The sequence below is a fragment of the Castanea sativa genome, chromosome 11 (assembly GCF_040712315.1).
Source record: "Castanea sativa cultivar Marrone di Chiusa Pesio chromosome 11, ASM4071231v1".
Classification (NCBI taxonomy): Eukaryota; Viridiplantae; Streptophyta; class Magnoliopsida; order Fagales; family Fagaceae; genus Castanea; species Castanea sativa.
Window position 1 is genome coordinate 34,620,397 of NC_134023.1, and position 144,179 is coordinate 34,764,575.

The 144,179-nt window shown below is 36.6% G+C and overlaps 5 protein-coding genes, 1 long non-coding RNA gene and 1 pseudogene across 9 annotated transcripts; 4 read left to right on the forward strand and 3 right to left on the reverse strand.

Moving 5' to 3' along the window:
- Positions 1-4,773: 4,773 nt before the first annotated feature.
- Positions 4,774-6,029, forward strand: LOC142617438 (germin-like protein subfamily 1 member 11). Its single transcript, XM_075790309.1, has 2 exons — positions 4,774-4,966; positions 5,342-6,029. The coding sequence occupies exons 1-2, from the start codon at positions 4,840-4,842 to the stop codon at positions 5,890-5,892; spliced, it is 678 nt and encodes a 225-aa protein (XP_075646424.1). The 5' UTR covers positions 4,774-4,839; the 3' UTR covers positions 5,893-6,029.
- A 13,952-nt stretch (positions 6,030-19,981) lies between these two features.
- Positions 19,982-20,587, reverse strand: LOC142616396 (uncharacterized). The gene has a single exon (XM_075789259.1). The coding sequence runs from the start codon at positions 20,585-20,587 to the stop codon at positions 19,982-19,984; it is 606 nt and encodes a 201-aa protein (XP_075645374.1).
- Positions 20,588-24,854: 4,267 nt separating this feature from the next.
- LOC142616397 (zinc finger BED domain-containing protein RICESLEEPER 1-like) lies at positions 24,855-25,439 on the reverse strand. The gene is made up of 2 exons (XM_075789260.1): positions 25,107-25,439; positions 24,855-24,992 (listed from the first exon to the last, which is right to left on the reverse strand). The coding sequence occupies exons 1-2, from the start codon at positions 25,437-25,439 to the stop codon at positions 24,855-24,857; spliced, it is 471 nt and encodes a 156-aa protein (XP_075645375.1).
- Positions 25,440-40,280: 14,841 nt separating this feature from the next.
- LOC142618073 (uncharacterized) lies at positions 40,281-41,950 on the forward strand. The gene is made up of 2 exons (XR_012841151.1): positions 40,281-40,734; positions 41,645-41,950. It is a non-coding gene; the product is annotated as an uncharacterized LOC142618073 (long non-coding RNA).
- Positions 41,951-54,843: 12,893 nt separating this feature from the next.
- LOC142617230 (protein transport protein SEC23 C) lies at positions 54,844-87,151 on the forward strand. Its single transcript, XM_075790001.1, has 12 exons — positions 54,844-55,761; positions 55,862-56,035; positions 56,834-56,995; positions 69,664-69,806; positions 71,616-71,691; positions 71,773-71,948; positions 72,045-72,126; positions 73,396-73,473; positions 74,892-75,053; positions 75,155-75,418; positions 86,356-86,460; positions 86,713-87,151. Exons 1-12 carry the CDS (start codon positions 55,027-55,029, stop codon positions 86,851-86,853), a joined length of 2,298 nt encoding a protein of 765 aa, XP_075646116.1. The 5' UTR covers positions 54,844-55,026; the 3' UTR covers positions 86,854-87,151.
- Positions 87,152-89,738: 2,587 nt separating this feature from the next.
- Positions 89,739-93,392, forward strand: LOC142615064 (putative disease resistance protein RGA1; annotated as a pseudogene).
- A 2,168-nt stretch (positions 93,393-95,560) lies between these two features.
- Positions 95,561-104,134, reverse strand: LOC142618030 (putative disease resistance RPP13-like protein 1). Of its 4 annotated transcripts, XM_075791004.1 has the most exons (8): positions 100,241-104,134; positions 99,357-99,630; positions 99,109-99,218; positions 98,289-98,605; positions 97,872-98,210; positions 97,608-97,738; positions 97,212-97,422; positions 95,574-96,920 (listed from the first exon to the last, which is right to left on the reverse strand). In XM_075791004.1, exon 1 carries the CDS (start codon positions 103,987-103,989, stop codon positions 100,276-100,278), a length of 3,714 nt encoding a protein of 1,237 aa, XP_075647119.1. In that variant the 5' UTR covers positions 103,990-104,134; the 3' UTR covers positions 95,574-96,920; positions 97,212-97,422; positions 97,608-97,738; positions 97,872-98,210; positions 98,289-98,605; positions 99,109-99,218; positions 99,357-99,630; positions 100,241-100,275. The 4 variants fall into 4 exon arrangements, with proteins under 4 accessions (XP_075647122.1, XP_075647121.1, XP_075647118.1 ...); XM_075791007.1 differs by having other exon boundaries at positions 95,561-96,920; positions 97,608-98,152; XM_075791006.1 differs by having other exon boundaries at positions 95,565-96,920; positions 97,209-97,422; positions 97,608-98,210.
- Positions 104,135-144,179: the final 40,045 nt, after the last annotated feature.

Sequence of the window (144,179 nt, forward strand, 5' to 3'; positions counted from 1 at the left end):
AATAGTTCTTTATCATTAGACCAAGACATCAATAGATTTTTGGTGGATCTCTTATTCAACTATTAGAGATTTTACCGGTTGAGATAAATTAATTATGCAAAGGCAAAATCTAATGTATTAATTTCTTTATAAATAACACGATTGGTGGCATTGTAATCTAAGCTTTGGACCAACAAGACCCCGTTATGCAAAGTCTATTTAGTTAATGTTAGCCCTCCCTCACTAATGACGTGTTAATGTTCCTTATATTTCATCAAAATAAAGTCTTAGCATGAGAGCGCTATGGTTACGCCCAAATAAAGAAACCACATTAGTCGACCCATCCTAACCTCTTTTTTTTTTTTAATTTACCCAAAAAAATCATTATAAATAACTAGAACTTTAAAGAAGTCAATGTTACTCAAAAACTCATAGTATATATATATAAAGAATAAACTACTAAGTTTTAAGACTAAGTTATTAATTAGATCTATTATAAATGGTACATCAATATCATTCACAAAATATGACGACCTAAAAAAACTAATAAAATAAACTAGTTTCACCAAAAAAAAAAAAAAAAAACTAGGACAAACCTTTCTAAAAAGCAATCCACTATAGTAAAAAAAAGTTTAAGATTTAGTACAAAACATTTATCTCTAAACTCTACAATCCCAGTAGATAAACTTATGATAGAAATATTCGATCGCATCAGAACCTCTAAACTCTTTAATAAATGAACTATTTCACAAATGTCGCACTTGCAATCACAATCAGAACCTCTGACTGACTCCAAGAACTTTTTGAAGGTTTTCTTCACAATAATAAGTCTGTGGCTTTTTACAGCAACTTCACCCAAAACACTAATTAGATCTTCAATTATTGGTACCAGAGAATTTGCTTGGTACATAATCCAAAGGTGTATAAGAGTCACAACAATATCTCTTTTTTTTTTTTCTTTTTTTTTTCTGTTTTCTAAACTTACAGGTTCAATATATAGTTGGAGGCTAAAATTTCAATTTAAAACATGGGGAAGACTAGGTTTTCTATCTCTACCACTCTACTTATATAAGAGCTTAATGAGCTTTTAAATAGGCTCTCCTATTAGATTACACAAACCCACACAAAAATAGCCACTTAGAATAAACGTTGCTAGCTAAATCAGAAATCTCGTAACTCAATAGATCGAGAAGTATCAAGACAAGTATCGAGTTTCATTAAGTCTTGATAGATCAAAAGGTATCGAGGAGGTATTAAGATCTGTAGTTTTACCTTTTGTTGAGCAATTTCTTAAGCAGTCTTGTTTTCAATAATACCACTTATTTGTCACTTGTTGTACTTCTTGAACAAACTAGAAACTGAGATTCAAAATCCATGTAAAGTGCATACTTTTAACCGTGGAGGTGCATAAGGTCCTTTTGCCCACAAAAAAAAAAAGGCACGAGGTCATACCCTAAAGCCTCCTATCCATTTGAATATATACACGTATTCATATGGCTTACAAATGCAAGAAGAAGTCCTAATGGCGTGTGAATGAACAATTAATAAATTAAATTTCTAACTCATCCAAACAAAGAGTTATCAGTCAGCTTGATATATATATATATATATATATATATATATATATATATATATATATATAGGTTAACCTTATGGGTCAGCTACTCAGCTTGATGCGTTAAGCAATGTCTGCAAGTAGTCTATGATATGGTCAAAATTCAAAAATTAAGTTGTTGACTTTTGTCCACTTTACAAAAATTAACTGGGGAAGGATATACCTAGGGAAACATTCAGACTTGAGAAAACTTAGACAACCACTTCAAAAAGAAAAAGAAAACTTTTGACAAAATAGTCATTATCATTCAACATTTTACCTTTCTTTCTGTTATTAGTGTCGGAAATCCGTAGTTTACGAAGTAGAAAAATTCTTTCTTGATAGAGGAAAGAATTATATATATATATATATATATATATATATATGTGTGTGTGTGTGTGTGTTTGTGCTTCGATAAATAATATGGATGATATTGTCCATAATGATAGTCAAATGAAAGACTTTCTCAAGACTTTTATTGACCCGCCTGAGATTTTGAAAATGAGTTTGTTGAACTTGAAAATTAACTCATTGAAATTGAATAAATAAACAATTGAATTGGATTCGATTGGATTGGATGGTACCAACGAAATCTAGTGCAGTGCGAAACCCCATTTATTATGGAATTATTATTGAATTAACCGATCAACTTGCTTTTCTATCGAACATTTTTTTTATTTCAATAATTTTCGCACGCTTGTGTGGGGTAAATTTCAAAATTACCAAGTTTAAATTTTTTTCAGAATTAACCAATTTAGTTCCTAAAATCAACTTGTTCTCTAAACAGTGTTAGGTCAGTTAGTTATTTTTTCTTAACTATTTTAGAGACTAAATCCGGTTTATGAATCAAATTGGTTAATTTTGAAAAGTCTTAGACTTGCTTGGTATTAACCCAAATTTAAAAGTATGCTAATGGAATTTACCTTAATATATATGATCAATCTGATTGCGGGGGATCAAGTTGATCATTTCAACCACATGTGCTACATTTTTTTAAGTTTGGATGTTATACAATCAAAGATTACTTCAAACATCAGCTGTGAATGTCCACAATTATTTGTTATATTTCTTAATGTTTTTATTTTAATTTTTTTAAAGTCAAATTATTATTAGTAATTGAACTTCGGACCTAAAAGCTGCGTGGCCTACATATAAGCACTTAAACAACTTTGGTATTAATAATAACTGGGGGAAAGATAACTATTGCTTTTAAGGACATTAGTTTAAAAAATATTTTTAGAAAAATTTTGACGGGAAAAAAAGTAACTAATTTTTTTTATTTATTTATCATGAAAGTAGTATTAAAACTTTCTTAAAATAGTCTATTGAAAACTACCGTAATGGCACCCAATAATCGGACAATAATAAATAATGGCATAATATAGGCTTCCTTTCTATTTGGTCCTTGAGTTTTTTAAAAATGTTTTTTTTTTTTTTTTTTGATACGAAGACTGAAACTTTATTCAGACAAGGATAAAAACATTACATCAAGCGCTAGAATGCATTCAATGATACATGGAGATTCCTCTTCCCATCATCTCAGTTATAAAACTTGCTGACATAATACTTACTTGACAAAGGTAACTAATAAGATAAAATAAAAAATATTTAATTGCTTTTGAAATAAGCCACCTTACCATCATAAGAAAAACAAATCCACATAATGGGGAAAAAAACTTAAAATCCTCCTCAGTTTTAGCCTTTTAGAGGAAAAAAAATAAATAAAATGAATTTTTTTATATAAAAAAAAAAAAAAAGTAAAAATGAGGGATGAAGAAACATCAAGAAAATCCCCATTCTAGATTTAATTTTCTATCACTTTCTAGGATACCAAGCACACAACACATTCAATCAGCCAAACTATACATCAATCTGCCAAGAGAGTGATAGAAAATTGAAGCAGGGATGAGATTTTCTCTATGCTAATAATAGTGTACTGAGATATTCTCTATATTTGTTGCTATGTTTTATTGGTAAGAAAGTGAAAGGAAAAAAAAAGGTGGATCTTGATTGTTTTTAGTTCATTTAATTAATTTATTTTTTCTTTAAAAGGGGATAAGTTTGTATATTAGAAAAATTGTAAAAAGTGGGCATTAATTTTCTATCACTTAAAGAATAGATCAGATGACGGCCTGCGCACACTATATGAAAATACATGTAGGTATTTATAACTTATAAATCAGCTACAATACCTAAAGCACTTTGAAACCAAAAGATGTACTATTGTGGATTCTAGTTAGCTCAATTGGTAAAATCTTTTATGGTTAAATAAAAGATTTGGGATTCAATTTTCGCCTATACCAAAAACTAATTAATGTCTTGGTCTGATAAAAAAGAAAGTTATCATCAGAGCAAACGTCGTAGGTTGAAAACTCTAAAAAAAAAGATGTATTATTGTTGTAAATTTTCTTGAGAGCTTTATTCTCTCCCTATATATATATATATATATATATATATAAGAGCATGATACGAAACTAGAGAAGGGAATGAAGAGGAAAGAAAGAAAGAGACCTCAGCATTTTTTGCCAAATACCATAATTTTAAGAATAATTTAGGAAAAAAGCACTGCACCAAAGTTGAGATTCACTTTGAACTTAAGTTTAAAAAATAATGCCACATAACTAAAGTTTAGTAAACTTGAGTTTAAAAAAAATGCTACACAACTCAATAAGTTTGGTCATGTGCTATTTAGCAAATTTTTCCTAAAATTATACTACATAGCAAATTTTTCCAAGAGACCTCTGAATATGCCAAATGCCTTCGAAGCTTTCAGCTCCGCCAGGAAACATTCAAATCTAACTAAACACTAGAAATATATATATATATATACATCCACCGACGGAAGGACTCTTCATCCAGAAGACTCACCATTTTTTGTAATAATTATAAATAAATAAATAATTTCCTAAGTGCAGTTATATTCGTCAGTTCACACGATAAATGGGCGCTCGAGTAATGTCAATTTCATTATGTAAGCTTTATTTTGTGGATAAGGCTAAGTAATATTAATTAAAACTGCACTTCGGCGTTGAAGTGGTCCAATTTGATTGGAGTTTTAGTATGTGCAGCTAGAAGAATGGTTCACTGATTTTATATATAAAGAAGGTACCGTTGAAGTATTACCAAGTCTTATTCGCTTTCGTGTATGAAAAACATAGACTGTTTCACTGATTTCTCCTCTATAAATAGACATGTGTAACCAATGCTACAATTCACCTCACAAAAACCAATAATACAAAGAATATCAAGTAAAGATAGCCTCAAATATGACCAGAAGTGTTCCTTACCTTGTCACTTTTGCCCTGTTAGCTTTGGCATTTCCCCTTGCCTCTGCCTTTGACCCTAGTGCTCTCCAAGACTTCTGTGTTGCAGTTAATGATTCCAGTTCAGGAGGTATGTACATACTCCTTGTTTTTAGTATTATTAGCACTCATTCCAAGATTCTGGATTGATCTTTCTATTGTTAGGAATATACTTAGGAATAAAATTATGCTATGAGGCATTATTATAGATAAAATTTAGGCACAGCTTTATTTTCAATTCCTAATTAAATTTAAACACGTGGTTGTATTGAATTTGATTCAAGGAAATGTAACATTGATTGTGTTACATTGATCAATGTAGTCATGTGTTTGAATTTAATTAGGGGATCTATGGAATAATACATAAGAATATGGACAAAATATTCTCTTTCATACTGACATGTTATCAAACATTGTTATAAAATTGTCCCATGCATGTGAACATAACAAAATTTTCTTACTGCAGTATTTGTCAATGGAAAATTCTGCAAGGACCCAAATCTTGTCAGAGTTGATGATTTTTTCTTACCCGGGTTAGACATTCCTAGAAGCACCTCAAATCCACTTGGGTCAACTGTCACTCGAATCACCGTGGACAACCTACTGGGCCTCAACACTCTAGACATATCATTGGCTCGTCTTGACTTTGCACCAAATGGCGTAAATCCTCCTCACACTCACCCTCGAGCCACAGAGGTTTTACAAGTCCTAGAGGGTACGCTCTACGCTGGCTTTGTCACATCTAATCCCAATCGTCTCTTTACCAAAATTCTACACAAGGGAGACATCATTGTGTTCCCATTTAGTCTCATTCACTTCGAGATCAATATAGGGGAAACCAATGCTGTTGCACTTTCTCGTTTCAATAGTCAAAATCCGGGAGTTATCACCATAGCAAATGCAGTTTTTGGGTCTAATCCTCTCATCAATGCTGATGTTCTCACCAAGGCCTTTCAACTAGACAAGAATGTGATTGAGTATCTTGAGAAACAAACATGGTGGAACAATAACAGTTAGAGAAAACCATATAGTGATAGAAATATTAGGCCATTTAAATAAAACTTGCCCTATTTTCTTTCATGTAATTGATCGATATAAGCATAATGAAATAAAATGGTTGCACAAATAAATATCAATTATGAGATTTAATATCATTTGTAGTATCTGTGGTTCAAACTTCAAACTTCATCTTCGCCTCTACTCATTACCTATCTCAAATATAAAAGATAAATAAACAACCTTACCCCTTGAATATATAAGTTTTAAGATCTTGTCTACCAATATATTAAAACAAACTGATCGAAGAACCCAAATATCTTTCCTTTGACGCACTTAACATCTAATGAACGATATTCCAGATTCGGGCTCTTCAAGGTGGTTTCCGGTGGATGACGTTCTTGGTTGCTCTGTTAGGTCCAACAAAATAGCAAAATGGTTAGCTGTCGATGCTACTCATTACAAATTGGATACAAGATCATCCCCTTGTCTTATGACATTGCTTGAAACTGATCTACAAGATTTATAAGCTCTACTATCATTTTTATAAATTTTTACCACTTTTTTTTTCCTTTCTTACTTTTCAAATGGGAATATCTAATTAGTTATGATTTTTCATTTGGGTAAACTAAGTATATAGTCCCTGTTCTTTACACCATATTTTAATTTAGTCTTCTCTCTCACTGGTTTGGGTTGGAGTTGTGGGTGGTTTGTAGATGATCGATTTTGGGTTGACGATTTAGCGGTGGGGCTGGGTTGAGTTTCAATTTGAGTGGCAATTTCAGCAGTGGTTTCAATTTTTAGGTTGCGATTTGGTGACTAGGTGGTGATTTGAGTTTCAATTGGGTTGATATGGGTTTTTGTTAGATTGATTTGGGTTTGGGTGGTGATTGTGTTGGCTATTAATATTGAAGGTAGGGTGGAAATTTTGTTGGTTAGGTTGATCCGGTGGTAGTATTGCTTGTTGATGGTGGAGATGCGTTTTTTTCAAAAGTTACTATTTTAATGTATTGTAATGTTAAAATAGAAGATGAGATGTAGAGTGTATTGTTAAATACTATGATAAATAAATAAAGTAGGGTTTTGATGGGTTAGAAAATCATTTGGCTTAGCACAACAAATGCTATTGTTCTAAGAGATGAGATGAGAAAATAGAAAAGAATTCCCTAGCATTGTGCCATAGTGGCGAGTTGTAGAGGCAGGAGATGAGAGATCGAGGACAGAGGATGAGAAGGCTGTGGTTCCATTAAGTTTTAGAAAACCTAAATAGAAGGAATTTGGGTTGAAGAAGAATAGTAGAGTTGAGATTAGAGATCGAATGGCCCCATATGATGAGTCAAACTTAGTGAGCTCCTAGTCCGCAGAACAAAGTTTCTTTCTAAACTACTTTGAAGAGAAAACCCTTCAAATCCCTTATATATTTTTATATTGAGAGTGAATTTTGAAAATCTAACTATTAGATTGCTTGTTCTTATTATATCTTTCATACTTGAAAATTTTTAAGAAAATTAAAGATCAATTGTTATGTCATCAAACAAATGTTAAAATTTCAAGTTTATATGATCTAAAATTGTGTATAAAAATAAGTTTATTGATCGAATAATAAATAATATCCAATTTGAACGGAATTTGATATGCTTGTTAAGAAAATAAGGAACATAAAATTCAATAGTTAGATTTTCAAAATTCACATCCAAAAAATAAATATTTAAGAAGTTTGAAGAGTTTCTCTCCAAACTAGTTTGAAGAAAAACTTTGTTCTTGTCCACATTCCAAGACTATGATTAAGTAGGGATAGATCTCAAAATTTTCAGAGTGATTGATTTTCATGTTTGTGTGTGTGTGTGTGTGTGTGTGTGTGTGTGTGTGTGTTTTTTTTTACTTCAATGATAGAACTTTATTGAAGAACAAAGAGATTACAACTATAACAAGGAGCGAAAGCCAGCATGATAGAACATTCAAGGATTGTCACCATTTTACAATAATAAGTACAGGAAGCAAAATAAGGACACCTATCTCACAAAGATGTCCAACGTTGAATGAAATTGAAACTCTTGATCTCACTTTCATGTTATTCTGATGTGGAAGTCTAAATGAATTTTGACGGGAAAGAAATTTTTTAAAAAAAAAAAAAAAAGACAGAAAGATACAGATGCTCAACGCCGTTTTCTCTATAGCCTCTATTAAGTATTTAGACAAGTGGCTGAAATTTAAAAGCGATATTTAAGAGATAGTATTTAAGGTACTATACATATTTCATTTAAGTTTTCCCCAATTTTTAATTCTAAAAGTAGCCACATATAGTGTACATCCATAACAAAAGTTTCGGATGCTTTAAAGAAAAAAAAATGGATAAAATTGTTTCTTAAAAAAAAAAATTGAAGGAAGTTTTTCAAATCCACATTACACCACATGTTTCAAAAAAAACTACTTCATCTAAAAAATGGAAGAAGTTTAACAAGTTCACATTGAAGCACAATGTTGCCCATGTTTTGAAAGTCGTTGGTGCAAACACAATAATAATGGAAATAATAATTTAAGAAAGAAAAATTACACAACACTATTTGGACTGAGGTGCAGCACTCGCTCTCTTTAAGGATATTTAAGCCCTTGGTTGGCTAAACTTTGTAACAGGTGCAAACCTTCTCTGACTTATCTCCCCTAGGATACAACAGCCCAGCAAGTGTCGTATGGCTAGAATAACTTCTGCACAAAGTGTTCAAGCCCAAAACTCCACCAAAAAGAACACCCTTCTTTGCCAAGAACCTCTCTATTTTTTTTAGTGTATATTGCATAACTTGGATTGGGTATGAATGAGTCTATTTATAGGCTCAATAGGCCTATAAATAGAAAATTATCTTGAATGGGCTGTCAAGTAGGAAGATAGGCTAATTCATTTCTATTTTTGATACCTCCACCCTTCACCTCCCCCTTGCGCACGTTCCTTACCCAATATCTGAGATAATTCATATTAGCCCATAAATCACCACAATTAAAAGGAATAAAATAGTTTCTCTCCTTTTCAATGTGGGATTAAACATTTTCACTAACTCCTTATCTTCCATATCCACTCCCACATCTTTACATTTATGTTGTAACATTTATTCATTTTAATTAATTAATATTAAAATTCTCCAACAATCCCCCCACTCAGTTTAATATTAAACTTTTTGTTAAAGAGAGATTACCAGGCAAAGACATGTCACTATACATCATGAAGGTGTGCTCTGCATTAAACCTTCACTTAGTAAAACAACGATCTCAATGCTAGAGTCGTAGTGGTCTGTAACTTGAACTAGGACTGCTTTAAAGAAATTAAGCGTCACTACTTACACATAACAACCTAGGTATTGACATGAGGTTTTATAGTTAGCACTTTACAGCTGTGTGCTGATCCCATTTTCATGAGTATATTTGAGATTAAGTCCAAATTTCATAGGTAGTGGCCCCACCCCTACACTCACATAGGTGAAATTTTGTCAAGGGTGCTACTGTAATTCTGACACCCCACTCATACGAGTTACAAATTTCATTAAGAGTTTTTACTCCACCTCTCCACATTACAGGATAAATGCACTTACATCATAGGGATGAACAATTTAAAAATTAGTTACAAAATAAATAATTAAAAATAAATAAATAAATAGTGCATTTCTTACGACCATCGTATGATTCGTTTTTCCCATTGAACCCAATTCTCAGGATCTCTAGTCATTGGGTTGGGTATCTTCATACATGGCTCATGATTATATGGACTTTAGTCCCATCCCCCTCGATGTATTCCAGACCCAATCTTTTGCCAAGGCCTTGGTAAATGGATCTGCAAGATTATCATTAGATTTACTATAATCCACATTTATGATGCCACTACTCAAATAAGATCGCTTGGTATTGTGCTTTCTTCTTATAGATCTGGATTTGCCATTATAGTAACGGTTTTTTACTCTACCAATTGCAGCAGTGCTATCACAATGAATTAATATAGGTGAAATTGGTTTTTCCCAAAGTAGAATTTCATATAACAAATCTCTAAGCCAATTTGCCTCTTTACTAGCTGAAACTAATGCTATTAATTCAGCTTCCATTGTTGAATTAGCAATTATTATTTGCTTTTTAAATTTCTAACAAATAACACCACTACCCAAGGTAAAAATATAACCAGTGGTAGAGAGAGAATATGCTGACAAAGTGTTCCAATCGGCATCACTAAAAGCTTCAATCACAACAAGGTAATTTTTATAAAATAAGCCATAACTTTTGGTACTAATTAAATATCTCATGACTCGCTCAATAGCTAGCCAATGATCTTTACTAAGCTTGCTAGTAAATTTGCTAAGCACTCCTACTACATATATAATGTCAGGTCTAGTATAATCAGTAGTATAACACAAATTACCAATGATTCTAGCATAATCCTTTTAATTAAAAATCTCATCATCATTATTCACAGAAAATAAATGAACATTAGAATCAAAAGGAGTAGCTACACTTTTGTGATCACGAAAATTATATTTTCTCAACATAATGTAATTGATCAAGAAATATTTCATCATATGTTTTTGTAATTTTCATGCCCAAAATAAAATTAGCATCACCAAGATCTTTCATATCAAAATGGTTTTTAAGCACATTTTTTGTCTCATTTATAACATGCATATTAGAGCCAAAAATCAACATATCATCCACATAAAGGCTAATAATAACATATAAATTATTCCATGATTTAGAATAAATACATTTATCACATTCATTTGATTTATAGTCATTCTCCATCATGCAAGAATCAAAATTTTCATCCCACTACTTAGGTACTTGTTTTAAGCCATATAGGGAATTAGTTACATACCTTGCTTTCTTCTTTAGGCTCTACAAAGCATTCGGGTTGGTTCATATAAATCTCTTCCTCTAATTCCCCATTTAGAAAAGCAGTTTTTACATCCATTTAGTTACATACCTTGCTTTCTTGTCCAGGCTCTACAAAGCCTTCGTGTTGGTCCATATAAATCTCTTCCTCTAAGTCCCCATTTAGAAAAGTAGTTTTTACATCCATTTGATGAATTTTCAAATAAAAAATTGCAGCAATAGCAATTAACAATCTAATAGATGTAATTCTTGTTACCGGAGAAAATGTATCAAAGAAATCAAGATCAACTTTTTGTTTAAAGCCTTTTGCAACAAGTCTATCTTTAAACTTATCTATTAATCCATCCGGTTTCAATTTTTTTCTAAGGACTCATTTACAACCTATGGTCTTACCACCCAGTGGAAGATCTACTAATTTCCAAGTTCTATTAGAAATTAGAGATTTCATCTCATCATTTACAGCCTCTTTCCAAAAAATAGCATCAAGTGATGTTAAAGCCTCTTTTAAATTTTGAGAATTTTCCTCAATGTTAAAAACATAACAATCAAGACTAAAATCCTTTTCAACTCTAGCTCTTTTACTCCTAGGTTCCGCTTCAAAATTTTCTTGATTTTGTAAATGTGAAGTAGAAGAACTAGGTTGTGACAAAATATTTTCTTCACCCCCATTATTTTTCAATTTAAAAGGAAATTTTTCTTCATGAAAAATTGCATCATCAGATTCAAAAATTATTTTGTTTTTAAGATCAAAAAATCTATAGGCTGCATTGTTAATCGCATAACCAAGAAAAGTATAGGTGGTACCTCTTATACCTAATTTAGGTATTTTAGGGTCAATAAGCCTTACATAAGCAAGATAACCCCATACTCTCAAATATCCCAAATTTGGCTTATATCCTTTCCACATCTCAAAATGTGTGATATGTGATTTTTTATGTGGCACCCTATTCAAAACATAACATGCAGTTAAAATAGCTTCACCCAAAAAATGTAAAAGTGCACCAGATTTAATTAACATAGCATTTGTTAACTCAATTAGAGTTCTATTTTTTCTTTCAGTCACACCATTAGAAGCAGATGAATATGGTGCAGTAGTTTCATGGATAATTCCCAAAAACTAAACAAATGAGTTGAATGCACTTGATTCATACTCACAGCCTCTATCACTTCTTATTCTTTTTATTTTCCTACCGAATTGATTTTTAACTTCTTTTAAAAAATCTTGAAATTTTTCAAAAGCATCACTTTTAATTTTCCACAAATAAATAGTTGTATATTTTGAGAAATCGTCAATAAAGTAATAATATATCTATTTCCTCCACGAGTTAAAATTTCATCAAATTCACATAAATCAAAGTGAATTAACTCAAGCAATTCAGTATTTCTTACAACACTTTTATGAGGCATTTTTGTAATCTTAGCTTGACTACAAGTTTCACATTTTTCAAAATCTTTTGACAGTCTTAATCCTAAACTACTCATAATTCCCACATATCTATTATTTATATGAGAAAAACGAGCATGCCAAAAATTAGTAGAAGAAAGTATATAAACTGAACTGGTAGATGCTTTGCCATTCTCAACATTCAATTTAAACATTCCATCACAAGTATAACCCTTGCCCACAAATAATCATTTTTTAGTGATTACATAATTATCAGATTCCATAGTTTGCTTGAAGCCAACCTTGTTAAGCTAAAAACTTGACATCAAATTCTTTCTCATGGACAGAGTGTAAAGTACAACTTTCACGTCCAATTTAAAATCAACCTCACCACTCCCAAGAACCTTGGTTTTGCTAGAGTCACCAAGCATAACAGTTTTTTCTTCTTCAAAAGGAGTGTACAACTTGAACCAATTTTTGTCATAGCAGACATGCCTATTAGCACCAGAATCTGCCCACCACCCTTCAGCATATTGCACCATATTGATGTCTATAATCATAACCACTAAAGACTCTTTGGTTATGTTAGCCTGAGGGACAGATCCACGTTTCCAAATTTTCCAAAATCAAGCAATATACCCACTCTTGCCACAGACAAAACAAGATATATTAAATTGATCTTGTGAAGGGGGTCATTGGTTCTTATTGTAGCTTTTATTCGGGTTTCCCCTTCCTTGAGGTCTATTATTATTTTTAAAAGCTCTTTTTTTAGGCTTCAATTGACCATTTCTTGGAAAATGATTTTTGGACATATTATTATTGGCTGAAATAAAGTTTACCTTTGTGGTGGAAGTACCATTGCTCTCTTGTGTCATGAGTGCATCATGTCCTCTAGCCTCCTCCTCCATATAGATGCGTGTAATCAAAGTCTTCAAGGATGTCTCCTTTTGTTTATACCGCAAAGTCCTTTGGAACTCCCTCCAAGATTGTGGTAGTTTATCAATTATGCCAACTACCACCAAATTATCTCCAATCTTTATGCCTTCGGATCTCAATTTTACCACAATCATTTAGAAGTCTTCTGCTTGATCCACCACCGATTTTCCATCCACCATTTGGTAACAGAAAAATCTACTAGCAGCATATTTTTTTGCACTAGCCTCCTCGGTATCATACTTGCTTTGTAAAGCTTTCCAAATTTTCTTAGCAGAATTATAAGTTGTATCATAATAATCATAGAAATAATCGGCAAGACAATTAAAAATATAAGAGGGACAATTATATTGATATTTTGTATACTTATCTATTTTTTCTTGATGAAGACTAAATTCTTCCTCGCTCATCTCATCAATAGAAACCTTTGACAGAGTCTTGTCAGTGAGGATGTAGGCGACTTTGAGAAGACTTAAGTAAAAGAGGACATTTCCTTTCCACCTCTTGAAGTGTACTCCCTTAAAGCAAAAGGGCTTGTTGAGATCTCCAACTAGCTCATTTGGTTTCTCTTGTGTAGGCTCCATGTGTTAAATCTTCTTAAAATTGTTGGTGCAAATACAAAAATAATAGAAATAACACAACGAGGAACTGAGTAATACTTCTGAATATTATTAATTTAAAGAAGAAAAATTACACAACACTATTTGAAATAAGGCGCAATACTCACTCTCTTTAAAGATATTCAAGCCATTGGTTGGCTAAACTTTGTAACTGGTGCAGGCCTTCTCTGACTTGTCTTCCCCAAGATATAACAGTCCAACAAGTGTCATATGGCTAGAACAACCTCTGCACAAAGTGTTCAAGCTCAAGCTCAAGCTCCGCTAGAAAGAACACCCTTCCTTAATAAGAACCTCTCTATTTTTTTAAGTGTATATTGCAGTAATTTGGATTGAGTCTGATGAGTCTATTTATAGGCTCAATGGGTTTCATGAAATTATTACTCAAATTAACCTGATTAATTAGGTCCATTATTCTGATGTAGTGGGTGTTACAAGATTAATTACTGAATATTAATCTAATGGGCTGGAGTTACATAATTAATGGTGAAATAAGGAGTTTCTGAAAAATGAAAAGGCCCAAACGGATAGTCCATTAAATGGATTAATGGCTCTTCATTTTTCATAATAAAAATGGAGTATTAATTCGGGCCATTTACTCACCAACGGATATGACAATTATTCTGAATGGGATGTCAAGTAAGAGAATCCAAAAGACTGATTCATTTCCATTTTTGATACCTCCACCCTTCACCTCCTCTTTGCGCACGTATCTATCACAATATCTGAGACAATTCATGTTAGCCCACTAATCACCACAATTAAAATGAATAAAATAGTCTCTCTCCTTTTCAATGTGGAATTAAACATTTTCACTAGCTCCACATCTTTCATATTCACTCCCACATCTTTACATTTATGTTGTAACATTTATTCATTTTAATTAATTAATATTAAAATGCTCCAACAAAACTTAAATTAAAAACTGACTCTATTACAACTCGATCACTTTCTTATTAGTTTCTCTCTTCTACCTTATCATGCTTATAAATCTTTTATTCTTTTTTTCCCCAATCCAAGAAGTTGTAGTCAAATGAATAATCATGTCAAAATGTGCTTCATTATCTTAATTTCTTGGTGGAATTAGGTTTGTGTATGATTCTAATTTCGTGGATTCTTATTTCTGTATTATTTTAATGTTTTATTTATGTTATTCAAATATGAACAGCTCAAGGTGGTATTCCTAGAGATATAAGGTCTGTAAGACAAGTTTACCTATATGCTATTGATTGTCTTTTTCTAGCTTCTTATAATTGCGATTATTTTTTTTTTCTCTTTTCAAGACATATAAAGAGAAGAATGGGGATCAAAGTGGTTGATATCGTATCGGTACCGGCCGTACTGGCTAGTATGTAACGTACCGGTACATGTATCGGTATTGAAACGTCAACATTTCATATCGGTTTAAATACCGGACATACCGGCCATGTACTAAGCATATCGGCCAATTTCGAGTGTATTGGCCAAAACCAGGCGTACCGGCTGGTACAAAAAAAAAATAAAAAAAAAAAAACTTTTTTTTTCTTTTTAGTTTTGTAATTTTTAGAATTTTTGTAAGGGCAGAATAGTAACTTATTTGCATTAACTAATTAGTATTATTTGTTTTCTTAGTATGCAATGAACAATTAAGCTTTATGTTTTTTATATTGTGTTTTTTTTTTCTTTTTGTTGATGCTAAAGTCTAAAACCATGAATAATTTATTCTGAATTAAGGTAATGTTTTATGGTAAACTTTTACATTTTATATATATATATATATATATATATATATATATATATATATATATATATATATAATAGCTATAAACTCGAAACAGAACATCGGTATTAACCGGTACCGAAATAGGCCAAAATGGGCAATTAGCCATAGATGCTGAACAATATAGTTAGTAGTTAAGGTTTACAAACTATATTTTTTACAAGCATCTCGAGTCTAAAAGACTCGATTTTGGGGCTATAAACCGAGTCTTTAATGCTCGATTTCTATGGTCTAATTCTATCTGATGTGGCATTTTTTCCACGTGTAATCTACCTGAAAATCGAGTCTTATAGACTCGATTTACAAACCCAAAAAAAATAAATCAAAAATCGAGTCTTAAAGACTCGATTTACAAACCCAAAAAAATTTAATCTAAGTCTTTTACCATATGTTCCTGAAATACAGGACAACCATCAACAACCATCAAAATTCATCACCATGGGAAGATCACGCAGAACCCAGTACGCACAAAAAAAAAAAAAAAACCATTGCCCCAGATCCACGGCGACCTGGGTCGCGCGGCCTGGGCGTGACCCAGGCCGCCGCGCCCCAGGTTCGCGCTGCCTGGCCGCGACCTAGGCCGCCGCGCCCCAGGTTCGCGCGACTTGGGGCGCGGAGGCCTGGGTCGCGCGACCTGGGGCGCGACCCAGGTTCGCGCTACCTGGGCACGACCCAGGCCGCCGCGCCCCAGGTTCGCGCGCCCTGGGGGCGACCCAGTTCACGCTACGGCCGCGACCCGGGCCGCCGCGCCAGTTCCCGCCGCCCGGCCGCGACCTAGGCCGCCGCGCCCCAGGTTCGCGCGACCTGGGGCGCGGAGGCCTAGGTCGCGCGACCTGGGGCGCGACCCAGGTTCGCGCTGCCGGGGTGCGACCCAGGCCGCCGCGCCCCAGGTTCGCGCGACCTTGGGCGCGGAGGCCTGGGTAGTGCGACCTGAGGTGCAAAGGCCTGGGTCGTGCGACCTGAGGCGCGGCGGCCTGGGTTTGCTTGGGTCGGCGGCGGCTGGGCGGCTGGGCAGATCAGCGTGGAAGAGGAAGAAGCAGATCAGGTGAGAAGAGAGTGAAACCCAGAAAAAATAAGGATAAAGAAGAGGATATATAAAAGATATAAATCGAGTCTCAGATGCTCGATTTCCAACTAGACGCCACGTGGAAAATATGCCACATCGGATAGAATCAGACCATGAAAATCGAGCATTAAAAACTCGATTTATACCCCAAAATCGACTCTCTAAGAGTCGAGATGTTACTATTATAATTTCTTTCAAACCATTGCCTACTAACTATATTCTTCAGCATCTATGGCTATTTGCCCATTTTGACCACCGAAATATATTGTTCTCTTGGTCAAACCGGTATAGCCTCCGGTACAAGATTGACTCCCTTAGTAGGGATTGGAACCACATATTTGAAAGAAGATGGGTTGGTGATCTTATTAGAATTCAGTTGAGTGAATCTATTGTAATAAGATTTCAATTCTATGTTGTGTCAATTACCTTTTCCTTGAGAACATATTAGGAGTGTGTAATGCTAAAAGGCCAATGCCAGTCATTAAAAAAATATTCTTGTAAGCCTTTGTTTCTACCTTTAACCACAGTGTTTCTTGGATAATTCTTTTAGTTTAGGGGGAATTACACTTAATTAACCTGTGCTTCACTCCATTATTATTTGGTATCCCACCTCCCTTTCAGACGTTACTCCAACACATTTTTTTTATCAAAAACAAAAGCTAAAAAGGATCAAACACTCCTCACTCCCAAAACACACTCACATCCAGGCGTGCTCACCAAACTAAGAACCTAGATGCTACTATGCAATGTGCTTGAGATAATGGACCGAGAACCATCTGGGTTTTGATCGGGCAAGTAAATTGAGAAGAACGAGACATAGATTCCGGGTTCATTAGTTACATATCGTATTTTTTATTTTTGGTACTTGATCCGTTCATTTTCTCCTGATTGGGTGATTTTTGGTACTTGATCCCTTTAATTTTTGAAACCTAGGATTTAAAAAAAAATTTGAAATTGGGTTTCTGCAAGGACGACGATTTACATGCAAATCTATGTTTTTTTTTTTTTTGTATTCATCAATGTAGGGCTGCTGGACCATAGGATTAGGCTTCCTTAATCAATGTGGGGCTGCATAACCATAGGTCTATAATCTTGTATTTGTATCACTGTGAGGAATCACATAATAGATGATACTTTTCCATATGCAAGCTCATCTCATAGGATTATCCTTCCTTCAAACACGTGTTGAAAATTTTAACCATGTGACTTGTAATAGATTTGTTGGTCTGTAAGCTTGTAACAGATTTTTGCTGTCTTCATCAACTAGGAATGGCTCTACAACTAATGGTTTCTACCATGCCTTAGATGGTCATTTATGTACCCATGAGAATTGTGCCCTACGAACAAGTCGAAAAGCTAGTAACTATGGAAGAAAATTCCTCGGTTGTCGTCAATTTAAGGTAAGAAACAATTCCATTGTTGTATTTGATTTGATTTGAATTGAATTATTAGTTGTGATTAGTTGTGAACTGTGAAATTAATTTTTGTAATTGTAATGATCAGGTTGGTCCCAAATGTGGCTTCTTTCAGTGGGTGGATAACGAAACTTGTAGGAGTGAAACTGCCCCATTTGTCTGTGAAAGGATATGTGTGCTTGAGAATGAGCTGCAGCTTGCAAATCAAAGATAAATGACAACTAGGGAAATGGAAGAAAGATCTAACCAGAGGGAAAGAGAAGCTCATGAGCTTTATGTAGAAGCTAGGGTGAAACTTAAGAGGGTTAGAGAGAGTAAGAGATTGTACAAGCTAGCACTAGTTTTGTCATGGTTATTTTTCATTTTTGTAATGTTGTTGTTGTGTTTTGCCTCAGTGAACAACAATATATGGGTGAAGAACCTTAACCTGCCATGATGCTGGGGGGGGGGGGATGTTGAAAAGCGGTTGGGTAATTGAATTTATTTTGGTGGTATACCAACCCTATTTAAATCCCTGGTTATTGTATCTATCTCTTGAAATACAAAGTGTTGTTTTTGTGCAAATGTTCTATAGTTTACCTTTCTTTCTTTTTTACTTCATTATGGGATTTGGATTGATATATGTTGCCACAAAGTGTTATGTGGAAATGTTAATAACATGACTTGCTTTCAGCCCATAAATTTTCTTTTTGAGAGATAATTACAACATGCTGCTAACCCTAGCTCGAACCCTTTCCCCCCTAAACCCCAAACACTTTGTACATGGGGAGGTGCCCATAAATGGAACATGTTCTACACATACATATGACTTGCTTCCTACCTGAGACAATACCATTAATTAAACATAAGTGCCATTAATTAAGCTTCTTGTGTCAATACATACACCTGTGTAAATCCACCAAAAGCAAAGACAAGCACAAGACAAGCAAAACACATACTCCTGTGTAAATCCACCAAAAGCACAGACAAGCACAGGACAACAAAATACTTTATCTTGTGTCAATGCACATTAATAAAACAGATATAATGTCAAATCGTTCAAAAGCGAAGACAGTCATTGTGACTTTAAGTCACATGCAAACAAGTTTACAACCAAAACCTAATTCTAGTCCACCACACATCAGACATACACATCTTCCAACCAAAACAGCCAATATTGTTTTTTACACTTGACCAATTTAAATACTAGTTATATTAAGTGTGGGAACTATAACAAAAACAAGTGGTTGACAAATTACTACTTTTAGTGTCCTTACTGGCCTTCTTGCCCTTTCCACCAAGTGGTTGAAACTTTAGTGGCCTTGATACACCAAACTTTTTACCTTTGAACCCCATAGCAGCACCACCACCACTTCCTTGACTTGGTACACTAGTAGTGCACACAAATGCACTTGTTGGCTACATAACCAAAATCCAGCAGTTAGCAAGATGGTCCAACAATATCAAGTAAGAGGAAAAAAAGAAACAAAATTCATGAAAGTAGAGGTGTCTAAAATGGTAAAGAATTTCATGTCTCTCTGGGGGTATAGAAGCTTAGTTGTGAGGATGAAGAGAACCAGTTGGCCCTAGATGCAGCTAGAGGTTGAGTTGCCACCTCAAACTTATTGTTTGGTGCAGGTTGAGATGCAGTTTGACCAAAAGGTTGGTATGCAAGCTGAGATCTAGTACTTGGTGTAGGTTGAGATGCAATTTGAGGTGTTGCAGTCTACTTTGTTATTGTAGATTTACTACCTTGTGCCTACAAATAGGGTTGTACAAGTCATATACACATCAAATATGTGAGGAAATGACTATAGTTCAAGATATGGAAATACTTACAGCTTTTGATTTAGCAAGTCTTTGTCTTCTCTGCCATGGAGTTTCACCAGTGATGCTTGCCTTGCACCCTCGTGCATTATGTCTTTCTCTATGACACTTCCCACACTTGATTGTCTTGTTCATCCTAGAAACTCTCATTGGCTCTTCAGGATCTCTTTTTCCTTGCTTTGGTGGTCTGCTAGGTGGTTTATACACATGAAGGGCAATAGCAGCAGGTTGGTTAGTCTCAACCCACTCAGACTGGCTAGGCATCGGCTATATTATCTCTTTGTAAGTTTTAACATATGCCTCTCTCAAGTAACAAGGATGCACATAGTCCTCCACTTTCTTTAGGTTTTTAACAATAGCAGAGATCCCATGTTTACATGGAAGTCTTATCAAATCCCAAATCCTGCAGCTGCAAGTTCTTCTAGTCAAGTCAACCACATGTCTCTCATGACCATTATCAACCTCATACATAAACCTGTCTAATGGAGTAGCACAGAAAGGTATAGACTCATGTTTTAACTTCTCTAATTTGTCTTGAATATTAGGACACACATTTCTAGTGTATTTCTCTATATGTTTCATCTTTTTATATAGTTTGGTCATGAGCCTAACTCTGATCCACTCCAACATTGCTAAAATTGGCTTATCCCTAGCTTCTAAGATCATGGAATTGAAAGGCTCACTCAAGTTATTAGCTAAACAGTCACACAAAGTTCTACTACTAAAGTGAGACTTAGACCATTGTGCAGGGTTGATGTCAGCAAGATACTCCCATGCCTTGATATTCAGATCCTTCAGTTCCTGCATTCTTGTCTCAAACTCCTTGATTGTTGTGGCTCTGGCACATCTCCATAGTGCATCTTTCAACTCCATGCCCTTATGGTCCACTTTAAAATTATTATAAATATGCTTCACACAGTACCTATACTCACAAGTTAGGAACATCATCTCAATTGCAGGTATAAGGCCCTAATTTATATACAAAACAGATTAAGTAAATATGTTAGTTAAACATGTTCAAATGAACTCATACATGTATTATTAAACTTTAGATATGTTAGTAGAATTCTAGGTCATACCTTTTGTCTATCAATGATAAAAACCAGATTAAGTTGCTTTGGATTCCCAATGTCATCTGAAAATTGCTACAGAAACTAGACCCATGAATCTTTGTTCTCTTGCTCAACAAAAGCAAGTGCAACTAGGAAAATGTTATCATTTCCATCTCTAGTTGCGGCAAAATGTTTTTGCCCCCCAAATCTCCCTTTCAGGTGGCACCCATCTAAACCAATGATTGGTCTACAACCTCCCAAAAAACCAACTTTTTGTGCATTATACCTAACATACATTCTCTTAAATTTGGGCTGTGCATTTTCATCTTCCATTTTAGTTTGCAAAACAACCTTGCTCCCTACATCATTCAATCTTATCATCTCTACATAATCCCTAAGCTTCCCATATTGCAGTTGTTCATCCTAGTAATCAAATCAGTAGCTTTCCTTTTTTTCCCTATACACGTGACTGTAACTTATGTCAACTTTAAGTTATTGCTTCACATGATGTTGAACACCAGCCACTTTCTAATTGGGATTTATGTCAAAATCCTGCACAAACTTCTTTGCAATATAACATGTAGTCACTTGGCTATGTTTGAAGGATATAGATCAAGTGCACTTTGGATTGAATGTTTTTATTTGGAATGTCAACTCCCCAGATAGTTGAGATGCATAACACCTCCATCCACATTCATTTATGCAATAAACTGATATCTTCTTCTTCTCATTCAGCTTGAACTTGATATCTACTAGCTTCTTTATAGCATATTCCCTCAAGGCCTCCTTAAAAACCTTAGAGTTTGGAAACTTCATTCCCTTCATTAACACTTGTTTTCTCATGTCAGTTTGGACATTAAACTCAGGTTCTTTTGCAGCAGCTGGTGCTGGCTGATCATCATCAGACCCTACCAGACTTTCCATGTCATCTTCAATAGGTGGGTCAATCCATTCACCTTCTTCCACATGCCCACTCTCTCTTGCATTAGACCTAATTACTAATTCCTTGTCATTGTTAGCTGCCATAGGCCTATGTGGGGTTGCATTGACATTATTTCCCTCAGAGGGCCTATGTGGGGCTGCTGCACTGTCACTAACTCTATCATATGTAGATGGCCCATCATCTAAATCCCCAAATACATCGTCATCAAAATCTGGCCCCTCAAACCCTTCCTCCAACCAATCAAAATCTGGACAGTCTTGTCCACCACCTCCTTTAGCATCCACATTACCTCCTTCATGCACCTCATCATCATTCTGACCCCCTACTTCCTCAATAGCAAAGGGCTCATCAACTGTAAGTGGCTCCTCACCACCCTCAACATGTATTATTATCCTATCTATAGGCCATGCAGCATGAATCTCACACATATAAATTACATCATCATCTCCATTTATAACCCTTAACCCTTGCTCCACACAAACCACAACACAGAAACAAACAATATTATTAAAAGTTTTTGTTCTGTTTTTGGGAGACAACCCCATGGAAAGGGAGAGTAGAAAAGCAATAATCAATACTATTTTTACACATGAAAAGCAATAATCGAAACAAAGTGACATGTGAAAGAAAAACAAGTTCCCTCACAGTGATACAAGTACAAGATTATAGACCTATGGTCATACAACCCCACATTGATGAAGGAAGCCTAATCCTATGGCCCAGCAGCGCCACATTATGAATACCAAAAAAAAAAAAAACAAAAACATAGATTTGCATGTAAATCATCATTGCAAAAACCTAATTTCCCAAAAAAAAATTAAAACCCTAGGTTTCAAAAACTAAAGGGATCTACCTAGAATCAGATGAACAGAGCATATGAAAGTAAAAGGAAACCAAAACTTGAAGCTCACAAAGTCAAGGACTCACCCAATCAAGAGAAAATGAACGAATCAAGTACCAAAAATCAAAAATACGATTTATAATAGATGAACCCAGAATCTGTGTCTCGTTCTTCCTTGGTTTACTTGCACGATCAAAACCCAGATGGTTCTCGGTCCATTATCTCAAGCACGTTGCATAGTAGTATCTAGGATCTTAGTTTGGTGAGCACGCTTCGATGGGAGTGTGTTTTGGGAATGATGAGTGTTTGATCTATTTTGGCTTTTGTTTTTTTTTTTATAAAAAATGTGTTAGAGTAATGTTTGAAAGGGAGGTGGGTTACGGAATAATAACGGAGTGAAACACAGGTTGGTTAAGTGTCAAAAAATGAAACCATGGATGGGTATGTTAAATTTGAGGCAAACTACAAGTGGGTAAAGTGTAATTCTCCTTATGTTTAATACCAAATTTTTAAGCAACAAATACTATATATCTTTGGTCCAAATCATCTTCTTTTTTACATAATAATGTCTTATATCAATACTTATCAAAAGAATTTTTTATTAGTGTTCTTATTTATTTTTATTTTCATTTACAGGTGAGAAGTGCTCTATTAATTATGCACCTGAGTAATAAAGTTCAATATAAGCGAAAAGGGCGCCTAATTGTCCGTAAATAATAATCCATTCTTCTATATTTCTAACCTTTTGCAAGCAAATTAATTATTGGCATATATACATTGATAATGAAAACTTATCTAGTCTTCTCATTAGTATGTGATAGCCACTTGACTTGATAAATATAGTGTTGATCAAGAATCTTTTTTTAAACTATAAAATAAATAAAACGAAAAAAGAAAAGGAGAAAAGATCTGTCAAAATCCGTCATCCCGCTGCACCATAACCATGCCAATGTTCATCACAATATAGATCATTTCCTCCCTTCCAAAAAACTCGCAATCCCACACAATCTCGACTTCGTAATCTTTTAACACATATGTGTGTAATAAACACAATGTGATATTATTAAATGGCAACTTGATCTTCAAATTTCTTTATACGGCCGATGAAAATGAAAAATGCGTTTGTTATTTACTCGTAATTAACGGTGTACTATTCCGCTCTTTATTCATACTTTATGTTTAGTTCTCTTTTTGGATAACTTGGATTTTTTTTTTTTTTTTTTTTATTATGAGAAAGAAGAATTTTGTTTTATTTGTTACCTTCCCCACAAGATTCTGTGCCAGAAATGCCAAAGTATTATGGATTTTTTTTTTTTTTTTGGGTAATAACGGAAACTTCATTGAAAGCTAAAGAGAAATGTTGTTAGACACAGTACATGTCCAGGTTAGGGGTGTCAATTCGGGTTAGCGTGTCGGGTTCGTGTCGTGTCGAGGTAGAGGTATTCTACTAAATGACTCAACCCTAACCCGACCCATTTAATAATCGTGTCAGGATCCTTCAACCCTAACCCGACCTGTTAATAAGGCGGGTTGACCTGACCCAACCCATTTAACATGCTTAATAAACGAGTCGTGTTGGGTTGACACGAATATAACACAACCCATTTCAACCTGCATAATATTAAATATAATATCCATCTAGAAATAATTTTTTTTACATCTCAAAAAGCAATGCATACACTTCAAGTCTTCAACCCACGTTCAAAATAATATAGTTCAACAAAAATATAATATTCATTTAGAAATAAGTTCTTTACACTCCAAAAGAAGTGCAACACTTCAACCCAAATTCAAAATAACATAGTTTAACAAAAATAAAATAACATAGTTCAACAAAAATATAATATCCTAGGAACTCGCCAAATGCTAAGTGTCAATATTGAAAAAATTTGAGCAAATAGTAGACTAATCTTGACTATGACCACGATTATCATCCATAGATTCTTTGTTGAAATCCAAAATCATAACATCTTCCACAAGCTCATCCAATTTCATTTGTGCAAGTTCTATGCCCAAAAAAAAAAAAAAGTATTAGTAGTTACAAAATATGATCATGCATCAACAATTTTACAAGAACTAAATAATAATAATGTGAGAGTAATAATAACTAATTAAACAAATAAGATTACATTTCTCTCCATACAGCCAATCTCTAGTGCAAACCAATGCCTCAACAGTGTCTGGCCTCAATGAACTCCTAAATTGATCAATCACTCTCCCACCAACACTAAAAGTAGACTCTGAGGCAACAGTAGAAATAGGAACACTCAAAACATTACGAGCCATGGAAGCTAATTCAGGGAATCAGAACTGATTTGCTTTCCAAAATGAGAGAATATCTAAGTTTGCACGCCTGTCCACTCTTGGCTCATCCAAATAGAGTTCTAATAGATTTTTTTGTGATTGGGCAGACTCTTCATCGATTTCAAATGAATCAAATTCCTAAATAAACAACAATGTCAATAAATATCACTCTTACAAAAGAGCAAATAACTTATTAAATTAAAATAAAAAATAGCAATATAATATAACATATTAAATTAAAATAATTTTTACCTGCATAACTGCTCTAGTCTCTTTGCTAAAAGATTGAATTGGACTCACATGAACAACCTGTCCACCACGTTTTCTAGTAGCTGCTGATGTTGTAGGAGCATTACTTGCATATTCCAAGTAAAGAGAAAATAATTTCTCACGCACATTCAAATATGCAGGGGAACCACTATATCCATAAAGCTTCTTATAGCAAAAATCCACAAATTGAAGCTTATAACGAGGGTCCGAAGTAACTGCTATAGCTAGTAGTACATTGAAGTCCAACCAATACTTCTCAAACTTGGCAAGCATTTGGACTGCCATTCTTCTCATGTACTCATCTTCATTCTCCATTTGTTGCCTCAAGGTTAGATAAATCATGTAATTACTCACTTTTATTTTTAAATTTAAAATATATGTTGGATATAAAAGGTATTTGACAAATCTAAAATAAAATAAATATTTATTTGTTATATGAGTTAAACGGGTTGTGTTAAGCGGGTCATTTCAGGTTTGACTCAAATAAATTGGCGTGTCAAACGTGTCTATTGCGGGTTACACAGGTTGACCCGCTTATGACCTGTTTCTTATCGTGTCGTTTTCGAGTCGACCCGTTTATGACCCAAACCCATTAAGGCTCAACCCTAACCCGAAAAAACCCGTGTCGGGTTCGTGTCGTGTTCACGGGTTGGGTCGAACATTGACACCCCTAGTCCAGGTTATCTAAAATACATTAAAAACAAAACGTCATCAGGAGGATTTTCTAAAGATTACAAACTCCTCAGCTTTTCTTACACCCTTTCTTGCAAGTTGCAAATGCATCTGCAGACTTGTGACTTCTCTATAACAATGTTTGAGCGTCTTCATGGCCATGGGTAGGTGACTGAGAAGATCCTGCAATCATCAACTAGAATAGCATATTTACCAAGAGTTTCGGCATGGCTATTAAATGCCAAAGTATCAATATGCATACTAATTACCTAGGCTAAAAGAGAGATTAATAGAACAATTGTATGACTTACAACGGGTATTCAGAGGTTCGTTATAGTATGTAGTATGACGTAAATCCGGATGTCTCATTTTCAATCCCCCACAAGCCTAAACTATTAGTCCATGAGGTTTCTAGAGTATCCCATAAATAGCTAGTAAAATATGCTGTTCATGGAATTTTTGGAGTATCTCACAGACGGAGAGTGGAATAGTCTAGTACAGAAAAACTAGTTCCGATGTTGGTATTTTAGTGGAGGAAGGGCATGGAAGGGCCTCCACTAGAGCAAATACCAATGACTTAAAAGTCATACAAATTAATGACAAACCTTTTTGCCTTACCATATTTTAAGGAAGGGCATAATATATCCTCATCCATCGAAACATAATCAGCATTAAGCAGCACAACTAATTTTTTTGGCACTGCATGTAGAAAATAAATGTTAGATATATTTTTACTGATAGGATAACATTTGCACTACATATTAAAAAACAAATAGTAAATAAATTGTTACAAATACTAAGGTTTGGATTTGAAGGAGAAAAATGGAACTGTGTTGGATGAGAAAGTTTTGATAGCTTAAAATATATATAGCATGCATATAGGAGTATGGAACGTCCATGAAGTGGTTTATAAATTATAATCATGTCATATACATGCTTCCATAATAAAAACTATGACATATCATAAAAATCTCATTGAATGTCTACTCAATTTATGTGTTATGCTTCTCAAAAAAAAAAAAAAAAGTGTTATGCAGTTCTTTCTCATTAGTATTAAAACGAGTTTAACCCACTGTTTCAGTAATTTATTTTGTTTTCTTAATTATTGTTTTAGTAAATCCATCAAGGTTGTTATATGCTTATATTTTTCTTGATACAGGAGTGTTTTTTTTTTTTTTTGATATTTCAATAGTTTACATAATTTGATACGGTTGGTTACTTATAATCTTATCATTCACGTGCGTTATGTTTTTTTAAAAGTTTTTTAAAATATTTTTTTATAGATAGGTAGTGGAAGAGGGGAAGGTATAGATTGAATCATAGACAAGGAACACCACAAATATGCTACTATCATTTATCATGCTTTCATTATAGAGATCGATAGGCTTGTGAAATTGCACATTAGTCCATACTTGTACTATACTTTAGGGTGTGTAATGTGTATGGATCGAGTTGGAGGATTTTTTCAATCCAACTCAAACTTATTGGGTTGAGAAATTTCCTCTTAACTCAACCCATACACGTGTAGAAACCAACCCAACCTAGCCAATGCCAATGTGGATTCAATTTGATTGGGTTGGATTAGGTTGGTGGGTTGTGCTGCATGTTTCATTTATTGTCAAAATTTTAATTTATTTTTATTTTTATTTTTATTTTTTAAAAAATAAATTATTACAATATACATAATATACTTCAAATATATTGCAAGTTTTCAAATTCATCAAAACTTATTTTTAAATACTAAAAAAATTAAAATGAGGATAATAAAATAAACTTACATATATGATGGGTCAAGTTGGGTCAAATGAGTAAAAAAAAATGATCAACCCAAACCAAGCTAACCTAAGACTCAATATAAAATTACAACCCAACCTAACCTATCAACCCACAAAAACCAACCCGCGACATCATTTTGAGTTGGGTTGGGTTGATCTCATTAGGTTGGTAGGTTGGATGTAGATCTCATTTATAGTTACTAGAATATTTAAAATTAAATCAATATAATAAAACTGGAAAGTTAGCATTAATTAAGGATTGGGAAGAAAAAAAAAACCTAAAATCTGGCTTAGGTTTGACCTTTTTTTTCCTTTTTTTTTTTTCTTCTAACAAGGGTGTCTAGAGCTTATGTCTATTTCCCAGGTGTATGGTCCAACATCCCACACACATTAGGTAATTACAAGGAGAAATTCCTTAAGGGCCCTAAAATACTAGTCAAAGGTCTTAAACTCAAACTTTTAAAAACCATTAGGCCAACAGTTTGAAGTATATGTTTTTTAACACAACACAATCTGCTACTAATAACTAGGGCTGTCCACGGGTCGGTCCAAGTCGGGTTTGTGCCCAACCCGGAACCGACCCGCTGGAATCGGGTGGAGAAAAAACACACCCGCTGCCGACCTGCCGGAGTAATTGGGTCGGGCGGTTCAAATCATCAACGGGTGGCGAGCGGGTCGATCGGAATCATAAATCTGAGAAGACGACGAGAATCGGTGAAAAAACACACAAATCCGGCGAAGAAACCCAAATTCCGGCGAAGTTTTTCAGATACCGGCGATATTTCTCTTAGATCCGGTGAGATTTCGCAAGATCTGGCGAAAATCTCGCCGGATTTGATGAGATTTCGCCAGATCCAGTCAAAATCTCACCGGATCTAAGGAAATATATCGCCGGAATCTGGGTTTTTCGCCGGATTCTGGAAAAAAGTCGCCAGATTCTGGAAATTTCGCCAGGATCTGGAAATCTCTCGGTCGGTTCGATTTTTCCGAGTTTTAGGAGAGGAAACCGAAACCAACCCACCAGAAATCGGTTTCTGGTGGTGACGACCCGCCACCGACCCGCCAGAGCAGTCGGGTCGGCCGGATTCGGGTCGGATCTGGTCGGTTTTTCGAGTGGATCGGGTTACCGAATCCTTCTGGACAGCCCTACTAATAACGAATTTCCAATCAAATCCAACTCATGGTAGCACTAAAAAGTAATGGATTTAATATAACGAGTGTTTGAGTAAGCCAAAAAAAAAAGTTAACCAAAAGAGTTATCTTATGATATTACCACTGAACCTTGTCATTGTGGTGGTATGAGCTCGAATTTTACCACAAGCACTTGGGTTCAAGTCTCACCAATAGATGGGGTGGGCAGGCCCAAACCCAAGGTTCAAAACACCTTGTTTTTGGCCGATGTGTGGGGACATCTACACAACATTTTTCTTTTCCACGCAAAAAAAAGAGGATAGTGATCTTAGGTATTATTAATTTTATAAAAGTTTTACAAACTAACATGTCACAAATTATTTAAAAAAAAATACTGGCTAAATTATTGTATTTCCCTAAATTTTGCACAAATATCAATTTTCATCCCAAAAACTCTAAAAGAAATTTTGTTCCTAAATTTTTTTAAAATATTTTAACTTATGTCCTTGTGTTCACTACAAGAAATTTGGTCTTTAGCGATGGCATATACTCATCGCTAATGCTTTAAATATCGTCGCTAATTATATTGGCAACAAAAAAGGTCGTCGCTAATTTTCGTTAAAAGAAAATAGTAACAAAAAAGTTTTTAGTGACTATATTAATGTCATCACAAATACACTACTATTAACGACGACAAAGTCATCGCTAATAATGACAATTGTCGTCATAAATAACTCGAGACCCCAAGACGAAATGTCGTCGCTACTAGCTCATTAGTAGTGATGAATTTCTTTGTCTTCGCTATTAGATTATTATTAACAACAACATTTTTGTTGTCGCTAATATGTCATTACTAGCGACAATGCTTGCTGTCGTCACAAATAATGATATATAAGTGGCCACAAACATGTCATCACTAAAAATTGCATATTAGCGATGATATTGTTTGTCGTCACTAATGATATGATAAAATATTAGCGATGACATTGTCGTCGCTAATAATATTTTACATTTTATTTTATTTTTCTTTAAAATTTACATTATGAATTTTACATGGGTACCTGTTGGGAAATAACAAATCACAATCTTATGCACATAAAAAAATTTCAATCACAAATACTCATATAAGCATAACAACTGCTTAATCAATAACTACTAATAAGGGAAAATAATACACAAATTCAATATCATATACATAATAAAATCTCCAATCTATTCACTCAAATACTAATCAAATGATAACAAATTCCTCATGAAGATATGCAATCAAGTTGAAGCTTGTTGCAATGAACAAATCACAAAACAAGAGCCAACAAGGAACAAGACAAAGAAGAAAAAGAAAAGAAAAGAAAAGTAACCGCTAAAATTCCATATCCAATTTTCTCAGTATTTCCAAACTAGTCTCCTTTGAAAAAGTACTCCATAGCTCAAATTAAATTAAAACCCTTTTTACAATTCACTAATCAGTTACACCCAAAACACACAAAACCTCTAAAATCATTCAAAACTCATGAAACTCTAAGATACAAAGACCTACAATTGAACCATGTAACAGTTGCTGATTTTCAAAGATACCCATAACTTGTTTACCAACATTAAGGAATATCCAAAAGGTAAAATGAAGAGAGATCATCAAAAGTACCTCAATTTAACACAACTAGGAAAGACGTGAACTTTGACACTTCCCAAAGTTGAAGTGTTAGACTTTGAGTTTAGTTTCTTCTTCGATAAAAAATAAAAATAAAAACTTTGTTTCTTTCACATAGTGTTTGGTAAACGCCTTGGACTTACAAGCTGAACAAAAGAGTGAGATTGTGCTCTTTTCGGATCACGTTTGTGCCTTCAAGATGAACCACCACTGGTATTTTCAGCATAACCTTCAAAACAAGACCCAACAGAGGTTGACTCTTTAGCAAATGGCTTGGAGGTAATAAAGTCATTAAATTAAACTGAAGGTGAAAGAAAAGTAACAATTTAAAATGTTATGATAGTTCAATTATCACAAAGTGTCTTTTCCATCATACATTTTTCCATTTAATTTTTCATTAAAAGATGTCAAAAACGTTCAACTGTTTTCTTAAACTCTCAATCTGCAATCACACCCACAAAACTATAACAAAAGCTGCTAGAGTCCTCTTAATCTCTCAATCTCTATATGAATTTGGTTGTTTATCTAATGCCTTAAGAAATAGAAGAACTATTAAAGGAAAAAGGAGTTGAAAATTAAAAAGAAGACTCATGGGCTTGGTACAGCCAATTAATTCTCATTTTAGTAAACCTTGAATTTGCCAAATTATGCATCTTACTAAGACTCATCAATGACGAAAAAAAGCTTAAGAATGGTGTCAATTAGGTCCCACATCAAAACTAGACTCCAATTCTAGAATATCCTTGTTTGATCTTTGACCTCTATGCTAGTTTCATCACTCTCAAGAGGTTGGAATTGAAAATTTAAGAGAGCAAATCAAAGAAATGGCGATCAATGCTGCCTAAAACATGGAGTTTATTTTACTCAGGATATCATACCATAAGTAATTGGGTTATGGTTTGTTTAATTTTATTTAGACTTGAATTATGTAACAGTGGTCTTGGGTATTTTCCTCTATGAGGGTTTATCACCAGCTTGATTGTAGGACTTTCTGACATTCATTTTGTCAAAATCCAAGAAAACTTAACAGTATTTCTGCTGGCACAACTTGTACATACACATTATAATGTTCAATATGCAGAATTTTTAATACTATTAAACGGCATAAGTAACTATATTAAACCTAAGTACTACCAGTCAAAAAATTTAATTACATAATTGTATAAATTCCGTTATACTAGCGAGAATTATACAAGGAAATGGCATCTGATGACATTGTTATGACAATGAAAAAGCAACCTAATAGATAAGAAATGTGTTGGGACTAGGGAAAGACAAAATAGATAAGAAAAGACAAGCATCCTAATAACCAAGAATATGTCAGGCTTCTTCATGGTTTTACAAGGAAATGGCATCTGATGACACCTTTAAAATTTTAGATTTATACGGAATAATTTACAACAACATTCAATCATAGAAGCAAACACAAAATGAGAGAAAAGAAAAGAAGACTACTCACAGCCTTTGAAGACCAGGAGACCCGAAACTGAAATGTTGGAGGGCTTTGACACTTAACCAGCCAAATTTTTCAACTCCACAACAGCAGCAGAAGCCAGTTCTTTTGCTTAAAAAGCCTTTTCAGCCAATTTTTGATTCTACACACATAACCCACTATTCTCCTCTGAAAGCTAAACATGTTCCAACTTAAGTTTCTCATTCTTAATCTCCTATCCAAACAAACAAACACAACAATGAGATCCAAAAGTGCAGGCACTTGTCAAAATGTAGAATGACACATAAACAATGTGCTTTAATACTAGACAACTGTGTAGTATATTTTGCAGATGAATCAGGAAGTTTCACAGCATGAGTGGGTCAAGCAGCTAAATCTTCTATAAGGATCACATGCTAGCCATTTGTGAATTAGATTTTACCAGATGGATTGCCATGATGTAGAAGACAAGGTATTGTTTGCATGTTATAAACAGGATTTCTAAATTGGGCCAAAAACGAGGAACTCATGATAAGGACAATCAGGTCGCTGCCATAATAATCTGACTTTAATAAACCACAATTCCACACATCACACATTTTCAATCACAAATACTCGTATAAGCATAACAACTACTCAATCAATAACTACTAATAAGGAAAAACAATACCCAAGTTCTCTATCAAATACATAATTTAAGTTCAAATCTACTCTCTCAAATAATAATAAAATAATGACAAATTCCTCAAGAAGATATACAACCAAGTTTGCAATGAAAAGTATCTCCCCTTAACATCATTAGTAGCCCAAGGCATGCAACATTTTAACCTGAAATAAAAAGAATAAACCAATGTAAAGGTGAACTAAATTAGATGACAAAAATGTGTACAAAATAATTTTAACATCCAAGTAAAACTTTAAAATTTTTATTTTTCAAAATACCATAGCTGAGAAGATATGAAAGCTTTATGTATTTAACAAAACTTAACATGCATCAAAACTCAACTTAATCTCCATCCCCAAGATCTCTAATAGATTCATCATTGCTAGATAAATCTTTTTCCTGATCTGAGCTTGAAACATCGTCATCACTATATGTTTCTTCTTTATTGTTGGAATCTATATCCCATTCCTCATTAGACAAGTCATCATTATGAACATACTTTCATCAAGTTGCACATATACATCATCAATAGGTATTAAGTCCCCCAAATTTATTGCTGGCACATCATCTCTATGTAACAAAGTTGAGTCTTCATCATTTTCTTGTTGAACTGTTGCATTAACCCCAATACATTCACTTTCTTGGCATACCGCATCACCATTATCTTCTTCATTTTCTTCATGCACTTTCTCTGTGCCTATGGGAATATCATACATGTTTTTATGCATCATATGTTGTACCACGCGCCAACTACTGTCCAATTTGGTATCATTCAAGTAAAAAACTTGTGAAGCTTGGCATACTAGGATAAATGGGTCAGAATGATACCATGTACGAGATGTATTCACACTTGTAAAATGTTAATCATTTTGCATTCCTGTTCCATCCCTAGTGTCCCACCAATCACACTCAAATAAATATACACGATTATTGCCCAAGTAGAAAGAAAGAGAGAGCTTCTTGAATGCTCTGGAGTAGACGAAGAGAAGAAAAGAAAAAAGAAAAAGGAAAAGTGAAGAGAGCTCCAGTGGAGTAGACAAAGAGAAGAAAAGAAAAAAGTAAAGTGAAGAGAGCTCAAACGAAGTGACAGAGAACAAAAGAAAAAAGAAAAGTGAAGATAGAGATAAGGGAAAGGTGGGGAGGAGAAAAAAAAGAGGAAAAAAAAAACATGTGGATGAAAAAAAAGATAAGGGAAAAATAAAATAAAGAATAAGAAATTAAAATTGAGAAATGTCACTACAATATTTTCACAATACTTTCACAATAAATCTTAAGTGGTGAGTTGTTACTAACTAATACTAATGAAAAAAAAATATTTAAGTGATGTGTTCAAATTAAAACCTGTAATAACTTACCATATATGATTTATTGTGAAAATATTGTAAAATATTAAGAATGTAGAAGAATGAAAGAAGATTGAAAAAGAAATATTAAAGAATGAATGAATAAATAATATTTAAATGGGATAGAGAAAAGGGTAAAAAGCTTGTTAAAAAAAGTATTTAAAAAAGTAGATAAGTAAAAGGTAAAATGAACTGTTCACTCTCCAAATAGTACAAAAATTTAAAGAGGCTGCTGGAGATGCTCTTACACTCTTGAGCAACCAAATTAAGAAGATAGGTAGAGAATATAAACCATAATTCTTCAATCTTGTGATCTACAGACTTGGGGAGCAAAGATGAGACGTGGGAGCTTAAAAAATTTCTTAAGAATATAAACTATAATGCTTCCCAGTTGTATTACTAGTCTATACAGCTACTCTCTTTTTTTCTTTTACATAAAAGGTCAAAACTGAAAATTGGATGCAATGACCAAGGTGGACTATATATAATATAGCCTATGTAGCCTATAGCTACCATAAAGTATAAACTATGATTTCTCAAAAAAAAAAGTATAAACTATGATGGGATGTCTCAAACCCATTGAATGCAATGACCAACGTGGACTCTTGAGCAAGAGACTGAATAAGTAAAAATTGGGAAGCTAAATTAATGTGTCTAAGTGGAAAACATAAAAAGCTAGGTTCGGAGTTGTGAAAAAACAGTAAAAGTTGGCTGCCATTTTTTGGGTTGACTAATTAGTTTTTTTTTAATATATTTAATACCATTTTGCTAACCAAGGCAAATTCCCATGTCTCATCTACTAATACTAATGGATATTTTGTGGGTTTTTTTAACTTTTTAATAAAAGTTACAAATTCTTTACTTTATTTTTTTATTTTTATAAGTTATAAAAGATTTCCATCCACAAATTTCTAATTATTTAATCATTTTTTACTCCCAACGTGTACCATTTCTTTTTTAATGTGGTCTTGTCTTGTCTCAAGGTCTTTTCTTTCACTTCTTTTTTTTAATTATATATATAACTTATAAGCTCATTGGGTTAGATATAAACTAACTAGTTACTTTTTTGCTGAATTTAAACTAGCTAGTTACTATTATCATTTATAATGATGCATAACATATTATATGGATTTTTACCAAAAATTAAATTTATAAACATTCAAATAATATATATACTATTTGATTCATTAATATTATAATTATATAATTTTTTTGTTTAAAAATAACGGTAATTCTAAAACTGTACACCAATATATATATGTGGAGGAGAAAAAACAAGAAAAAAAATTACGGATGAAAGAAAGGAAAATTAATATAAAGAATAAGAAATCACAATTAAGAAATGCTATCATAATATTTTTACAATAAATTTTAAGTATTAAATTATTATTAGCAAATATTGGTGAGTAAAAAAATAATTTTTTTGGTGAATTCAAATTAAAACTAGTAATAATTTTTTACATAATTGGTGGGTTCATTTACCATTTCTTTTTAATGTTGTCTTGTCTTGTCACTGTTCACTTGTAGACTTTCTTATCAACCTGACATAGGTTTTGTGCTTTTTTACGTGCTCCACCTTACTTTACTCTTTCAAGTTCCAACTTCAGCCTCCTTATTCATTTATTTTGAATAAAATAATTTTATATTTTGCTTTATTGTTTTGTGTGTCTGACATCTAAGATAAATACAAACTTCACAAAAAAAAAAATTCAAATACGGTACACCAAAATACATCTAAAAAGAAGAAAGAAAAGCTATCAAAAAATCTTATCAATGAGCAACGAGGGGGAATCAAACACATGAGCAAAGTTAATGCACCTAAGAACTAACCACTATACCATTGCACGACATGTTTGATTTACATGGAAACTAAACTAATGTATTCTAAATCTAATATGTATTTCAAGTTTTCAAAGACAACAAAAACATATTTTTTTATGAGAAGTGATATGTATAGAAACTAAATTAATTTACTCTAAACCTAGTATGTATTTCAAGTTTTCAAAGACAACAGAAAAACACACATTTTTTTGTATGAGAAGTGTTACATTTACAACATTTTCACAACAAATCATAGGTGGTTAGTTGTTATTAGTTCAAATTTGAACCTAACACTAACATTACTTTTTTGCTCCAATAAGAACAATTAGTAATAACCTACCACTTAAAATTTGCTGTAAACATGTTGGTGAAATTTGAAAACAATTGGATAATCAAATTGAGAGAACATAACCATAAAGGTACACAACACACATCCACCACGCGTCATCCTTAGATTTGAAATCTAACCGTTGAATTCAAAGAGTGTAATGAAAGGTTAATTCTAGTAAATCATGGTCATAATCAAATGGTTGGATTTAGAGAAAGGCACGGTCAAAATTTAATTAAAGTTGGTAAAACCCGGTCAAACTTAATAGATGGTCCCGAGACCACTAGACTTTGTGAAATTCATATTTGAATCTTGATCATTGGGATTAAAGAGTATGGTGACATATTGGTGTTGGTGAAATTTGAGAAGAATTGGATGATCAGATTGAGAGAACATAGCCATAAAGGTACATAACATATGACCATCACACGCCATTCTTAGATTTGAAATCTAATCGTTAGATTTGAAGAGTGTAATGAAATGATAATTTTAGTAAGTTATGGTCATAATCAAATGGCTAGATTTAGAGAAAGACACAGTCAAAATTTAGTTAAAGTGGTCAAATCCAATCAAACTTAATAGATGGTCCCGAGACCACTAGACTTTGTGAAATTCATATTCGAATCTTGATCATTGGGATTAAAGAGTATGGTGACATATCGGTATTGGTGAAATTTGAGAACAATTGGATAATCAGATTGAGAGAACATAGCCATAAAGGTACATAACATATGTTCATCACACGCCATCTTGAGATTTGAAATCTAACCATTGGATTCGAAGAGTGTAATGAAAGAATAATTCTAGTAAATTATGGTCACAATCAAACAGCTGGATTTAGAGAAATGCACAGTCAAAGTTTAGTTAAAATTGGTCAAACCCGGTCAAACTTAATAGATGGTCCCAAGACCACTAGACTTTGTGAAATTCATATTTGAATCTTGATCATTGGGATTGAAGAGTATGGTGACATATTGGTGTTGGTGAAATTTGAGAACAATTGAATGATTAGATTGAGACAACATAGCCATAAAGGTACATAACATATGTCCATCACGAGTCATCCTTAGATTTGAAATCTAACCATTAGATTTGAAGAGTATAATGAAAGGATAATTCTAGCAAATTATGGTCACAATCAATCGACTAGATTTGGAGAAAGACAAAGTCAAAGTTTAGTTAAAGTTGGTCAAACCCGGTCAAACTTAATAGATGGTCTTGAGACCACTAGACTTTGTGAAATTAGGTTCAGTGGGAAGGTTTTCAGTGGATTATTGGGTACTAGAGTAGTTGTTAGAAAATGTTAATAAAGAAATATTTTTGCAAGATGATGAACATCATGTTAACATTAACTTAGATAAAGTTGATTAGGCAAAATGATGAAAAATTTTATTATTTTTGCTCATCTATCATGTATTACAACTTTTGATTTTAATTAAATTGAATATGTATGTTATAGATATATTTTAATTTGATTTATTTACTTACTTTTGGTAAATATTATTACATAATTGATGATTGAATTGGTTATTAGTTGAATATATTATGAATTTATAATGAATATATCTTTCATATATTTAAAATGAATTTATTAGTTTGGTAAATATTGACTAATACCTTTCTTATTACACATGATACAGAAAAATCAAAAATTGATTCACGATACGATTCACATTTTGATAACTATGAAAATTAGTCAGTATTTTGAGTGCAATCAGAACTTTCTCAATTTTTATTATTTTATCGATTTTAAGTTTCAAATGGGTAACATTATGATTTGAGAGTATTTTGCAGCAACAAGCCCTCCGTTGTCTCATTTTTTATTCTTCTTTTTTTTTTAACGGATTTGGAAGTTTCAAGTTTATTTTGGTCATTATATAAGTTTGGGGGTATTTTGGTCATTTTGACGAGGTTAATGGTATTTTAATCATTTCAAATATTTTAAAAGAATTTATGTCATTTCAAATATTTTAAGAGGCATTTGGAGGATTTGATAATAAAAAAAATCATATTATATCAAAATTGATTTAGACACATATTAGTGACGACAATCTTTGTCTTCATTAAAAGATCCCTTATAGCGACGACCTAATTCGTTGCTAATATATAATCTGTTTCCCTCTAATAATTCCCACCACTTTTTGAGAGTGAAAATTTTACCCTCCATTAAATTTAGGTAGATATATTTTTGACGACATGTTGTGTTCTCGTTAATAGCCTTCTAATAGCGACTACTAATGTGTCATCGCTAATAAATAAAGCATATATATAATTTACTTACTATATATTTTTTATCACATATCTGTGATGAAACATAAGGTCATCACTAAAGATGATTATTAGCGACGATAGATGTCGTCGTTAAAAAAAACCTTATTTTAGCGACGTAAATGTCGTTGCAACAAAATTTATTGTCGTTGCTAAAAGTTTCCCTCCATCTTCCAAAAGTAAATAAAATTCCCTTCATGGTGTTAGCGACTTATTAGCGACTACCTTAGTGTTGTCGCTACAATACACTTATTAGCGATGACAATTTATTATCGTCGCTAATGTATGCCTAATAGTGACGACTTTATGGTCGTCGCTAAAACATTGGTCGCAAAAGACCAAAATTCTTGTAGTGGTTTACTCTCGTTAACCTTTATTTTACGTGCCCTAGCGAAATGTTGAAGTGCCAAATTTTTAATATTAAATAATTTGTCATGAACCATTTTATTTAAAAATAAATAAATATATCATACCACCAATCTTAAGCACCTCAAAGAATTGTGAAATTTTCTTTTTGGTCTTAAAAGAAGCATGGTTAAAAGTGTTCTTAGTTCTTACACTAGACCTTTTAAATCATGGCACAGCTGTAAGTGAACAGAAAAAGGTTTTTCTCCAAATTAGTTTATAGAAAAACCCTTCAAACTCTTTATATATCTTTTTATTGGATGTGAATTTTAAAAATATAACCATTAGATTGCATGTTCTTATTATCTTCTCCATGCTTACAAAATTTCAAGAAAATAAAAGATCAATAACTATGGACCTGTTTGGTAGCGATTCCAAAAAATAATTTTCAGTATTTTAACACTAAAAACTGTAGGCCAAAAAAAACGTGTTTGGCAAGAGTGTTTGTATTAATATTCTCAATTTAAGGTGCTTAAACACTATATTTAGAGAACTCATCCACACTAGTTTTAGCTATCAAATAACAATGCTTAATGACATATTTGTAAATAAGTTAAAAATTGTAGGCCCCACTTAATAAGACTAAGAGCATTTATAGCAAAATTGTGAAAATGCTAAAATGTTATTTTTAGCAAGACAAACAATAAAAGCATAATACATCAAATGTGCTAAACTTAAAAATTTAGGCACCTAAGTTACAGTAAGCTGCCATCTTTGACTACTTACTGTAACTCTAAACTTATAAAATATATTAATTTTTTATTCCATTCTCTCTCTTCTTCTATTAAAAAAGTATTTGTTTCTTTTGTTCTCTATATTTCAACATCTCTCTCTTTCTTCTCACCTTTTTTTTTTATTTACTTTTTCTTCTTCTCCTCTAGCTAAAACTCTCAAAAAAATATAGATTAGGGGCAACATGGGGTAGCTAGTTTGGTAGTCGTGGTGATGGTGGAGGTTGATTTTGGGTCATGGGTTTGGTGGATGTGGTGCTAGTGTTGTGGTGGTGGACCGGTGGTAAATGATTTTAGGTTGTGGGTTTGGGTTTTGGATGTGGTGGCTAATGGTGGGTTTGGGTTTTTGGTGGGGTGGCTAATTTTTTTTTTAGTATACTGTGGCGGTGGTGGTTGTGTGGGTTTGTTGGGTTGAGAAGAGATAGATGGGTTTGATGTTTTGGGTGTGGTGGCTAATGGTGGGTTTGGGTTTTTGGTGGGGTGGTTGATTTTTTTTTGATATACTGGTGGTGGTGATGATAGTGTGGGTTTGTTGGGTTGAGAAAAGATAGGTGGGTTTGATGTTTTGGGTGTGGTGGCTAATGGTGAGTTTGGGTTTTTGGTGGGGTGGCTAATTTTTTTCTTTTAATATACTGGTGCCAGTGCGGCGGCGATGGTGGTGGTGGTGGTTGTGTGGGTTTGTTGGGTTGAGAAGAGATAGGTGTGTTTGGACTATTTGGTATTTAATGGCTGCTCTGCTCCAAGGAAGAGAGAGAGACATATATAGAGGAAGAGATAGATAAAGATTAAATACAAAATATTTAAATAAGGTGCTAAAAAAATAGAAATTTTGATATTGGGTTAATAATAAAGTAATGTGTTAAAATAGATAAAGTAAGTTTTTGAAATGTTAAAAGCTAAAATATATGCCTTCTTTGATGCGAATGCTCTAAACGTAACAAACACTTTTTGGACTCAGCCTCCTTGTTCTCTCTCTCACACCTCAACACTTTCTGGAACCTTCTCTCTTCAGTTTGTGAAATCTCACGTAGAGTCTCATCTTCACACCTCTCTCTCTCTCTCTCTCTCTCTCTCTCTCATAACATCTTTATTTGGACTCTACTTCATAACTTTTCATAAATTCTTTAGATTCATTTACTCATTAATCTACCAATGACTCGTTCTCTTAATAAATCTTCTAATTCAATTCCTACATCAAATTTGTCACAAATCCTTCCCCAACTTTCTCTCAAATCCTTCGCCAGCTTTTTCTCAAATCACATAAATCCAGATCTTCCCCTCAACTGCTTCTATAACCCTCATTAATCCTCATAATCCCTCAGCCACAAGTTATTATATATGGAATCAGATACAACATCTTCTTTAGCCTCAATCCCGCTTGACACAGTAATTGTGAGTTCTTTCTCTCTTCAACTTGTTCATTGGGTTTGAAGTAGTTTATAATAGTATTCATTATTTCTATGTCTATTGGATTTTCTCTACAATTTAATGGGTGTTGTATTAAAATTTCTTGGCTTTTATGGGTTGTTGATGAACTATACTTGTTGCTGTTCTTGTCTAAGTTTTTGTTATATACGAATTTTATATTTTTTTTTGGTTACGTATTTATTAGTCAACATGCTAGAATGAGTGTATATATATATATATATATATATTTGATAGTTGAATTAAACTAAAAGAAATACTCAATATTGAACATGTAATCTCATATTTCACATTTTGGCACATTATGTATGATTCTCAAAATTCATCTATGAAGTATAAACAATATACAAAGCTTCGATATAGTTTATATGGGAAATATTTTGTGTTAAACTATTTGAATAAATTGGGAATATTTTAGACGTATATTATTGAATATTGGTTAAGTATGTGGAAATTTTATGTCATTAGATGACTAATGCATCAAGCAAAATGGAAATATAGGAAATTGTGACTTCCCCCAATTGAGAAGCATTTTGTTGATGTGTTGGTGGAAGAACTGCCAAAAGGTGTATTTAAGAAAGGTCTTTGGAGTTTTATTCAAAAAGAGCTTAACCAATGTGTTGATAAAAACTACAATAAAGGCTAACTAAGGCTTCAAAGATTGAATGTTAAACACCATGTATTTTTTTAGCTAATAGGACGTTCGAAGATGGGTTGGAATTCTTGTACAAAGATAGTGATAGGAAGTAAAGAGGTTCAAGTGAACACATTGTGAAAAGTGTTCCATGCATACACAATAATTTTAAAGTTGTTAAATTATTGTTCTAATTGAATAAATATTACATGTGTTTAACCTGCTATATATGCTTGTTAATAGGCCAATCCTAAATGCAAGGAATTCTGGAAAAAAAGGGTCTTGACCATTATGACTTATTGGACAAATTTTCTACATAGGCACTGCCATTGGATTCCTTCAAATTTTATCAACCCAACTGGTCCCAAACAGTGATGAAGAACGAGAGCCAGATGAGAGATATTCTATCTGTTGGAGTACATGTGCAATTGGATGTTGATAGTAGAGATGACATAAAGGAGCTACCCACACTAGTTAAGGAGCAAAGCAGGCATGCTAACAATGTACACAACTAAACAATCATTCATCCACTAATCTCCCATTCGTTTGAGTATTTCATTCTTTATATATTTCATTGCTGAAAAACTTCTTTCTACTATTGCAATAGCAACGGGAAAGGTCAAAACTAGCCTCACAAGCAAATAGACTAATGAATAAGTGTCATGCATTTGTCTTTTAATTAACTTTTCAGCAAATTCATCAACTCCTTTAAGCTCTAAATATGAGTCATTGTTGCGCATATCAAAAATGTAATTTTAAAGTTGAGTGCCAAGTGCTAAGATTTATGTCCCAGAAAAATCAGATGGATAAAACTTTTATAGGCACACCAACTTTTCTTTATCAAAAGCCACAAATGAATCACTTAGATTCAAGCAAGCTATACAAAGTAGCAACTTGGTATTCGCCTTCAAAAAACAATTGTTAAGCTTTTGAGGTTGCAAATCAATGTAGAATAGCTCAACAAGATAATGATGTAATTTGTATTTTGTTGAGTGTTGCATCGCAGCCTCCCACTAACTACAAATATTTCATCTATGTTTAAAAAAGAATATCATATATGGTACAAAATAAAGATACTTTAGTCAATAAAGATTTCCATTCATCATCTCTTCATCACTTACAATTGTTGCTCAGACATTTCAACTAGTGTCATGTATATATTATATTTTGATCTTTTTTTTTTTTTTGCAATGATTGATAACTCATTTGTGGTCCCTAAAATATTTTTCATCAAGTATAAAGCAAAAACAAATTCAAAAGATAGAATTGACCTCATAATAGATTGAGCTTCAACTTTTTGGTCGAAGAGGTCATCTTCTTCAATAGTCTCAAGTACATCAACAACACCAAAGAACATCAAAATCAAGTTGAGAATATTCTCATAATATGATCTCTAACGTGTATCACCAAAACATTTAAGATTAGTCTCTTGATGCAAACCTTGCCCATTTCTACATATACCCTTCTCTAATTCTTCTTTAATTTTGGCAAATTGGGCATCTCGAAGAGCGTCTCGTTTCTTACAAGAGCCTTTAACAACAGTTACTAAACTAACCACATAAAAAAAAAAATTCAGCAATGTTAATGTAATTTTTAGCAATAGCAATAATAGTCAATTGAAGTTGATAAGAAAAACAATGGACATAAAATGTTGAATAATTCTCTTTCAAAATTAAAATTTTTAGACCATTGATATCACCTTGCATATTATTGGCCCTATCTTAACCTTGCCCATGTAGTCTTAATAAACTTAAATTATGTTCACAAAGTAAAGATTCAACTGCATATTTGAGTGACAAAGCGATGGTACTTGCTACATGTGCAGTACTAAGAAATCGCTCTATAACACTTATCTTTTTGTTTACATAATGCAGAATAACAGCCATTTGTTCTTTCACTGAGATATCCCGAGAAAAAAACTCATTGTCAAGATCTTTGATGATGGCTTTGGATGTTTCACGTGTAATTGCATTCACAATATATTTCTGAATTTTATGTTGCATAAGCTTGCAATTTTTCGGATGTCTTGCAAGACTTCATTGATAGATTCATTGTGATTGGCCGAAAATTGTAGAAGCTCAAGGAAATTTCTTTTATCACTTGAATCTTGTGATTTATCGTGACCATGAAAAGCTAACCCCTAACACAAAAGGAATCTTATGCAATCAACTATTTCATTTAATTGAATATGATATTCAATTTTATCTTGATTTGATTGCTTAACAAAAATACTTTGAATGTGTTACTTTTCCTTCATTAGATCTTCACCCTTCTTGATAGCTTTGTTATGAGTACTATTAACACCCCAAATATGGGATAGTAACATCTCTTTCCTATTCCAAATTTTGAATCCCTTTTTTACAAAATGGTCTCCTCTTGCTTGCTTACCAACATCTTGCCTAAAAAAGTTGCAATATAAACAAAATACTGCATCTTTGTCTATATTATATTCCAACCAAAGTTTTTATATTTTCATTTTATTCAGAACAAAATATTGCATTTTTGTCTCTTTCCTATTAGGATGATAAGATGATATCTTTTTTTGTAGCCTAGGATCTGAATGAAGATTGTCTAAGTTAAAGTCAACACGAATTTGCTTAGAAGATAAAGATGAATTTTGGGTACGTGGTTTTCTTATCAAATATTTGTCCATAATACTAGCAAAAAGAATTAACAATAAACTATAAGTTCATTTGAAATATTATTTCTTAATACAATAATTATATTAATTATTGTTGTTTAGTTGTTTCATTATTTTTCCTTTATTGACCACTAGCAGTCTAGCACACACCCCACTACTTTGCGCAATGTAAAGACTGAAAATACATTGCCTTACACAGTTTTTTTTTTCTTTAATAACTTCGTGTTTACTTACATTACTACCCACTATTCTAATCCACTACCCCAATTGCCCAATGCATGCCCCACGACCCCACCCACCCCCACTCAAGAGCCAAACAAAACAATTACACTTACACAAAAGCCTAAGAGCCTAAGTATAAGTCACAAAGTCAGTGAACTGTGGGTCAAGTTAAAGAAATATAATAACATTAACAATTAACACAAAAGGACAAAGTCAAATAAAGCTATTCAATATTTAGTTCAAACTGTCCTGCTATTTAATATCTAATTTAGACTATTTAGTTCCTGAGAGAGAGAGAGAGAGAGAGAGAGAGAGAGAGAGAGAGAGAGAGAGAGAGAGAGAGAGAGAGAGAGAGAGAGAGAGAGATGCCACTAGATGAGTCTAACAGGAGAAGTTTACCAAGATTGGGATGAGCATGGAGGAAAAGACAAAGCAAGACCTCGTTGAACTCCTCAAAAGAAGCACAGATGTTTTTGCCAGGAGCCATGAAGACATGCCTGGGATTGACCCAAGTGTGATTACTCATCGTCTAAATGTATCCCCGTCCTACAAGCCAGTTCGTTAGAAAAAGAGAGTGTTTGCCCCAGAACAAGATAATGCTATCAAAGAATAAGTTCATAAGCTAGTCATCACGGAATTCATTCGCAAAGTCTATTATCATGACTGGCTCGCTAATGTAGTGATGGTTAAAAAGACTAATGGCAAATGAAGGATGTGTCCCGACCTGTTAATAAAGCGAGTTGACCTGACCTAACTCATTTGTCACACTTAATAAACGAGTCGTGTTGGGTTGACACGAATGTAACACAACCCATTTCAACCTGTATAATATTAAATATAACATCCATCTAGAAATAATTTTTTTTACATCCCAAAAGCAATGCATACACTTCAAGTCTGCAACCCACATTCTTTTTAATCTTTAAAAGCAATACCCATCAGATCTAGTTTATAAACTATCTCAATAAACCCACTTGCAAGATATGCAGACAGTGTACAACACTAATACAAACACCAAAAAAAAAAAAAAAAAAAAAGACACACAGCACAAGACAAAAGCTACAACTGTGGCCTTAATCAACAATTAATATATCTCATATATTAATAATGGCACATGGGTTCAAAGTTTATAGAACAAAAGTATTATGCAGAAAAAATAAACACATAAGAGAGAGAGAGAGAGAGAGAGAGAGAGAGAGAGAGATAGAGAGAAATAAACAGTTTGAGATTTTGAGTTTGAGAATTAGGCGTGAAACTATAAGATAGTAGAGTGAGTAGTACGACTAAAATTTAAAAAAAAAAGAAAAAGAAAAAAAGAAGAAGATATTTATAAGAAGGTTTAGAGATTTAGGGCTTTTAGGGTTTAGAGATTTAGGGCTTGTAAAATTTCAATTTCCAATTATATCCCTTGTAAGTTTTTGTAATTACTCACTTTTCTTTTTAAATTTAAAATATATGTTGGATATAAAAGGTATTTGACAAATCTAAAATAAATAAATATTTATTTGTTATACAAGTTAAACGGGTTGTGTTAAGTAGGTCATTTCGGATTGATACAAATAAATTGGCGTGTCAAACGTGTCTATTACGGATTACGCGGGCTGACCCACTTATGACACGTTTCATATCGTGTCACTTTCGAGTCGACCCGTTTATGACCTAAACCCATTAAGGCCCAACCCTGACCCGAAAAACCCGTGTCAAGTTCGTGTCGTGTTTACGGGTTGGGTCCAGCATTGACACCCCTAGATGTGTGTAGATTTCACAGATTTAAATAAAGCATGCCCTAAGGATAGTTATTCTCTCCCATGCATTGATCAGCTTGTAGATTCAACAACTGGACATCAACTGCTGAGTTTTATGGATGCATTTTCAGGGTACAATCAAATTAAGATGGATGAAGTAGACCAATAGAAAACATCTTTCATAACAAGCCAAGACTTGTTTTGTTACAAAGTAATGTCGTTCAGTTTGAAAAATGCAGGAGCTACATACCAGAGGCTAGTCAACCACGTGTTTCGTCCACAGATTGGACGGAATGTTTAAGTATATGTGGATGACATATTAGTCAAGAGCGCGAGGGAGACGCAGCACCTAGACGACCTTCAAGAGACCTTTGACATACTTAGACGATATAAGATGAAGCTGAACCCAAGCAAATGTGCTTTTGGAGTTGCATCAAGGAAATTCCTCGGTTTTATGGTTTCACAAAGGGGGATTGAAGAAAACCCTGATAAGATCTAGGCGATCTTGAACATGGAGCCTCCGAAGAATATCAAAGATGTCCAAAGCCTCACTGCACGAATAGCGACCCTTAACAGGCTTGTTTCAAAAGCTACTGACAAGTGTTTACCATGTTTCAGAGTAATAAGAAAAGCATTTGAATGAATGGGTGAGTGTCAACAATCATTTAAAGACTTGAAGACTTATCTTGCTTCGACTCTGCTGCTGCGTTTGTCCAAATCAGGAGAGGAGTTGTATCTCTACCTAACGGTATCTCCCCATGCAGTAAGTTCAGTTTTGATTAGAGAAGAGGGAAAGATATAGAAGTCCATCTACTACACTAGTAAAACCTTAAGAGGAGCTGAAGGACAATATCTACCAATGGAAAAGTTGGCATTTTCATTAGTGATGACAGCAAGAAAACTTATGCCATATTTTCAAGCTTATGTAATCAACGTCTTGACAGATCACCCACTAAAGAAAGTCATGAACAAGCTAAAGGTCGCTGGACCACTGATCTAGTGGGCGGTGGAACTTAGTGAGTTTGATTTGCGGTACAAACCAAGAGATGCAATAAAAGCTCAAGTCCTTGCAGATTTCATTGCTGAACTCACTCTTTCCAGGGGCACCACAATGAGGAACAAGGGGCAAAGCAGTGGGTCATACGTGTAGATGGCTCATCCACGCAGCATGCAGGAGGATTTGGGATAGTTTTACACTCACCAGAAGAAGATCATTTAGAGTACGCAGTCCGTCTACAATTCCAGACAACCAATAATGAAGCCAAGTATAAAGCCCTACTTCAGGGCTTGGAGTTAGCCAAATCATTCAGAGCAAATTCAATCCTCATATAGGGAGATTTGCAATTGGTGATAGACCAAGTAAATGGGACGCGTAAGGCCAAAGAAGAACGAGTGAAGAAGTATTTAAGCAAGGTTAAGAAATGCATCAAAAACTTTACAATAACCAAATTCCAACAAATACCAAGGGAGGAAAACACAGAGGCTTACGTCTTAGCCAAGACGGCATCTGCAAACGAGATAGTGGGTGATCAAGTCAAAATCCATTATATTCCGAGCATAGATATACTGGAAGTGAATAAGATAGATGGAGTTGCCAGTTGGACCACCCCAATCATGTCTTATCTCAAGAATGGAGTTCTCCTAAAGGATAAGGAAGAGGCAAGAAGTTAAGAGTAAAGGTAGCGAAATTTATCCTTATGGACAAAGTACTGTATAAAAGGGGTTTCTCTCAACCCTATCTGAGGTGTTTAAATCCATATGAGTCTCTTTATGTTTTGAGGGACATCCATGAAGGAACCTATGGAAACCATTCAAGGGCCAAGTCTCTGGTCTATAAGATAGTCGGTACAGGATATTACTAACCGTCCATGCAAGCAGATGCTAAAGCTTACGTAAAGGCATGTGACAAGTGTCAACGCTATAGCAACATACCTAGGCAACCATCAAAGAATATTACTCCAATGGTGGCCCCTTGGTCTTTTGCCCAATGGGGACTTAACATCCTTGGCCCCTTTCCCATGGGGACAAGACAAATGAAGTTCTTGATAGTAGATGTTAACCATTTCACCAAATTGGTAGAAGCAGAGCCTGTGGCAAGAATCACTGAGTTGAATGTCAGAAGTTTCGCTTGGAAAAATATAATCTGTCGTTTTGGAATCCATAGGGTGCTCGTCTCAAACAATCGACGTCAATTTGACAATAAATCATTCAGAGAGTTTTGCGAGCAGTTAGAAATCAAGAATCACTACTCCTTACCCTTCCACCCACAAGCCAATGAACAAGCTGAAGCTACAAATCGATCCTTACTGAAAATCATCAAGACCAGACTTGAGGGGGCAAAAGGGATATAGCCGGATGAATTGCCTAGTGTCTTTTGGGCATATAGAACGACAGTAAGGACTCCAACTGGAAAGACTCCTTTTAATTTGGCATATGGAAGTGATGCGGTCATACCCGCAGAGGTCGATCTAACTAGCTATAGGGTGTCTCACTGCAACAATAAGGAGAATGAAAAACAGCTTCATCTAAGCTTTGACCTTGTGGACGAGGTTAGGATGGATGCAGAACAGAGGGTGGCTCGTTACAAAAACCTGATGGCAAAGCACCATGATGCACTAGTAAAACCAAGATAGTTCATCATTGGAGATCTTGTTCTAAAAAGGGTATCCCTAGCTACTAAGGATCCCACTCACGAAAAGTTGAGACCCAACTAGGATGGACCATACAAAGTAGTTAACTCCAAAAGGCGTAGGTCGTACTATTTAGAGGCTTTGGATGGATGAAAACTGGAGCACTCGTGGAACGTGGAGCATTTGAGGAAGTACTACCAGTGAAGATGACTCGTCAGGAAGGTCAACATGGACGATATTAAGGATTACTTGTGATTACTAGTAGCTTGTTTATATTATATTTCACTATTTATGTTCTAGAATAGTATGTTATGTTTCTAAGTATTTGAATTCCCTAAAAAGTACTAGCTACTAGCGTGTGCTATGGACGATGTCATGAACACAGTCCCTTTGTACATAACGCAATTTGAATTCCCTTAAAAAAAAAAGAACCAAGTACTAGCAAAGATGATATGCTCAAACGAAGCTATGTACTAGTTCTTTGATATCTATGGACGATGTTATGTATAGTTATTGTATATAAAACAACTTGAATTTCGTAATTTAAGTGTTTATGATTCTATGAAATTAACATCCATATAAAGTTAAGGACGTTTAAAATCTCTGGAGAGATTTATCGTTATAAGCCATCCTTGGTAAAAAAAAAAAAGGAGGCAAATTGCCATAAAAAAGGCAATAACCAAGGGAAAGAATAAACTTCCCAAACTAAACTCGTCCAAAAAATTAAGGACAAAAGAAAAGCATGCATGCAACTCTCCATGGACGACAAGTCCAACCAATTGTATAATCCAAGCTATGGACAAGAATAAGCACGTGAAATTCCAAAAATAAGTCAAAGGATGAGGAATATATAAATATATTTCAAAACAAAGTCCTAAACACAGACAAAAATACTTGGAATTGAAATCAACAATAACAATATGGAAAAAAATATTCATAAATAAAAAAGGTAGATAACCATTGTTCAAAAACCTTTAAAGAAAATTAAGTCTAAAAAGGCAATTGTATTAAGGCCCGTCTTAAAACATGGACGAGTCAAATGTACTTAGGTAAATCCAAATAGTCCAAAACAACGGACCTTATAAAAAATTGCAAGAGAACAAATAAAAGTTTCAAAATTCCTTCATAAACCATTAGGGGGATTTTCTCCAGACTTAGGGTTGTCATGAGCAGGTTGGGTTGTAGCATCGTCTTCAATATTGATATTTTTAGAACTTGTCTGGAGGAGAGAGCTTGCAGCACCAATGTTAAGCTTGATAGGGGAAAAGTCCACCTCAGGAAAACGCTCCATCACGTCCATACGGAAATCTTCAAACCTCGCAGCATAGCTCCTGTCCAAAAGGTTAGTGAACTCACTGGACACTTTAAATTCCTTGATGGCTTCTCCCTTGGCCTCTTTAAGAAGGATGCAAAGCTCATCATTCTTCTTTTGCAGATGATCAAGACGAGTGTCTTTCTCAACAACATCCGCCTTAAGTTCTTCGATGAGGTTCTTTAACTCCTTCACCTCGTCCTCAACCTTATCCGTCAACTCAGCTCGATTCCTACACTCTGCCTACACTTCACGAACCCTTGCCTCCAACCTAACCCTTTCATAGTCCATCTCAGTAGCCTATCTGGACGTTGCCATAAATTTTGACATAACCTATATAAATAGAATTGTTTGAAAAGAATGGACGAGAATATCAAGTATGAAGATTCAAGACAAAAAAAATGTTTACCTTGGAGAGATCATGAACTGTGGAATGTTCAAACTCTTTCAAAGACATGTCATAGCACACAGCAACGTCATCGTCAGTCACAGCTTGTTGAAATTTTTCCCAGGCAAGATCTTCATTCTCAAGAAGATTCATAGGAGCGCTTCTAGGAGGTTTAGACGAAGTAATTTCAACAAGCTTGGATGGAGTAGTTTTGGTAGGGTTGGATGAGTCCAGACTTGGATGACCCATGCTTCGACTTCTTGTGGCCTCGACGACTTGGAAGACTACCTAAGTCTATCGTCCTAGATAAAATCTTCCTCTTGTCTCCTGCAAACTGGACGAGGTTGAGAATGGGTCTCTTGCATGGTCTCCTCATCTACCAAACCCTTCCCTCATGGTTGTCATTCCTACAAGGAAGAAGTGTTAAAGTTTGGACGAAATAAACAATAAAATTCAGATAATGAAACTCATGTCTACGTGTGGTAAGTTCGTGAGCTAACGCTTCTTCAATCGATGTAGGCTCTAGATTCCAAGTAGCAAGATGGTGTAAGGTAACCAAAGAATGGAAACCTCTATTAGTAAACAGACGAGCTCGCTGGACACGCTCAAGATAGAATTTGCTTAAAGAAGGTCGTCTTACAGCTGTTAAAAAAAAAAAAAAAGGCGAATACAACAAAAGATATAAAATGAGGAGTAAAAAGAAATATACCCTTTGGATGAAGGTTCCCTATCTCGCCAATATAGGGAGGAAATGGATCCATGCCTACCTCAACAGGGTTCCCAGCCCAAAACCCAAAACGAAGAAGAACTCTATCTTCCAATTCCTATCAGACGTAAGGAGGGACATAATAATCTACAATTTGAACCCCTAGCTGAGAACTGGTAAAAACCCTGGGATTGACTAATTTCGGAGGGTTTGTAACAATATAGGAACTCGTCCACAGTAAGAGGACAGTTCCCGTCGAATACTTCTCTCCATAAAATCTACATAAAGACAATGAGTCTCCAAGCATTAGGATTAAGTTGACAAATTCCTACACCTAACTTGGAGAGTATTTCTCTGGCAAAGGCATTGAGAGGTAACCTATGTCCTTCCAAAAGATAAGCCTCATAAATACCTACCCCAAAACGAGGCTCGCAACACCATTCACCACGGATGGCCAATCGAGGATTAAGCTCATCTAGGATTTGGTACCAACCCCTAAGTGAAGTAAGTCTTTTCTCATCAGTTTTGGAAGGGACACTTATTGCACAACTAAACACGGTCTCCTTTTCACTTGAAGAAGAAGACGAGGGGACATTGGTGGACATATCGGCATGTGACCCTGAGGCCGCCCTCGTCCTCAACTCCTCTTGGAGGACCTCCAATGGAACCCTGAATGTGTATTGCTCGTCTGTGGTGTTTCCTCCACTACTTCTACTACTACTAGAACCATTACCACTAGAGCTATCATGATACTCATCTATCTCCCTATCATTACTATTACTGGACGAAGAGACTATGATTTTAGACATTTTTGAAAAAACTAAAGGAAAACCTAAAGACGAGAGGAAAAGGATACCTAGCTCTAAACAAAGAAGGCCTAAAGACGGGAGAACTTCTAGACAAGGCGTTGGACGACAAAGGTTAGAGAAGAAAAGTTGAGAAATGTGAGGGAGTAGGAGAGGAATTCTACTATTTATAGGCGACAAACTTGGTCACTAGAACGATGTGACTAGCCTGATTGAGCCACATGGCACTTCCCTTGAAGAGTAAAATGACATGATGATTGAACCTCAGGATTACGCCATGTGTCACCATCAAGGACAAGATAAAAAAAGGGAGGGTTTAAAGCAATAATGCCAGACAACACAAGGACGAGGAGGCAACTGATGGGGATCGACTCAATACAGCATGTCCTTGGATGTCGTCCAGAGCTTAACCACGTCAAAAGAAGATATGCATGACAAATAACCGTTGATAATAATGTGATCCAATAAAGGTTCTCCATGGACTACCTTATCTACAGACGACTAGACATATATGGACGACCAAGTTATACTTGTGTATTTTATAGAAAATCCCTTAAAGGTTTTACGTAAAGCAAAACACGACACGTTGCTTGGTACGTGGAAGGAATTCCACACACTTCGTTCCACTGCATTTTCTTCATTAACCACCAACGTCACCCATGATGGTGATGGATCCCAAACAATTAGACCCATGTCAAACTCTCTATAAAATGAGCAAATCTCATCTACCAAAGGTAAGTTCTAACCATCCACTATTTTTCTATCCTTGTATCCTAGAGAGAAAACTGACTTAACCATTGGAGAGTCCTTGGTTGGGTCACACCGGTCACCTTTGACGTTTTTTTTTTTTTTTTAGGATTTACAGCCATTATCATAGCCCAAAGCATTTCAGCCCACTAATTCTCATACATCATCAACATGTATAATAGTAAATTAGTAAAAAATAGTCTAACTATTTGATTTGTTTTATTCTCTCTAAAGAGTTGTCATTTATTTGTTTTTTTTAATGTGAAAAATATTGACTAACCTGACCTAACTTGCAATCCAATTGACCCAACCCATTTAAAATGGCCCAGTTTGTCCCACAACTTGAATGACCTGAACCTGACCTGACCTGACTGTTTGCCATGTCTAGTCTTAACCCCCCCCCCCCCCCAAAAAAAACTACCGAGTAGAGTCTTCTCTATCTTCAGAATCCCAAAACCCCAAAGTTTCATATTTCCATTGGGTCTATCTTTTATCTCTATGGAGGACTATGAAGCATTGGGGTATCTAAACAATCACACAAAAATATCTAAATCTAACCATTTTTCACATTTGGGTTTGTAGGGGGTAGGGGTAGGGGGGTTACATTTTTAGGATTTAAAGAATTTCTTAAAAAATTTCACAAAATCCATCTCACAATATTTATCAATCAAAATGTTATATGCATAAGGAAAATAAGATTATAGAGAGATTAAAAAGCCATTAACGCACAACTGATAAAATTTCTTCAAATCTGGATTCTCAGTTAGATTTGTGAATTTTCAGAGATTTAGTCGTACACTTTGATGCGTGGGTTTTGTGGTGGTTGTTGATGGCGACAAAAACGACTTGCTTCACTTGGGAGATCACTAATAGAGATGAAAACCACTATAAGAGGAGTAGTGAGTTTTGAGATAAGCAAAGAGAAAGGAAAGAGAGAAGGAGCAGAAAAGAGTGTATGTGCAGACTGAAAAGAAGCAATGGTAATAAGAGGGAATTTTCTCTCTCTAAATAAAATAATCATATACTTTTGGGTGACATTTTGTACGGGGGAATCCACATTACTCCTAGTATCCAGATTCCTGAGAATGTGATGCCTTGCAATCTAGATGCCTAGGAATGTAACTATTTTTATATTTGGCTTAATTGGGAATCTAATAAAATTCCTAGGAATGTGAGATTATAATTTTTGGTTTATTTCTAAAAATCTTAACTGAATTATTTAATTTTTCCCATTCTATCCTTAAATTTGTAAATCCAATAGAAGTATTTAAAAAAAAAATCTTCCTCCAAATAAATGATGAGAAACAAAATATAAACAATAAATTATAACAAATTCATTACAACTATAGTCTAAAAGAAGAAAAGATGAATATATCAATAGAGTTGTCTATCCAGTTTATGTTATTTTGGCAGTAAAATATAATGTTGTTTTGGCGGGAAGAGATAAAGACAAAGGAAAAAATATTAACTTAAAAAAAAAAAAACACATACACATACCTACACATATTTATGTTTTTTTTTTTCACATTTTAAAATATGTTATTTGACATATGATATCAACACATTTTTTGTATTATGTCCACTTTAAACACATGTTTTCACAACACTTTTTAAACTGCAGTTATTACATAATTTTGAACAACAATACTTGAAAACTGCTATCAAGTAAGCCTTATGTCATCAATCAAATGTTTAAATTTTAAGTTTTTGTGATATAAAATCATGCATAAAAATTAAGTTTATCGATCAAATACTAAATAACATTTAATTTGAACGAAATTTTACATATATATTAAGAATATAAAAAACATGCCATCTTATGGTTAGATTTTCAAAATTCACGTCCAATAAACAAATATAGAAAGAAATTGAAGAGCTTTTCTTAAAATTTTTCTTAAAATTAGTTTGAAGAGAAACTTTATCCTAGTGAACATGTGTTACAATCCTGACTAATCTAGAGACTATTTAAGATCCATTTATTTTGCTGAAATTGGAAATTTTTTGCTGAAAGTACTGTAGATAAAGATAAAAATTAATTGAAATAGTATAATGAGACCCATAAATAATATTAAAAAGTACAATAAAACTCATGATTAGTAATAAAAAAAACAAAACATCAAATAAGCCGCCAAATATAATCTATCTAAAGGCAACCCAAATCTGTCTAAATTCTAAAATAAAGGGGAAAAAAAAAAAAAAAAAAAGGAAAAGGAAAAAGAGAAGATCCGCCAAAGTTTGCTGTCCCACTGCACTATCACCATGCCAATGGTCATCACCATAGACCATCCACAGTAACCATCAACATCATTTCCTCTATACCCAAAGGGACTCACAATCCCACCCACACTCTCCACTAATTTGAACGGGAATTCAAATTCCCAATCGAATCGGAAAAAAAGAAAGAAAGAAAGGAATTCAAAATCCCAAAATGGCAGAATTCCTGGAACTAGAATCCCAAGACGGAGTCCGAATGCCATGGAACGTGATCCCAGGCACGAAGCAAGAATCCTCAAACTGCGTCGTCCCAGTCTCCGCCATCTACTCTCCGATCAGACCTCTCCCCAACATCACCCTCCTCCCTTACTCCCCTCTCCGCTGCCGCACATGTCGCTCCGTCCTCAACCCCTTCGCCATCGTCGACTTCGCCGCCAAGATCTGGATCTGCCCTTTCTGCTTCCAGCGCAACCACTTCCCTCCCAACTACGCCTCCATCTCCGACGACAACCTCCCCGCCGAGCTCTTCCCTCACTACACCACCATCGAGTACGCCCAAGACAGCCAAATCGACCAGTCGCCGCCGCCGCAACCGCCGCTTGTTTTCATGTTCGTGATCGATTCCTGTCTCATTGAGGAAGAGATGGGGTTCCTGAAGTCTTCGCTCTCGCAGGCTTTCGATTTGTTGCCGGATAACTCGCTGGTTGGGTTGATCACGTTTGGGACGCTGGTGCATGTTCATGAATTAGGGTTTGCGCAGATTCCGAAGACTTATGTGTTCAGAGGAAATAAGGATATTTCCAAGGATCAGCTTCTTGAGCATATGAGCTTTTTCGCGAAGAAGCCGAAGCCGGCTGGTGTTATTGCTGGTGCTAGAGATGGATTGTCCGCTGAGAGCATTTCGCGGTTTCTATTGCCTAAGGCTGAGTGCGAGTTCGCGTTTAACTCGGTATTGTAGCTTTGATTTTAATACATACTTTAATCAATCAAACTAGGTGAAAGAAAGAAAGCAAGTAGTGATTTGATGTGTTTTTTTGAATTTTGGTTAGATTTTGGAGGAGTTGCAGAAGGATCCGTGGGGAGTGCCGACGGATCAGAGGGCTACAAGGTGTACTAGCACTGCATTGAGTATTGCAGCGAGTTTGTTAGGAGCGTGTGTTCCGGGTTCTGGAGCTAGAATTATGGCCTTTATTGGTGGACCGTCGACCGAAGGGTCTGGTGCTGTAAGGATTGCTGCTTTTTGTCTTTGTTTTGTTGTGAATTCGTTCATTGTGATAATGTTTTGATTCATTTTCGCTGTTCGCTCCTTTATGCTTAGTTTTGTTTCTTTAATATGAATGGAGTTTGTTATTACTATTATGTTCTGTTTTAGTAATTGCTATGATGGAGAGTTTGATTGATACGAGGTTAGTTGGGATTTACTTGTGTTTAATATGTTGATGTTATAAAGTTGAGTCCAGTAGAGGTGTAATGGAGAGTGAGGGTGTGGAACTGTGGGATTAGTTGAAATGGCAAATGTTGAACAGAGTATGCTCTGCATTGCTCAGCAACATGTCTGATTGATCCAAGCTTTGAGATATTATGAGTGTCTCAAGCTAACATCTTGTTGTTTGACCACTGTTTCTGTCCTCATTAAAATGATTTCTTGTGAGTGATTAGTTTGATCGCTGGATTCAAAATTGTGATAAGTACAAGTCAATGCGGGACCTTTTTCTTATTTTTGTGGCATATATTTGATTACAATTCTAGTTTGCAAAAGGTTTCAAGTGTTTGCCAAGTTTTCCTAGTTATTGCATTAGCAATGGAGGTGAAATAAGGCTTATTTATTTATTTATTTATTTTCTTTTGAATGGCACATGTCTTCTTGCTTTTGTGTATTAGCTGGTTAAATATTCCTGTTTATGAAATACTGGGATTTGATCTCTCTCTGCTTTTGGTTTTTGTTTTTAGTATTTCATGGTTACTCATATTACAGGGTCTTTGGAAGTTCTGCTGAGTTTTTCTTTTTGAATTTGTTGCAGATTGTGTCAAAGAATTTGTCAGAACCAATTCGTTCTCACAAGGACCTAGATAAGGACTCTGCTCCGCTTTATCATAAAGCTGTGAAGTTCTATGAGGGACTTTCAAAGCAGCTTGTACATCAAGGGCATGTACTAGATCTTTTTGCTTGTGCACTAGACCAGGTAATATTAACTTCTGTTTTTGTTTTGTTTTGTTTTGTTTTTATTCTGTTCCTGTATTCCACTAGATAAATTGATTCACAGAATAGTGGTTGGCGATTACCTATTTCTTTGGTACTTTTCTATAAAATTCCACCATTTCCATTCCCCTTCATATAGGTATTCTGAATGTTACCATGTAAGTGGTTTCTTTGATGGATTAACTAATTAAATAGTCCATATGATTAACTTGTCAAAAATGTCTCGTACTTCTTATTTTTAAATTCTTTTAGCCAGATCAAATACCATCTAGCTAGACCACATATGTCTAGAACAAAAAAATCACACCTTGATCAACCCATCCTAATTGACATCTCACTTTGTGTTATTTTGTGTTTGAATATGAGAAGTCAATACTGGAATAAAGGTTGGGAAGAACGGTTTTGGGTTGTTAGTTTTCATAAAAGTAGTCAAGATTTAGTTGATAAGTACCTAGAAATGCTTAGTTCAACTTATAGTATATTTATCATAGCAATGGTTATAGATATGATCTCCGAAGGTATAGGAGTTGTAAATTCTGAATTTAGTCCCTTGTTTGCAAGGACAAGCTATATATATATATATATGTATATATATATTACGAAGTGTGTTGTTAAAAAAATTGGTGAATTAATTAGTTTAGGAAATAAGGATTATTGGATCTTTTTTTTTTTTGATAAATAACGTAAGAGTATTATTAATAATAATAAAGGAATTGCCAAACCGAGTACATTGGGGATGTATTAAGGATGCAGAAATCATGAAACAAGAGAACAACGGTCAAGAAAAGTAGAAAAGGAAGAACAGGAAAAATGAGAAAAAACCACACTCCATTCGAAGAGAGTGTGTAAGAAAAAAGACTTAATCTCCAACAAAGAGCGTTCGCAACCCTCAAAACTTCTAGCATTCCTCTCTCGCCAAATGCACCAAATCAAACAGTGAGGTACCAACTTCCAAATATCAATGTGACGATGTCTTGCAAACTTTCCTTGCCAAGCCTCAAACACCTCAAGAACAGTACGAGGCATAACCCACTGAATACCGAACAAGCAGAAAACCAAAGACCACAGCTCCCAAGCTATGGTGCAATGAAGTAGAAGATGATCCACCGACTCCCCACACCTCTTACACATAAAGCACCAGTCAAGCACAATCACTCGTCTTTTACGAAGGTTGTCTGTTGTTAAGATCTTACCTAAGGAAGCAGACCAAGAAAAGAAGGCTACCCTTGGAGGAGCCTTTGATTGCCATATCATTTTCCATGGAAAAGAAACAGGATTATGAGGATAAAAGGAACTGTAATAATCTCTAACCTCAAATCCTGTATTCCTTGCAGACTTCCAACAAACCTTATCTGGTCCAAACCCTCTCACTGACGAGGAGTAGAGTAGCCCCATAAACCGATCAAAGGCTTCTTCTTCCCAATCTTGTGGAGGACGACGAAATAGCACATTCCAGTGAAACCTCCCAGCAGACCAACCCATTACTTCAGCCACTGAGGAGTCCTTGGACCTACTAAGACAATAAAGCTCCGGAAAGGCCTCTTGGAGAGTACAATCCCCACACCACACATGCTTCCAAAATTTAACTCTAGTACCTTCCCCCACATCATAAACCAGGAGTTTAGAGAAGTTCAACCAGCCACTTCTAATATATCTCCACAAGCTTACCCCATAAGGACTTGTCACTTTCTTCGAACACCAACCACCCCAAATATTCCCATATTTTGCCTCTATAACCCTCCTCCATAAAGCATCAGTCTCGGTTCCATACCTCCACAACCATTTACCTAGTAAGGCAGAATTAAATTTACCCAACTGTCTTATACCCAACCCCCCATCCTGCAAAGGCCTACACACCTTGGCCCAATTAACTAAATGAATTTTAGGTTCACCACCAATCCCATCCCACAAAAAGTCTCTCTGTAATTTCTCCATACGCTTGGCCACCTTACCCGGTAAAGGAAGTAGGGAAAGAAAGTATGTAGGTAAGGACGATAATGAGCTTTTAATGAGTGTCACCTTACCCCCTTTAGATAAATACATTCTCTTCCAACCTGCTAATCTCCTCTCCATTCTCTCAAGAATAGGGTTTCAAACAGATAAGTCCTTAAATTTTGCACCTAAAGGAAGACCCAAATATTTCAAGGGTAGAGAAGATTGCCCACACCCCAACAGACCAACCAAAGCTTCCAAATTGGGTACGCCACCAACAGGTACCAGCTCAGATTTCCCTAAATTAATACGAAGCCCAGACACCTCCTCAAATCTAGCAAGAATCGCCCTCAAATTAGCAATCTGAGAAGGTTCAGCATCACAAAAAATCAAAGTGTTATTTGCAAATAGAAGGTGAGACACCATCACTGACGGACCAGCCGTACTGCCCACAGAAAAGCCTGAGAATTGCCCAGTGGAAGCAGCCCATCCAACATACGACTTAATGCCTCCATCACAATATCAAACAACAATGGGGATAATGGATCCCCTTGCCGAAGCCCCCTAGAACTTCCAAAGAAATCAGTTGGGCTACCATTGATTAAGATGGAAAACTTTACAGTTGAAATGCAATACCTTATCCAATTTCTCCATTTTTCTGAGAAACCACAACGCTGCAGCATATACATTAAAAAATCCCAACTCACATGATCATATGCCTTCTCCACATCCAACTTACAAAGCACACCTGGAACTCCTGACTTCAATCTACTATCAATACATTCAGAAGCAATCAAGACGGAATCCAAAATCTGTCTGCCCTTCACAAAAGCATTTTGTGAATCTGAAATAAGTCCATGCGCCACCCTACGAAGCCTATTAGCCAAAACCTTAGAAATAATCTTATACATCCCACCAACTAAGCTGATAGGCCGATAATCCTTTACCTCCACAGCATTCACTTTCTTAGGAATAAGGGCTAGGAATGAAGCATTAAGACTCTTCTCAAACACCGCCTGAGTATGGAAATTGTGGAATACAGCCATAATTTTAGTTTTCAAAACACCCCAACAAGATTGGAAGAATGCCATGGAAAAGCCATCCGGGCCAGGTGCCTTATCACCATTAAAGTCATGTATCACCTCAAACACCTCTTCTTCCTCAAAAGGCCTATCTAGCCAACTCGCATCTTCCACCGAGATGCTAGAAAAGTCCACATCATCTAAGACCGGTCTGTGAGCCACATCCTCAAAGTAAAGCTGCCTATAGAATTGAGAGATACAGTTTGCTATAGCATCAAGGTCCGAAGACAACACTCCATCCACCATAAGCCTATCAATAGAATTAACCCTCCTGTGAGAATTAGCTATACGATGAAAAAACTTAGTATTCCTGTCTCCTTCCCTAACACAAAGAACTCTAGATTTCTGCCTCCAACAAATTTCTTCCAACAGGGTAGCTTTCTCTAAGTCATCACGAATTCTTCCCATATCCACCCTTTCCTCCGCTGATAATCCCTGATTCTCCTCCCTAATCTCTAGAACACTAAGTTCCTTCCACAAGTTTCTAATCCGAACATCCACATGACCAAACCCCTCCACATTCCATCTTTTCAAGTCATTTTTAAGGAGCTTTAATTTATTAGCCAGAATAAAACTCGGCGCACCGTGAGCCTGGTAGGAATCCCACCATGACCATACCCTATCCACAAAACCTTCATCCTTTAGCCACATATTCTCAAATCTAAATGGCATACTCCCTCTTTGAAAAGATCCACCCTCAAGGACAATTGGAAAATGATCTGAGCACAATTTAGACAGCCGTCTTTGAGAAACTGTTGGGAATTTATCCTCCTAATTTGCAGAAAACAAAAATCTGTCCAGCTTAGCCTTCGAAGCAGCTTCTCTAGAATTAGACCAAGTGAAGGTACCTCCTTGCAGTGGCAGATCAATAAGGCCCTGTTCTGAGATAAAGTTAGAAAAATCCCTCATAGCAGTAGTGAAAGAAGTAGACCCCAATCGTTCAGAAGGGAATCTAACCACATTAAAGTCACCACCCACACACCATGGGACGCTCCACCAGCTATTCAAGCCACAAAGTTCCTCCCATAATAATCTCCTATCTCAGTATAAATTAGGCCCATAAACACCCGTAAACGCCCATACAAACTGATCTGACACACTTGTAAACTTACAAGAAACCGAAAATCTCCCCACTGCTTCCTCCATTTTATTCACTACCCGAGTGTCCCACATCACTAACACACCACCAGAAGCACCACATGAACCTAAATAAGACCAATCAACATGATGTCCACCCCACAAGCTACGAATCACGGCTCTATTAATCAGCCCCATTTTGGTTTCTTGAAGACAAACCACATCTGGCCTCCATTTCCTAATCAAGTTTCTAACCCTGAGCCTTTTATCCTGCTCATTTAACCCTCTAACGTTCCAAGAAATAATCTTCACCTTCATTGATAAGACACAACCGCCCGCTCAGAACTTACACCCCTAACTTTATTTGTATCAGACTCAACATTTAAAGATGACAGCAAATTCTTCAGCTCCTCTCGACCTTCGTCCGACTTAACCAACATCTTCTGACCACCCACCACAAGTTTCTGCCTTTCTTTTTTCCTGGCCTCTATGGCTAATAACAGACCTGTAATCTGCTCCTCAAAACCTTCCAGTGAAGTTCCCACAGATTTCTTGAAAGCCTTTATCCTATTGGTTACCCATTGCGATAGATGACAATTATCCACACTCCTTACACCCAATCTCCTTCAAAGGACTAGACTCCAACTCCAACGGCCCTTCAGTAGCCAAAGGAACCACAACTAAAGGCTCATCACCCCCCTCACAAGACCTCAACCTTACATCAGACTCCCACAGCTCACTTACTGACCCGAGAACCACAGTCAAGGAATCCACTAGCCCTTCACTCTCATCTGCCCAATTAACCTTCTTCCCTTCATTTGTACAAGAAACATTACCTGGTACACCCTCTCCCTCTAAACTTGAGCAAACTGACATACAGTCTGGAGAACAATATAGTGACAATGGGAGCACTAATTGCCGACCATCACGCATTTGTAATATCCAATCTTTGGAGTTACCCCAAGACTTATCCAAGTCTCCGATCAAGTCCGTAATAGATGGGCCAGGTAATGGAACTCCCACAAGGTCAGAAATAACCGAACCTTCGAAACCCATGAAATCCTCATCCCCTTCCTCTGATGCCACTGAAGAAGACAAAGACACCAGCTCCGACACTATCGGATCTTCCAGATTCATTACCTGTTTCGATAACGTGACCGATGACACCTCCGGCACCAATCTCGACTCACATTGCGTACTGGTCATCAACACCTGTTCGTGGGAGACTTGGACCACCGCCGCCGGACCTGTCGGCTCAGTGGGAGGCGGCGCTAGTCGGTTCGAACTAAGCTGAGCAACGTTATGTTCAATCTCCGTCACCGCTACGTCGATCGGTACCATCGACGATGTCTTAGGTTGCTCCGAGATGGTGGGTATGACCATCGGAACCTTCGGCGTCATCACAACTTGCTCCGATGTCTTGGGTGTGAGCACCGAGACCTTCGACGACGTTGCGGGTAGCTCCGATGCGATGGGTTTGGCCCTTGAGCACCTAACCTCCTTCGGGACAATGATCTCAGTACTACCTGAGCTTAGCGTAAACCCATTCTGATCAGAGGCCTCCAGAGCCCGTGGGCCACTAAGAGAACTTTCTCCAATCTCAAAGATAGTTGGGCTTAGTAGACCCAGGCCCAAGCTATTTTCTTTATTACCCAACAAGGCTGAGGCATTCATCTTGGATGGGCTCAAACCCACTGCATTATTAGAATCAACCTTCCTTGGTACCTATTTGCCAATTTGTTGACCTCCCTTAACAGCATCCAAAGATACCCGCCTCTTCCCATATTCATTCACACTCACAGTCAGCCCTCTCCCCAGCCAACGTCCCTTCCTAAAATCACGCAACTTTCCAAACTCAACCATTTTTGAATTCAAACTGGTCTTCAAAGGATTTTTGCAATTAATTTCTTCCGGGATTTTCTCCTCAATTTTATTCTTGCCATTAATAACACCTACTCCTCCCTCACCACCACCCACGGCTGCTTGATGAAAACTACCTGACTGAGTTTCAGAAGCTACAACCTGAGTGTGAGACTTGTCACCTGGAATCTCCTCCTTGTTCTTCACGAAACCAGCCTTGATCTTATCTCTGTTAAGGGGCTGCTGATCATATTTCAACATTGCCTGCACTGGATCTTTAACAACATCCACAAATGACCTGGTAGGATGATGTATTGGGCTCTGCTTAGATCTATATGGTACAAACTTCAAACCACCCAACGCATATTAAGCAGGTTCCAACATCCTTCGTAATTCAATCCCAAAAGTTCTCCATCCTTGTTGTAATTTACCGGCTGGAATAATGATATTTCGCCGCCGCCCACCAACCTTAAGCTCTGTCACTGATACAAACTGCCCAAAAGAATTGGACCCCGTTGCAAAGTGTACGCAGTAGCACCTTCCCTAAGTGTGAAGAATTGCTTAGAGCTAACCCCAATCACAATGTGTTCCAGATTCCGCATAATCCAAAGCGCTGCACCCTTGCCCATAAACACCGATTGCATGTGGTATTTGCCCCGTTCAAAGATCTTAATGGAGAAAACATTCCCTCCTTCCTCAACCACTAACTGAAACAACTTAGATTCAATAAAGAAACTTCGGAATCCCCCCATACTAATCCTAATACATAAAAACTAAAACAGTATTTCTGGCTAATTCGAGGTAGCCGGGCCTCAAGGGTTTATTCCTTATTCCTTGCTATGCGATACAACATCAGAAATGCTTCCTAGAGAGAGAATTTACCACCTCATATCAAACCTAGGCTACCTGGATTATTGGATCTTAAACTGGAGAAAAAGTTCGAATATAAATGGATTGAAGATATTAAGAATAGATTATTGCAGGCTAAGGTGGTAATGTAGCATGGTACCAGCAGATTGAGTAGTGTTACCTACAGTACAATTTGTGCTAGGCTGAGGTTTTGGCATCCTGTAATGGGGGATGGGGTTCGAGAAAATTAGGTATCTTTAACGAAGCATTATTGGGAAAAATGGTTATGAGATTTTGGGGAGGAAGGAAGTCAACTTTAGAGCAGGGTGATTGGTGTGAAGTATGACGAAGCTTGGGGTCAATAGATTATGGAGAGTGTTAGAAGTAGTCATGGGTGTAGTGTATTAGGAGCATATGCGTGGGGTGGGTGATAATAATACTCATTTCTTTCACCGGGTAGCGAACTCTTACAGAAGAGCTAATCATATTAGAGGTATAGAGGTGGATGGTGTTCTTTATGAGGATGAGACAATTATGTGTTCTCAGGTGGTTTAGTTTTATTAGGACTTGTACACGGAGACTGAAATGTGTCGCCCTACTATGGATGATTTGGAATCTTCTAGTATTGAGGAGGATGAGAGGGATTTTTCTAAAGAGGCACTCTAGGTCCTAAAAGAGATGAAGGGAGATAAAGCCCTTGGTCCCCATGGATTCACTATGGCTTTTTTATCCGTCACTATGGCTTTTTTCCATAAATGCTGGAGTGTAGTTGAAAAGGATGCTATGGCTTTCTTTGAAGACTTTCATAGGAATTTAGAGTTTGAACGGTCTTTGAATTCTTCTTTTTTTATCTTTAATTCCCAAGAAAAATAATGCGTTGAATATTAAAGATTTTCAACCTATTAGTGGGCAATGTGTATAAGTTGCTATGAAAGGTGTTGGCAAACAAATTGAGGACGGTGTTGGACTATCTCATTTCTGAGTTCCAAAATTCTTTTGTGGGTGGTAGGCAAATTTTTGATTCTGTGCTTATTGCTAATGAATGTCTTGATAGTAGATTGAAGAGTCATTCAATGGGCGTGATTTGCAAGTTAGACATTGAAAAAGCCTTCGATCATATGAATTGAGATGCCTTGTTCTATCTTTTGAATAGGATGAGGTTTGGGGTACGATGGAGGGGTTGGTTAAAGGCTTGTGTCACTACTGTCTGCTTCTCAGTGTTAGTTAATGGTTCTCTTGCTGGTTTCTTTGGAAGCTCACAAGGTCTAAGACAAGGGGAACTATTGTCTCCTCTTCTCTTCCTTTCGATCATGGAAGTTCTAAGTAGGATTTTGAAGAAAACTGAGGTAGCGATCTTATTCGGGGCTTTCATGTGGGATGTGTTAACTTTACTAGTATTCGTATTTCCCACCTTCTCTTTGCTGATGATACTATTCTTTTCGGTGATGCTTCTAAGGAGCAGTTGGCTTTGTCTTGTTTTTAGTTTTTATCGATTTGAAGGTGAATGTGGGGAAAAGTGAGATTGTCTTTATTGGGGAGGTGAGTAACATTCACACTTTGGCTAATATTCTTCGATGCAAGGTGGGTAGTTTGCTTATGAAATATTTGGGTATGCCCATGGTTTTAAAAACTGGTACGGTGAAAGAACCGGTCGAGGGGCTAATTACCGATTTTTAGGTCGGACCGGGGTCCGACCGATGGTCGAACCGGTGACGTCATAAATAATTTAATTATGATTTATTTAAATTATATAAATAATTAATAATTTTTTAATATACTAAAACTAACTAACCAATAGTAAGAAATATATTTCCTTTTAAAAAAATTCAAATATATAACATTTTTTTAAAGAATGTAACATAATAACATTACAAAACAATCATCCTTAACATAATAAATTTTCAACAAAACCAAATAAATAAGTTCATTAGTCATTACATTTACATCCAAATGACAAATAACAAATAAGTTCATTACATCCAAATAGCAAATAAATTTTAAAATTTCAAACAAATAACTACTAAGTTTTAAGACACAAGCCTCATTTGTCTCTAAGAAAATTGAAATCAGTGAACTGATTGGAATTTTCTTTTCTTGTGAGTAATGGTTGACAAAGAATAAACAATTTAACTATTTAAGTTTCATCTTTTAGTTTATATAAATAATAGTATACTTTAACTATTAATTTATTTAAGAAAATTTAAATTAAAAAAAAAAAAAACACAAAGTCAGGTGACTAGACAAGTCACTGACTTATTACTCTTACCAATCCACTTTCCCACTCCAACTCCTAGCCACACGTTTACTTTTTTTTTTTTTTTTCCCTAATGCAACTCTCCACTCCCCACTTTACTTACCATCAAGAGACCTTATTTTTCCAGTCTTCAGTGATTATGTCCTCCGCAGAATCCACATCTCCCTATCTCTTAGGAAGTTAGATCTATTCCACTTTGCATTTGTTTCAAATATTTCTTCACAGTTACAAGGAAAGTGAGTATATATTACTCTTTTTGATTCTCAAAAAAAAAAAGGAAGTTAGATCTATTGTTTATCTCTGCAATACCTCATTAGTTCCTCTCATTCCTCTCTTTCTCATTGAAGATCTGTAGATACTATTCCAAGATGCTAATTTCAACGCCAAGCATGAATATTCAGTCATTTTCTATCTTTCAAGCATAGCCAATCTTAAGAAAAAATACTTTATTGCGAAAATCTGTCATCACCATTAGCAGATATGAGAAAAAAGAAGATTTTTACTGCAAAAAAAGCTCCATTGCAGATCTGTTTCAGCAATTTTGCAAAACCGGTTCAACCACACTGGTTTTCCGGTTGAACCGGACGGTTTTTGAATATTTCTGGTTTTTAAGTCTTTTTCGGTTATTTGTCATAATCGGACCGGATTAATGGCCAGTTCCCGGTTGAACCGGTCGGACTAGCCGGTCCGGTCCGGTTTTTAAAACTATGGGTATGCCTTTAGGTACTTTGTATAAGACAACCTTTATCTCGAATCCTATTTTGGAGAGGATGGAGAAGAAGCTTTTGGGTTGGAAGAGACTTTTCTTATCAAAGGGCGGTAGGCTCACTTTGTTGAAAAGTAACCTTTCAAATCTTCTGACTTATTATCTGTCTCTATTTACTGTTCTTAAAGTTGTGGCTGCTAGATTAGAATGAATTTAGAGGAACTTTTTGCGGGGATCCTCAAAGTTGTGTTTCAAATACCCTTTGGTGACTTGGGAAAAAGTTTGATTACCTCTTGAGTTGGGTGGATTGGGGATTTAGAAGTTGGTGTCTTTTAATCAGGCTTTATTAGAAAAATGGCTATGGGGTATGGCCAAGAAACTAATCATCTTTGGCGGAGGGTTATTGTCATGAAATATGGGGAGGGGAAAGGGGGTGGAGTACTAAAGTTCGTAAAAGGGCTCATGGTTGTGGTTTGTGGCGAAGCATTAGTGAAGGGTGGGTGAGCTTTTTTTAAGAACTTGTCTTTTTTGGTGGAAGATGGTTCTCGTATTCTTTTTTGGCATGATAAGTGGATTGGAGATAATTCCTCAAAACTCTTTACCCTGAGTTATTTCAGTGTTCAACCAATAAGGAAGCTTTTATTTTTGATGTTTTGTGTTTTCCAGTGAGTGGACATGTCAGAGTGTGGAACTTACATTTCTTTAGTGAGTTCAATGACTGGGAGTTGGCAGCATCTTTCTCCTTTCTACACTTGATTCAATCTCGGATTCCTGGGGGTGTTGGAAGCGACAATCTTTGTTAAGGCCTCAATAGTAGTGGGAAGTTTCTACTCGGTCTTGCTACCATAAGATTCAGGAGGCTCCTACTTCCATTTTCCCTTGGAAGGGCATTTGGAAAGTTAAGGTTCTTAAAATGGTGGCCTTTTTTATGTGGACAGCAGCTCATGGCTAGATTCTTACCGTGGATAATTTTATGCTTCGAGGTGGCTCTCTGGCAAATCGGTGTTGTATGTGTCATTATAATGAGGAATTTGTGGATCACCGTCTTCTTATTTGTTGTCTATTAGCTCATTCTTTGTGGGTGCATATGCTTTAGCTGTTTGGGATTCATTGGGTCATGCTAGGTTCTGTTGTAGACTTAGTATTTTGTTGGCAACAATGGCTTGGGAAACATAATTTCAATATTTGGAATTTGGTTCCAGGTTGTTTGTTGTGGATTATTTGGACAAAATGTAATTGACGTACTTTCGAGGATACTGAGAAATCTCTGGCTCGATTGATGGATTTGTGCTAGCGGACAATCTTTCATTGGTCTTAGTGTTGGGGTCTCTCGGACTGTTCTTCTCTTATTGATTTTCTTTTGTCTCTTAGCATATTTTCTTGATTCCTATGTTTCTTTGTTTTTGTCCTGTTCTTTGTTCATTATCGTGAACACTCTGTATTCTTTTTCTTCTTTCTATTCAATAATATTTCTTTCTTACCTATAAAAAAAAAGTTAGTTTTGTTATGAGGTTGGGGAATAGATTACAAAGTGTGTTACAAGTAGTAATGGATGTAGCCTATTACAAGCATAAACATGGGTTGGGATAAGTTAGTTTTGTTATGATGTTGGGGAAGGCAGTAAGGTACGATATGAGGTTGGGGATGGCAGTAAGGTACGATTCTGCCATGACAGATGGTGTGGCAATCATGTATTGAAAGAGTCATATCATATCTACTTGCAATAGACGAAGATGTTTCAGTGTTTTATTTAAAGCAAATGAACAAAGGGGGCTAGGTCATGGCATATTAGATTTGCATGTTCTTTTGAATTACTGGGAATTGGAGTCGGTTGTTTGCTTTTTGATAAACTTTATTCCAACATCCAAGTGGAATGGGCCCTAATCAACTGAAGTGGAAGCCTACAATCAATGGTTAGTTTTGTTAATTCATATTATGAAGTCCAAAGAGGTATGAATGGGTTAAGTTTTCCATGGGAGAACTTTTAGTGGACTTAAGGAGTTGAAGAAAGTAGCTTTTTTAGTTTTTTGGGGGTGTGTGTATGGACAGCAACCTAGGGAAAATTTTTGATGGGCAGAGCCTTATCAAAAGAGGAATTGGTAGATTGGCGTTGTATGTTCAGCTGTAGCTATGAAAATGTGGATTATTTATTGGTTCATTGAAAAGTTGATCATGAGTTATGGCCTATACATATATATTTTTTTTATGTTTGGTACATAGTGGGTGATGCCTAATAGTGTTATAGAGGTTTTTATTTGGTTTTTCAGTCTCTCTTTTAATAATGTGAATGATAAGGCAGGACGAACATTTGCACTTCTAATGGGGCAGATCAGCAGAGTGAACTGTTGTTGAGTTGAAATCCAGATTTTTGTTAAACTCACTGGACGACTGGGTGTGTGTGTAACTTAGCAATAAAAATTAAATGTTCGGGTTGTGGCTATTTCTGACTGTGGTGGCTTTCTTTAAAGCATTGGCAGCTTGGACCAAATTTAAATTGGATAAGTTTTAGATGAATTATGAAGTATATCTGTTTTTTCTAATTATACAAATGCGTATTATATCTGGATTTCAAACTACTGATTTATGTGCACCCTTGTATGTAAATTTTGGATAAAATTTTAGTTTGTATTGAAATGTTATATGGAGTTCATGTGTTTATACACTTGAAGTAGGGACAAGGCTTTGGCCTTGCTGCTTGTGCGTCCATTGAGTAGAGCTTTAGTCAAGTAATGATCATCTGGAATTAAATATGGTATGTGGTGATTCCTTAGCTTACAGTAATTCTGTTGACTTCAGTTTCTGTTCATATTTTTTGATAACTATTGCTGTGTCTTACTTTTATGCTTAGTTATTACGCTTTTCAAGTAAATTTGTGTTCCCTTTGCATCCAGGTGGGGGTTGCAGAACTGAAAATTGCAGTTGAAAGAACTGGAGGGCTTGTTGTGCTTGCAGAAAGTTTTGGCCATCCAGTATTTAAGGATTCACTCAGACGTATTTTCCAGGCGGGTGACTATGATCTTGGTCTATCATCAAAGTAAGGGTTTATTTAATTCATTTGTCATTGAAGTATTGCTTGGTGAAATAACATACTACAAATTGTTCTTTTAGAGCCTTAAAATGTATATAGAGGTTCAACTTCATTGTCATATACTTCTTTGATTGTCCCTCTTTCATCTTAAAACTAATTCAATAGTATGAACATAATTATTTGTCAAATGTTTAATGGGAATTGTTGGACTATTTTGGTCATTTTGTATATTTGTATTATTACACTGCAGATTGACCTCATATTTTGATTGTTTTGTTTCTTGTGTAGATTGTGCCATATGGCCGCAAATTATTTGGTACATCTAATTACTAACTTTTCTATGAATATGTTAAACCAACATTTGCCAGATATTTGCAGCAGTTTCTTTTTGATATTGCAAACACGTGTAACCAATATTTTGCATGAATAGTGACACTTTTTTTTTTTAATCTGAATATTTTGTAATTTAATAATTGTTAGGCTGTGGTTTTCAACTATCCAGCTATAGTGCCAATTTGTATCTGACCATCATTGTTTGCCGGTGGAGGTAGGTGGTTTGGGGATCTGGAGGGTTAGTGGTTATGGCGTTTTGGGAAGGAAATTAGCAGGTTATGGCGTTTTGGGAAGGAAATTAACAGGTTATGGCGTCAGGTTACAGCAACCAAATAGGGTGAGGCTAGAGGAGGCTGGTGCACTAGAGGTGTAAGAGGTACTCATGGGTGTGGCCCTGTGGGATGTGGAAGAGCATTAGGGAAGGAGCAGAGAAATATTTCGGACAGATAGTGTATAATGTGGGGTGGGTCATCTTATCAGTTTCTGGCACGATCCTTGGAGTGGGTGGGCATACTCCTCAAAAGGATCTTTTTCCTAATCTGTTTGCTTTTTCCGTCTAGAGAAGTCTGGATTTCTAACCTGGTAGTATCTGCATCAGATTGGGGAAGGAGTTGAAATTTACAATTCTGTCAAGTTTTCAGGATTGGAAGTTGAAAAATGTTTTTTTTTAGCTTCTTTATTCCTCTATGCCGAGGGGTGAGGGGATGATAATTTGACTTGGAAGTTGACTAAGATTGGCATGTTTGATGTGCGCTCTTACTATAAGCTGTTGTCTGGTCTTCTCACTAATGAGTTTCCTTGGGAGTGCATTTGGTGTGCAAAGGTGCTAGGGGTGGGATACTTACCATTGATAATCTAGTTAAGAGATGTCAGTCCCTGGTTAATAGGTGTTGCTTATGTTGTTGTGATGGGGAATCTATTGATCATCTTCTCTCCACTGTAAGTTTTCTCATGCTTTATGGAGTGAAGTTTTTGAGGTGATTGGGATTTAGTGGGTAATGCCAAAAACGGTTAGCACTTGTCAACCATATGGAATTTGGTCTTGACATGTTTAATGTGTTAGTTTGGTAGGAACATAATACCCACACATTTGAAGACAATGAGAGACCCTTAGACCTCTTAAAATCTCCTCTTCAATACTTTGTTTTGGTGGGCTCTTATTTGGGGTTTTATGCTTTGTATTTCAATTTTTGAATTCTTATAATCTGTTAGCTTTAGTTCTTGAACTTATTATATTTGTTTCTTGTTTAGAGTGTTCACCATCGTGAACATGATGTTCAGTTTTTTTTCAATAAAAGTCTTATTACCTATAAAAAAATACATAATACAATATTCATTAGAAGAATGGTGCAATGTGATATACTGATTTATATTTGCTTGCATGTCAAGCCGAAGTTTTCTATTTGTATCTTCCATAATATGATTATTTGGTTCAGAGTACCATCTTGGTTGTCATTTTTTTTTACTTCATATTCTATGCAGTGGTATATTTGAGATAAACTGCTCGAAGGATATCAAAGTTCAGGGCATTATTGGTCCTTGTGCATCTCTTGAAAAGGTATAATTCAAAGAGCTTATAAGTTTTTTCTCTTTTCCTCTGTTGCATTTCCATTGTTTATTTATTGGCAACTTTGTGCAGAAAGGTCCTTTGTGCTCTGACACTGTTATCGGCCAGGGGAATACTACTGCATGGAAGATGTGTGGCCTTGACAAAGCTACATCTCTATGTCTTATTTTTGAAGTTGTTAAGAAGGAAAGCCCAGATGCTACCATACAATCTACAAGCAACCAATTTTACTTCCAATTTTTAACATAGTATGGACTCCAAGCTTATGCCTCGAGTAATCAGTTATTTTTTGTGCCTAGCATAGACGGAAACTTCTTTTACTTATTACAGATATTTTGCTCCAGTTATCAGCATTACAGTGGTCAAATGAGACTTCGTGTTACAACCCTTTCAAGAAGATGGGTGGCTGGACCCGGAAGCATACAGGCAAGCTTTGCTGTTTGGTTATGTATGATACATTATTTGTCTTGTTTAGTAGGTTTCCATTTCCACGTTTGCATATTAGTGACATGGACCTAAAAAGTCCTAGCTTGTAATGATGAATGACTTAGGGCACCTTTCCCCTTGAAGTTGTTTACAGATGCCTAACCATGGAATGAATATAAGGCCTGAATTAAATATAAAAATTGGTTACTGAGTGACTGTTCATGTTAAATGCATTTGTGGCAAAATTGAGGTGTTGTTGGTGGGTTTTGAATGATAATCTAACGTATGTGACAAAATCATTGACAATAAGTAAGCTGTATTTACTGTATTGTAGGTCTGAATCAGTTGATGTGTACCACTTTATCTGAAGAGGAAGAAGCTGTGATTTAATCTGAGTTGACATAATCTTTTTGCCTTGGCAGTTGCCTAAATAATTGAGGCGTTGATCACATTTATCAAAATAACATTATCATTGTCTTGTAGTTTTAAATTATTTATCATTGCTTTGTAATTTAAATTATTAAATAGGAGTTGGTTCCATTACATTAGGAGTAGTTGGATGAGACTCATCCCTCCTTTGTGGTTCAGCTATTTATGTAAGCTAATTTGCAAAATAACTGCAACCAGAATTACACCCCAAAAAAACTAAAAAAGTCTCTTTCTCCTTCTCAAGTTCAGGAGGCTAGTCACCTTGAATTGACTAAATATCATTTTATTTTTCTGGTTCATAAACACATGCAATTCATCTCACTATAGATGAAACTTTTGAAATGGCATGAGTCAATGAAACCTAAAAAATTTAGTTATTTAGTTACAATATACTTTACTTTATATTAGAGGTGACACAACTCTTGCTAAAATTCTTGTTAGATTTTTGAATAAGGTGAGGGTAATATAGAAAATTGAAGAAGTATGTACTGCCAGTTGGGACAACTCAAGGAGGAAACATTATCATCTATTGTGGGATGGAAAGAGTATATTTCCCCCCAAATAACCTGATAGAAAATTGTGGCGAAGGATTTAAAGATAATGATTTGATAATTGATTGCTGATTGGAGCTTTTGATTCACTCGCTTTAGGTTATTGATTGCCATAAATGAAAATATTTGTTTTTATATAAATTTGAATGTTTATTGTTATTCTTCGCTAATTTTCTTCTAATTTTGGCTTTAAAACTTTTGTCCCTAAATTTCCTCCATCCTAAATTGCCATACACATTTTCTTTTTCTTTTGGGGGTCAAGCATATAATTCTACTGTATATCCTGTAGGACTTGGTTGCTGGTTTTGACCAAGAAGCAGCTGCTGTAGTTATGGCACGGCAAGTCTCTTTCAAAATGGAAACAGAGGTAAAAATTATAGTTTACATGGTTTCTTTATACTCTGGATTTCAATGATAATATAACATACATGGTATTTTTTTTCTTTTAATTGTAATATATTATATAAGAAATAAGAGAAGTTTATTCTAATTGAAATGGAGTGATCCTCATGTACACAGGGTGGGTACGTAAAGTTCACCTACAAAATATCTGTGACAACAGACGCTTTTTAGTTTTTATAACTCAAAACAAGGTTCTCGAAAATAATGACTTCCAACTCCATGATAGATAGCTCTAGTCCATCAAATATGCTAGTATTTCTCTCCCTCAATTGTGGCTAGGTCCCTCTGTCTGTATCATTCTTTGAGGTGTATTGATTCACTAGTTCTTTAACCACAGAATAGTTAGTCTCAGTCTCACTGCATATGCACCCTGAACCATTGGTGATGAATCAGCAATTACTCTCTCTCTCTCTCCGTGTGTGTTTCTGTTTTGTATAACTTAAAAAGGCTTTTTGGTATACATGTTTGTTTTTCCTTCCCCCTCCCCCCCCCCCCCCCACCCCCTCTTCCCTTCCCATCTTCCGCCCCTTCTTTTAGTTCTCACCTTTTGAAAAAATCCCTCATCTCTAGTTAGGCTTGAACTTTGGTCTAATTTGATTATGAGATTGTAGTTTTTTGTGAATTTGAGTTTGAGGAATATAGAATTGTTGTGTTTTCTTATGTGAATTTGGAACTAATATCTATTGTCCTACACTAAAACATATCTCAAAGGATTAGTGTGTAGATGGTCTTGCCTTTGCATTTGGTAAACACGGATGTCGTTTTCTATTTTAATTGTTATATTTAATTGTCTTGACAAATGGTGAACAAATTTGAATAAGTTTTCACATTTTCTATGCATGTGGGATTAGGTATCAGATTTTACTTGTTTACCTATCCATCCATCCTAGCTTAGAAGTTAGAAGTTGGAAACTATTCTTCACTTTGGCTGAATCTTCTGATTCTAAGTATTTTTCTTTTATTTTGCTTACTCTATATCTGTAGCCTATATGATTACAATTTTATTGCGTTTTTTGAGGTTTAGAAATAGAATAGCACCACTCTTACTAGCAAGTTTCTTTTCTAATGTTAGTTTGATAGTTGAATAAAGGGATTTTTGTGTTAAAAATAGAAAGAAAAGAAAAGAAGAACTTAGACATTAGCAGCATTGCCCTAGAACCGTATAACAACACAAACAATCAGTGTCAGATTGTTGGACATGTAAAAAGACCTCAAAAATCTGACTGTAATTGTTACGTTAGCTTTGAACAATTACTTGGAATAGTTGGTGTTATAGAGTTAATATTGTGTTCCACTCATTAGTTTATTTTTTTTCTTATGACTTATGACTTGCTTGTTCACAACTATTGTGCCATTTTATGACATGATGCTATTGGTATTCAGGCTGAGTTTGACCCTATAAGATGGTTGGATAAAGCATTGATACACCTATGTTCTCGGTTTGGAGATTTCCAGAAGGAAAGTCCATCTTCTTTCAGCTTGTCTCCACGACTTTCAATATTTCCTCAATTTATGTTTAATTTGCGACGCTCTCAGTTTGTTCAGGTAAATGGTTGTCTTTTTGTGTATCATGTTTTATGCGTGAATCTTAAATTATAGTTCTAATATAGTTATAACTGCGATCTTGTCAATTCTGTTTGTTACAGGTTTTTAACAACAGCCCGGATGAGACTGCATATTTTAGAATGATACTAAATCGAGAAAATGTTGCCAACTCAGTAGTGATGATTCAGCCATCATTGATATCTTTCTCATTTCATTCGGGCCCAGAACCAGCCCTTCTTGATGTGGCTGCCATTGCAGCTGATAGGATCCTGCTTTTGGATTCATATTTCACTATGGTTATTTTTCATGGTGCAACAATTGCTCAATGGCGAAAAGCTGGATACCACAATCAGCCTGAACATCAGGTAATGTTTTCCAGACGTGGAATATGAATATAATGATGTGACACCATGAATATAATGATGTGATACCATGCATATCTTTATTCTAAGTCTGAGGTTGGCTGAAATTTTTTTCCCTTTGGTAAGTAATATTGGTGGATATTTCATCCACCTGAAGTTTTTTTTCTCCTATATTTCGTCCTTGAACTATTGAGTGTTTCAATTTAGTCCTTCAAATTTTAAAATTACCTCAGTGTTACCCTTTATATCTTATAGGTCAGACTTATACCAATATAAAGTTATTAAGTAGAAAATCTTATGTATGTGGGTACAAATGCATGCACACCATCTAGTGGGTATCATATATATATATATATATTGGTAACAAAATCCGCAGTATACCAGTGGTTCATATTCTGGTTCTCTTGTGATGAATTGGCTGGGATCAATGTAACCAATCCTGTGGAGATCTAGGATGGAGGTGGAGTAAGGCTTGGTGGTAAATATAGAAATTCTTCTTGTGTTCCCTACGAAATGATTAGGTCTTGGATTGTGTCAAGGATTTCATTGTTACATTTTATATTTTCAATCAAATTGGCAGTATAACCAGCCATAGTTATCATTTTTTTTAGCATATCATTAATTTCAGTCAATTAATTATGTTGAACTCCTCAATTCCCCATATTTTGTTTTACATCTATTTTTGATAGCTCTTCCTTTACCATTTATCATTTTCTTTATCTACTATCTCTTCTCCATCATTGTTTTCACAAATATCTCGCGTTGGTAGGCTGAGCCTCTTTCTTAATCTATCTGTTTATTATTTTGTGATTATTTGCTCAAATTAATCTTTTACATCCCAGTTATCTGCTTCTTCTTGTTTCTGTGTTTATCCCCAAAGTTTGTTGCAGATGTGTACTGTTGAGACACGTAAGACCAGATATGTGCTGCTTGTCAACCCAGTTAGACTCGGTGTCCTGAGTGAATAGCCGTTGAGCTAGAGTGAGGCGTTGAGGCAAAAGTGAAGGACTGTGGCAGCAAGAGGTTGTAGTTTGCACCAGAGAAGGCGATAGTCTTAGTTTGAACACCTTGTTTCAGATCTAAGGATAGATCTAGTTATTTGAAGATAAAGGTGATTAGGTTGTGATTGTTTAATTAGGTTTATAATTTAGAACAATGAATAGGTTGTTTAGAAGTAACTCTTCTACAAGCACTAGATCATCCCTCCCAGAGATTCCACAAGAAGCTGGAATACTCAATTCTGAGTCATGAGTTATCAGATCTAGATTTAAAACTAGGAGATTGGAACATCTCTAAAGTCCCCACCAACCAGATCTATAAGTCTTCATAGAGTCTTAAAAAGGCATTTAAGACGGATTACCATGTCAAGACCATAGAACAAGTCTATGGAATTAACAAGGAGTATGAAACATGCTACTTGTTCTCACCATTTGCCCTGTTAGCGCACAGGAAGGAAGGACACAATTATTTGCACATAGGTTTAGTCCAGGTTGGAGTTAAACCTTTGATCAGAGAAGGGTTGAATTGCTCAATCCTCATGGCCCTTAGAGATGCTCGTCACATCCGATTTGATGACAGCCTCTTAGGAACCATCCAAACCAGTCTCAGTTGCGGACCAGTTCATTTTGATTGTTTCCCCAATTTTACAGTTGGTCTTCATGACCCGCATATCATGAAAGCACTCACCTTAAATATCAAGACCCAAGGAACTCACCAGATAGCCGTGATATACAGAGTACTATAAGTGCATTAGGACGAACTTAAATGTTCAAGCACTTGACAAGAGGAAGATGGGAGAAACAACTCTCATCCAAACCACTGACCCTAGATCCAAAATCCAGGAAATGGTCTAAGGTCACTTTTCCTACAAATTGGACTCTAGAGAATGAAAATTATCTTCTACAGATCCAAGATCCAGCCCAGAATCCAAACTTAGACTTTGTCCATCTGTTAGCCGATGGTACGGTTAGACAGCTTTGACCAGTCTAGGTTCTGAACACCTTTAGAATATTATGAATCCAGGTTTAGATCCCTAATAGATCTACACCAACCTATCCTTCTTAGAGGCAGATCTGCATCCCAGTGTAGCACTTCCAAACCTTTGGCACCATTCCCAAAGCCTAGAAGAGATTTAGGTCCAGAACTCCAAGGAGTCAAGACTAGATCCCAGGTTAGCACACCTTGCTACATAGCTAAACAAGACTCAATTGTTGATCAAGATGACCATAACAGTCAAAACACACCATCCCCATCCAAGACTAATATGGAACACACATTTCAGCATGAATCCCAGGACCCCCACATAGATCCCCAGCTCATGGTGATTAGGAAAGGCTTCACCCCTGACCTAGTAACTTTAGGTAAAGAGTTTGATTATGAAGAAAATAGATTCTAAAGAGAAGCCTATAGAGCTAACCACACCAGAGAGCAAAAGAGAAGTTTTGGAAAAATGGAAAGAATTCATGAAAGAGATATCCAGCAATGTCCCTTTCTTTGAATACTTTGAGAACCATCTTGAATGGCACAAAAGGTCTTGTGTCATCACCAATACCAACTGGACCAAAGAAGACACCAAGGAAGTTGTCTGGTCCAGTCATCCACCCATGGAAAGCATAACCTTTAAACACCTAGGAAGTGATGTAGTTGCCTCCACTTTCAAGTTTCGCACAAGTGAGGAAAAACCAGTCTAGAAAGTGATTGAGCAAAACAACTACACCAACTAGTGTTTAGGCGTTATAGGAAAGTAGCTTGATAGGATAGAAGATAGGATTGAAAACAAAGTTATCCTCTAGCCAGGAAACCCTAGCAAGCCTATCCAAACCCTAGAAAAGCCTTTAATCAAGTTACCCACGACTAGGCAAACCAGCCTCAGGTCTAAAGATAAAATAGCCTTAGAAATAGTCACCCAGAAGCTTGAAAAACTTGTGAAGAAGGAACCAGTTACCCCTTCACCAGTCACCACTTCAACTAGTAAAGCTTCCCAGCTCAATGTCTTAGACATCCATACAGCCTCTAGTAGTTCTAGTCAAGCCTCTTAAGAGTCTAACAAAGAAATAGGATGACTTGAAGACCAGTTTCGTGACTTACAGGTAAAAAGGCTTTACCAATCCAAAGTAGGTCCAACCAGCCTAACCAAGAATTGGTATCCTAGACCAACACCTCCTGACCTCCAATTTGAGGAAAGGAATGTTAGTAGCCAGTTCTTTGTATCCTCTGGTAAACTCCATGAATGGAACATAGATGGCTTATCAGAATAGGAAATTCAGCATATGACCATGGTAGCCAATAACTACCTAAATGAAGGACGCCCTCACACAAAGGTCATAGAGCTCATAGCTTTAGGATTCACAGGAAAACTTCTGCAATGGTGGAACAACTGCCTGATAGAAGAATCAAGAGAATACATCAAGAATGCAATCCAAAAAGATGAGGAAGGAACCGCCATCTTTGACGAACGCATAGGAAGAGGAATTCTTGACAGAGTCAATACCTTGATCTATACGATCATGAAACACTTAGTAGGAAAACCTAGCAACATGACATCTAGGATTTACAACCAGTTGAGTAACCTTAGATATAAAACCCTTAGCAACTACAGGTGGTATGAAGATGTCTTTACTACCAGAGTCATGCACAGGAGCGATTGTAACTCTCCATTTTGGAAGGAGAAGTTTATCAATGGCTTACCCAGGCTCTTTGGCAAAAAAGTCAAAGAAACCCTTAGTACCCCCTTAGGTGTCATAGATTATGATAACCTAACCTATGGAGATATCTCTAGCACCATTCGAAGTGAAAGGATGAAGATGTGCAGAGATTTGAAAATCCAAAGCCAAGCCAGCAAAAGCAAAGCCAAATACGAAGTAGGGAACTTCTGTACACAATATGGCTTACCCTTAGTAAACCCTTTCAAAAGGAAATCCAAATACAGAGAAAAGGAATCCTCTGAGAAATTCCATAGGAAGAGAACAGCCTCCAAGTATTATAGAAAACAGAAATACAGTCACTTCAAAGATAATGATTTCTATAAGAAAGGAAAGTCTAAATCCACAGGAAAACCCATTCCGAAGGCATCAGGAAAATGCTTCAACTGTGGAAAAAGAGGTCATTGCAGGAAAGAGTGTCAATTAAAGCTATTAGAACTTGACCGCTCAGAAAGTGAGTCTCCTAGTAGTTCTAGTGACCAAGAGATCCACCAGTTATATCAGCCATCCTTTGAACCCTCTAGAGCCTCCTCTAGTACCTCTAGTGGCCCGGATGCACCCATACCATGCAAAGATAGTTGTTGTAGGAACAAAACTATCAGTGTTCTCACTAAGCAAGAAGAGCTTCTTCTAGATCTTATAGAAGAAATAAAAGACCCAGTCATCAAAGCTCAGAAGCTTAGCAAATTCCATGAAACCTTGGTAAGGGAAACAGGTAAACCCGAACTAAAGATCCAAGAACCCAAAGTAGACCTAGAAAAGATCTACAATAGGTTTACCAAATCTAAGAAGGACGTTATAGTCAACGATCTTCAAAAGGAAATCAAGGAAACAAAGTCAGAGGTTAGAACTCTTAAGCAAGAATTAACCATTCTTAGGGTTGATCACAATTTCCTTGATTAAAGAGGAAAACATTTAGAAAATATTTCTCATCAAGGCAATGAGGAAGGTCCCTCATTTTAGAAACCTTCTGATGATGAAATCGATGAAACAGTTAACCCTATGGCTGATATGGTCCAAGAGCAATCCAGTGAGAAGTTCTTAGAAACCATTAGTAGGATTAACTTCTAGAAATGGCATTCCCAGGTTAGGATTGTCATCAGTAAAGATTTTGAATTTGAGGTCATAGCCTTCATACATTCAGGTGCTGATCTCAACTGCATTCAAGAATGACTCATTCCCTTCAAGTATTTCAAAAAAACTAAGGAGAGATTGACATTTGCAAGTAGAGGAAAAATGCAGATTGAATTCAAAATCCCAAAAGCTCGTGTGTCAGGACAACACGTTTCAAAACCACATTTGTCCTCGTCAAGAATATGACAGACAGGGTCATCTTAGGAAACCCATTCATGTGTCTGTTATACCCTTCTATTACAGATAGTGAAGGAATCACTATCCACCCCTTTGGCCAGCTAGTCAAGTTTAAGTTCCTTAGGACCTCGGAACCTAGAGAAATCAGTACCCTCCAAGAAGTTTCTGTCTCCAAGACCCTAAACCTGATTAGTGCCAAGACCCAGCATCTTAAGTACCTACAGGATGATTTGAGTTACAAGAAAATTGAGGAACAATTGGCTTGTAAAAACATCCAGGCAGAGATCTGAAAGTTTGAGGAAAGAGACACGAGGTAGCTCTCCCATGTGTCAAAGAATTTAAAGAAAAGAACATCCCTACCAAAGCTCGACCTATCCAAATGAACCAAGAACTCGTGGGTATTTGTAGAGTAGAAATTGAGGATCTCCTCAAAAAAGGAATCATTAGAAAGTCTAGATCACCATGGGCTTGTCCAGCTTTTTATGTTCAGAAAAATGCTGAGATAGAAAGAGGTGTTCCTAGGCTAGTTATCAATTACAAGCCCATTAACAAAGTCTTAGAATGGGTACGGTGCCCAATTCCCAACAAAAAAGACTTAATCAATAGGTTTAGTAGAGCAGTGGTTTTCAGTAAGTTTGACATGAAGAGTGGTTTTTGGCAGATACAAATCAAAGAATCCGATAGGTATAAGACAACCTTTACCACGCCCTTCGGACATTACGAATGGAACATAATGCCTTTTGGTCTAAAAAATGCACCTTCTGAATTCCAAAATATCGTGAATGAGATTGTCAATCCATTCTCCAGTCATGCAATTGTGTACATTGATGATGTATTCATCTTTTCAGAGTCTTTGGAACAACATTGGAAGCACCTGAGAGCATTTCTCCATACCATCAAGCTCAATGGTCTTGTCGTTTCAGCCCCAAAAATCAAACTTTTCCAAACTAAAGTTCGATTCTTAGGTTTTGATATTAATCATGGTGTTATCAAACCTATAGACAGAGCTATATAGTTTGCTAATAAGTTTCCAGATCAAATCCTAGATAAAACCTAGCTTCAAAGATTTCTAGGATCTCTCAATTACATTTCTGATTTCTATCAAAATCTCAGGCAACAATGCAAACCCCTTTTTGATAGACTTCGAACAAATCCACCACCTTGGACTCCAACCCATACTGCTGTTGTCCAAGAAATCAAGAAATATGTTAAGACCCTCCCTTGCTTAGGAATTCCCGCAGTCAAATCCTTCAAGATTGTCTAGACAGATGCCTCTAACATAGGTTATGGTGGCATCCTTCTCCAACGTCTTACTCCCACTTCCCTTGAACAAATCGTCTGTTTCCATTCAGGAATATGGACTCCTACTCAGATTAATTATAATACTATTAAGAAAGAGATATTATCTAAAGTACTCTGCCTTTCAAAATTTCAAAGTGATCTTTTGAACCAAAAGTTTTTAATAAGGATTGATTGTAAATCTGCAAAACATGTTTTAGAAAAAGATGTTCAAAACATTGCATCAAAACAGATTTTTGCACGATGGCAAGCCATCTTTTCAATTTTTGACTTTGATATAGAATTCATAGAGGGAACCCAGAATAGTATCCTTGATTTCCTCACCCGTGAATTTTTGCAAAGTCCGAACCAGGATGTCTGGGAAGAAACCCATACAACGCCAAAGATGCCTAAACAGCAAACCCCTGGTGGTACCAGTTAGGCAAAGAACCCTGGCACCCTAGTACCAGTTTCCCCATTGACCATTGCCAATCGTTATTTGGTTTCTACAATCCCAAAACCAAACTACGAAAGGCCACCCTATGGTCAACCCAGTTATAGCTCAGCCCTACTCACTCCACCTCCTAGGATGATCACCCCTAGGATGATCAAATCCTATAGTTCAGCCCTACAGTCCCAAAAGCCTTCTTTCTACCCAACCAGAAAAGGAAGATCTTCTTATGTTAAGAAATCTTTCGTCCAACATTTCTCTTATATTGAACCTCATCTAGTTCATATAAAAGATCCCTTAGCCCTTGCCATGGAAGTCTTGCCCCCAGAATGGCACTTCCTCCCAAAACACCCATAGAAAAATATCAAGTTCTATAAGAGCATCCTTATTTAGGAAAAATCTGCTCGAATAGAAAACATCATGAACAAGGGGGACCCCTCAGTAGTCCTCTATCACAAGTTTATCATCACAGGCTTTGTTAGTTGCAAAGAATGGGGAAGACACCCCTCCTTGCTCAAAAAACTCACAGGTCTCAAATCTCTCACAGGTTTAGAACTCCATTATAGTTATTATGACTACATGGACGCCTTTGAGAAAGTTCTCTTCTACCAAAATAAGAACTTTGATCATTCATGGTTCTTGATGTTTGACAAAAAGTTCTCTAGTCCAATACCTTCATGGTTCCTCAAATGGTGGAAAATGTTTGGATCAATTCCCCAGATTTTCCCAGAACCTTTACAAGACGCCCTCAGGTATTTTGACTCTAAATTCCAAGCCTCAAGCCATGGTTCCCAATTTCTAGCAATTCTGCATATGACAGTCATGTACAGGATCCACTGGATTAGCATGTGGAATTATGCAATCAATGCCAATTTATTAGACACCGAATTTTTGGTAAATGGTGGGATAGCCTTAAGATTGATCAGGTCATCAGTCAGCTCCATAAGGACTTCCCTCCTCCAGTTCAAAGAGCCATTGCTCAGAAATCAAGGTCTTAGTCTAGCCTAGACTCCGTCCAAGTCGCTGGAAAATCTAGCAAGGAATTAAAAGATCTTGCAATGCAATTGTTCATTCAATTAGAGAGGTTAGAGTCAAAAGAAAGGGTTTCTCTTGCCTCCTCAGAAGCTTCAGTCAACCGCAATCCGATTGATCCCTTCCAGGATTCTCAGGATCCTTATGATGGTTACAACTTGGATAGCGATTAAGTTCTTCTGGATAGCACCAGTCACTATTCAGAACAATTTTCAGATACTATTCATCTACAGCACCAGTCACTGTTGATGAACAACCAGTATTTCGGACAAGTCACTATTCATCTACAGCACTAGTCACTGTTGATGAACAGTTCCAAAACACAGCAGTCATATAAAGACAAAAGACAACACTATTCATGAATAGTAAAAGTCATTATTCATGAACAGTACCAGCGCTACTTTCCAGAGTTACTGTTTGCTTTCGGTGGAAAAGGTTTTTACCCTTGGTAAAAGCATTTCACTCTTCGGAATTTCAGCAATCAAGACAGAGGATCCAAAGCTTCTTTCAGCCTATATAAGGCAGCTCAAGTCCCAGCTTCGGCAGATTCAATTGGAGTCCCAATTGAAATATCTCACTTGTAATACCATCTCTTTACAACCTTTAGTATTGTAATTAGATGGCATCCCCAGTTTACACTTGTATTTCCCCAATCGGTTCTTACATTTGTAACCAAATGGCCTCAGTTGGCCTTTATCTTTGTAATTACATGGCCCCAGTCGGCCTCAAACTATAATCCACCATGGGATCCCTATGATGGATATCCATCTGATGCTTATGATACCGATTAGAGAAGACAACCATGAGGAGTGATAGCCTTAAGATTGATTAGGTCATTAGTCAGCTCCATTAGGACTTCCCTCCTCCAGTTCAAAGAGCCATTGCTCAGAAATCAAGGTCTCAGTCTAGTATAGACTCCGTCTAGGTCGCCGGAAATAGCAAAGAATTAAAAGATCTTGCTCAGCAATTGCTCCTCCGAATAGAACAGTTAGAGTCAGAAGAAAAGGTTTCTCCTGCCTCCTTAGAAGCTTCAGTCAACAGCAATCTGATTGATCCCTTCCAAGATTCCCAGGATCCTTATGATGGTTACAATCTGGATAGCAATTAAGTTCCTTTGGATAGCACCAGTCACTATTCAGAATAGTTTTCAGGCAAGTTACTATTCATCTACAGCACCAGTCACTGTTGATGAACAGTTCTAGAACACAGTTGCCGTATAAAGACAAAAGACGAAACACTATTCATGAACAGTAACCAGCGCTACTTTCCAGAGTTACTGTTTACTTTTGGTGGAAAAAGTTTTCACCCTCAGTAAAAGCATTTCACTCTATGGAATTTCAGTAATCAAGATAGAGGATCCAAAGCTCCCTTCAGTCTATATAAGGAATCTCAAGTCCTAGTCTTCAGCAGGTGCAAATGGTACATCCAAATTGAAGGTCCAATTACAATACTAAGGGTTGTAAAGAGTTGGTATTACAAGTGAGATATTTCAATTGGGACTCCAATTAGATCTGCCGAAGACTGGGACTTGAGCTTCCTTATATAGGCTGAAGGGAGCTTTGGATCCTCTATCCTGATTGCTGAAATTCCGGAGAGTTAAATGCTTTTACCGAGGGTGAAAACCTTTTCCACCGAAAGCAAACAACTCTGGAAAGTAGCGTTGGTACTGCTTATGAATAGTGACTTTTACTGTTCATGAATAGTGTTCTGTCTTTTGGAACTGTTCATCAACAGTGACTGGTGCTGTAGATAGATAGTGACTTGTCCGAAATACTGGCTGTTCATCAACCGTGACTGGTGCTGTAGATGAATAGTATATGAAAACTGTTCTGAATAGTGACTGGTGCTCTCCAGGTTGTAACCATCATAAGAATCCTAGAAGGGATCAATTGGTGGGAATCTTATATCATCACTATTGTTGGGAATCTTATATTTCCATCTGGTGGGAATCTTATATCATCACTATTGTTGTGGTAATCTCATTCCCATAAAACATGAGAATATGATTCCCGTTGGAAAGTGACATTCCTAGAACGTATTGTGTTAGTAAACCAAACATGGGAATTAAGTTAGATTCATGAAAAGTTATGGGATTCTGTGAGCTAAATGACAAATTAATGTGCTAGAAACTTGATTGATATCTAGATGTTCAACATCTGAGCAATATTTAAATGTGATGGTTCTTTTTAGTTTATGATGTCTTTGAGAGTGATTTTAATAGGGAAAATATCAGTTACAATTATGTAGGAGATGAATATTAGGTTTCCAATTAAATTTAACCATGCAACACAAAAATGTGATCTTCCCTTAAGGATGTTTAAATTCAACTAACTTTATGGCTTATGACCAATGCAGTCACATAGTTGACTTTAATTAGGGAATGTAAGGTGCATCACTTAAGGAACTATACTTAAGTTTTGTCCATTTTAATACTATGTTGAAGCTTATGCTTAGTTCCCAATGTTAAATTCAATTTTAAGAGATGTATAGCATTATCACTAGTTCATGAAATTACTCCCTTAAGCAAGAGATGAGCTACCCTTCAGCATATTGGCAGTTCTGCTAGCACATCAGGAAAACTTGCATTTTCATCTCTAGGAGCTGAACTATTTCTGTTTGTTTTATAAGTTTTAGCAGTTTAAGAGTTTCTTCTATTGTAATTTCATAACCTTGTTTTGAACACCATGTGGTATTGACTCTAGGAACTACTTATCTTATAAAAATGATATATTGTTATTTCCTAAGTTTGTCTGAAGATAACCATAACTCCATGGGTAATAAATGAAGATTTGTGCCAAATTTGTGAGGTGGCCATGGGACTAATACATAACTTGGTCACAAGAAGAATCATCTGTATGGGGTTGAACAGTCTGTGGTTTGGGGGCATGCATGATCACTAATTTATAGCTCTGTTGTCCTTATAAACATTATAGTTTGAGTTGGCTTAGCATGTCGTGAAATATTTATTCCTCTCATGACTTATCCCAGCCAAATGTTGGCAAGGTCCAAGAGGGTATTCTATTTCACATATCTCTAAATTAACTTACATTGAAATGTTATTGCTCCTAAATCTGTTATTAATGGTCTGCTTATACTGGATAACATTCATTTTTTCAAATCTTTTGCAACTTGATAGTACGATACACTCAAAAGCTCTGTGCTTGCAGGCATTTGCCCACTTGCTACAAGCTCCCCGTGATGAGGCAGATTCAATAATCAAAGAAAGGTTTCCAGTACCTCGCCTAGTCATATGTGATCAGCATGGCTCCCAGGTACTCCTTAATTTCTTGACCCCACAAATGTGTTAAGCAATGGCTTAAATTGTAATTGTCATGGAAATTTTTCTTTTTCACTACCATCCTCCCTATAAAAGATGTCTTCCCATGCTAGATTGGCTTTAATTGATAAAATGGTAGTCACTGTAAGCTTGCACCATAACCTAGACGGAAGAATCTAATGATTCATCTTTAAGATGTAATGGGCCACTGCTTTTGGTTGATTAACATCTTTGATGGTTTTTGCAGGCTCGTTTTCTCTTAGCAAAATTGAATCCTTCGGCTACATATAACTCTGATGGTCCTCTACCGGGAGGAGATGTTATCTTCACTGACGATGTTAGCTTTGAGGTCTTCTTGGATCATCTCCAGAGATTAGCAGTTCAATAAAGTAGAACATGACCATTTGCAAATATATTTATTTTAAATTTTTGTACCTTTTCTGATTTCGTGTATAGTAATGCATGACTTGTAATAATTTTCGTTGTTGGTTTCTTATCAAGAGAAGGGGGGAAAAAGGAAAAGTTTTCTTGCTGGCTAGGATTCATAATATCTAAAGATTGCAAGTTTCGTATTACTACAGCAGTTATTCAAATGAATTAACTACATGATTTCACTTGGGCAGTGTTGGGAGATTTGTATATTTTGAATCTGGAATACATCAATCTTGAGCCTAAATATTTAACTATGGCTTTCTAGTTTCTACATATGATTATAGTTAAAACTAACAATAATTATAACTTATTATTCTAGCTTGGATTATCTTGCAAGTTAGTCTAAATTGGATCTAGTTTTGAAATCTGGGGTTGTAAATTGTAAGTTTGAACTCAACTTAAAAAATTATAAGCAATTCGGTCTGCAGTTCAGTGTATGAGGTTAGGTCAGGTTGGGCTATGCTAGGACTCCAGGTCATAAACTTTGAGCCGAGCCTGGATTAGTCTCTAACATGGACCAAACTGACAAAAATTTTATTTATGTTTCGACAGAAAAGAAGAGTTTGATTAATATACCAGAAGCGACACATTGGAAAAATTCTCAATTATAAGAGTAGCCATGGTGAAGAAATGTCTTCCATCAAATAAACAATTTCGAGCATACAAAGCTAAGGCATGGGCAGCCCATTACAACATACAATTGACTAATGAAATTCTGCAGAGAAACTGTCGAGCCTTCATTAAGCATCCAGCAGATGCCCAGCACTCCCAATGCACACCAGTGGAGTTAAAGGCTGCTATTTGAAGCTTGCTATCTCCTTCAAAGACCACCTGGCGAAACTCCAACTTGCTCGTAAATTGAACTTTCTGGATCACCAAAACAGCCTTCATTGGATTGTGGCAACCATTAGAGTTTATCTTGTTTACATTTTGCGGGGAAGCTTCCACTCTGCCACTATCGATCTATCTTAGAAGCTTCACGTCGGTCATGTCTACATCTTGCCTCACTCCCATTTCACCAATGAATCCCTTCCATCAAAGCATAAAATCCATCAGTACCTCAAAGTGATTTATATCATCAAAATCCTTGTGTACATAGATAGAAGTAGCACTCTATCTATGTACATAAGGGTTTCGATAATGGACTTCGTATCATCGAGACAAACTTCACATTGAGTGCGTGATCCAATTTTCATTGCATATAAAGGTGTATTTGTAGGGAGATTACCATTTGCCAAAGTTTCTGCCATTGATTAGTTTTTTTACCACCGAATGAACTCTTGCCCACCAAATCCTTTTCGATTCAACCAATAGATGACATGCATGAACTCTTAACTGAACAACAACATTTTCATTCTGGCTCAGATGAGCATGTCATTTCTCATGCTTTAGCCCGATGGATTAGACTTGATGATCTCAGCTTCAAACGACAAAACACTAGGTCTGTAAGTTGTGCATTTTCGCAGTGGATTTATGACTATGAGATTCATGGCTTGGGTTGCCTTCTATAACGCAAAATTTTCAATCTACATCCATTCCACACCATCATTGTGTACCATGTATACACACAGGAGTGACCTATGATTTCAAGCTAGGGGGTTGAAGTTTGAAAAAAAAAAAAAAAAAACTAAATAGGTATCCATATAATATTAACAAACTATCAATCAAAATAAATACACAAAATCATTTTTTCTTAATACATTAAGATACAATCATTTACCAACAATAGCAACAAAACATAATAATATTGTTTCTTAAGAGCATCAGCTATTGCCAAAAAAAAAAAAAATTATGAACCAAAACTTACTTTTGCTACTAAATATTTAACATTTAGAACACTTGATTCTTGTACTCTAATACTAGGCTGATTAGGATTTTTTATTTTTTATTTTGAAGTTTTGTTTTTGTTAAGTTTTTGAGTTAAATAATTGCTAGTTGGACTAAGCTAATTAAAAGGTTTTTGGAAGAGGGAGGTGCAACTCTAAATATAAAAAAATATATATAATCAATAAAAAATAATTTTTCTTTGGGCTGGGGCCCAAATTTTTTCTTAATACACAAAATCATTTTTTTCTTAATATATTAAGATGCAATCATTTACCACCACCAACAACAACAAAACATAATAATATTGTTTCTTAAGAGCATTAGCTATTGCAAAAAAAAATTACGAACCAAAACTTACTTTTACTACTAAATATTTAGCATTTAGAACAACTAATACTTGTACTCTAATACTAGGCTGATTAGGATTTTTTATTTTTTATTTTTTATTTTGAACTTTTGTTTTTGTTAAGTTTTTGAGTTAGATAGTTGCTAGTTGAACTAAGCTAATTAAAAGGTTTTTGGAAGAGGGAGGTGCAACTCTAAATATATAAAATATATATATAATCAATAAAAAGTAATTTTTCTTTGGGCCGGGGCCCAAATTTTTTTAAATTTTTTTTTAATTTTGGGCCAAGGGAGCTTGGCCCCCTTTGGGTCCGTCCTGTATACACACCATCACTCACAATTTCACAAGTGATGAGTTATGAAAAACTTTACGTAAGTTTTTGTGTCCTAGCTCTCTCTCTCTAATGTAATTCATTTTCTTATTAAAAAAGGTTAGGACCACACTTTTTAGTTTTTTACGGCAACTTGCCTACATTGCAAGTTATGAATAGCAAAATAAAAAATAATGGTATTATAAATTCAACACTTAACTTGCTACGTGGACAAGTTACCGCAAAATTGTATGAAAACTCAAAAGTTGTGGTCTCAGTGTTATTTCCCAAACCCACCAACCAACGTGAAAGCTACTCACCAAGTCAACTCACCAACTGCCTCCACGCGTAATGTAAAGATGGATTTAAGAAGCCAGTCATCCAACATTACACTTTACCAATCTTGCCGCTGAGATTCGTCTGTCTTTAATCTTTACTACCTCAAGAACATGGCTGAAACTGCCTATGGCGTCACAGTGAAGCTACTGGGGCTGCTTGGATCCCTTACTTACCAAGAGCTCAGCTTGGCATGGGGCGTTCGAAACGATCTGACAAAGCTTGAGCGCACAGTCTCAGCCATCAAAACTGTACTCTTAGATGCTGAGGAGAAGCAGGCAAGTGACCATAGGCTGAACCATTGGCTAGGGGAGCTCAAACATGTTCTTAGTGATGCCGAGAATGTGCTGGATGAATTTCACTACCGAGTTTTGCAGAAGGAAGCAATGAAAAGATACGGGAGCACTGGCAAAAAGGTGTGTCATTTCTTTTCTAGTTCTAACAATCCACTTGCTTTCCGTTTTGAAATGGCAAATAAAATCAAGGGTGTTAGGGAGAGGGTAGATGATATTGCTGATAAGAAAGATAAATTCAATCTTGCTCAAGGACTTGAAGATGGGAATATAACAATGCATCAGAGGGACATGACTCACTCCTTTGTTCATCCTTCTAATGTCATTGGTAGGGATGAAGATAAAGAAAACATCATACGTCTTTTGATGCACCAAGATGCTGGCAGAAACGTTATTGTAATTCCTATAGTTGGGATTGGAGGATTAGGGAAGACCACACTTGCCAAGTTGGTATATAACGATGAAGTGGTAGTTAGCCATTTTCAATTGAGGATGTGGGTGTGTGTGTCTGAGAATTTTAATGTTACTAGGTTGATAAAAGAAATCCTTAAATCTGCACTTGGTACAATTGATGAGAATTTGAGTGTGGATCAGTTGCAAATTTGCTTAAGAAAACTTTTAAAAGATGACAAATTTCTACTTGTCTTGGATGACATTTGGAATGAAGATCGTAACAAATGGATTGAATTGGAAGATTTGTTACTAAGCGGTTGCAATGGAAGTATAATCATAGTGACAACACGGAATAGTTTTGTTGCTACGATTATGGGCACTGCTCCCACATACAATTTAGATGGTCTAATCCAAGAGAATTGTTTTTCTTTGTTTGTCAAATTGGCATTTAAAGATGGAGATGAAAAACGATATCCAAATCTCTTGCAAATTGGAAGAGAAATTGTAAGAAATGTAAAGGGGTTCCATTGGCAGTGAAAACTTTAGCTGGACTACTTTATTCAAAAGTTGATGAAGGTGAGTGGAAATATGTGAGAGATAATGAGATATGGAATTTAGAACAAAAGGAGGGTGACATCTTACCTGCATTGAGACTCAGCTACGACCAATTACCCTTTCACTTGAAGCAATGCTTTGCCTATTGTTCTTTGTTTCCAAAGGATTATGTATTCACTAATCTTCTATTGATAAATCTTTGGATGGCTCATGGAATTCTTCAATCACCTGTCAATGAAAATCAAGAGTTGGAAGATGTTGGTGACCTGTATATCAAGGAGTTGTTGTCAAGATCTTTCTTTCAAGATCTTGATTTGCAACACATCTGCTTCCATACCTTTAAAATGCATGATCTTGTCCATGATCTTGCACTCTCAATTGCCAAAGGTGAGTGTTCAATAGTGACCAAGGATTCCTCCATTTCTGCAGAAGTTTGTCATTTGTTCTTTTTCGACAATGACCAAGAAGTTACAACACAATTAGAGAAGTTGAGTAAAGTTCGGACGATTATTTTTGAAACTAAACAACCAGTGTCCTTATTTGAAGCATGCATCTTAAGATTTAAGTATTTGCGAGTGCTTAATTTCAAAGAATCATCCTTTGAGGTGTTGCCAAGTTCTATTGGTACTTTGAAGCTTTTGAGATATCTCAACCTATCAGGTAATCGCATAATTAAGCGACTTCCTAATTCCATTTGCAAACTGCACAGTTTGCAAACTTTACTACTTGCTGATTGCGAAAATCTTGAACGGTTGCCCAAAGATATAAGGAACATGATCAGCCTTAGGTTTTTGATGGTTACAACAAAACATACATGCATGTTGGAGAATGGAGAAGGTTGCTTCAATTCTCTTAGATTTTTGGTTATAGGTGCCTGTGAACGTCTAAAATGTCTGTTTGGAGGGATGGACGGACGCCTCGCCAATCTTCGAACATTGATTGTTGGCAAATGTCCAAATTTGACATCTTTGTCACTTAGTATAAAAAACCTAACTGCCCTAGAGTTCTTGTGGATTAGGAATTGTAAAGAACTTATTTTGATGGAGGGAGAAGACTATCAAGATTTGAAGTTGAGCCTCCGAATATTGAAGATTGTCAATTTACCCAAGTTAGAGGTTTTGCCCCAGTGGCTCCAAGCATCTGCCAACACTTTACATTGCCTAGAGATTGAATGTTGTGAAAATTTTACTGCTTTGCCAGTGTGGCTACCACGTCTAAAATCACTTCAAAAACTTAAAATTACCAATTGCCTTAAGTTGTCATCTCTTCCAGAGGGAATTCAAGCTCTCACCACACTAAGAGAATTGAAGATTGAAGATTATCCAAATTTGAGTAGAAAATGTAGAGAAGAAGATTGGGCCAAGATTTCACATGTACCAAAGATTTTTATTGATGAGGACAATGGAAGTTCAATAGACACAGATGACAACATCAGCGATGATGAGGTAATGGCATATTTGACTTCTTGTACTATGATGGCTTTAACAATGGTATTGTTCAAATCCTAAATAATGGCTAATGCTTAGTTTCTATTTCCAAAACCTAAACTCCCTTTTCATTAAAAAAAAAAAAAAATCAAAGCATATTTTGTTCAAATTAGATTTAAAGTAATTAATTAAAACTTAAAATATATTGAATTTCCAAAACTAAAGCAGTCTTCTAAACCTTTATTTTTCAGCTACCCTTTCTTAACAAAGAAAAATGAAAAAGAGAAGAAGTAACATTGAATCCTATGTAATTCATGGAGGAATTAAATCCTGTTTCTGGAACATTTTGTTTCGAACTAAGGCTAGTTTTGGCACCCAAAAACTTGATTGAACAGAATAAGTTTTTCTTTTTCTTTTGGAAATACAATTTTCCTAGTGTTATTTTCACCTTAAAAGTTTCTTATATATATGATTGCAAATTTCATTTCAGGAGTTCAACACAAATCACAACCAATAGAATGCAAGTGTTGCTCATTTCAAAGTCACATGTACCATCCAAAATCAAAAGAACTTCTTCATTGCAGTTTGGATTAAGAGATGAAAGTAAATAAATATTGCATTTATTTTGATTTGCCTTTAAGTGCTGTCAATAAATAAATATTTCTATTATTGTGATTTTGTATTGTGAGTTCATCATTCTAGACACAAGATTGTTGTTTAGGAGTACACCTTAACCGAGCAGACCGGAGGCAGATGGTTGGTAGGCGACACCTGGTTTAGGTCCAGGAACCAACTTTTACCTCTTGCAGTGGTTTACGAACCAAATACTAGATCCAGAATATAGAAATTGGTTACCGTGAGGCTGTTCATGTTATATGCAGTTGCGACAAAAGTGAGGTGGAAATGATAATCTAATATATGTGACAATATCATAGACAATGAGTAAGCTGTATTTATTGTATTCTGGGTCTGAATCAGTTAATTTGTAGTATTCAGTTCTCCGTTTAATTGGTTGGGTACGCTGGATTGTTTTATTTTAATTCTTTGATTCTGTTTCTAGAGCTGCTAAACTTCAGACAGATGGTATTGTGTCTGGGAATTATAAATCAGTTGATGTGTAGTATTTGATTGTGTGTGTGTGTATATATATATATATATATTTCATCTCTAGGAGCTGAACTCTTTTTGTTTGTTTTATAAATTTTAGCAGTTTAAGAGTTTCTTCTATTGTGATTTTGTAACCTTGTTTTGACTACCATGTGGTACTATGTGAAGGAACTACTTATTTCATAAAAAAAAATTGATATTTTGATATTTCCTAGTTTGTCTGATGTAAAGATAATGATAACTCCATGGCCCCCAAGTTACTCCTTAATTTCTTAACTCCACAAACATGTTAAACAATGGTTTAAATTGTATTTGTGGGGGTTTGCTTTTCGTTCCTATCCTCCTTATTAAAGATGTCTTCCCTTGCTAGGTTGACTTTCATTGATAAATGGTGGTCAATGCAGGCTTGCACCATAACCTAGAGGGAAGAATCTAATTCTTCATCTTTAAGATGTAATGGGTCACTGCTTATGGTTGACTGACATCTTTTGAGTGACTTTATATGAGTGAAAATCATGATGTCGAAAATGGAGAGAGAAATGCTTTAAAGAGTTGCTAGGTCTATATATTTACTTGCAGAATGCATTTGAGGTGTTTATTGGTTTAAAACACAGTGTCTTTTCAAGTGCCATATGCTGCAACTATGAATTTTGTGCTTTGCTAAATGTACCACTGAAATCATCAGTTCAGTACCTGATGTTTGGTTGTGGTTTAATCAATACTGTATTGTTGACTATATCTGTAGGACATTGTTCATTTTTTCCTTTAATAAATCATTAATTTATCCCCATGTAGGAGCTAGTGCGCACGAATGTACATCATGGTTTTTGCAGGCTTGTTTTCTTTTAGGAAAATTGAATCATTAGGCTACATATAACTCTAATGGTCCTCTACTGGGAAGAGATGTTATCTTCACTGACGATGTGAGCTTTGAGGTCTTCTTGGATCATCTCCAAAGATTAGCAGTTCAATAAAGTAGAACACCAGTACACCACCACATGCAAATGTAATGTATTTATCTTTAATTTTTCTTTTCCCATTTCTTGTACAGGAATGCATGACTTGTATTCATTTTTCTTGTTGGTTACTATTAAAAGAGGGGAAGAGGGGGGTGGGGAGAGTTTTCTTCTTGGTTAGGATTCATAATATTCTTTTTGTGTATCTGGAATACATTAATTTTAAGCCTAAATCTCTATAGTCCTTTGTTAGTGTAAAAACTATGGCTTTCTTCAGATAATTATGGTTAAAATTGACAATAAGTAAAACTTATTATTCTAGCTTGGATAATCTTGCAAATTAGTCTAAATTGGACCGTTCTGAAATATGGGATTGTTAGCTAAGCTCAATTCTAGTCTAAAAACTTTTAAGCAATCTGGTCCGTAGCAGAGAGTTAGTTATGAGTTAGAAGATCAGGTTGGGCTATGCTGGGCCTCCAGGTTATAAAATTTGAGCCAAGACTGGATTAGTCTCTTACTTGGACCAAACTTACACAAATTTTTTGTTTTTAGTTTGACAGAAAAGAAGAATTTTGATATATCAGAAACTATACTTTGGAAACATCATCAATTATAAGACTGGACTGGTATTGGTTGAAGGAACATCTTTCATCCAAACTGATTCAAATAAACAGTCTTTAGCATATAAAGCTAAGGCATGGGCAACTCCAATACAATATAAATGGGACTAATGAAATTCTGCAGAAAGGAACTGCGGAGCCTTCATTGTGGCTTCATCCGGTAGAAACCCTGCACTCCCAAGACATATCAGTGAAGGTTTTTTGATAATCAACACATCAGTGAAGTTAAGAGCTGCCATTTGAACTTTGCTATCAAAAGCCAACTGAAGGAACCCCAACTCGCCTGTAAAATGAACTGCCTGGATCACCAAAACACCTGTTGTGAACTGGAAAAACAAATATAAAATTGATAGTTTAGTCAATTTGAGATGACTAATGTCCTGAATGTTAAGAGAAAGAGAAAGACTTTTTGGGTTTAATTCTACTTACTTTATTTATAATTCTTATGTACATAAATACTAGTGAGGAGATAAACTTCATCACAACAAATTCCTAAAATATTTTGAATTGATATACAAATACTAGTCTTAATCCTAATTTACTGCAGAAATTCTCATCCAAATCTACTGCACGTCTACTGCAGAATCTTATTTGAAAGTCAACAGCTTTATTTGAATTCAACTTGAAAACTAACATCCATATCTTCCTATATTGTTATCCAAGTGCAATGCAATCTCCTTTTGGTGTTGTTTGAACCATAACAACAGCCTTTGCTTCATCATGATTGCATCCCATGCGAGATTGGACTGCCAAAGTTACTAAAACCGATCCCATTGAATCCCTTATCAACACCCTAATTCCCACTGTTCTGGTCATTGGATCATGGCAGCTATGAAAGCTTATCTTGAAAACATTTTGCAAGGGAGGCCTCCACTGTGGCACTATCCGGGGAGACTCAATATGCAGTGGGTGTTATCCGGCTCCCAAAAACTCCAACAGCTTAAGTACTCACCCATCAAGCTATCTATAGAAGCTTCTCGTCGGTCATGTCTACATCTTGCCTCATTCCCATTCCACCATAGTAGCCAAGCCGTTATGTAGAAAATATCTCAATCCAACTAATCCCTTCTATAAAGCATTAAGGCCACCAGTACCTCAAAGTCATTTATATAATCAAAATCCTTTTATCCATAGAGATAGGACTAGTACTCCACTGAGCACTCTTTGGTTTGAAAACACGTACTGCTAATTGCAGGTAGTGACTCGACAAAGCCTCAAGAATGGCCCTGATGATGGTAACAATGGAGTTTCACAACCCCTACTGCTGAGTGAAGGGAAATTACCACGAAATTTCCAACATGTGAGAAACAGAAAATAGAGAAAACACACGCAAAAAAAAAAAAAAAAATCACATGCACAAGACAGTATTTATGTGGTTCGGCAATTTGCCTACATCCACGGAGTTATAGGGATTTCACTATTATCAGGAAAAAAATACAAAGTGCGGCTACAGTCTTTTTTCTCTCTAAAAAAAAAAAAAACCCTAATCACCAAAATAATGCTTTTCTATATCCTGCGTACAAGATTCACAATAGGCTACAAAACGGGCCAAAATTAATTCCCGGGCCTGTTGGCCCAAGCCTCCGTTCCATGGACTAAGCCTAAAAAAATCTCTCATTAAAAAACCACGCAACATTATTCGGGTCGAGTCGGGTCGTCAAACAAATCAAACACAATTAGGCTCCACAAAAGCCCAACACTGAGGACTGCAAGGACAACGAGAACAATGATGTGCTGAGCCTTTTGAACTCTCTGGAATGTGGAAGAGAAGAAATAACCAAAATTCTGGAGAGGACTGACTTTTTTCCGTCCACCATCAATTCCCAAAGCTCAGAGAGAGGTAGTTTGCTGACCTGTTAATGTACACGTAATTTAAACAGATGCATATGGAATATACAAAATATCCATGCCATTGTGGTAGTATAGCACATATGTTTGGATAACAGAACGAATGATGGCTTTTTGGTCATATCAAGCAAGGTCATGGACGCAAATAACATAAATGGAATAAAATAAATAAATAAGACAAACAAAGGCATATAAATTGTCAGTATCAAGCACCAAAATATTCCAGAAATAGTAAGAAAGAGCGATGATGAATTGTTTAGTAATGAAAAATTGTTGGAACAACATGAGCTTACCACCTTTAATAGCATGATCCGTACAGCATGGATTTTTTAGTGTTCCAAGACTTGCAGGCCCACATAGGTTTCATTATAGACAACAAAACAAGAATTCCAAGCGGGGACCTCCAATGGAAAAGACTCCATTCGTTGATTTCTCCATGATTAAAAACTCCAACAGGAGATGTCATTACAAAGGTCATTCCACCCACATGTGACGTGTCTGTTACATCTGGAATGTGGCATTTAGATAATTATATGGATGAGCATTACAAAGCTGATTACTTCTAATGAGTTCAATACCATTTTTTACTATTTTTATTCCATTTCTTATTTGTAGTATAAGTAATTTCTGCTTTCCTCTTTTGAGAAGAGCAAAGGTAAATGGTAAGAATGGAAGCACAGTGTGAAGCTGACCTGCATTGTTCAATCAAAAGAACTTCTCTCACTAAGACTGAGAAGTGATTTTTAATCTAAAAAATGTGATAATGGAAGCCACAAGTCTGCACTAGGTTCCACGTGCCGCTTGTCAAATATGGTCAAATATCCTGCCATATTTCTCAAGACAGATGTTACTATCACATTTTGAACTTCTTATAATTTAAATTGTTAAAAGAATCATCTGTTAGTCATTGAATACGTAAGATTAAGGAAAAATAATAATAAAAAAAATTGAACTACCAGAGACTTGTCATTCTCCCAATCTCCCACTTTCTTGTTGTACCACCAGGAGTTTGGACTCAAAATGAAGGAGCTGCATAATGCTGTAGGCACCTCTAGTTGAAATGCGGGCAAAGGAGTCAAGTAACCGTAAATCCTCAAGATAAGAATATTTTATCTAGTGACCTGGAGGCATATTAAAAATTTAGGAGTGTGATTGATACAAGAGGACAAATAGCCACTGATATCACGCCAAATAGATGCTGATCTTGTGTTGCACTTGTTGACAAATTAAAGTGAATCTGCACAAGAATTCCTTCCCTTCAGCAATTTTTGGATGTTGCTTGAAACCTCTCATATCTGTTTTATCAGTTTTAAAAATCATTTAAAAAAGAAGCAGTAAGCTAACTTGATACTAAGCTGGTTGTAAAGAATTACCTGACAATAAAATTGAGTCATGTTGCTAGCTATCTCTTGTGTGGAGCGAAACAAGGTATCGGGCCTCTTCTAGAGTTTTAGCACTAACCAAAACTTGATAATTGATTCTTATGCAGGGGATGCAAGTCTGTTGGCAAGATTTTGCCCTTATTTTGGCATCATTTCTTCTTTGTCATACAGATCAGGAGGCTTCAATTGAGCTTGGCCCTGTAGCCTGATAATTTATTTTCTATGACTCATGTATGAGAAACTAAAGCCCTTCTCAAGTAACCAAACATTATTAATGCCTTTCTTGGGTAGCTCAGTTAAAGTTTATTCTGCAAAAACAAATCAATAAATTAAACAATCACCAGGGTGTTATTCTTCCCTGATAAATTTAAAAGAGACAAGGATATCAACAATTACATGCAGTTATTGATTTAAGTGTGCAGAAATCGAACATCAATTACATCATTTTCAATTAGTGGGGAAGACAAAAGCAATATTTTCTAAATCAGGGATATCCTAGAAGTGACTATATGAATTAAAAAGCAATGCAGTAAAAAAAGATTTAAGATTTTGGGCTGCAGGAACATGAAAAGCAATATTTAAATAAGATTTAAAACTTTTCAGCCTTAGAGAAAAAATTTATGCTATACAGAGTTCTATTTCTTATTTTAGTCACACAAGAATTGAGCATTTCCACATCAAAGAAAAAAAACTTGACACTGATTTTCGAACATGTCATTTCTTAATCCTTTTTATTTTCCTCCATTGTAAATCACGTTTTTTCCTCTCCAAAAATTGAAAGAAATAAGAGGAAGAAAAAGGGAATACTCACCAGCATCATTCAATCAAAAGATTCTCATGCTTAAAAATTTCAGTAATTGTTGAAGGTATTAAAGCAACACTAGCTTCAAACTACCCCAGTGTCCACCTGAGATTCATAACCTGCCATATTGTGCCCAAGTCAATTGCCAATATCACAAAAGTACTCTGTACTTGTAAAACAAATATTTTTTTGAAAAGTAGTACTTGTAAAACAAATTTATTAATCATCAAAGACATATATATGCTGGAAAAACTTACCATCTAGGATAATTATTCCTTCAAAGAATCAAAGTCTGTGTCTCACACTTCAAATGTCTAAAGGTGAAATGTGGTGAACAGAAAACGAAGCAAGTGCAGCTCCAGAAAGAATAAGAGTAAGAAAATGTTTGGATGTTGATGAAGACAGAAGGATGAGCTTTCTACAGGTGACTTGAAACCAGATTAAGAATTTAGTAGTATGTACAATGCAAAAGGACCAGCAGCCAGGTAGCACAAAAGTGATGCTTGGTGCATGGAGGATTTGTTAGTGACACTGCAAAAGAATAGGCAAGGAACTAAGCATATACATTGACATTCCCATAATGAAAATCAAATAGTTTATAAAAATCATGTAACCATACCATTATTTGAAACTTCCATTTTGCTCTCCTAAAATTTCCAAAGACCTAGAGTTTTTTGTTGCAATTTAAAAAAAAAAAAAATAGAGAACTCCAACATAGGACAAGTATATTTAGTACTAGAGCTTTACTTTGATTTTTTTTTTTTGGATGATCAAGAGATATGATATCTATAGCATATGACTAAGGAATGTGATATCTTTATATACATAATGGTCTGTTGGACCTTCTTTTTGCTTTTTTGATAAAGTTAATTTTGCCCAAAATGCAGTCCAAATACTTACATTCATCCATTTTTATTGCCTAGTATAATCATATTGCCAAGCTTCTCAAATAATTTAATTAATTTATTGTAAGAGGTTCTCAAAAAATGTCACGCTACCCAAATCAAGCGTGCCATAAAAAATAAAAAATAAAACCATTTATTTGAAAAGGAATTTTAGGTGATAACAAACAAAACTCCCAACACTAGCCTTGATGGTGCATGTATAAATACAAAATTGAGCAATAAATAGGACAGATTACCTGGTGGCAGAAGCGCTTGTTGACTGACTCATAGCTCATGTGATCAGTTCCTCGTCAATCACTATGTTGGCAATGTGCTCAACTTTTGGCCATTCTTCCCCTTTCTCTCTCTGGCACCGTTGTTTTAGAAGAGGGCAGTATTCAATAATTAGAGAGGAAAGGGAGGTGGGTAAGCCCTCTTCTGGTAAGTACTGGAGCTTATCGCAGAATCTAATATACAAGCTTTTAAGAGAGGTGAGATGTTGAAAACCCTTGAGTGATTTCAGATTTGGAAAATATTCAATACGGATATCAGTAAGAGTAGGAGGCAACAACGCTTCCTCTGGAAAGGACTCCACTTCTTCACAATCACTGGAGATACTAATATCTCTGAGAGAGTGAAGACCCTGCAATCCCCACTCTATGCGATGGGAAAATAGTTTTTCGCAATCCCACACGTTAAGTGTAACTAAATTTATGGGCAAACCTCCCTCAGGAAACGATTCTAGTTCTGGACACAAACAAACTGCCAAATAGTCAAGGGATGGAAATAGGGTGCGCATATTTTCAGGCAATGACTTCAACTTGTTGCAATTGGTGATCGAAATCGATGTCAAATTAGGGGCGCAGATACCTCCACTAAAAAAGGATACAAAATTAGGAGAAGAGGAAATACTCAAATCAGTGAGAGAACTAACATCATGATAAGATTCCTCTGATACAAAAAGAGATTCAAGATTTTTACTTTCAAACACTTGGAGAGATTTGAGTTTTGGGTACGACTCTAATGGAAAAGACCAGAGTGAATCAGAGTCATCCTTAATCATCAACGTTTCAAGAAAAGGACAATAATGGCCTGTTGTGATCTGAAATGTTCCTTGGATTTCAAGTGATTTTAATGTAGTGGACACACCACTTCCTGTGACTGCAAGCTCCATAAAGGACTGCAAGAAGATGCAACCTCCTCTAATTTTGAGGTAATTCAACTTGGGTGGTAATTCCTTCAACACAACCTTATCACAATCACTCAATTGCAATGCATTGAGAGTGGGAGCTCTAGGAATTGAAGCAACAAGTTGCTGACATTTTTCAATTCTAAGTTTGATTAAAGAGGGAAGCTGACTGGGTAGACCACAGCTTAGCTTAGGACATTCAATTATGCAAAGCTCTTTTAGAGCAGAGAAAACTTCACCCTCATCTTCATATTCACCTTCAAATAAAAACCATTCCTGCCACTCTGGCATGTCTTTAAAGCTTAATACTTCAAGGGATCTAAAAGGCTTAGTTGTAGAAGAACCATCTCCATAGAACTCGCGATTCACATGTGATACGAAATGAAATCCTTGAACATAGAGTCTCTTGAGAACAGGTAGATGCCCAAGTGGAGGCAAGGCTGAGCAATACTTACAATTGACAAGCTGTATAGACGTCATATTGGAAAAAGAACAATCTTCTAACCAATTTGGAAATTTTGTGCCCCCATAATCTTCAATGGTGAGAGACTCCAATTTTGTATGAGGACACAATTGCTCAAGAACATGTCTTTCCTTTTCTGAATTTTCACTGTCAAAGCCACATTGAAACACCAACTCAGATAAGTGATGCTTATCCTTCAAATAAACCTCCCTAGCATCTCTAGCACAATGAACGTTTTGCAAGTTAAAAATAGACAATGCACCAGAAAGATGATGGAGCTCCCCTAACTCCTTAATACTAGACCCAGAATGTTTGCCCACAACAAAAGTAGTTAATTCCACAAGATTTATCAATTTACCTATATGCAACGGCATCTCTTTCAAATTTGTTTCAACTAAATCCAAGTGACGCAAGTTGACTAATCTCCACATCTTGCTAGGTAACTCGATAAGGGACTTACATTTAAACAATAACAAGGTTTGCAATTTGTACAAATTACATAGAGAATTTGGTAACCGATTAATTGAAGTGTAACTGAGATTTAAATAGCGTAGATGTCTCAAATTGCCAATAGAATTAGGCAACTCCCTCATGTTTCTATAGCTAGAAAACGAAAGAACTCGTAAGCACTTAAATGTCAACAAGGAATCATTTATCATCATTGTTGATATCCTATTCTGTTGCAATCGAGGCAATGACAAATCTAATCCAAAGAAGGTTCGCAAATCCTTGGCATTGTAGGACGCCTTAAATTTCTTAGAGCCATCATATTCAGTTCTAAAATATGACAAATGGCGAGTCTTTCTTGTGATTACACATGACTCATTGATCTCCAGCTTGAAACAAAACTCTCCAGTGATAACTATTGCCAAGTCATTGACTAGGTCATGCATTTCAAAAAATGATTGGTTGTTACTTGATTGTTGAAAAAATGATCTAGATACCAGATTATCAAAGTATTGTTCACCTATTTTTTCCATCCTTCCATTTCCTTCAGATTGCTGTAGTAAATCTTCAGCCATCCACAGTAGGACTAATCCCTCCTTTTTAAATTTACAATCTTTCGGAAGGATTGAGCAATAAGCAAAACAACGCTTCAAATGAGGTGGGAGGTGGTTATAGCTCAATCTTAGAGCTGGAATGATACTATTGTTTTCTGTTGGTAAATCCCATATATTACTCTTCAAAACCTCTGTCCACTTTCTTGGATCTTCTTCAAACCGCAGCAAACCCCCAAGTGCTTTTGCAGCTAAAGGCAAGCCTTTACACTTTTGGACAATTTGTCTACCGATTTCCTCAAGAATGGGAAATTTACTAGAGCTTCCATTTTTAAATGCATGTTTTTCAAATAACGACCAACATTCTTCGCTTGACAATTCATTTAGAATATAAGCTGAAGTTGTGCCTACATTAGATGCGACTATTTTACTGCGTGTTGTAACAATAACTTTAATCTCCTGTGCCCCACATCTGAAAACTTTATGTAACTCAACCAAATCATCATATTTCTCATTCCAAACATCATCTAAAACTAGGAAAACTTTCTTCCCCTTGAATTTCTCTCTGATTTTATTTTGCAGCAAATTTATGGTTTGAATGTCACAAGCAGATGAAGTGACCTCTTCAAATATAGTTTTTGCTATCCTAAAATAATCATAATTTTCTGAAACACAAACCCAAGCTTTGAGGTCAAAACTCTCCTCGACTCTTTTGTCATTGTGTATAAGTCGAGCAAGAGTTGTTTTACCAACCCCACCCATACCTACTATGGGAACAACACATATACCATTAACACTCACATCATCTGTTTGGAACATATCAAATATCGCCTCCATATCCTTGTCTCTACCAAACACACCATATTCTTCAGGGCAAGAAGTTGTCAATGGTCGTGATGGTACTTCAGCAGCAGCAACCTTTTCTAGACGGAGAACATCCTTTTGTTTTGTAATAGATTCTAATTGTTCTAGAATGTTTTCTAATTCGAATTGCATCCTTTTGTCAAATGAATCAACAAAAGGAGAGATAAAGCCCATTACCTTACTAGTGGATTCATCATCTAACTTGCATCGCAAAGCTTCGTAGGCAATCTCATCGAGGAGGTCATCTGCAACATAAACAGCATCTTTGAGCTCATCCAGCCAATTTTTCACAGCTGGGTCTGTAATTTGCTTCTCCTCCGCATCATTGAGCACAGCACCAGCAGACATCAGCTCTAGCTTCAGCTTTTGCACCAAACGATCAATCAGTTTCCTTCCGTTGAGATAATCTAGGACCTCGCGAGAAGCCACTCTGTCAAACGCCACCTGAAGAAATGCTGAGAGAAATGCTCCACCCACCAAGGCCCCAGCCATAGTCTGTTCTTGGTTGTACAATCTTGAAAAAGAAGCAAGGAGAAGTAAGTGCAATAAGGCAGAAAACAGTTTGTGGTGTAAGAGGCTGAACTTCTTGGCAGATTTATTAGATAGATAGAGACAGAGGTTGTTTTTCTGAGTTCATGGTTGCATATGGGTCAATCTATCCGGCTGCTTGACTTCACTAACACGCGTAAATGATCAATAAAATAGTGGTGGCGGGTGGGGGACATTGAAAATGTAATCAAAAAGTAATTAGTGGGGGCTCTAGCTATTTCTAGGGGGTGACAAACGAGCCAATATCTAAGATTGCATATTCAAGCTTAGTTCGTTAAGAAAAATAAAAAATTCGAGCTTGATTTGAGCTTATAACAAGTTTAAAAATAATATTTGAGCTTATATTTGTGGTAAACTTAAAAAGCTTAAGCTTGTGGGAAAGCTAAAAAACTTGAGTTTAGCTTGGCTTGACTTGATTAATTAGTCAAACTAAATTCAAGCTTAATATCAAGTTCAAATTTAAGCTCAAGTCAAGTTTTTGAGCTTGAGATCTAAAAAAAAAAAACATTATTAAATACCTAAATCTCTAAAGTTAAGAAAAAAGAAAAAAAAAATAATACTCATTTTATTATGCATCTAGTCTTACTTATGATTAGCTATTATTCAAATTAATAATTTACATAATTAAATTCATTCATTCATTCATTCATCATTCCTTGTCTACAGCTTTAGCAATTTTTCAAAATATAATTTTTACATTCACGTTAGATAGTGAAAGATTAGAAAAATACATGTTTGTAATTATTATGAATGAGAAAATACTAACATGGTTCATAACTTCACTTTACATGATTAATAGGGAAGGATCATATGTGGCCTACTTAGTTATTTATTTATTTTTAAATGTAACTATAGTCTAAAGTGGTTCTTGATCAGTTTAAAGAGAAAGAAAAAATTTAGGTAATATAGGTAGTGGTCTCATGTTGGCCATTTCATTATTAAGATGTGTAATGGGTATATTTAGCTAACACATATAAACTTATAAATGAGTCTATGCTTGAATTGTTGTGTATCAAGCCTAATAACTCACGAGCTTGTTCATGAACAAATTTTTTTTGCTTGGGTTCAGCTTTTTATTAAACGAGCTTAAAAGTAAGGCTCAAGCTTGACTTATTTATAATCAAACAAACATGAACAAACTTTTTTATCGAGTCAAGCCCGAGTTGTTCATGATTGGGTTAACTCATTTACAGCCCTAGCTATTTCTAATAAAAAAGTAATCCTATTTGTCAGAAGAAAGTGCTCAGCTATTTCTATGAAAATTATTTTCAGCATCTTTATGCATTCTTTACGTTATTGATAACAATTTTTTTTTCCCAAATTAATTAACGAGGGTCTCTAGGTAATTAAAAAAAAAATTAACTAGGGTCTCTTGGAATAATGTGGCAGAAATGGTATAATTGAAAGTGAATGCTCTTTTGTGGTTTCTAGATCAGTAAAATTTTGGGTGGTTGAATAAGAGATCTAAGATTCAATTCTTGCCTATACCAAAATTTAAGGTGTCTTGGTTTGATGATAAAAAACTATCATTAGGAGCAGTTATCATATTTTGAAACTTTCTTTAAAATGAAAAAAGAGTTATTCTCAAAAAAGAAGTTGATCTGCTTCGTGGGATGACCCACATCAACCTATTCCTATATTTTTAACAAAACAAAGGATTACCAAGCACAGACCTAAAGGTGGCAAAATCTGACACGACCTACGAACCCGACACGACTAACCCGTTTATAAACAGGTCATGCATTGAAGCTAAATGGGTTCGGATTATATTTGGGTTGACACAGCTAATCCGTTTAATAAATGAGTCGGATTCGTGTTCAACATGCGAACCCGTCTGACATATTTAGCTTATTAAGTTATTAGTTTTTTTTAATTATTTATATTATTGCTTAATTTATGACTGTTTTTATATGTTTATTACTATATTTATAGTTGTAATTGTATTTTAATTTTAGATATATGGAAATTGATAAAATTTATATAGGTTAGATATGACCTATTAATCAAATAGATTATTAAACGGGTTATTTGTATTGACTTTTGCATGACTTGTCAATTAAACGAGGTAAATGTGTTAGGTCGGGTCGACCTGTTTAATAAACAAGTCATGTTTGAGTTGAGAATTCTTGACACGTTTACTAAACAGGTCGGGTTCGGGTCAACTCATTTAGCCGAATACTCATGGCTTGACACGACACGAACCCGACCCGCGAACACGAATTGCCACCCCTAGACAAATCAGAAGAGATATATAAATTCATGCATGTAATGGCACTCTAAGATTTGTTTTATTTTATTTTTTTTTATTAACTCTTTCTTGATTAATACTTCCTTCTTGATTTTTAATTTCATGAGGCAAAAAGGCCCTTTACCACACTATGAATGAGCTCTTTTTTTTTTTTTTAATAACAAAATTGAAATTCTACTATAGTTTAATTTAAGTATATATGTGTGTAAAACTCACTCCTTGATGAATTGCACATTATAGTGTATCCCACATTCGCCATGTCATTGGCCATATCATTATTAATGTTTTTTTTTTTTTTACTTTTAATTTTTTTACAATATTAAATATATAAATATATTGGTTTCACAAATTTATCTAATGTGGTTTTAATTTTACGTCTTCATCTTCTTTAATTTTGATGTTATAATTAAGGGCAAATTACAATTTATCCACCTGCGATTTGGCCGAAATTTAAATTGCCTACTTGTGATTTGAAATTTGACACTTTACACACCTGAGATTAGCTCAGTTAGATTTATATAACACATATTTGCTATAAAAACAAAATAAAAGCTAAATATGTAATTTTGCTCTACTTTTATGTCTTTCTCTATAACCATAGTGTCATTTTTCATTTAATTTTTACTTTTGGCAAAGTGGACTTGAATATTATGAGATATTATGAGTTATCTTTGTCGGCAGGTGATAGTAGCTTTAAATGGGTGTGTGTGTGTGTTTTTTTTTTCTAATAAGCTTTCAATGAGTTTTTGTTAACTAGCAAATGCAAAAGAATTTTAAAAATACATGTCAGAGTGCACTAACAAGTTTTAGGAGACCATTAAGGCCCAAATTTGTTCTCAATTGCAAACATCATGTTCAGGGGATATTTGCTTGCGAAGAACTTTTTCAAGAGTGTGATGGTGGCAGAATCTCAAAAGATATGAACCCTAGATCAATCTAATTGTTTAATTTACGACCAGTGCCGGCTCAAGGCCTAGGCAACTTAGGCCTAGGCCTAAGGCCCCACAACCAAAAAAAAAAATTCCCCACTAAAAAAAGGCCCATTTTTATTTGTAAAGGCCCAAAATTTTATAAAAATATAACATTTTTAAATAATTAGTACTTTTTTTTTTAAGTGATGTTAAAGATACCACAAATTTTACTATTGGTTTAAGTTTAAATTTAACTAACATGTCACCAATCACATAAAAAATAAATTCAAACACAAATAAATTAAGTTGTTGAATTTCATCAATTACAGTCATTATCACATTATATTGTGAACATTTTGCAGTATCTTTAGTATTTTTCTTTTTCATTTCTAACAAGGCTTCCAAAATAGGAGACCAATAGAAATTAAAACCAATTGAAACTCTAAAATGTTTCAAAAAAAATGCTGCAAATGTAATAGATCATCAATGATGACTAATCTCCTCTAATAGTTTGAGATCTTAATTTTGGTAAACTAATATCCTACAAAGCCACACACCAAATAATATTTATCTATCTCTTTCTCTTAAAAAGAATATATAAATTAAAATTTAGGTTACAACTGTACTTAACTATGCATAGTTATATATCCAAGTTAAAGTAAGTTTTTTTTTTTTTTTTTAAAATATTTTTTCTAGTTCTTTTTGTTTAAATTTATGGTTCAACTATAATATTTAATCCTCTGTATGAAATTAACCTTAGTTTAATTATTATAATTTATCAATTTTTGTATTTACATCAAATTAGTCTTAATTTAATTAGTATTATATATATTTATTTAATTAATGTTTATATATAAAAAGGCCTTATATAAAGTTTCCGCCTTAGGCCCCAAATTTTGTTGGGCCGGCCCTGTTTACGACGAGGTTGAATATCAGATGATTGTATTTCACTCAGTTTCTCTACCACTTTTCTAAAAGGAGGCCTTAAGGTTGAATTCATGGGAATGAGATTTTTAAGTGGAAATACTACCCAAGTTGTGTATTTCAAGTTTTCAACTATTTTCCTTTAACAAGTGTGACTAACATACTAGGTGCATGTTTTAGCAAACCAATTTCTCCATCAAATCCTTGTAAATAATACCTGCATATTGCCCACAATACGACTTAATTTATGAAGTTCTTGTAACCGTTTACATGTAAAAGCCGTGTTTAAAAACGCAGCCATAGAAACGCGGCTATTGTCCTATAGCTGTGTTTTTAGGTTCTATAGCTGCGTTTTTTAAACGCGGCTAAAGCTCCCTTTTTTGAGGTGACAGTCCTCACCCACTTATTTTGTTATAAAAAAAAAAAACACAAAAAAAGTTTGAGATTAGCATCAATAAATATCGTGTTTAATTAAGCCATGACTCTTTTGTTTTTATCAAGATTTTTTTTTATTGAAGTGTTATCAACTTTTTAGTAAAAGGTTTTTTTTTTAAAAAAAATTTATGAAACAAATTTTGATAATAGGTTTTAAATGGAAAGAACAAAATTACCTAAGTTAATAAAATGACTTATCTTTATTTCGATTATATATATATATATGGGCAAGACTTAGGTACAGTATTTAGATGTTGCTCCTTAGGCTCTGCTATGTGAATTTTTTTTGTGAGATGGAAGTGTATTTTTTAATTAAGTAACCACATTGCTAAATCTTAAGAAGAGAATCTAAGGAGCAACACATAAGATATTGCACTTAAATTTTGTTATATATATGTATATATGGGAACACACTTTCAGCCACACTATATATATAAAACTTGTGATTGCAAGCTTAGTGAAAATTTGTAATTTGGGATTAGATATTATACTAAAGAAAGTAAATAAGGTAGACTCAAATTTTATTTGGTTGGACATGAGGGGCAAATGAGAAGTGTGTTTTACAATATTGGACGAAGTGCAATATTGTAAAAAATTATTTGGATGCACTTGGCAATTTGTATGAATAGAATGCTCATCATCTTTCTACATACTTACGGTAATGAAAATAATTTTATTGAGGAGGGGACTCTAGGAAATAATGCAGCAGAAATGGTATAAATTAATTGCAAGTGCATGCCTTTTCGCTTGATTTGTCTAGCTGCATGATCCACTTCATGACCCACATCAATCTATTGCTTTATATATTCAATGAATAATTTGTTCACATTGAGTGAGCCCACTAGCAGAGGGAGGTGGTTTTTCCAGCCAAGGGGATTAATTATGGCACAAATACTATATTGCCTCTTGGATTATTATGCACACATTTTATGCAAAACTCTAGATTCTCTTTTTAAAATTCAGTCATATAGTTGTACTTAACTAAAAATACACTTTCATCAATGAGAAAAAAATGACATGGCTGAATTTTAAGAAATGAACCTAAGAAACAATATCTATGTAATGTAACTAAGTTTTTCCCTTATGCAAAAATACATGCTTGTCATGGCACTTTGAGATTTGATTTTTTATTTATTTTTAAATTCTTTTTTTATGCATTTCAATTTATTTTTAAATAATTTTATTGAGGAGGGGACTCTAGGAAATAATGCAGCAGAAATGGTATAAATTAATTGCAAGTGCATGCCTTTTCGTTTGATTTGTCTAGCTGCATGATCCACTTCATGACCCACATCAATCTATTGCTTTATATATTCAATGAATAATTTGTTCACATTGACTAAGCCCACTAGCAGAGAGGGAGGTGGTTTTTCCAGTCAAGGGGATTGATTATGGCACAAATACTATATTGCCTCTTGGATTATTATGCACACATTTTATGCAAATGAGAAAATTTATGTACAGTACTATATATAGGTGATGTATCCTAAATTCTCCTCTTACAATTTAGTTATATAGTTGTACTTAACTAAAAATACACTTTCATCAATGAAAAAAAATGGCATGGCTGAAATTTAAGAGATAAACCTAAAAAACAGTACCTAAGTAATGAAATTAAGTTTTGCCCTTATGCAAAAATACATGCTTGTCATGGCACTTTGAGATTTGATTTTTTATTTATTTTTAAATTCTTTTTTATGCATTTCAATTTTTTAGTACACTTAATTATTGAACAATATTGTTCAATAATTAAGTGTACTAACAAAGTTGATCAGATTAATTTAATACTTCAAGAGGTCTTTGATCAGATTGCAAAGTCTCCATACTCAAAAGCCGACACTTATATAGGCAGAAACAATCAACCTGCCTTTCTTTTTTCTAAGCGATCAAATCAAATGGAGCCATGCAGGAAAATTAATCGTTGATTTCTCTCTCTATTTTCCTTGCTTTATTCTAATACAATGTGTACACCGATTGGCACTTGGTAGTTGGTGATCACAAGTTTAAACTACTCTCTAGTACATTGATACATGAGCAGGCTTGTAAAGTTGATTTCAATAGTATAGTTTGGTTTTCTTTGTTAGAGGAACGACGACAGTGCAAGTCTTAATGGCCAAGCCTATGCATTTGGGCCTTTGGGGGGCATCTAACACCCTAGTAAAGGCCCAAGAGGCCAGCCAAGATTGACCCATTACATGTCTATTTGGCTAGCTTATTTTTTGCCAACTTATTTTACTATTCAGCTTATTTTTACTACTATTCATAAGTTCTACTGCACTTTTTTATACTATTTATGAGCCCAATGTATTATTTCAACTAACAATTATTTTTATTTACAGTACTTTCAGCAAAAAGTTTTCAGTTTCAGTAAAATAAGCAGATCTCAAACAGACCCTACATTAACTTTAGTTATTTTTTTCTTCTTTATTTTAAGCAATTTTTTTATTAGTCTTTCTTCTTCTTCTTTTTTCCTTAAGCTATATAGTACCCTCTATATTAAGAGTCTGTTTAGATACCATCTATTTTTCTAAAAACTGAAAATTTATTTATTGCTAAAAATACTGTAGCAAAATAATTTTTAAAAAGCAAAACAATGTTCACACATTTAACACAAGATGGCTGGTCCATGAACAGTGTCGTGAGACTAGCCAAAAAAAAACGCAAAACGCGCAAACATCCTCAAGCAAACGCATGCTAATTATGTCAACTTGATCTTTTATAATTATTTCATTCATCTTAAGAGGAATTTTTTATTATAAAGAAAATAAAATAAAAATTATTTTTAAGAGCATATAAATAAGACACGTGTATAATAAGAGTTACCACTAAAATAATACAATACTATACAATGACAATAGCAGCGTAGGCACGAGCGTGACTTGGTAAAGTAGGACAAGAGCTGCAGTTTGTAATGGGAGTGCAGATCTGCGACATATCATTTATCTGAAGTTGTTTTTGTGTGCCATAGAATGACTTGTCGTATTGAAGCATTGTGTTCCATATCTTTTCTTACCACTTATCAGCAAAGTCTCCAATGCCTTCAACAATTGGAGAATAAGATAGATAGTATCTCCATAGGCTTTCTAAAACTATTTTTTGAAGAGCATACACACAAAAAACTACCTACAAAACAACAGGCCCGTTTGGTTGGGAGGATAGAAAAGTGAGAAAATATAAAATAGAGGAAAAATGGAAAAGTGAGAAGATAGAAAAGTTTTTTAGAGTTGCTATAGTTATTGAGATAGAGAAAGGACAATAACAATCAAATTCCAAAGAATACTAACAATCAAATTCATTTTGAAATATTTACTATTGGAGATTTCAAAAATATAGCGTTAGGAATGAATAAATGAAGATTATTAAAAAAAATTATAAAAAGAATAAAGAAAGATGAAAGAAAAAAAATTTAAAAATAATATTTAAATAAAATAAAGTAAAAATCATTTGGAAAGTATAACTGAAAAAGTTAATTAATTTTATATAAACCTAGTAGGAGTTTACCCATTCCGGCCTCCAGGTCAGCCCCTGCGAAGAAGGTACATCCATGCATAAACCTTGAACACTCAACGCCATGGGGTCTATAATTAAGTAGAAACTGTGCTTACAGATTGTATATACTTTAAAGTTAATTAATTTACTTTTTGATGATTCATTAGGCAGCAGGAGCCAAGTAGAGTGAGGATGACAAGGCATGCGTGTTAAGGGTCCATGGAGATGTTAATTCATACTGGTCCTACTTGATGTTTATCAATATATTACGGAAGTTGCTCGTGAATATATATCCATGTTGTCTTTATAGGCTTGGACAAATAAATAAAATATCCATATTCTAATAATGAGTTTTTATTTGGTAGTGTGGTTTGGCATCTTCGTAAATTATATGTAAAAAGTCTTTGAAAAATCATGGGCAATATTTCCATGAATGAGGAAACATTTTAAGTCATTCAATAAAGGCCAAAATGGGCAATTAGCCATAAATGCTGAAGAATATAGTTAGTAGTTAAGGTTTACAAACTATATTTTTTACTAGCATCTCGAGTCTTAGAGAGTCAATTTTGGGGCTATAAATCGAGTCTTTAATGCTCGATTTTTATGGTCTGATTCTGTCTGATGTGGCATTTTTTCCACGTGGCGACTACTTGGAAATCGAGTCTTAGAGACTCGATTTACAAGCCAAAAACAATTTTCTCTAAGTCCATCAATCCCAGAGCAAAACCCACCGCCAAAAAAAAAAAGAAAAAAAAGCCCACCTGGGTCGCACGCGACTGGGTCGCGCTGCACCCAGGGCGCGCGACCTAGGTCGCGCTGCCAGGTCGCGACCCTGCCTGGTCGCGCGACTTGGGCGCGCTGCCTGGGTGAAGCGCGACCTAGGTCGCGCTGCCAGGTCGCGACCCTACCTGGTCACGCTGCCTGGTCGCGCGACCTGGGCGCGCTGCCTGGGTGAAGCGCGACCTAGGCCGCGCCGCCAGGTCGCGACCTGCCCGGTCGCGCTGCCTGGGTGAAGCGCGACCTGGGTGCAGCGCGACCCAGGTCGCGCGCCCAGGCAGCGCGACCAGGCAGGGTCGCGACCTGGCAGCACCACCCAGGTGGGTTTTTTTTTTTTTGTGGTTGGTTTTGCTCTGGGAATGGATGGAGGTAGAAGAAAATTTTTTTGGCTTGTAAATCGAGTCTCTAAGACTCGATTTCCAAGTAGTCGCCACGTGGAAAAAATGCCACATCGGACAAAATCAGACCATAAAAATCGAGCATTAAAAACTCGATTTATACCCCAAAATCGACTCTCTAAGAGTCGAGATGTTACTATTATATATACTTTCAAACCGATGCCTACTAACTATATTCTTTAGCATCTATGGCTAATTGCCCATTTTGGCCTTCAATAAAAGTGTCTGTTTGATTCAACTTTTAAGGGGCCAAAATGCGCATTTTCTGGCCCAAGACTCAAAATGCGTGTTTGGTAAATTTTTTTCAAAAGTGCGTTATACAAAAGTCTCTCTCTCTCTATCTCTAAAACCCTCTGATCTAAACAGAGTGGAGCCTTTGGGCTCCTCTGTGGCAAGCCCCAACAACTACCAACACAATGGTTTGAGCAATGAAACATTTAAGTCCGAATTTTCACCATCAATTAGATAAATATATGTAATTTTTATTTTACGGGTTAGTTACTAGTTTGAAAAATACTAGAATCAATAAAACAAAACCCAAAAAATAATCTCAAAGTACATTACATTAGCATTCATAACCAAACAGAGAAAAAAACTCATATACTTCCACGTATTACATTATCATGATTAAATATAAGCAATCGTAACACATAACACCTAAACATTCAAAATGCTTGACATTGTTCCATTAACACAACCACAATACTACTACCTTCTAGGTTTTAATACAAAAACATCCAGAACACTACATCATTCCATAATACATATCCATAATACCCTTTTTTTATTTAGTAATAAAACTTCAATAAATAAAATAAGAATGAAAAAAAAAAAACAAAAAAAGATTACATAAACCTTATCTAGTGACCATCTCTGTTGAAAAAACTTTCCAACCAAAGCTTTCTACGCAATCCCACAGCAAGAACAGATACAACTTCAGAGGGAACTGCTAGAATTTTTTTGTTATTCATCTACATAACAAAACCAAAATGATGGAGTACATGAGGTAATACTACATACTCATAACTCGTGCCTGAAACAACATTTACATAAATTCACAACACTAAATTCCGAAATGACAATACACCAAGTACCCAACAACTTATCTCCCGTCATATATTTTTAAAAACACAATTTTTTTTTAATCATTGTGTTAGCAACCCACATGAATGACCATCATCAACAACCTAAGCCCATACTAAGCAAAAATTTTCTATCGCAAAATCCATATGGAATTTTAAAAAAACAACACATCATTAATCTCGACCTCAAATTTCTTGAACAAACCTAGAATAAGAAAACAGCACCAACCCAACACCCCAAACTCCTCCCCCCAAAATATAAAGAATGTATTATGATGTAACACCCAAAATAAATAAATAATCTACAGTTAAGATATAACCTGGGATGCATGGACGCGGCGCCAGAGGTGCCGCACCCGCGTCCGACGCAACGCGACGTGCGAGGGACACCGCTACTCGCGCATCGGTGCCACGTCGGACCGTGTCTGCCACATTTTTTTTTTTTCGGCTGACTCACGCCAACGCGGCTTGAATCGCACCAACTCAACTTCAATTCGCGCCGATTAGGGCCGAATCGGCCAAAATCGAGCCGAATCAGCTAGAATTGAGCCGTATCGGGTTGTATCGGCCGGCGACCAAAACAAACAGAAATGGCCGAAATCGGCCTTGAATCATGCCAGAACAGCCGAAATTGGCTCTGAATGAGACCCAAACACCCTAAATCTGTCCTTTCTTAATTTTATTTTGAATATTTGTTGCTTCTTTTGTGTTTTCTTTTTGGTTTTGTGTTTCATTCTTTTTTTCTTTCTTTGTTTTGTGAATCAAGGCATAATAATATGTTTTTTAAGAATACTTTAATAGTAAAAATATATAGAAAATATAAATAATAATTTTTTAATTGCCGAGTCCCGCCGCACCCGCACCCGCACCCGCACCCGAGTCCTGAAATGCATCCGTGCTTCATAGGATATAACAGAACACAAACTGATAAACTAGAGTACAATGCATATCTGGAAAAATAGACTGAAGTTATTGTATTTTGATGCAAAACCTTGGACATATAATGCTAGATAGGAACATATATTTTCTGCACATTATTTAATTAAGCTATATAGAAGCATATACTTGGAAATATAATAGCATTCTAAACTCAAATTGAGGATGTGGAACTGCAGTGTGAGCATCAGGTCTTTCACCCAAAACAATCAGCATGGTCATTTCAGCACTAGGACTCATATGAACAAATAGATAAAATAGGATTGGAGAACAAAAAATTGTCAAACTTGTCTTATAGACTTTCACATTGCGGAGTCAACAAGTTCCTATAATCTGACAGTTCAAACAGAAGTCCTAGTATCAAGGTAAGGTACCTACGGCTAAAACCACCCAAATAGCCTCTTGCACATAGCTTTCATAACCAGACTGGACCGGACCGGACCGGACCAGCTGGTTTTTTGGCAAGAAGTTCAAGGAAGTCATGTTTTTGGAAAATTTTAAATTAGAGGCACATGCAGGGACTCAAACCCAAGCCCCCCATGCAAGAACTCGTGTTTGCCATGCTAACCATTTAAGCAAGTCAGCTTCTTGGGTCTTTTATGTTACAAACTATTATATTTATTATATATAATTGAACTAATATATTTTATTTTGTCATGATTTGACCTTGGTTGAACCCCGTCCCACCTTAAAAAGCTTGATCCTCTCACTTTTATGGTTCTTTGAACGGCATGGCTTTCAAAACAATGCCCTTGATCATTACCTCCGATATTGCTTGTCCTGGTCAGGATCAATCATCATCAAAGAGAAAACCTGGTAAAAGGAATAATTTTAATTTACTGACGAAATCAATCATACCCTCTTGGCAACTTTGGTTGGCGAGTCCTCAAGCATAGCATCTGCACTCACAGTTGCATGTTGGGACTGCAAAACAGAATAAAAAAGAGGGGGGGGGGGGGGGGGGGTGGGGTGTGCATTACTATCAAAATTATACGACTTTAGTTCACAGTAAAGTGTTACTTTATACATAATTACCCATTAAGGAAAAATGTGATGCACATACAATGATGATGATGATCTCAGGCAACATGTGTAAAAGACAAGTTACAGAGGTTGTTTGAGCCCTTAAGATGCCATCTGTACCCAAATAATCAAAATTAAATTAAATTACTAAAGCAAGTACCTCCATGAATTTCATCTCATCCAGCGCAGCAATCTCTCTTTTAGAACCCAAGGTTGTGTTCTCTAAAGATTTCAGTGCATCTCCACCCTCTTCAGCTTCCCTTTTCCGTTTTTTCGACACTGCAACCTGGTATTTCGGTTTTTTCGACACTACAACCTGGTAAAAGGAATAATTTTAATTTACTGACGAAATCAAAAATCCATTGTGATATCAAGATTAGGGAGGGAATCTAAATTTTTACCTGACGCTTTTTGGTAGCGCCAGACAGAACAGCATATATAGTCTCTGTTTGCTGGGTCTGACCTAATCCAAATCTTAGCAGAGCAATTTGTACATTTGAGGCATATCTGGCAGCTTTCAAAGTCTGGATACTTCAGCAATGAGAAACCATCCATTAAAAATTCAGTTCACTAAACATAGGATATTCAAATCTTGCATGAAGAAAAGAGTAGTGGGATAGAACATGGGGAAAACTAGGAAACAATAACCAAAAAAAAAAAAAAAGATAGAGAGAGAGAGAGAGAGAAAGAAATACGGTACCTCATCAAGAACCTCCTCCTTGCGGACAAAGAGATGGGTGCCCTGGTAAATATATTGGGAGCAGGAGTTGCAGCGAATGTTGATAGGGAGCATGAAGGGGAAATTTTTCTCTACTGGTCTTACCAGCCTAGTGGGCCTCTTGCATCTCCAAGATACATGCGGCGGTCTACATCTCATGGTTCTAGAGGACAAGGCAAACAGAAACAGGAGACGAAATTTTTTTTTTTTTTTCGAATGAAGAAACTCACTTCACTAGGGTAATGCTGATGCATGGTGCCGTTTGGCAATACATCTTCTCATTTATATACCACCGTACGTTTTCGAAGGGTCATTCTACGCTACCCTCAGTTTGTTTAGTGGGTACGGTACCCACCTTAGATCTTAACCGTAGATTTTAAGTGTTTTGATATTGACTGTTTATTTAACGTTAGTGCTATACCGGTTACAGGTTTAGCAGGACAGGTATAAAAGTCAACAAAAAAAAAAAAAAATCAGTTTGGGTTTGCTCTCTAATCTAATCAGTTTGGGCGTGTGTTTGTTTCCAAAAAAAAATCTGGTTTTAGAAGCGTGCATAGACCATCCTATTTTCGCCATGGGTTTTGAGTTTTGATAACCTCCACATAGAAGACAAAAATTGCCCATAACCAGCTATCTTAAGGCCAAATCACGCTATTGAGGACCTTTCAACCACTAAGCAATCTCACCCTATGGTTAATGATTCAATAACAAGGCATTGTTTGTTAAGCATTTTGAAAGCATTTTGAAGAGTTTGTAAACAAGAAAATCTAGGATCAAAACTTTTGTCTCAATTTTATCACAACTTTGACATAACAATTGTGAGTAGTTAAGGAAAAATTGTGAGTTCATATAAAAATGATAAATAACTACTTATAGTTTATCACATTAGAACTGTGGTAAAAATTATGGTCTTAGAATTAATTGTTGTAAACCTACCTTGGCAATTTTTAGGGCCACATGGCATATGTTTTTTGGATATCATGTTTCCTTCATAAGTTCAAGGATGGCATGCTTCTCATAGCCTTTCAGTTCAGAGAGATTGACTTCAATATGTTGAGGAGATTGTTTTATATTTACTTCGATCTTGCCTTCCGTTTCATCCTGTGATCATAAAAGATTTGGTAGGTTTCTTAATTTCTTATTAGTAAATGAATTTAACAATAATCAAGCCGGTCTACATGTTGATTAATCATTAATTATCATTTCTAAAATCACTTTATGTACCTGTGAAAGCCAGAAGAATGGGAAACAATTTGAAAATTTGCTTTTACAACTACAAGGTTACTTCTAGATCCCCCCCCCCCCCCCCCTCCAAAGATAAATAGAGAAATTTACATTTATTTTGACATTCCCACATGGATGGTAGTGAAAATTTAATATAGAAGGATACTATTTGGGAAAGGGAGAATGCTAACATCTTTTTCTTTACCTTTTTATTTTATTTGTTCATATACAATTTTCTTTAAGCCTCGCTTTCTATAAGTATAATTATATTTTGAACAACTTTCAATAAATAAGTTATCAAGAATGATCTATTTTCAAGGAAAATTCTTAAGTAGTCTCGGAGTATAGTAAAATGGTGCTCCCTCCTCTCACATTCGTGGTGGACCCTACCATGAATTTAATGAGCAGACTCCACCATGAATGTGAGAGGAAGGAGCACCATTCTCCGTGCTCCGGGAGTACCTAAGAATTACTCCTATTTTCAAACGTACTCTTAACATAGCTTGATATATCTTCTAGCCTGATATATATTCTCAGTTGCTAAAATTTAACAATTGAATGGTTTTAGTTCTTAAAGTTTCAGATAAGCGTGTTGAATCCCTAAAATTTATATAATGAGCAAAATTGGTCCATTTGTCCACTTCCGTAAGTTTTTTTTGTCCATATGTCTAACAATGCTTTGCTGGTATCATTTTTTTAGTGAAGTGACAACTTATTTTTTATTGAAAATTTACAGAGGTCTAGATGATGGTGGTGTCCTCATATGATGTGTATGAGAGGCACAATTTGTTGGGGTATGACTGCTCATCGAGTTTTCGTCTCCTGCTTAATCATATTATAATACTAGCCAAGTCACAAATTATGGTTACCATGATTCATGAGTATCAATAATTTGTTGGGGGAGATAACACGAGGACTCCAATTAAATAATTAATATAAAATATAAGGACATTATTTAATCTAAAAACTTAAGTCAATGAGTATAGACCTAATTATATTATATTAACAACTCATTTTTTATCATCAAAAAAAAAAAAAAACTCGTTTTTATTATTAATATACAATGTGAGGTTTCATTACTCAACTAACTACCTCACTCACACATGAATATTACAACATAATTTGAAGAAGCTAATTCTCTTCTTTGAAACCTAACAAATCCATACTAGAGTGTGATGCCCATTTCAGCTGGCAAAGCTATTAAAAGTGAAATGATATCAATCATGGGTTATCACAATAATAAAAGTGATTTGAGAATTACCTTCAATTTAAATGCCTTGCATTCGTCCCTAGCCTGTGAAATACAAGGAAAATAAGGAGTTAATGGTCATATGTGAGTCAATATGAGCGAACAGCCTAGTTTGATCAGCACTTGAGGTGGCCAAGGTCCCTAGGCTGGCGCACAAGGGTTTTTGGAGTGGGTTTAGTCAAAACTTGGCTACAAAAGGGAAATAAAAAAGGGTTTGACAATAACAAAATTTTTCCTTTTAAGGGATTTGTTCTCTTTTATTTTTTGATAATTCGATAGATATAGAAGGAGAATTTGAATCATAAATGTCTCTATTAAAAACATTAGAAGTTATCAATCAATTGAGATACAAGACTCTTGACTATAGATTTTTAGCTATAACTTTTTGTTTTTTTTTTTTACATCTAATAGAAGACAATAGGAAATTTTTGTTAAGAGATAATGTAATACAATCAAAAGTTGTGTATAGTTCAATAATTAACACTTCTTGACTAAATTATGAAATAATAATAATAGTAATTGATGATGCAAAGAAAATCAGTAGGCTGGATGCTTCGGACTTGAAAAGACCACTTGCTCTCTTAACGGCCTAAAAAAAGAAAGAAAAGCGATCAAAGGTGACCGAGGCTGCCGGCCAAGAACCCTCCAATGGCAAAGTCAGTTTTCTCTCTATATTTTTGGAGTTCCAACTTTTTAGGAGCAATAAAAAACTTACCTTTGTTTTGTCTGAATAAGCGTTTATATAGTGTTCTAATAGACGGTTATCGCAATTATAACCTCCCTTGGATTCAAGGAGGTGTAAGTATTTAAAAATAACTTCCATAACCGTTTAGGAGTTATGTACTACAACGGATACCTAGAAGTTATGCGTAAAATAAGGAATTGTCACATTATACTCAGAGATTTTCCTAAGTATGATACCTTCGTCCTAGTATCCCCTTGTCGAGTGTGCTTAGCTCATGAATAGGGGTCGTTCCGTCTACGGACGAATTTATTAAGGACGAGATCGCCGACACCCTAGACGAGTGTCTCATTCCCTGGTCACGAGGACCTCGTCCTAGTCTCTTCCTCTTTGGACGAGATGGTTATAGGTAAGGTTCTCAGGGGTACTTGCAATACTGTTGGGTCACGGATGACCTCTATGGACGGCTTCAAGATGGGAAAAACCAGTACCCTATCAGTTGCCCCTTCGTCCAAGGGTCGTCCAAGGCTTTTGGTTTTTAGACACGTCTCATTACGCCACCCCACGTGTCTCGATCTATATGGTGGGGTTCTAGTGACTCCAGATCGCGCCACGCGTCATCACTATATGGGTTAACCGTTGTGTCGTTTTGAGTTTTTGAGGAAGTTGCCACGTGGTTCTTCCTGATTGAGTGCTTTGTTCCAGGTTTCATTTTTCAACGCCTATAAATAGTGGATTTCCTCCAATACCCTTTCCATTTTTCCAAATTTTCTTGTTTGACCTTTCTCGTCCATCGACTCGTCTAGAAGTATTCCAGCGTCCCTAGTTTTCCTTCGTCTAGAGCCAGGTATTTTCTCTACGCTCGTCTTTAGGTTTCCCTTGAATTTCCACAATGTCAGAAGTTTTTTCTTTGTCTAGTAATAGTGTTGATAGGGAGATAGATGAATACCACAATTCAACTAGTTACAGTGGTTCTAGCAGTGATAGTAGTAGTAGTGGGGGTAATACCACAGACGAGTATGTTTCTGGGGTTCCCCTAAAAGTCTTCCAAGAGGAATTTAGGACAAGAGTGGCGTCTGGGTCTGGGGCTGGTCCCTTCGGTGCGCCCTCGTCCACTCAAAAGGACGAGGTTGAGACCATATACAGCTGTGCTATGGGGGTTCCTGCTAAGACAGACGAGAGGAAATTAGCTTCTCTTAGGAGTTGGTATCAAATTCCAGACGAGCTAAACCCTAGGTTGGCCGTCCGTGACGAGTGGTGTTGCCAACCTCATTTTGGCATTGGAGTTTATGAAGCCTATCTCCTAGGAGGTCTTAGGTTGCCTCTAAATGCCTTCGCTAGGGAGTTGCTCACTAGATTGGGTTTAGCACTGTGTCAGCTTAATCCCAATGCATGGAGACTAATCGTTTCTATGCAAATTTTGTGGAGAGAGGTTTTTGAAGGGGATTGTCCTCTTACGTGTGGACGGAATTCCTTTTCTGCTACAAACCCTCTGAAATTGGCCAATCCCGGGGCTTTTATCAGTTTACAGCCAGGGGAAGAGATTGTAGGATTATAAAGTCGTTGGTTACATCGGATAGGAATTGGAAGACGGAGTTTTTCTTCGTCTCAGGTTTTTGGGCAGGGCGCCCTGTTGAGGTGGGCAGGGATCCATTTGCCCCTTATACAGGAGAGTTAGGGAACCTTCGTCCTGAAGGTATGCTTATCACCATTGTAACATTACCCTTATCACATGTCTTTTTACACTAACTAAGCTTCTCGTCCTTACTGCAGGTGTTAGAAGGCCGTCTTTGAACAAGTTTTATTTGGGACGTGTTCAAAAGGCTCGTCTCCACCCAGAGAGGGACTTCCATTCTTTGGTCACCCTTCAACGTCTTGCGACTTGGGGACTTGGCCTAGAACCTTCTCCAAAAGCCTTAGCTCATGAAATCATAATCCGTCGACGTAAGTTCTTGCCTTGGGATTTTCTTTTTTTTGTTTTGCCATCAACTTAATCATGTCGTCATAGGCACATTTGTTGATTTATTCATCTATGTTTTTGTAGGGATGGCTACCATGAAGGAGAACAAAGGCAAGGGAGTCGCGGACGAGCCTATTAAGCAAGACGCCGAAACTAGAGCTCGTCCTGCTGCTGGTGACAAGGAAGCCTGTCGAAGGCTATTAATCTTGAAAATCTCCCCAGCCGGAGAGCGCAGCATAGGAGGTCGTCCAAGCCTGGGGTTGTCTCTCCTACTGTCCCTGTTCCTCCTCCATCTCAATCGCCGTCCATCCAAATTCTTGACGTGGAGTCGTCTGAGCCTACTCACCCTCCTCCGTCTAAAACTAGTGTTCCTACCTCGTCCCAGTCTCCTGTTGAAGTTGCTTCAAACCTCCTTGAGAGTGAGGACTTGGCCTGGGAGAGGTTTGAAAAGGCAGTTTCTGGCGAGGACGTGGTTGCATGCTATAACATGTCCTTGAAAGATTTTGAACACTCAGGTGTCCACGATCTTTTCAAGGTAATTAATATAAATTTCTTCTCGTTTTTTTTTTTTTTTCCTCGTCATTAAGCTTATTTGCTTTGCTTAATACGAAAATTCGTAATTGCTTGTGCAGGCCATGTCAAAGTTCATAGCTGCGTCCAGGCAGGCTACTGAGCTGGATAAGACGAGGCTTTTATTGGTGAGGAGGAGGATACGGGAAGTCGAGGACGGCTTGCAAAGGCTGGGCTGAAACAACGGCTAAGGTTAAGGACGAGGCCAAGGGTTTGCTGAACCTCGTCGAGGAGCTAAGAACTGACATAGTGGAGAAAGACACTCGTCTTGACCACTTTCAGAGGAAGGCCGACGAGTTAAGCAATTCCCTTGAGAAGGCTAAAGACGATGCTGTGGAGGAATTCAAGGCCTCGAAGCAATTAACTGACCTTCTGGACGCCAACTACACGGCTGGATTTGAAGATTTTCGCATGGAGGCGAAGGAGAAATTTCCAAAGGTTGATTTCAGCCTATCGTCCTTCAATTAGGGGGTGCTGCTAGTTCTTTTCTTCAGACTAGCTCTGAAGATGTCAATATTGAAGACAATGCCTCGACCAAGCCTGCCCAGGACGCCCCCGATGCCTAATGCCCTTGCTATCCGAAGATTTTATTATTATTTCCTTTCAAAGTATTTTCTTCTCTTCTTTTTTTTTTTTTTTTATTTATTTAAAATGTATTCAAGTACAATTACCTCGTCTAGAGTGTTCTGGACGAGTTTATTAACAATTGTCTTTTAATGCTTATTTTATAAGGGTTTTTGGACGGTGGTCGTCTACCTTTTGATCTTTAATGAATGTTTATTTTCATTTGTTGTTGTCGTTTCATGGACGAGTTTATGCATTACTTTTATCATTTATGCTTTTGTTCCAAGTGTTAAGTGATCGTCTATGTGATTTCCTCGTAAACGACCCACTTAGGACAATAATGATGACTGCATTGCTTTTGCTTGTACTTTAGGCAATTATTTCTCGTCTTTCCACAAGGATTTTATGTTTTACTCGTCTCAATAAATTGAGGCATCTTGACTAGCTTCTCGTCTCTGTTATGCCACAGCGCCTACCCTTTTTTTTTTTTTTCTCTTTTCTTTAGACGAGTGGGACTTGGCTTTCTCTCTTTGCTTTATCCTTATTTAGAGGAAAGCATTTTTGCTTTATCCTTATTTAAGGAAAAGCTTGGACGAGTATGCCTTAGCTTATTTCTCTTTGCTTTATCCTTATTTAAAGGAAAGCCTTGGACGAGTATGCCTTGGCTTATTTCTCTTTGCTTTATCCTTATTTAAAGGAAAGCCTTGGACGAGTTTTTCTGCGTCCGAAGATTTCTATTCGTCTTAGGCTTTTGCCTCTTCTGTGGGTATTATTATGGAAACTAGATCTATGCATCAAATACATAAGAAATCCAAACCATATTATTACATGAACATTGTTCACAAACGTGGCACATGCTTATAAGCTAGTGCCTTATTAAAATACTTAAGAAAAATATATAACCTCGTCTTTCATAAGCTGGTCTGTAAGCGGTGCAAAAGTTTAAGAACTAGTGCACTTTTTATTCATAACACACTATAATAGTAGTAAGAACACAACAGTAAGTATAAGTGAACATAGGTTATAGCTGCAACTTTGTTAGTGATTTCCCTCGTCCTTGCTCGTTACTGATAGTACCTCCTTAGGTGTTCCACATTCCAGGGATGCTCTAACTTCCGTCCGTCCAGAGCTTCCAGGTAGTAAGACCCCTACCTCTTGCAGTTAATTACCCTGTAAGGTCCTTTCCAATTAGGTCCCAACTTTCCATGAGCTGGGTTCCTGGTTGCCAAGGAGACTCTTTTGAGAACAAGGTCCCCAACATTGAACCGCCTGGGTTTTACCATGGCGTCATGCTGCCTGGCCATAAGGTTCTTATATCTTGCTGTCCTTTGCTCCGCGTCCATTCTTACCTCATCGATAAGATCGAGGTCAAGACGGAGTTGCTCCGCGTTCTCTCTTTCCTGATACTTCATCACTCGATGATTAGCCATATGGACTTCTGCCAGTATAATGGCTTCACTTCCGTAGGCTAACTTAAAGGGGGTTTCTCCTGTTAGGGTTCGTACTGTCGTCCTGTAGGCCCAAAGAATGCCTGGTAGCTCGTCTGGCCAAATCCCTTTTGCCCCCTCGAGCCGAGTCTTGATGATTTTCGGCGGGGATCGGTTCGCTACTCTGCGCTTGTCCATTTTCCTGTGGATGGGAGGGCGAGGAATAGTGATTCTTGATTCGAAATGATTGCGAAGTCTGCGAAGGGTGCGTTGTCGAATTGACGTCCGTTATCCGATACTAATACCACAGGTACTCGAACCTACATAAAATGTTCTTCCATACGAAATTTTTCACATTTTCTTGAGTGATTGCTGCGAGAGGTTCGGCTTCTACCCACTTTGGTAAAGTAATCGATTCCTACTACCGAAACTTCATTTGCCGGGTTCCCATGGGGAAAAGGGCCTAGGATATCCGGTCCCATTGTGCGAAGGGCCATGGGGCCATCATTGGGGGTACGAGTACTGCGACGGCTGCCTAGGTACATTGCTATAGCGGCCGACACTAGTCACATACCTTGACATAGGCTTTAGCATCTGCTGCATTGTAGGCCGGTAGTAAGCGGCACGGACGATCTTAGCGACTAGCGACCTTTCTCCTGATTGATTTCCAGATTCTCCTGAATGAACTTCCCTTAGAACATAGTTTGACTCGTCAGGAGCCAAGCACCTTAAGCAAGGTTGGGAAAAACCTCACTTGTACAATACTTCATTTATGAGGACGTGCTTGGGCTGCCACGACCCTCGGCTTTCTCGCTTCATCCTTGTCCTGCGGAAGCCTTCCATCTTTGAGATAAATCATTATTGGACTCATCCAATCTTCTCCTCCTCCTATCTGTTGTATGTCGGGGATGTCATGCTCGACATATATTGGATGTTGTCGTACTCGTCTTGTCACCTATGCCGAAAATTTGCTTTTGCCAAGGCGTCGCTTCCGTATTTTCCTCCACAGGTAGTTGAACAAAACTTACGGCTGAAAATTTTCGTGCAAGTCGTTTCACTTTGTTGAGGTATTTCTTCATTCGATCTTCCTTAGTATCACACATTCCATTTACTTGGTTAATGACCAGTGAGAATCTCCTGCGATTGTTACCGACTCCGCCCCTAAGGACTTAGCCAATTCCAATCCCTTGAGTAGAGCCTCGTACTCAGCCTCGTTGTTGGTAGTTTGATACTGCAGACGGGCTGCATACTCCAACCTGTCACCCTCAGGGGACTTCAATATAACCCCAATTCCTCCTGCGTACGGTGTGGACGACCCGTCGACATTGATCACCCATTTCTCGGCACTTTCGTCCTTGTCCGGCTCATCTGGGGGTGAACTCTGCGATGAAATCTGCTAATGCCTGCGCCTTTATCGCACTCCTTGGGAGGTATCTAATATCAAACTCGCTAAGCTCAACGGCCCACTGTACTAGCCATCCAACAGCTTCCAACTTGTTCATTGCCTTCTTTATGGGATGGCCTGTTAGGACGTTGATGATGTGAGCCTGAAAATAATGCCTCAGCTTCCTAGAAGCCGTGATCAGTGCAAATGCTAGCTTCTCCATCATCGGGTATCGTCCTTCTACTCCTCTCATTGCACGGCTTGTATAATAAACTGGTTTCTAGACTCTCCCTTCTTCTCTGACCACCGCTGAACTTACTGCGTGTGGGGACACTGCCAAATACAAATACAATACTTCCCCAGGTACAGATGGACTCAATAGCGACGCTGTCATGAGATATGTCTTCAAGTCTTAGAAGGCCCTTTGACACTCGTCTGTCCATTCAAATGCCTTCCTAAGGACTTTAAAGAAAGGCAAACACTTATCAGTAGCTTTCGAGACAAACCTGTTAAGGGCGGCGACCCGCCCGGTAAGAGACTGGACTTCCTTAATATTTTTTGGTGGTTCCATGTTCAGTATCGCCTGGATTTTGTCCGGATTTGCTTCAATTCCTCTGTGCGACACCATGAACCCCAAAAATTTTCCTGACAAAACTCCGAAAGCGCACTTGCTTGGATTTAATTTCATGTTGTACCGTCGCAATGTATTAAAAGTATCTTGAAGGTCGTCCAGATGTTTATCCTCGTCCTGGCTCTTTACCAGCATGTCGTCTACATAAACCTCCATATTTCGCCCGATTTGAGGATGAAACATATGGTTAACCAGCCTTTGGTAAGTCGCCCCTGCGTTCTTCAAACCAAAGGGCATTACCTTGTAGCAATACAACCCTTGGCTCGTAATGAATGAGGACTGATAGGGTACTGGTTTTTCCCATCCTGAAGCCGTCCATAGAGGTCGTCCGTGACCCAATAGTATTGCAAGTACCCCTGAGAACCTTACCTATAACCATCTCGTCCAAAGAGGAAGAGACTAGGATGAGGTCCTCGTGACCAGGGAATGAGACGCTCGTCCAGGGTGTCGGCGATCTCGTCCTTAATAAATTCGTCCATAGACAGAACGACCCCTATTCATGAGCTAAGCACACTCGACAAGGGGATACTAGGACGAGGGTATCATACTTAGGAAAATCTCCGAGTATAATGTGACAATTCCTTATTTTACGCATAACTTCCAGGTATCCGTTGTAGTACATAACTCCTAAGCAGTTATGGAAGTTATTTTTAAATACTTATGCCTCCTTGAATCCAGGGAAGGTTATAATTGCGATAACCATCTATTATAACACTATATAAACGCTTATTCAGAAAAAGAAAATGTATGTTTTTTATTGCTCCCAAAAAGTTGGAACTCCAAAAATATAGAGAGAAAACTGACTTTGCCATCGGAGGGTTCTTGGCCGGCAGCCCCAGTCACCTTTGATCGCTTTTCTTTCTTTTTTTAGGTCGTTGAGAGAGCAAGTGGTCCTTTCAAGTCCGAAGCATTCAGCCTACTGATTTTCTTTGCATCATCAGTAATAATAATAATAATAATAAAGAATATGGCATAGAATGAAAGGCACTCGTAAGGGGCATGAGTGATTACTTCTAAATTTCTATGTTTATTTTATGAGAGATGTTACGTCCACAATATTTTTACAACATTTTCATAACAAATCTTAGGTGGTTAGTTGTTATTGGTTCAAATTTGAACCTAATACGAAGATTACTTTTTGTCCCAACAATAACAACAACTAATAACCTACCACTTAAGATTTGTTATAAAAATGTTGTGAAAATATTATGGTCATATCATTGCACTTATTTTATTTATTACCTAGTTTGACCGAACAGCCCAAAGTTGTACAACAAATTTTATCGAATCTACCAAGATTAGACTGTGTCTTATACTGATATACAAAAATACATGTACGTACGTACCTCTATTCTATCAGGTCCAAAAGCATGTCGAAGCATAGCCCAGATTATGGTTCTCTTCCCCACACCTGGTTGCCCTTCAAATATTACGTGAACAGATCCTCCCTCTCTCATCTATATAGCAAACTCAAGCTCAGATCACTCAATAATAACTCATGTAGTTCTGTTTATAAACAATTTCAATAAATTATAGGTAGCAGATATATAAAGGTAAAGATAATAGTAAAAGGAAATCTAGATAATCTGACCAAAGTTCGTAGCCCCATGGCTTTGTCTCGATTGCAAATGAAGTCTTCCAAGGCCTTGGGCCGGTGCTTGTTTGCCCAAACAAACTCCCTCATCTCATTCACCTTTTCATTGCTATCTTTGTCATTGATAATAACTTGGTCCTTACTAGATGCCAATGCTAAGGTTGGTGCTGGTACAGGTGTGGGTGTGGGTGTGGGTGTGGGTGTGGGTGTGGATTCTGGTACTCTCTCCCTCAATGGCTTCTCTTCATCAACTAACAAAGCCTTCTCCTTGATCTTCTTTGCTTCATTCATATCCCTGAACAAAGACCCTTTTGGCTGTCTTGCCGAGATTGATGTTGATGAAGAAGAAGTAGTAGCAGCATGAGAAGGACCTAAAGGTTTCCTTGTGGCATAGTCTGCAGGCTTGATGTTGTCTCTCTTAGTAACTTTCACAGGCATAAAGCAAGAACCCAATTCTTTCATTATGCCAATGAAGCTCGAGAAAGAGCTTGCGGTGGAAATACTGGTGACATGGCTTTTGGGTCTTGGACTTGTTCCTGGAGCTAGATCTAATGGCGGGGCAGTGATGACTCCTCTGTAATATGGACTATAGAATTAGAGTAGTAGTTGTCCACAATATTGCCACGACTCCTTCTATTGTGAGCTATGAGAGTCTCCTCTGTCAAATCAGAATGTGTGGATGATAGTCTCTTTTTCCTAATAAGCTTTCCCACTCTTGATGATGTGTGTGTTGAACATGAGGAGGGTTTTGAAGGATTGAGATGAGAGAGAGAAAGAGTACGGCCAATTTTGGAGAGGTTTGGATCAGGTGGGGAGCGAGAGATTGATGTGCTCGGCATGAATTTCATTGAAGAAGTTGATGTTGCACCATAACTTTTATTCATATTGTTGCTGAAGAAAGGGTTGAAGATTATGGATTAGGAAACTGTGAAAGGTTTAATGGATATTACAAAGGTGGCGATGCATTTTAGGAAAGACTACGCGTGTTTGGCGTCAGTTACTAGAGTTTAACACACGATGAGTCAAATTCAAGAATATCAAAATATTAACCACCGCACACTTTTGGTGCGATGGTCACTTCACAGATATAAATACTTGTAGAGTGTTGAGGGCAAGGATCGAGATTTAAGTCTCCAGGAAGAAGTTTCGCACTCATATACACTTAGATTATGTTATAATAGAAATTCTATTTTATATATATATAATAAAAAAAAAAAGAATATCAAAATATTATGGTATTAATCGATTCAATTTTAGAGGTGGTTTGATTGGTTTGCTGACCAATGTAGTGCAATTCTATGACAAATCTAGATGCTTCTTTCCATTTGACCCCCACAAAAATATCTGTATATATCTACTGGAGCCAGCGATTTGAAATTAATACCATTGGATTATTACTTACATGCTTACTTTTCTTAATTAGTTTCTCGGATTATCAGCCCTTTTATGCTGTGATTACAAATCAGACAGTCTGAAGTTTGGGAAAGCCTTCACTACATCTACCTTGCCAAGCATTTTCTGTTTGCCAAATTTATCTATCGAGGGATTGTCCTCACTCAAACGGGTTTGATATTGTCTCAATCAAATTAGGAACTTTGATAATGTAAAAAAAAAAAAGTTACACAATACAAGTGATAAACCATACCATATTCTAAATCATTATAGAAAAAAAAATCATATCATATAATAAAAATTAGATCCTATAAATTATTGCCGCACCAAGTGGTTATATGAGCTCTTTGCGACTAGTGTTTACACCCTTATTAATTATCTATTATGTACCCTTAAGTTTTAGAAAAATCAAAATTTGACTTCAACTAAAATTTTATCATCAAAAGTTTCTTGTAATTTGAAGGTTCTTTATTTCAATTTGCACCCTTAAAGTTTTGGGTAATTTTGGATATGTACCCTTAACTGATGTAGAACATACGACAATGGCTCTCTTGAAATAGCAAGGGCACCTGAAATGATGATGTAAGGCTAAAAAATACTAGTAGAAATCATCCTGGTTAGAGTTGGAATTGCATGATTAGTGCAAATTAGGATTTTGGACATTTTCTTAGTCGTGCTGGGGTTTTGTCCTTTTAGTATTTATATATTTTGTAGCCTCCAAAACTAAATCAAATTATTATTAATAAAATTTAGAATTTTTCTCTAGTTGATTCTAGATTTATCATCTTGTAGATTTAAGGGATCTCTTGTAGATTCAAGATTTACTACCGGAAACTAGGGCTTGCCCTACCATTAAGCCAATTAGTTGGTCACCTAAGGGCCCAAAATTTTAACTAATAGAGATAATTCTATATCTATAACAGTATTATTTAGGCCACAAGTGCTAGCCAGTAAAAAATTTTAGCAATGCAATGGACATAACAAAATGTGACAATAAGCCCCAAAATCTTATGGAGCATCCTTGCCAGAAACTAAACTGTTTAGTTTTTGTTCCATCAACGAGAGTATTAGGTGCTATATAGATTTTATTGGTTTATGAATTATACTATATTTTATGAATTTGAATCAGCTAGCTCTAACTATGCTGGAATTTAACCATAGCAGGGTCGGCTTTACCTATGAGCCAAAAAGGCCCCCAAAATGTCTTAACACAATATCACTCTTTCATAACTACTTAAAATAGAATATATCTTATAGTAATAGGATATATTGGCAATCGAACAACCCAAACCACCTGAACCGATGCATCGGCTCTGTAAAAGGCAACCAAAGGCAATCGGCAATGGCCAACCCACTGGTACGGTTGAGGAATTGGCCAAACCCACCTATGCAATTTAGTGGGAAAATGGCTGGTGCCTGGTTCAATTGACTACACTGAACCTCTTGTACATCTCCAGTTTTAGATCTTTCAAATAAAATGAGATGGGTTTTGATTGTAATTTCCAAAATTCAATAGGGTTTGACGATGGTTTTATATGTAAAATATTTTGAGTTTGGATTTGTAAGAACTTTTTGACGAAAACACAATTTTGTTCTTTACATTTTGAGTTTAAAGTTAATTTGGTTTCTATATTTTTGTAGTAGTCAATTTAGTTCCAGTTATTTTTAACCTAAGGTCAATTTGGTCCATAGCCCTAACTTACTAACAGAAAATATTTTCGTGACTAGTGAATTGTATAGTTGGCACACTTTATGCCTACGTGGCTACTAAAATAATAATAAAATATTTTAATTGTTATTTTTAAAACCACAACCACATAATAAAAATCCATGTCAGAACATTAAAAAAATGGAATGATTTTTAAAAGGAAAAATAAAATGAATTTAACAAAATGAAATATTGGAGAATTAGGAGTGATTTTTTTTAATGATTTATTCCTAGAACTATTTAGAGATTGGCTTGGCAAAGTACAATTTCTTCCCCAAGATACAACTCTTCTTGTGCAAATGTTATCACCACTGCATTGGAGTTAAAACTTGTCTCTCTGTTAGAGGAGTTGACATGGATTCTCTCTACCCCAATGTCAGCAAGCGTCGAAAACTATCATTCATGCTCTCCGTGACTGTGCATGGTTGAATGATTGCAGGCATTTGGTCACTCGATTCAACCACATCCGCTTTAAACATTACTACTGTGAAGCCAATAGGTGTGCTGATGGCCTTGCTAGGAAGGGTGCAAATTCAAGTGTTGATTTTCTTTTGTTTGACATTCCACTTGTGGCTAAAAGACTATTTTTAATTATGACTTTTAATGGTTTGTACTCTATTAGACGTTGTCCTGAACCTCTGCTTGCTTTGTGGTTTTTAATGAATATCCTTTTCTACCCCAAAAAAAAAAAAAATGTTTGACATAACGAAGGAAATGTAGAAGATGGCTAGAGAGGTTTTCAATGAAAGCTTGAGCCCCTGAGATCAGTCTGGCGATGATGATCCTAAAGAGATCGACATCATTTTCAAGCACAACAGTAATAGCTCGATCTCAAGACAACTTGAGGAGCAGCTAGGCTTTGATCTATTTTTTTCTTCTGGGATACTATTTGTTTGTGGAACTATAATCTAGATCTTTCTTTCTTGTGTTTTGAGTTTGTGAGATATAAAAATTTGCAGATATGAGAAAAAGAATTGGTTCAACAATGGTGGCGCTAGGGTACTGGTTTAGATTTTGTGGTTTTCTCAGTAGTTCTGAATCTTGGTTTTTGTGAAAGGTGTTGAGGGGTTTTGGGATTTTTTTATTTTATTTTTTATAATTAAGGGATTTTTAGTCTAGGTTTGGTTAAAGGCCTTAACAAACTGATTATGGGTTTGGATTTTTCTGGGTTTAACTCCACAAAAAAAAAAAATAAATAAATAAATTCGGTTGCTGTGTCTAGCTACTAAGAAAGTGTAAGAAAAATTGGGGAATTTTTTAAAACTCCTCATTTTCAAATTTTTGTTTTTTTTTGTTTTATTTCTCCTGATATGGATTTTTTTTTTCCCGTTTCTAACTTTTTTTAAAGACCCTAATATGGCTTTTAAAAATACCAATTAAAATATTGTATTATTATTTTAGTAGTCACATAGGCGTGAATTGTGCCAACTATACAATTTGTTAACCACATAAGTATTTTCTATTTGTGAGTTAATGCTAGAAACCAAATTGATTTCAAGTTGAAAATGACAATGACTAAATTGGCTGCTACCAAAATATAGGAACCAAATTGATTGTAACCCCAAAATATATAGATCAAAATGGTGTTTTTGCCAAACTTTTTTCCACCCAAACCCAATTCATCATTGCCATTCTTAATTAATGGTCAGAAGTCCAAACATGGTGAAAGTGAAATGAAATCCAAACAAATAATCAATACTAATACTGATAATTATTTCTTTCCTTTTACTAGTTCATTAATTATAATTATTATTACATTAAATAGTTATATGTGATTATTAATTCAATCTAATAAATAATACTAGGGTTTATACCCTTGTTTAGAGTAGGACTTAATTCGTACAAGTTGGGTTTGATGGGTTGAGACCAATATCCTTAATCAAATCACCATTGATCAGTTTGAAATTTTCTATCCATCACCGAACAACCAACCTCTACAATCAGCATGTCAACTGAAAATCTAGGTAGTTTCAACTCGAGGGTTGGAACGTATATATTTTCTAACATTTCTTAACATGCAGTAGATCATGCTTTGCTTTGTTTAAGGCAGGAACAAAATATTCCTTCCACACCGCCCCCCCCCCCCCCCCAAACACACACACACACACACACGTATAATTGTAGGTATAGAGAGTTGAACCTGCACCGCCTCACACAATAAAAACTCAAAAATTGACGTAAATTGGAATAAGTGAGGTAGTTTTTTTGGCATAAACCTAATACAAAGGCTTTTTTATCCCAAAAAAAAGTATATAAAGGTATAAGTACATATAGTTTTTTATTAAAAAAATTTAGAAAAAAAAATTATTATAATTATAGTGTAAAAAGTAAGGAATAGAGGAAATTTGATTAAATGTTTGTTGATACCCATTTTTGACAAAAGGGCCCAATGGCAAAAGAAGCCCAACAATATGAAAAATGTGGAGAAAGAAGGCAATAAAGTAAAGACCGTTGGGCCAGAATGGCAGGAATGATGGTCCACAATCCCGCAAAATAATAAGTGGTCTTAGAGAAAGCAAACAGACCGAGAAAGCCTCCAAAGAATGAAGTAGTAAACCCATGGGAATCATAAGAAACAGAAAGAAAGCAAAACGGGCTAAAGGAGTACAAAGAAAGGAATTAGTAAATGGGATTGGTTTGAAGGCCAATAAACCTAAAGGCAAAGGATGTGGTAATTGGGCAAGGAAAGCCCAGAAGATTTAGCAAAAGCCCATGGGAATGAAAGATGTAGAAAAGAATGGAATGGATCAAGGATGCCAAAAGAATGAAATGGGCCGAGAATGCCCAAAGAATGAAGTGTGCCAAGAAAGCCCACAGTACTATATGGACTAGCCCAACAAAAATTCTGGGCAATAAAGACAAAAAGAAGGAATACTATGAAAAATTGACATGGCAGGCGTTACAGCTCGCAAGCCCAAAAGTAATAACAAGGCAAAAAAGGGGTGCATGATACCATAGCAGGAACAATGCAATGGCGTGGCAAGAGCACCAGCTAGCCCATGAATAAAGGATAAAAAGGGAATATGGGCCGAATTAAAGAAAAGAAGACCCACACCCAAACAGTGCGCAACCCAATGAAGAAACATGATATAGAGAATGAAGACCCAAGAACTTATTCACGCCACAAGAGTTAAACGAACACCAGAGAGTGTAGCATGATCAGATAATTCTAAAGGCAATGGCAAACGCATGAGAGCCAGAAAAGAAATTGACTTATATAGAAGTGGAGAATGCACACAAGGCTCAAGCACCACTTACCTATACCCAGCCAATACAGGGGAGGTGGGTCACGGGTAAGAGGTAATAGAGGGTATGGTCTGGCGGTGGGGAGAAGGGGGAACCTATTTTAAGGTTCTTGCTCAAGCTCTTTTGGAGGAAATGTCTTGCTGGGATGACATCTCATCCAAAAGAGGTAAACATGGGCTGGAGCCACTAAATGCATGCTATAGGGATTGGTAAGAGAGAGGATTTACCCTTATCCGGATAAGAACGCCAAGAGGGAGTAAAAAAAACAAAACAAAACCACTTTTGTCTGGGAATGAGGCGCAGCATAACCAAACAGTATAGTGGTGGTGACTGGGCAGCCAGCAGATCAGTGGGCAATCCTGAAAGGACACTCATAATAAGCCAAGATCGGTTAAAGGGTAAAAATGGTAAATCCAATCACAACAAGTAGTATAAGAAGCCATAGACATGCACAGTGAAAATAGGGGGGAGGAAAAAGAGGAGAGTGAAAAGGAAAACAGAAAATAAAATAGAGGAAATGAGTATAAGGAAAGAAAGAAAACAGAAAACCAAGAGTAATGAAGAAAAACATGAGTGATAATGATAGGAGTAAAAGCAAGCATCAATAGGTCACCTACTTCTCTCCCTCAATAGCCCACTCTCTAATGAGTCAAAAATCTGAGATTAAGTCATCTGGGTCCATTTTCCAAAGTGAGTAACTTCTACAGCAGGATTCCCCTTTGAGGTTACTCACATTGGAGATTGGTTCCCCTTTTGGGCTTGAATCTACTAAAGGGTCCAATTCATTCCTCTAGCAAACTACTCCTCTTTTCCTTTGCCATGGTTGACTAATTATTTTTATGACACCTCCTTATTAACCTATTCCTACCGTAATCGTGTTCTAATACTTCTTCCTTTGTGCAACCGTTCATGTATTATTATTAGTAAAAAAGTATTTTAGTTAAACATGTTTTAGTGAATCTGCTATATTGTGTTCTTCTACTATGACACTTGTAATAGTTATTCCTGTCGTGAGTGCGTGAACTCACTCAAGATTCGTGCTAGGACGCGTCAACATAAGAAAGGCCTAACTTGTGCACAAGCTCGTCTAAGGTGTGTCTCAGTTAGGCTAGTCCTGACTTTCTTACCCCAGAATCATAAGGTCGTGGCACAATAGGAGTAATCCAGCCCAAGACGCAAAAAGGCCCACCACAATGTTAAATGTGACTTGAACTTTATAAGTGTTAGAAAATTATTATTTTAGCTTATTCGAAATCTTTTAATTTAAAATATATTAAATAATATAAGATCAAATAAGTACTATTGAGGGCATATCAAAAAGAGAGAAAGAGATCAAGAGCTTTGTAGCTCAACTAGTTGGTACTTAGTAACTTGGCACTTCCTGGTATTTTCAACGGAAATATCTAAAATTGATATTCCCCCACTCCCTTTGTTACAACTATTGAATTAGAGAAATGAGATATAGAATAATGTGTCATCTAATCTATATATAATCTATAATAGTTGAAAATGTTTAGGTATTGAAATTCATATTTTGCCACGTAGACTTTGATAGTTCCACAATTTTACATATAATTTTTTTATTAATTTATTTATTATATCAAAATGAGAGTTTTAAACTGACTACAACTCAGCAAATTGAAGAGTTTTAAACCAACTACTACTTTGTAGCATGGAGAGTTTTAAACCAACTACAACTCAACAACATTAAGAGTTTTAAACCAAAACCGACTACTACTCACTTAGCAAACTGAAGAATTTTAAATCAATTACATACTACTCAGTAATGTGGAGAATTTTAAACCGACTACGTATACTACTCAGTAGTATTAAGAGTTTTAAACCAACTACTACTTAACAACATGGAGAGTTATAAACCAAACCAAAGACGTTTGAAAATTAGTTGACCTTGTCATATAAGCTTTGGTAGTGTTGTAGGCCTTTTTAGCAATGTTGGGCTGGGCTACCTCTTGTTGTACTAGGCCCAAAATGTTCTGGATTAAGGAGTTGGGACAGGTCCAGTTGTAACTCACATTGGTCCGACTTATGCACAAACTATGCCCCGCTTGCCAAGATTTTTTATCACATGCTCATGGCAGGCAGAGCTGCTATGGGAAAGTTATGGCTGACAGATATAATGAAGATAATAAAATAGATGCGTTCGCTACTTAGACAAAGGTAAATAAAGAGCAATGACAAGGAATGCCCTTTTTTATGAAATAACAGAAATAAATGCGCAAGAGATAGTAATAAGCTTATTGAATTAAAGAGAAATGTCAGTTTGCCATGCCGAGTTATGTTACAGGGCCTAAGTCAAGAAGGGAACCATTTCCTCAATGCGAATAATCTCTCCAGGAAGAAATTAATTGCTTTAAGGGAACGGGTCTAAATGACCTATGCCCAGAAAGATCTTTTGCCTTTAACAGAGACCATGGGCTTTAGAGGGAGAGAGAGAATTCACCTATCTAGTGCATGCCTGCCATTCTATTTTCTCTATTTTGTTTTTTTGTTCTCTCTAATTCTTTCTTTCTTTTCTTTTCGTTTTCTTTCTCAGTGCTCGCTTACTTGTTGTGATTTTCTTCTTAAAGGTTACTATTACCCTGTTCATGTTCCTCCCTTCCTTTGTTGTGCACGGCAAGGGTCCTTTATATAATGCCTGCCGCGGCTAGCTTTTACTATTTTAGCCTTTAACCACCTTTGTCTAGTGTGAGTGTCCTTGCCGACCATTACTGATTAGTTAGTTGCTCAACCTGCACCACTTACCTATGCTGGCCGCGCCACTCCACATCACCAGACGAAAAGGACTGTTTGTTTGTTTGCTTGTCGTGGCATTCTTACCTGCCACGGCGTGGGTGCTCTCTCTCTCTCTCCATCCCTCATGGCATGCACCTAGTGGTTCCGACTCATCCTTACTTCTTTTGGGTGGTATGTCATTCTAGCAGGATATTTCCTCCAAAAGAGCTGAGCAGGAACCACGGAATAGGTTTTCCCCTCTCCCTATCGCCAAACCATGCCCTCTTACCTCTGACCCATAACCCACCACTTCCTGTATTGGCTGGGCACAGGCTGGTGGTGTCTGGGCCTTGTGCGTGCCTCACTTGTATGTTCGTCCAAAACCTGTCTGCTGCTTATGCGTTCACCACAATCTGGAGGCCCGTCTGCACATTCTACCATCCATCCTTGACTTCTTACAGCGTGAGCTATTTTCCCGTTTTCTCGTTCTTTCTTGGCTTACTTCCTTTTGGGGGCTAGGCTTTGCTTGATTGTGGGCTTTCCTTCCCTTAGGCCATTCTTTTACTTTTTCCTGCATTCTTGCTATCATTTCCTACCGCATCACTCTGTTATTCCTGTTGTGATGTTATTTTACCCAAACCTGCTGGGCCTCTTTAGGCCTACTAATTATTTCTTTTTTGATGGCCCAGTATAATTATTGGGCTTTTTACTACATTACTTGCGGGCTCCCGTATCCCATTTATTTCCTTTTGGGCATCCTTGGCCCATTTACTTTCCTTGGGCATTCTTGGCCATTTCTAATTTTACGTTTCACATGGGCTTTTACTAACTCTTTGGGCTTCCCTAGCCCAATTACTCTATCCTTCATCCTTTGGGCTTATGGACTCTCCATGTTCTCTTACTTTCTTTACTTGCATTATTTCGGGCCCGCTGTGGCTGTTGTGGTCCATTCCCACTTTTCTACATCACATACTGCCCATGGGTTTGCTACTTCTCTCTTTCCGGGCCTTTTTAGGCCCATTTACTTTCTCAAAGTCCATTTGTTTGCTTTATGGACCTATGATCAATTATTCTTGCCGCTTGGGCTTAATGGCTTTTCTATCCAATTATTAACTCTCTTCTGCCCACGTTGTTGGGTTTCTTCTTCCTACTGGGCTTCCCAAAATGAGCATCAACAAGTAGTCCCACAAGTTTACACCTAATTTTTTATTTATTTATTATATTAAAATGAGAGTTTTAAACCAACTACAACTTAGCAAATTGAAGAATTTTAAACCAATTACTTCTCATAAACGTGGATAGTTTTAAACCAAACTGACTTACTAGAAATGGCAATGAGGCGGGTTTCCTATTCCCTAACCTCGCCCCACTTTTGCTTTGGGGCAGATTTTTTTTACCTGCCTATTCCAGCGGGTACCCGCAGGTGCCCACAATTACCCATCCCGCCATACCCAATTTATATATATATACACTTTATTAAAAATTTATTATGAGCATATTAAATTAAAACTCATAAAAGTTTTTTTAAAAAAAAACAAGTTCTAAGATTAAAAAATCTTCTCAAAACATAACTGTGGGGAGTAAAAAGACCCTGATGGAGATATGGGCCTTTGGCCGTCTTTAGAAAGGCCGACCTGTGAGTTCCAGAACTTTATTAGTACTACGGGTCGGCGGCCCGTACGGCAGGGATGGGGATCCCGGTAGAGGGTGAATTTCTCTTCGGACGGACACGGAGAATACGGGACTTCATGATAAACGTTGGCGGTGACATGGTTAAAACCGGTGGATAAAAGGGGTAAACCATGAATGTCACGGAAACCGTGTAAGAGAAACACCAAGGATAAAAGGCTGTCACCTCATTAAAGACTGCACACTACTTACGACGCCGCATTAATGGGGAAATGACACACCGAACGATTGGAAGAGGAAACTTAGTTGCTATTCAAAGGCAAGCGAGAAGAAATATCTAGGCTAAGGGGAGTTTGGGGCAACACGTGTACAAGGCATAAAAGAAGAGTATTTAAGGAACAATTTAGAACGAAATAGGGATCCCCCTTCTTTGTAACCTAAGGAAAGAGAAAAAGAGAGCGAGAAATAATATAAGAACGATTCTCGGCTTACGTCGACGAGTTGACTTACGGTATTCCTTATTTGTTTTTCAAGTGTTTATAATCCTTGGTTTGTCATTTAGTCCTCGAAGCACTTCTAACACAGGTTTCAAGCCCACACCTCTACAAATTACATTGTTTAAGGCTCATTGGGCTTTGAGCATGCTTGTTCTTGGGGCAGTGCAATTGTGCACCACAATGGCCGTCATGGGAAATCTAGCCTAGAAGGGACGGGGATGCGCATGGCGGCCCAGGTGCTCACCATGCGGAGTCACGGGGATCACCGGCGGAAGATCATTTTGAACGTCTTGAACATCGAAGAGATCGTGAGGGGAGTGTCCGTACAGAATATCCAAGTGCTAGCCATATTCTCGCAGAGGGGTAGCCGCAGCACATAATGAGGGTTCTAGAAATCCATGCAGAGAAATCAGCGGATTTGAAAGCTACGCCGCGGCGCGTAGGTTTTCACCGTCACCATCTAACTCTTCCTCGAGGAGGAGGATAGAGGGAGTTGGCCATAGCTGAGGTCGCGGCTACTCCCACCGGTGCAGCATCCTCCCGTGGGGGCGACGATCAACTCGCGGACGTAAGAAGCTCGTTCGGGGCTTAGGCAACGATGCTGAGTAGGGTGTTGCACCGGCTCTCCAAATCTCCATTTGCACGAAGGATTGAGAAAGGAAACTCGAAGGTTTACCCCGGCCCAGCTTTCACCATCTATAATGGGCGGGACAGTCCAGGTGGAGCATGGAGACCACTTTAACCGAGAGGATGGCGGTGCACTCGCAGAGACACGTGTGCAAAGTTTTCCCCTCCGGCACAGGACCCCATTGCTATAGGAGTGGTTCAACGGCCTTAAGTCGGGGTCTATAAGTTCGTTTGGGGAGCTTACTAGGGCATTCGCTTCGCGGTTCATCACGTGTAGCCGAGTACTTCGGCCATTGGACTCGCTGTTATCCATGACCATGAGGGAAGGGGAGACGTTGAAAGCATACTCCAATCGTTAGTGGGAGATGTTTAATGAAATAGATGGCGACTTTGATGAGGTGGCACTTAATACCTTTAAGGTGGGCACCACATTGATCACGACACGAGAAAGTCTTTGACTAAAAGCATGTTCGCGATGTACGTCGCCTCGTAAGACCGTATTGACGAGAGTATAAAAAGTGGAGGAAGACCAACAGCAAGGAAAGGGAAAGGAGAAGGTTATCCGCCGGGGAGAGAGAGGGATTTCGGGTCGGACGGAGGAGTATCACAATACGGGCGGAGGTGCGATTGGACGGTCCGCCTCGAGCGGCACCTCGAGTAGTGAACAACGCCCCAGGGAACTAGTACATCGAGTGTTGGAGAAAGTTCGCAAGGAACCCTTCTTTAAATGGCACGATAAGATGGCGAGGAGACCTATGAAGAAGGAATCACAACCTCTTTTGCCAGGTACCACGAGATGACAGGCCCATGGCTAAAGGCTTGTCGGACCTGTGGAACCATACGATACATTAAATCGGTGAGGAAAGTTAAACGCTGTGTCGGCCCGCTGGCGGTCGGTTAAGTAGGCTCGAACAACCGGAGGAACAATACATCTCGGCCAGCCACAAGGAACAATTAATGTTATCTTCGCTGCCCCACAGCGGGCTCGGCTCGGGTCCCGCGCCTAGGAGTGATGAGTTTCCCGTCCGCGGGCCAGGGATGTGGTCGCGGCCGGGTGAAGGGCACTTTTGCCCATCTTTAGATTTCTCGGAGGAGGATAAGGTAGGGACTGCTCCGGCCCGACGCGTTACTCTTGTGGTCACCCTCAAGAATAGGGAACTATGATGTGAGAAGAGGTGATGATAGATCGAAGCGACGGTGCGGATATAAATGTACCCCCGATCTATTTAAAGGGTTAGATTAAAAGTTGGAAGATCTTACTCCTTACGGTCTTCGCTTATAAGCTTTGAGGAGAGCGTTGTGCGAAGGAGACGGATACGTTGCGATTCAATCAACTCGAAACGGTTGAGTGGACTTCGTCGTGGTTGATGCGTACTGCCATACACGGCCATCCTTGCCGGGCCTTGGTGCAATGCGCTTGGAGCCGTCTTTCTCTGCTACGTGTTAAAGTTAAATTCCCCTCGGGGGAATGTGTTGAGAAATCCTCGGCGACGTGTGTTAGCCGAACGTTTTTATATCATTTAGTCTTTGCACCGAACGAAGCGAGTCTTATTTGATCACCAAGATTTATAGCAGTTAACGGCTGCTGGTTCATCTAGAATAGTGACAGGAGATGAGACACGGTGCGAGGATTAGAAGTTTCCCGGTGACGATGACCGGAGAGATTCTTCCAAGTCGGTGTACTTTTGCCACACCAAGAGAAGATGGAGTTGTTAGAGTTCTTGAAGGACAATGTTGATGTTTTTGCGTAGGATCCTTATGAAGCTCGGTGGATACGGAACCGTTTGTCATCACCTAAATGTCAACCCGGCTATTGTTCGAAGCGGCCATCGGCGCTCTTCCAAAGAACATTCCGAGTACATCGAAAGTGCTTAAACTCGAAATTTAGGGCTATCAAAGAAGTTTTCTACCTAAAGTGGTTAGCCCCGCTCTGATCGTCGTCGAAAAATGGAACGTGGAGGGTATGTGTGGACTTTCTTGATACGAACAAGGCACATGGCAAGATTGAATTTCCCCGATGCACGTATTGATCAATTGGTGGATGCTGTGTCGGACATCCTCGGATGAGCTTTTGGACGCCTTCCGGGGTTATCACCGGATTCCATTGGCACTAGACGATCGGGAAAGCGCCTTCATTACGGCAGAAGCGGGAATTATCATTATAAGGTCGTACCATTGAGCGAATACGGAGCTACCTATCAAAGGATGATGACCGAATGTTTCAAACGACAAATGGGGAAAACCATTGAAGTATATGTTGACGATATGGTGGTGAAAACGGATGAAAACAATACCCTCGCACGTGAAAGATTTGACGACACTTTTCGGTATTGAGAAAGTACAAGTTGCACACCGACGCCTCGAAATGTTCTTTTGGCGTAGGGTGGAAAGTTCTTGGGATACATGATTACTCATAGAGGCATAGAGGTAAACCCGATGCGGAGGTCAAGGCTATTCGGGACTTGCGGCCTCCTCGGAACCCCAAAGAAATTCCAAAAGTTGACGGGAATGATTGCCGCTTTGAACGGGTTCATATCTCGGTCGAGGTGACCGGTGCCGTACTTTCTTCCAACTGTTGAATAAGTGGAAAGGGTTTCAATGGACGGGAAGTGAGTTAGCTTTTAAACGGCTCAAGCAATATCTATCTTGTACCTATTAAATGTCGTCCGGAGGCACAGCAATTTGTTTGCTTATTTGGTAGTGGCCGTCCACGCCAGGTGACTGGTCGATGAGATGACGGCGGGGTGCAAAGACCGGTATATTACGTTAGTAAATCTTTGGGTGATGCCAAGGTGCGTTATCAACCCTTAGAGAAAGCGCTCTGGCCGTGGTTCATGCCACGCGAAAGCTTCCCCATTATTTTCGGTCAGCAGTGGTTGTTGACGATTGCCCCTTGGCGGTGCTGCGTAGCGCGGAAAGCTACTCGGGGAAGGATAGCGAAATGGGGGACCATCGCAGGGCTTTTGACGTTAAGTACAAGTCTCGCACCTCGGTGAAAGGCCGGGTTCTCGGCGACTGGTGGCGGAATTCTTAAGAATAACTGGAAGAAACTGCAGAGGCACACGTGGATGAAAAATCAGTTGGGTGTGATTCACATTTGCCATGCCTCGGAATTTGGAAAGTGTATGTGGATGGGGCGGCTAATCGGGAGAGGATGCAGTGTTGGACTTGTTACGACGTCCCCGAGAGGAATTGTCTTCGAAAAATCTTTGAGATTGGCATTCTCGGCTACTAACAATGAGGCGAATATGGCGGTCTGGTAGGCATGAAAATGGTGCATAGGATGGGTGGAAGGAAAATCCACGTCTTCGGATTCTCGGGCGAGTGGTCGGCCCGGAGTCATAAGGAGCCATGGAGGCTAGAGATCAGGATGCGGGAATATTTGGCCCGATTAGCGCCGGCAAAGGCGAGATTTGACTCCTTCGCCTTAACCCATATCTCTCGGAGGCGGAAACACCCGTAGGACTCCGCTTGTACTTGTTGCAGCGTCCTCGGCTCAGGTTTACCTAGGGTTATCCTCGTTGGTTACTAGAACCCTCGCATGGGTACCAACGCCCTCGCATCCATACGATGGAACTGGACCTGGATTGGATCGACCGGTTATCTTTTCTTAGGGATGATGTTCTTTACGAGGACAAATGCGAAGACGGATAAGATACGGCGGAAGGCGCCTTGCGTTCTCGGTTGTCAGGGACCAAAAAGCGCTGCAAACGATCCTTTTCGGGACCGTACTTGTTGTGTGTACACACGATTTAACGGAAGGGCTTCTAGAAGAATTGCATGAAGGGATTTGGCAAGCGGCCACCGAAGGAGAGATCTTAGCCCACGAGCTACGACTCGGGAGGTTATTGGTGACGTATGCGAAGAGAGGCCCCGAAGACTATGCCGGGAAATGTGATCGAGTATCGAGTTTGCTCTAATATTCATCAGCACGGAGGGATTCTTAACCCCCTTTCCGAGTCCTTGGCCCTTCGCACGGTGGGGACTAGACATAATTGGGCCATTTCGAGGGCAACGAGCGATAAAAGATGGGTTATCGTGGGGAGCTATGAGACTATTTTACTAAATGGGTTGA

Coding starts and splice junctions, on each gene's coding strand:
- LOC142617438 (XM_075790309.1), top strand. CDS start 4,840: ATGACCAGAAGTGTTCCTTACCTTGTCACTTTTGCCCTGTTAGCTTTG. Junction 4,967..5,341: donor TAATGATTCCAGTTCAGGAG/GTATGTACATAC, acceptor TTCTTACTGCAG/TATTTGTCAATGGAAAATTC.
- LOC142616396 (XM_075789259.1), bottom strand. CDS start 20,587: ATGGAGTTGAAAGATGCACTATGGAGATGTGCCAGAGCCACAACAATC.
- LOC142616397 (XM_075789260.1), bottom strand. CDS start 25,439: ATGGAGAATGAAGATGAGTACATGAGAAGAATGGCAGTCCAAATGCTT. Junction 24,993..25,106: donor AGACTAGAGCAGTTATGCAG/GTAAAAATTATT, acceptor TTGTTTATTTAG/GAATTTGATTCATTTGAAAT.
- LOC142617230 (XM_075790001.1), top strand. CDS start 55,027: ATGGCAGAATTCCTGGAACTAGAATCCCAAGACGGAGTCCGAATGCCA. Junction 72,127..73,395: donor CTGGACCCGGAAGCATACAG/GCAAGCTTTGCT, acceptor TATATCCTGTAG/GACTTGGTTGCTGGTTTTGA. Junction 73,474..74,891: donor CTTTCAAAATGGAAACAGAG/GTAAAAATTATA, acceptor ATTGGTATTCAG/GCTGAGTTTGACCCTATAAG.
- LOC142618030 (XM_075791007.1), bottom strand. CDS start 103,989: ATGGCTGGGGCCTTGGTGGGTGGAGCATTTCTCTCAGCATTTCTTCAG.